Below are 144,179 nucleotides of genomic sequence, written 5' to 3' on the forward strand. Positions count from 1 at the left end.
CCTAGCTGCAGGACCTGTACTGTAATTCTGATTTGCATTGACACTTCAATTTACTTTGAGGAGGAGATAATTTTGTTTCTATATTATTAACTGATTCTAGGTTTAAATATTATAATTTTGCTATGCATTTGTCACCTTAGCCTCTTCAGTTTTAAAGTTCATACTTAAACTGTCTGTTTTATGTCTCTCTAATTACATTGATATGTCGCACTATCTTTTTCTTTCCCATGACAGAGTTATGAAGAGTTTTGCACTGCTTATTCAACTGTTGAATTCTCTATTGACATCAGTCCAATACTGCAAACTGCAATTAGTAAAATTAAGTCAGTATGCATTACCTTGTGTGTGGAAATGGTATATATTTACTATAAGCACTGACTCTTGTATACTTAAAGTTATAGATAAAACCAATATCTAGCATGTAGTCAGAAGAAAATTTAAATGTTGTGACTTTTTAGAGCCATTGATTACAGGTTTTTTTGCATTGCTCAAAGACCCAAACCCCTGAAACAATGACTTTCACTGTTCAAAATACATGGGCTATTTAAGATTGGCAGCTTGGTGAATTTTAGAGTAGAAAACTCACCCCTTCCTTCAGAGTAGTTTCCTGGATACAGTCACATCTTTTACAGTCATATCAAAGGCAAACTGAAAATACAAATAAGCAAAAATGGCCATTCAAAATGTAAGTTTCATTTCCAGTAAAATTAGGCTGTATAATCTTTTTCCTAGCTCAGTCCTGTACAGCCTGCAATTTATGATAAATGATGGGGAAGTAGCAGAGAGACTAAAATCTCCCCATCCACTGCCACTCAGCTGTAACTATTCATAGACATACATATACATATAACTGAGATATTAGTTGTCATAATCTTCCCATTTCATTTCCTTTTTCTCCTTAGTCATTTCTGGTATGTGTTCAACCAATCAATTCCCACTTAATTTTAGTCCAGAGAAGTCAGCCTAGAAGACCGACCTCCACATTTTCACATAAATTCAGCTGTCGGCAAGTGTTGACGTGGCACAATGCAGTACTATGTACTTGCTTAGATCTCAAAAGCACTATAGCTTTAGAAGATCAACGTTTTCTTAGGGTAGTTGCTTTGCTGATTAAGCAGAGTAAGGTGCCCAGGGCAGAACAATGTAGTAATTTATCCTTATTGCATTTGGAACCTGAGTTAGCATGAATCTTGCATTCTGCCATATAGGCTGACCCTCCTGATGTAGAAACAACTCCTGAAATTTTCTGAGTTATTTTGCCATGAGTGAGTGAAATATTGGTAACAAAGAAACCAGTAGAAAAATTTGTGGAGGTTGTTGCCACCTGGGTGTTACCACTAGATGCCAGTTTCATTATGTTAGGGGTACATGCCTTTTGAACTATAGGCCAGCTCAAAAGCACACCTTTATGTTTCCTTTGCAGGGGAGCATGAAGGAAAATTAGTGCTTTGGTGTTATAGTCCAGGAAGGTTCTGTTACTGCACAGAAACTTGGTTTCTTAGCTTAGGCACCCAAATTAGGTGTTTCATATTAGATCATATAGTAACTTCTGTTAGTATGGAAACTGCAAATTAATTTTATGTTTAGCTTTTTCTAGGCTTGATGATCACACAACCAGCTATTTGTTATCTATGCTGTTTCTTTACACTGTCTTCTAGATTATGTAAAATGTTCTTAATGACCTTAATTTTTTTCTGAGGTTGAAATTTATTTAAATCAGTCTAGCTAAAGGGTAGCCTTTTAGCTCAAGTTCAGTATCCTACAGCCTCTTCCTATAGCTTTTAAGTTTGAAGTCAAGTCCTTTATCACCCCATTACCTTGGAATCTGTCTGCTCTGGCTCATATATTGCTTATAATGAGTTTACATGACAATTTTTTCTAAGAACTTTACCTTTTCTTTTGTTACTATAAAGAGGACAAAAACCAGAAGCCTTGTGCCAATGTAGTCTTCTCAGGAGAAAGCTTCCTTATTCCCTACAAATACTCGTGACTTGGATGGTCCTATAACACAAATTTCTTCTTGCTATCTTCATTCATTGTGTACCTCATTTTCCTAGCCCAAGAAAAAAGCTGCAGAAAGAAACCAGTACACACTTGATGATAACCTCCTGCACTGCCTAACACCTCCCTGAAGGAATTGGGATGGACAGAACATAAACTGTGGTGTAAATAAAGGAAGCTGAGACTTGCAAGTGGGAGAGGGTAGTACCTCCCCCCCCCCCCCCCAATCACTGATTAGAAGTTTGTGTTAATTTGCAACAGATTACATTAAGTAAAAGTAAATTCCCCAAGTTTTAAGACTTCTTTGCCTGCAATTTCATTTCTTCCGATCTGGAGACAACGTCTGCAAGGAAACTTCAGCTCGTAAGTTCTGCTATACTTTGGTTTTGCTGCCTAGTTTGCTTTGGACATCCCAGTGGTACAGGGTTGGGGACAGCTGGGAACAACTATTTCTGGAAACCCATCTGGGAATAATGCCTATCTAGTTTATACCCTTGGGCTAACCCATACCTATGTTCTCTTGCCAGGTGACAGAACTAAGAGTTTCAGATATCTTCATGTGTACTTAGTTGTACTCTTAGGAGTTGCCTCAGGTGAACTTTCATTCTATAAATGTTTTACGAATTTTTAATCACCAGACAATTTTTTTGCCTTGAATCCTAATTCTCCACTGTTTTGCCCCTCATGAATTAATTTGCACATACACAGAGTGAAATTAGGTGTTAACTGAAACCGGTCCAGTTTGGTAACAAACTGCATACCCTTTGAATAGGTGTAAATTATTGTGATGAAATGTAAAGGAGTAGGGAATTGAACCATATGAAGTGATCTTTGTCTAACAGCTTTCCCATAATGTGGAAAATATAAAGCATCCTTTTGTCTATCTTTATAATTTTTTAAACGCCTATGTGTATCATCACAACACCAGCCAATAATAAGCATTTAGGGCCTGATACTCACATCTTCAGACATTAACAACCAGCACAGTAGCAGTTCTTCAAAGAATTTTTTTTTAATTTAAATAATGACAGCTCAGTGTAAGCACCAAAATTTTTGTCAAAGTAGCTTCTTTTCTGAACTAATGACCATTAATTACTAAGTGGGAGTGGTGTCCTGTAGCTGTATTCTGATGAGTACACTTAATAACAATTTTTATATGTACTGTTTTTAATGTAAAATTTAGCATCAGTTTAGAAATCAGTAGTTACTGAAAATAAGTATTTACAGAATCATAGAAATATTGGTTGGAAGAGACCTTTGAAGGTCATCTAGTCCAACCTCCTGCTCAAAACCACACTACTGCCGACACTGGATAGTCAGCTATGGCTTCTTAATACAAAAAGAAGGCATATAGGAAAAGAAAGCAAGAACGGTTGCCATAGGAAGATGCTGTAAAAGAATATCTTAAGGATGAGATCTCTAAGGCCAAGCCTAGCTGAAGCTAAAACTAAGTAAGGGCTAAGTAATGAGTAGCCATAAGTGATGCTACTGGTATGCCAGTAACAAAAGGAAAATGTAGGTCTGTTGATGAGCCTAATCCTGTATTATGCTATTTCTGAAGCTTTTCATTTGTTAACTAAGCAACAGCATAAGCATTCTTGATGGCTAGATTCACAATGCAGCATTGCATTAATGAATCAAATAAAACTACATTATCCTATCTATTTTTACAATTTGCTTTCAGTTTGTAATGTCAGGTTCTGTGTAAATCAGTAGGAACAGAAGTGGATTTTAGAAGTTTCCCTGTTTCCCTGCTTCTGCTTTGTAACTAATAATACCTCAAGTTATAATAGCGCTCTACATCAGAGAGGAAAGTCATGTTATCACAGTGGCAAGCTTTAAAACTGTAGTTTTAAAAGTTGTATGTTTCCTGTTGATACTAGGCTATAGTTCATGAAACTTCAGCTAGTTAAATGTAAGTTAGTGGAACTATGTGAATTTCAGGTAAGGAAAGGACCTGATTCTCCAAAAAATAACATAGAACAAGCCTCAAGTTGCTAGGTGATAATGCATTAACAGGTTGGGTGTTTGCTGTTTGGGTTTTTTTTTTCTTCTTTTTTTTTTTTTTGTATGGGTGTTGTGGGTTTTTGTTTGTTTATTTCTTTGTGTTTTTTTTTTTGTTTGTTTTTTATAGGCTTTTAATTTTTTTTCATTAAATTAATTAAATCAAAACAAAGTAATTCTGTTTTTTCCAAAGTACTTAGCATTCAGATTATCTCAACTTGTCATTTCTTCCTTTTGTCTGCCAGTAAAGATCCCCATCCTTAAATAGAAACGTTTCCAAACAGATTTGTACTCGAACCACATTCTGTTCTCAGTGTCTTCTTTACAACAGAAAATGACATAGCAAATTCTCTTGGAATTTGGAAAGAAAGCATCTGTCTCTATGCTGAATGCTGCATTACAATTCCTTTGTTCCTTTGCTCCTGTACATGGAAAATTTGAATTTCCCAATGATTTCAGTATTGGCAAACATGCTGAATTATTGTTAAAAAGGAACCCCAACAGAGATTCTTAAGTAGCCACAGTTTTTTGTTCTGAGTTTGTTTGTTGAGGTATCATCATAGCTCAAGCCTGTGGGAAATTATTTTTAATAATTTGGTGCATGAATGCGCTTGCTCTCTTTTTACCCTTGTTCATGTTCTCTCACTCTGACACTCACACACTATTAGCCTTAATTTAGAGAAAGAAACCCTGAAAACTTTGAAAAATTAATTATGGAACATGCACCTGACAACAGTAAGAACAGGTTTTCTGACTGATTATATCTATCCTTTCTTAAGATGTCCTGTTTATTTTTTAGGTTTTGTGGTGTGACTGATGTTTATAGCTATTTATCAAATACTACTGAAGTAATCTGACTAAAGTGCTTTAGATGAGTGCCTCATGTTTCTATTCTCTGTCAGCGTTCTAGATTCTGTTCTGTATTCTTTATTTTCAGTCTGTGACTGAAATAGAGTCATGATTCTTATCTGTGCATCATGACAATCAAATATACTTTCAAAGCAACAGTTAATGCTCTCATTTGTCCTGAAAGTGAAAGGCCAAGATAAAAACAATGAAGTAATGAACATTCTTGTTTATATTGTTCCCAAACTACTTTCAATATGAATAAATGATTGGAGAGAAAAAAAAAAAAGTGTAATTAGAGGACAAATACTTTTAAAAATGTGTGTTATACCAAGTACCATAAAATCAGATTAAATGCAGCCAGTTTTCTGTCTGTCATCTAAAGAAGTTTTCTAGAGTCTGACATGACTAAGAGCTGTCATTCCTTATCAAGTTCAGCTCTGAAACCCCAAAGCTTAGACAAGACAAGGTGATTGTCTTGTTAGAAAAGTCCCTGAGGGCATCCGGGTCATTATCAGACTCTGAAGGGCAGCCTAGTTCTTCTAGATGTGTAGCTTCCTTAAGGCCTACTTTTCCAGGAATTAGCACAGATTTGCTTACTGTGGGCTTCATAGCAGATAAACACATCTGAGAGTCAGAGTGTTTTAATAAAAAACATGACTACATAACATAGAGGAACCCTTGGCAGAACTCGACAGCTTGGTGTCATTTGAGTACTTGAATGAAAATATTAGTTGACATGCAAGCAGACTAGACACTGCTGGCAAGACTAGGTTTAGACAAAACTCCTGTAGGTATATTTTGTAAGGCATCTTTAGAGTGGGTAGTCTTTTGAAGTGAAGTGCATTAAGACTGGGGAAAAAGGAAAGAACAAAAAGAATGTAGAAGACTTTTAGCCTTCATTAAGTTCATAGAGGAGGCTGGGAAAGCAAGAGAAAGAATGAAAACAGATGTCTTGAAAATTGATAGCTGTTTAGGGCAATAGTGTGGGGGGTTGGAATTTGGTGGGGATTTTTGTTTGGTGTTTTGTGGCAGTTTTGTGTGGCTCTTTTTTTTTTTTAAATTAACTAACTCCTTGAGGAAACAAGGCTTACTTGGCAATGCTGTCTGTCTTTCTTCATCTAGTCATTGTACCCATAATAACATTTGAAATGATAGCTACTTTCAAGCAAATTTGAAATTTACTTAAGTTCCTATAAAGTCCATGGAAACCGGCATTAAAAATAATGTCCCACTAAAGGAAAAGCGGGCAAAATACACCTGGCTCTTTGGAAAAAGGGTGAGGTTCTTGTGGTGTGTAAAGCTTGATAGTGGGATCAATGGATACAAATTCATAGGAAGGTTCCGTTACTTCTGCTATTTGTGACTTTTTTTTTTTTTTCTTTGTGAGGACTCAAATTCTGTGCAACACCGAGGAAGGAAATGTGGAAACTTTTAAGATCACATTCTTCATGTTGGAAAGAGATTGTCTTACAAACACTCTTAGATACTTGGTTGTCTGCAAACTCAGTTTTGGACTGTAATCCATGCCTGAGGATGGACATTTATTGGAATAAGATTTTGAGAAATACAAACTGTAGTGAATTGTACTGTTAATAAAGTAAAAAGGTGCTTGAAATGTTTATCCATTAACTAGTTCTAAATGGCTTATAATATTTTTATAGTCTTAATACAAGCTTGTCAGAAGCTAGAGTTCTTGTTTGTTTAGAATACAGAGCCATAGGACAGCCTGGGTTGGGAGGCACCTTGAAAGATCATCTGGCCCAGCCTTTCGTGGCAAAGGGAGCCTGGATGGGATTATTTATCACTCTGTCAAACCCCATCATGAAAACCTCCAGCAACGGGGACTCTACCATGTCCCTGTGGGTGTTGTTCCAGTGATTGTTTTCACTGTCTTAAGCTGCAAAATTTCTTTCAACTATTAATAATCTGCCTTACACATCGATACTTCAAGGTATTAAATTAATTTCTTTCCCTTTAGTTAAAGTCTGACTAGCTAAGCCTAGCTATTCCAATTATTGCGGAGTCTAACAAACCTGCTAAATCCAAAGATTTATATCTTGAGTTAGAAGGTGTCTAAGTTTATTATTTATGAAAGGAAGCTTAAGGAAAACACAGAGGACTTGAAATCAAGACATGCAAAAATTGAATTTAAAATAGAGGCAGTCGTTGGTAACACAATTATGTTTACACAGTAGGAATAGCTTATTAGGGAGATGCCATAATGGCTGTTTCCAACAAGTGTGGAGTAATTGGCTTGAGTAGCCACTTGATGTCATCCTGGTGCTACAAAATTTGTCTAAAAAACATTTAAAACTCCTTGATTCAGAGAGTATTACTGTTTCAGTGAATTTGGCCCATCTATATTCGTCAAGTTTTTTTCACTTCCCTGCAAGCCTTTGCTTCCCTGCCTTGCCCCCTGCAGTCATGCAGAATCTGCTTAAGAATCTTTCTGAAAGAATTCTTAGTCTCTTCTTTTTAATCTGACTTGAAATAGTTGCAAATTTTTCAAGAAAAAATGTGACTCTCACTTATCCCTCATGTGATTAGGTTCATATCAACAGTTGCATTTTTGTGCCAAACACTCTAACAATGCTATATGAAAGATGCATAGGAAACATTTCAAGAGTCTGAGCGATGGTTTTGCTTCCAAGATCATTCAGCTGTGTTAAGCCACCTCTGTCTTTTTTCTCTGACCAAGAATAAAACAGTTACATTTTTGTCCAGGAAAAGTTGTTCTTTAATGTTTTCTCTGTGGCACCTAACCTGATAAAAGGTAGTAAAAGGTCTCATTTAATCATTGTGTGTTTCTTTGGAAGGGAGGCATGAGGGTGGAAAGGATGTCTGCCTCTAGGATCCAGAACAAATATTTTTATGGTCTTTGTGACAGTTAATTTTCTCTGACACCTTCACACTTTCGTCAGAATAAAATATGCCTGATCTCTTAAAGTATCTTTCCCCTACCACTCTTCCTCCTTCCATCTAGGCAGAGTCCCTAGATCAATTAATGAACTTTTTTTTTAATTTTCTATTATTTGTTCTTTCTCTTAACTCATTCTGCTCTTTATACATCTTCTCAGTTTTGTGACTCTTAGGCCTGTATTTTCTATCATAGAATTTGCGATATATTCCCATAGTACTCCCCTGGAGTTGTAAAATTTGCTTTGGCAGACTGCCGCTTTTTCCTGACTACGTTATATTATTGAGAGATTCCAAGTTTATGTTGTCATTTGAACCTTTCACAAATTCTACCTCATTATTGTGTAATTTCCATCACTCACAGTCTAAAAACTGATACAAGAACATGTTTTTTAAGTTCAAGGAGTGAACAAGCAAGTACACAGGCTCACTGGTAATCTGGCAAACTGTATGTAAGAAACCTGTTATTTATATTTCTGTACATATTTATGATCCCAGTGCCTTCTCTGACAGCTGCCTAAGAAAGATAGAGCTAAAACGGAAAGAGTTCAGATAGGTGTTAAGAAAGTGATTAAAGGTACAGTAGTACTTCTATAGGAACAAAGAGAGTCAAAAGAACCATGATAATTCATTTTGAATAAGGTGAATAATAGGGATTTGATTGAGGTGAGAAGATTAGTAAGAAATCACTACTGTCTGCTTTTTAGCTCTATCTCGAAGTATGAAGTAAGGAGATAAAGGACAAAGGGAATTTTTTTCTCCCCCCCCCCCCCCAGTATAATCATTCATTGGCATTTGCTGTTTCAGGCTAATCTTAGCTGCCTTTTAAGGGTTTGTTAATAGCAATTAGCAAAAAATTTTGGTTGCCAAGGTGGGAATGAATGTGGTTGTTTTCTTCCAGGTTTAAAGATAAAACACTTTTCATTTTCTCTTCTCATTGACAGCAATTTGGGTAACATTCATCTTACTTGAACACTGCTAGTGTAAATACCTGCAAATGTTATTTTTTTTCAGATTTCAGAGGATGGAAATGGGTACATTTAGGGCATAATTTGTATTATCTTGCATAGATGTCCAAAACAGGCTAGATGAACCATGTTCCAGAAGTGAGTATTTCTTCACCTGCTGCATATTACTTCTTACTGAACCAATCTAGACAATGAAGTTATATGCAGGTAGCTGCAATGTAAACATCTACAGTCAGGTAAGATGAATCTCCTATTCATTGCTCACACTTGTTCACAACTGTCATTTATAGTTGCAGTCTTGCAGAATGTCAAGAAAGATTATCTACAGCCTCTTCTGCTTCCACTTTGTGCCTCCATTACATAGATTCTTCTACATTCACTCCTGAAAAAGTGGTATCACAAAATCATATAGATTATGATTATCCTTGATGATGGGTTTCATCAGATATTGATGGAAGCAGTCCTCTGTTTATATTACAAAGTTTTAAAATGGGACTACTTTGGATCTGCCAAAACCACTGTGCACAAGAGCTGTCTTTTTTGTGTTTTTCAGAATTTATACAATAATACGTTTAACTGACAAAGTCCTAGTGACTTTCCAGTTGCTGTTAATCCACTTGGAGTTCTTAACTACCTAATGACAGTCTGCATACAGTAACTGAATTCTGTAAAATATACCTCTGTTCCTGCACACAGTATCCAATCTCCTAAGATTGATCTCATTTATGCAGTAGTTTTCTGTCAGTGTAGCCATCAGTGGCAACTAGGTAAAGGTGTAGATGCAATTTGATAATATATATTTTTTCTGAATGTAAGTGCACATGAGAACCTGGCTTCTAATGGAGGCAGATGGCCAGCTACCAAAAGCATTTTTAGTATCACTTTGATCATATTGGTTCACACATGCATGGTCACTTATCTGTCTAATTTAGGTTTTGTGTGTGCCCAAGTGCCTTATAATCTTGAATGATTCACCTTCACTACACTTCCATGAAATAGGAACACTGCATTTTCTAAGTGTGGGCAACCTGCAGTTCTACAGTTCCTTAAGTACGTTGCAAGGAGAGTGTTTACTTAGCGAACTATTGCATTCTTCTGACTAATGTCCTACAGAAAAGCTCTGGGATTCAGGAAGGCTTAAATGACTTGTCTAAGATTGCGCAGAAAACACAAGTCTTGCTATATCAAAATTGTTAATACTGTTAGAGCTAAATGGTTCTTAGCTATTATTGCAAGATTTTGTCAGCACTGATGAATCTTAAACCTAATATTTTCTATAATTCAGTAGTTTGGAATATTTTTCACCTATCAAGCAAAAAAATTTAAAAAATCTGGCATATGTAAATTTAGCTAATTTAAGCTTTTAGATATCCTGGATTAATAGAAATTTGAAACAAGATTTTCTTAGTTCATATAAAGCAGAATGAAAGCAGAGAAATGACAAATTGATGTATGAGAAGCAATATCTGAGATGAGACTGATAAATTATCTTCTGATATGTTAATGAATTCCAGATAGAAAAGTTGGCAATATGATGATTTATTGAGATTTTAATAAAGTAAATTAAAAATTGAAAGGTGATCTGAGTCAAAGAATCCCCAGGAATCCTTTGAAAAAATAATTATGAGTTTGAACATTTAAAGAGGCTTTTTATAGGCATAGACCCTGATATTCACATATACACACATTTGCATTTTAAATAGATACATCTGAAAAATCTACTAAACCTACATTCAGTACCAGTTCTCCTTATGCTTGCATAGAAATAATAAATTTAAAAATACTTATTTAGATGTATGCACTGCACTCCTGTATGCACAAAACAAAACAAACACCCCCCCCCCCCCCAACAAACCAACAAACACACCACCCCCCACCAGCCTACCAAGAAACCAAACAAAAAAACCCACCTGTATTTAGAGCCAGGTGCTTTTCAGCCACCCAGAAAATCCTGCATGCCTGTTTGATACTGAGGAGTAAATATGCAGACAGACACAAAAATACTTGAACAAATCAGATAATTGTGCTTAAAACTTAGTTTTAGTCAAAAGGAAACAGGTAGGACTTCTTCAAGGAAAGCTAATTCTGAAGTGCTGTATTTTTCTGGTTTGCTTTCCCACTAGACACACAAGCAACTACCTGTAGGAAAAACCAGAAACTATTGCTGTGGCAGGAAAAAAAAGCAATTGTAGCTGTCATCTCAGAATGCTGGTCATTCTAATTAACTAGGTGAAATTTATACAGCTAAGATGCATGATGACACAAGGACAGCCAACATGGCTTTAGTTTGTCTGAAAAATGTTCTTATTTGCTCAGCATCTGATTCAACATACCTGATTGTTAATGTTCACGTTGTCATTTTTTAGCATTAGAAGCATATTATATAAGTTTGAGAGATAATTCTTATAGTACAGAATTTCTAAACCTACCAGTATTCTATTTACATTACAGTGAATATTCAAACAACACAGATTCATCTGAACGGGAAAAATAATCTGAAATATCTAAAAATAACAAGGTAATGGATGAGATTCAATACACTGATATAATAAATTTACATAAAATACATGAGAAATGTATCCTACTTAATTTTATCTATCTAATGTTTTCCTTGTTTTTTTTTTTTTACTGGTCTTTTTTTTCTTTTCTCTTTTAAAGGTCTATTTAGCATTTGTTGATCCCTTCCCAGCATCTAAGTGAATCTGCATCTTAAAACAATAAATTCTAAGTTTTTCCACATGAAATATGGGCACTGTTTTATGCCTCGTATTACTGCAATACTTTTAATGTTGACTTCTACTGCGGAGTTTGAAATTTCTCTCAGTACAGCTGTTGTTGAATGTCTGCTTTTGGAGTAAATAAATGCATGTCTTTTTCTCTCTCGCTTCTCAGATATTTCCAGTAGTTTGATTTCTCCCATTCTCTCCCATTTATTGAAAGACATGGAACTATTGATTTTAAGAAATTTGGAAGAGAATTTATTTTCTCTTCCATTTTTCTTTGTCAAGGTTTATCAGTAGACCAGACTGATAAACAAACACAGATACACCATTACAGAGAACAAGGCACCTGTCCCCACGGATGTTTTACTCACAGCAGAGGTGCAGGAACAGTACCGCTGTGCTCTGCCTGCACAGTTCAGGGTGCTGCTTACAGTGTTTGTGACTATGTATTGATTGGTGCAGAATTACATGTGTAAAGGACGATAACAGTGATTCACATCAATAGAGGCATTGTCTACAAAGGAGTTTGGCTTTTTTTTTATTGAAAATTCTATAGCGTTATGTAAAGACATTGTCCCAACAGCACTTGCCTTTCCTTTTTACAATATTTTCCTTGGTTAAACATGAATCAATTTAACTACTACTGAAGGAAGTCATAGTAAATTAACAGCTGGCTGGTAAGCCTGGAGCTTTAAAGAGGAAACTGCTCCTTCTTCTTTACAAAAACCTTTGAAACACATCAGTTTCTCTTCAATTATTTGGTCACAGTGATTTAAGTATGGATAAACCAAAATAGACGTTAATTGGATGAAGGAGAGATTAGGATCTACCACTACACACTGCTGGCTTCCAAAGACTGGAAGAAAATTTCACACTGTAATTGTTTTTTACAAAATACCAGAGCACAGGTATTTGGTTGAGGATAAACAGAAAGATTATCAGGAAAATGTTTCCCAGCACCTTAAAAAAATTGATCTTTCTTTTGTGAATGTGTTTATAAATGCAAACTCAGTGCTATTCCCATCCATAACAGACTTGATAACTTCTAGGCATCATTCATCAAGAAAACTCTGCTGGCTCTCAAATCAGACATTTATTAAATTATGCAATTTATACTTCATTCTCATAGGCAGAATGCCTGATAGTATTGGACCATGAATAAAGCTCTAATCTGATTTAACTTACTTCTTGTGTAAACATAGACTAATTGCAAAATCCACATGAAATGTGGATAATCCAAGTAATCTAAAGAACACTATAGGGCAGAGATTGCAAATTTGGAGTTTCTGTTTAAAGCATGTTGCACAAATCTTTTTCAAACCCAGCATGTTTCGTTAAGAACATATATGACTGATTATTACCCACAAAAAAATAAATGCCCTAGATTAAAAAAATAGGTGCTCATAGAGTTTGATCTAAGTGTTACAAGTTCTTACCATGAGCCAAATTCAGATTAAATTAGCAGAAGAATCTGGCTTTGAATCATGCCATTTAGCGTAAAATTAAATGAGGATCTGATGAGTAGAGGTTGGCCCCTATGATTCATAACAGTTTACCTTACTACCTTTTTGCATCATCTCCTCTCTGATACTGCAGATCCAGGATAGTTCTCCAGATAATCATCTAGATAGGAAGTGTGTGAAGAATCTCTCTTCAACTTCACCAGCTCCCACATTTGAAGTTCAAGAGGCAAGGCAATTCCAGGTCTTTTTTTTTTCCCAAAAGTTTCAACTATTGGAAATTTGTGAATATATTAAATATATTAGTGTAAGTATCTTGGTGGGTTTTTTGTTTGGTTTTTTTTTTTTAAAGAAATGCCCCTGTTTTCTGGTTGTAGAGAAAGAAAAGTGTGGATATATGAAACTAGAACACCCCGAAGGCTTAAATATGGAAGTAAAATCAAACTGAAGACTATAAAGAAATTGGTTATTTTTCTTTTCATTCTTGCATTTCTTTGGGGCCGGCTTATTTTTCTAAGCCACCTGGGATAGCAGATGGTGCCAGCATACTTTTGAACCTAGTTAATTTTTTGCATGTTTTTGCCTAGCATTGTATCTTACAAGGGTCTGGTTTGGTTCCTATCCTTATGTGTAAAGGACAATCTATCTTATGAGGATTTCGAGGGCAAGATGGCCTGAGTTATCATTAGCATGATCTATATCCAGTTGCAACCAAGGAAGACATGCAACTGTTTTCCATTTATATGACTGAATTATGTGATATAGGTGAGATTAGCCAAGACAGATTCCCTGCAGATTTAACTTATCATGATTGGTTCAGGCAGGAGGTCTGAAGAAAGTGTTATTTCCCTAGGCCTTTTGAATTGTGATGAGGTACCATTCCCGCAGGGCAGCAGGTTGCGCAGTCTACAAGCTGTTATTGACCAGAGGCTGTAATTCAAGGACCTGAAGGGACTGTTAACTTTATTGCAATGAAAATGAGATCGAGCACTGTTTGAATTCCCTGATGATAATCATGATGCGTATCTTTGTGAAATGGCAGACAGATTAAAGAAATACATGCTGTATATTGGGCAACTTGCATAAATGATCTCTTGCCTGCAGCTGATTCACTAAGTAGTTGTGTGTTCTTGTTGCAAGGAGAGATTAGCAGAAAGGAGCGTGACTCTTCACAATGTTTTGCTATCTGTATCAGCTGCCTGGTAGCCCAAGGTTTAAGATTTTTCATGTTAATTCTTAAAGTCCCAAGAGGATTGCATCCCAAGTGCATTTTTGAGCTTCTGATGCCCTGTACTCCACTTCAATTTTGACAGTTAGGAGAGAGAGATTTTGGGCCTGAGGGCTTTCCAAAATGGAATGAGCTGAATGTGTAGAGTCTTTTCCTCTGGAGTACTTTTCCTCCAGAGCTAAAACGTGTCACAAATTTATAGTGTATTTAAAAATGTGCTTTCCAACTATGACCGGAAAGCTTTGTGCAACAATACTTTTAGTTGTAATTACTTCACTGTTAGTAGTTATGATTTAAAGTAGCAGACTAAGGAAGAAAGACTGGAAATTTTCTAACCTTATTAAACAGTAAACACTATTTGCCTTGAATATTGCTGATGAAAAATTATTACAGGTTTTCAGCTTACTGCCCAGTGTTTTGGGGAATCTTTGAGAAGCTATTATGCGTGTTTATTTTAAATCATAAGATATTAAACACTTCAAATAAAATCTTTATGTTTTTCACTTGTGAAATGCACAAAGGGCAAGCTACTAAATGTGCTCAGACTTTTTTTGCTAAAGGTATCTTCATTAGTCTACTTACATTTCATCTGCCTGTCATGACTACAAGATGATCCAAATTCATCCTCATAACCAGTGAAATCCTGACAGGTTTTCTCATCTTGAGTAGGATATAACTGTATCTGGGTCCTACTGAAGACACAGGTATTGTGAACAAAATATCATAATAGAGCACAATCAAATCAATGGTCCGGATTCACAGCCTTAGCTCAAATGTTATGTCTTACAAGTAGGGATGTGTTTCTGGTCAAAGGTTTTTTTTTCTGGTCAAAGATTTAGTCTCCTATTTGTTCATTTTTATCTTCCTTTATCTTATTTATCAATAAGGTACTGTAAATGCTAAAATGTTTATTCAGACTTTTCTGTTACTCTTATTTTTGGCATTGTCTTATGCTATGTATAAGTTACTTAGATATAGTCTTGCAAATGCTTTCAGTCAGTACTACACTTAAGTCAATTATGTAAAGTTTGTCAATTGTTCTTGCCAAGCCTATTACCACTTAAAAAAAATACTGCTGCACTGTCATTCTTCGATATTCAAAAAGACCTCAGTGTTCATCAGTGAACACAACTTCAAATCAGCAATAATAAAAAAATCTTTTGTCAGTTCAGATAAAATTCTTTCTAAAGTAAACCGAAACTATTTAGAATAATTACTTTGTGTTACTGTTAGTATTGAAAATACTATATTTATATTTATTCTTTGAACTGGTGGCTTAATCTGCACTGAAGGCATGTTGGAAAGTGTTGGAATATATTCTGTCGTTTGGTTCAGCTTTAGGCAATTACACATTGGAGTACTTTGGTACTCTTTTTAAAACATATTGGTCTCAAATTTGCACTGAAGGAATCTGCAGTGTATCTTCCTGACCCCTTTCTGAATTAATAGAATATTAATTTATTTTAGATGTGCCAGAAGCGTCATCCTATTACTAATAAGTTGAAACAGACAGCAGGAAATGCAAGTCCCTTCCTAGCATTGCCAGAATGCATCTCTGTGTGTATCCAGCTATCTGGGTGATATGTTGACAGAATGAGGCCAATGATGCATATAAAGGAATTTCCCCTCCGCCCCTCTCCCTGCAGTTTATTGCTTGTCATTGACTAACTCTCTGACTAGAATTTCTGCAGGAAAAATCAAATTAAGACAGAAATAGCTTCTATATTAGCATTACTATCACATGTTTAATTTGTGTATTGATAAGAGTACTTAAGTTTCAGAAAGTGCAGTTATTTCATTTGGCTTGTCAGCCATCTAAAACTAAAGTAGCATTTGCTAGCTATAAATTAGTTTTACTGCAGTCATTGTAACTGACTGAAGTCAGAGCAACATTTTTGGAGCACATGAATCCAAACGCTTTTTTTTTTTAATGGGAAGTGATTTTTTTCTTTCTTATTCCCCCCAAAACCATCCCCAATCATTATGCTTGCTATGTGTGTTAGGATTAACTATTTTTTCTTAATTGCTTGCAATTTTTAATCTGATTCACTGACATACTAACAGCACAGAGACAAGATTTATTTTTGAAAGCCATAGTTTTGGGCTTTGTTTCTTTGTTTGGTTTTTGTGTTGTTTTTTTTTTTCCTTTTTTTTTTTTGGAAAGCTCAATTTAAGAGCAAAACTATTTATTCTACGATAGAGAAAAGCCAGAATTCAACAGTAAATGAAAAAAAAAAACAAACCACAGACAAGAATTTATAGATAGAGAAAAAATAAACCCCCAAAGATAGTAAGTGTCTGGCAGTGAAGTTACATTTATGTGAAATAAACATCCTGGGCTTTAGTGTTAAAGTGAGGCAACATAATCCTGTTCCCTTTGATAATGATATACAGATGATCAGGATAGGGACTCATACAATCTTATATAACTGTACCCGACATTTATTTGATAAAGAGGATTCATGGACAAAGGACCCTAACAAGATAACAAGCTCCTGTATTTTCTGGCTCATTGTATCTAGTACCACCTAATCACTCATTTCCACCTGGCCTAAGAACTGGAAAAACACTTTTTCTCAGATTGAATCCTCAATGTGTGTTTGATGGCAGGGGCAAACCACCCTTCCCAAATGCACATAAGATGATGCAAGCAGTCATTTGGATGGCTGAAACAGCCCTGATCTCTTTATATATAAACTGGAGCACAATTCTCAGTATGATTCAGCAGTTACCCATTTAAGTGACCACAGTTCTATTTCATATGCCATTTTTTTCACTTATGTAGAAATGTAAGACTTAGCTATCACCCTACACAATGATTGTACTTTTAATGCAAATTATTAACACTGTGAACTCTGCCCATAGCACATTGAAAGCAGCTGGCGAAAAGGGTATTTCCTGTGAGAACACTTTTTCAAGGGGGAGGTGGGGGAGCGTGACACAAGGCGTAAAAGAAGTAAAAAGAAAATGAAGAGTTTTCTAATGGTGATAAAAACGTAGTAACTGAAACCAAAACATTTTAACTTCTCATGTGAAATTGAATTTTAAAATTGCAAGGTTTTTATTAAACAATGTAGATGAGGCTTTTTCCTCTATGTTTCATTTCCCCAAGGAAATGAAAACATCCAAAAAGTTTATTTTGAAAAGCATGAAAGACATTTTACTTTCACCCTGGTCTGCTATGCTTACTGTACATAAACAGGCCCTAAGTATCTGACCCATTAGCCATTTTTTCCCAGAGAATCTGTTCATCTATCTGTTTTATTCATTTTGTTGTATGTACACAAGAACTTAAATCACATCAGCGTGGGCTGCCTGGCAAATAATGGATGAAGCTCACTTGGAATCTGAGAATAAAGCACTCATCGGTTGCAAGGTGAAAATATTAAGAGCACTATATGATGCTAACTCACAGAAGATGCCTAGTGCATGGCGTAAACAACTTCAGTTTATTACTACAACAAACAATAGGTTACAGATAGCTCATACAGAAGCTGTTGCCCCTGGTTCAGTATGACTTCAACAGGATCACTTCAGTGCACAGCTGTAGATTCTGCTTGGTTTTGGTTTAGATTGAGTGTATTGTGCAAGCTGTGTATGGTGCGTGCTTGTCTAACTATAGCATATGTTGTTTATGAACCTTTAATCCTTCTTCACTCAAGGCAGCAATGCACCCCCTGCAGTTTACAGTTTTCCATCTGTATCGCTTGTCTTGAGTTGTAGATTTGTGTCTTGACATAGTACAGAAAAGGTATCTTCAATCTTCTCATGACAGTTGCATAGCATTTTTCTAGGCTGACAGTCCTTGTCAAATCAAAAGCAAACCTGCTACATCTAGTGCTGCAAGTTATTCATAAGGAATTTTAAAATGCCCAACACTTAGTTTAGAGAATTGTTACTTCCCATCCAATTTGCCTTAGTAACACAGCAGCATTTCACACAGGGACAGACATAATATATTCAACCTTTCCTACAGTATTTTAATATTCTCTAATAAGGTGAAATACAGTGTTTTGAAAATGTATGTTCATGTATGCCCCTAATAGCCTAATGATTGTAAAATTAATTCAGGCATGTAGAATACCTAGATAAATCCATCTAGTAACATGTGACTTAGTCCTGTGCATTGTCTAATCAGGCCAACTATAATTTTAATTTGTAACTGTGCCATATTATGTCAGCAAATATTTAGCAGAAAAGAGCTTTCAGCTTAGGTTTGAGTGCATCTAGTTTCACTCACCTTATTTTCTCCTATTGCAAGTTTGGCTGATACATCCTAGATGTATCCTGATAGAAAGTTTATAATGGATCAAAATGTTCACATCAAAAGAGTTAAAAAATAAAAAATCTTAGCCAGTCTGAGCGGCAAAGGGAATGGATTCTTAATTAAGAATCCTTCCCTTTTATTACTGCCATTTAACTTCAGTCTGCAAGTCTGTGCTTTTGGGTAACAGTGCAAAGAGTTTAGAGTAACATTCTTCCAAATAAGAAAAACTAAAACTTAGTTGTGTTAGCTAAGGAAGAGAGAGAAAATACAAAGAGATTGTTAAACTGTTATGTCCCTACATAAAAATGCTCTTCACTGAGAACTGTAATAAACAGAAGTAATATTTTTAATTCTGGTATGGTAACTCTGCATTTATTGCAGCGTGACTCAAACCACCTTGTTATCTCAGAGAAAACAATACAAAACCAGAGAAATGTCCTTTGAGAGGAAAAAAATGCGCTGTAAAGACTTTACATTAAGATGTTTTTCTTTAAACACATACTGAGAGGTTTTTTGTCATGGAACTGAAAGAACATAAAATGTAAAAGTTTAAGACCATTTTGCATCAGAAAATAGACTTCATAGTACTTGTTACATGGGCTAACACACAATACTGTGCATTTTACATCACATCTATTTAACCACCAAAGTATGATTTATATCAGTCTGTTTTAATCTGTTGTATTTTCCTGAAGTAGTGGATTCAGCTTCAACTAGTAATTTATAGTTTGCAGTTCCATTAGTATCTTGGATTCTAAAATTTTTCAGGAATTGAAGTAAGCTTATTTCCCTGTTAATTAATCTTAGAGACATGACAATTCCTCTACAATCCCAGGATGATACTGCAGAGTCTTTTTATCCACGCCTGGCTCTAACTTTTAAAATTGTTTCACAAACTTGCAAAACAGTTTAGCAAGTCACATTGATACTTGAAATAATTGAAGTGAAATTATTTGGCCAGTAACTAGATGTTGGCCGTTAACTACTGGCAATGATTACTGTGGTAGGCAAATTATTACTGATTTTCATTCCAATGTGTCCGTTCATTTCAAATTTTTGAAGAAAATGAAGGATCAAATTCACAAGAGTATAATCTTTACTTAAATAATTTAATTGTTTCTTTCTATGCAAGGAAATATTACTGTGAGATTGTTATTGTGCTACTCTTACTGTGAATCTATGAATCGAGGTATTGGGGTTTGTTTTTTTTTTTTAACTGTGATCCTATAAAGCAAAGTAATAACTTTTTTTTGGTACCACACAAGACATTATGCGGATTACTACAATATTAAAATTTTTGTCCAGCTAATGAAAGAAGCATCTAAATTGGCAAAGGGAATAAGCAGTCAAACTTGCTGGAAACCACCCAGTTTTAAAAGTTCTTTTTTGACGTGCTCTTGCAATGTGCATGAAGACTGAAAACTCTGTATGCAGATGCAGTTTCCTACAGTAGTCAGTCTAATCTTTCTTCAATGCATTTCATAGGATTATCTATTGGCTTTGTATCAAAAGAATAGTGAAAGAGTTGATGCTGGGTAGCAGCATACAATGAAGTGCACTAAGTGTATACCCTCTGTAAACTTCTCCATCATGTTGCCTATGGATATTCCAAAAATGTCTCTGCTTTCACATATATTCTTAAAGAAAGAGGAACTGTAAATGCTCTGTCAAGGCTAAGCTATGAATAAAAAGACCAGAAGCTAGCCCAAGGCCTCTGAGCAGTTAGATACAGAGGACACAATGAAAAAATCCAACCCTCTGGTGGTAAAATGATGGGGGTGACTGCAGTAGAGGAACCTCTTTGTTTTCTTTCCATTAAGTGCTAAGAGGTTTTTTTTTGTGCAAACCCCTACCTCTTCAGCTTCCCAACACTTTTCCTTTGTGTACTTTAGGTAATATATGTAGTCTGTATAAAAAAATGCTAATATTAGATAAGTATTAAGTGTGAGTGAGCTTCTTACTGTGACAAAGGCTAAGCTGATCCAGTTACAGCTGCATCTGTTTGATATTGTTAATTCTTAGTGATATTAGATCAAAGCAACTATACACCATTTTAACTGAAAAAGGAAAGGAACAGTTTTTAAAGTGAAGGTTTACTATTTGTGGAATGCAAAACAACATCAAAGAGCTGCTCAAATCATCATAAATTCTGCAGTAGTCTTATACGTGTGACTGTATCATCTGTTTCAGATGATCCCAAACCCCTCTGAAACAACTGCATGATCTTTTTAAGCAACCTTCCCACATGAAACTTATTTCTGCGAACGCCTCTTGAGTATCAGATAATGAGATGAAAGTCCTTCAATGACCAATTTGGAGAAGAGTAGTTTATGGTCTGCAATCAACTGTGGAATCATATCATATGTATCATATGAGATATCTGTAATTTCTTAAATTGAGATCTGTCTTGTTAATAACACCTTTAAACTGATTGTGAGCCTCCAGTTCTTTCAAAAATTTTACTACTTTTCAATTCCAAGTGCCAAAAATTGAGTGTTTTTTATTACTATATTGCTATACTATATTATAGATGCTATAATATTATAGATACTATAATACTATATATTACTATATTATTACTATATATTACTATATTATTTTATGACTGTATTACTGAAGTATGGATCTGCTTTAAGTTGATCTGTTCTGTGATTCTATGATCTGATCCCCCTCCTGAGGATGAGGGAAGGAGTATTATCTTGAAGAAAACAAGAATGAAGAAGGTCAGGCAGCCTTCATGAGATCAACTTTTCAGACCACAAAATGATAAACTGATCGAAACAGTTTGTAATGTTATAGTCTGATACATTTATTGAATTCTGTAATGCAGAGGTTGAGGTTTTAGACCATTCACCAAAACAAAATTTCAGACGAGTGTCTTGATTTATGTAAAACCAAACCTAAACAAGCAACCTCTCACTAAAATTATACTAGGCATAATATATTTCTTCTGGTATTAGAAAACTCTAAAGTGATCATTGAATTCATTCCATCAACTCTGTCCTTCCCAGAAATGCTGAGCAGGAGTGAAGAGTGCTAACAAATCAAGTAGATATATGCATCACTGATCTATACAGATCAGCTGTCCTTGAAATGTAAACTCCAGAAAGGGATCTGTATTTTCAAAGATGCATGCAGCTTCTGTCAGCCGCTGTTCCTGCATTCAACTCATCTAAAGATTTGCTGTAAACTTCAGAGAAGAAAAGAAAGACTTGATGCCTGCAAGCACAAATACAGAAAGACATTAGATTTTTTTTTCTTGGAAGCCTGTAAAATTGAATGTGACATACAGACATGTGAACTCTTCAATTACTGGCAAACTACCTGAAACCTTTGTTAAAGCATACATTGTTTCCAAATTAGGCTCTTGCAAAAAAGCAATGCTGACAGAAAAACTACAATGTATGATATATACTGCTGGTATGTTGCTACCTTCAATACTATATTTCTGAAATTAGTGGACTGGAATGAGTTTCATTCATCACTGAGGTTGCACCCATCAGAAAGAACAGGCTGTGTTAAACAATATAGAGAATTTGGATTTGGGGCTTCTGTTATCAGCTAAAAGTGTTGTGCTCACAAAAAAAGAAATGTTAGTTCAATGTAAAATCACCCCACTGATTCAGAGTTCAGAATTTTTCTGGGATAGGTTTTTACTTGACAAAGAAGGTATTGGTAGACTACACCACTGTAATTACTACAGTTTCCCTATCTAATGTCCTTGTAGAGATCGTGTAAGACCAGCATAAACATCCTCTTTTTTGGCTAATTTGAAAGAAATGAATTTGTATTTCCACACCTGATTCAGATCAACTTTATACTTCTGATTAGTGTCCAGGTCTGATCAATGATTCAGAATTTGTCCCTGCCCACGGCAGGGGGGTTGGAACTAGATGATCTTAAGGTCCTTTCCAACCCTAACGATTCTATGATTCTATGATTCTAATTCTCAGAAAAGGTGGAAGAAGTAAATAACAATTTAGGCCATCTGTAGAAATCAGAGATGTAGTAATAGCATACTTAAGAAAGATTATTTCAGAGGTTAATTATATGCTAATGACAAATATAATTTTCTTTCATGTATATACATACAAGTAGTAGAAGAGATCAAGAATAAGATTTATTATACTATTTTTAATGTTTTCTATTTATTGAGGGAATATTTGATGAAGGTTATTTCCACATAACCTGGCTGTATTTGATTCTGTTCAGCTTCAGTGGAATGCTGCTATACCTGCCTAGCATATATGTTGCCCCCTCATAAACTATTAGAAGCCTTAAAATTAGCTCTGCAATACACACCTTCTAGCTTGTGAAGCGGTAGACTGAATCCTGTTTTAGGAACATCTGCTCCTATAGGCTGAACAGGACACAGGCTTAGACAGGACACAGATCCAGGATCTTCAGCAGTGTTGAGCAGAGTTTGATGCTGTGAGGATCAGAGTATGCCTACACAACTAGAACTCACCAGTGTTCTGAGAAGCTTGAAGAGGAATGCACCTAATGAATGTTCTACTAAAGGGGTGCACTGGAGTTTCTGGATTGCAAGATACAATGTCAAACAAGCATATCTGTATCTGTAATTCTATCTGGCACCATATTTAACATTTCAAGTTGATCTTCTTTGGTATTGATATATAATAAAAAGTTTACATGAAAATGGAGAACATGTGAGTACAATACCATCAAACAAAACAAAACAAGTAAAAAATTCCTAATGCAGGAGCATAGATAGATGCCTTTTATATATACTCCAAGAATGTCATACCTAGCATATGGAACATGGTGTCTGAGATATACAGCATAACAAGATATTAACTATGAGAGCATCCCATGGTCTGCATTAGAAACGACAAAATAAAAATACTCCTTGCTTTGGAGGGCAAGCAATTTTTTTTTTTTTTTTTTAGCAAAAATCAGTGTGCCAATGGAGATGTGCAAATGAAAGCCAGAACAACAGAATAACAACAGAATACAAACACGATCCATATGGTAGTACTAATGAGAAGCTTTTCCATTCAAGAGCAGAGCAAGGTAATTTTTATAATCAAATATTTGCATGGTTCCTAATATTATTAATGTTTTTGTTGTTGTTTTTTTTTTTTTTACTGTACAGAATAACAGTATAAGTTGGGGTTGATATTTTAATTTCTTTACATTCAGAACTCTCACCTTAAACTTCTTCAGACAGTTCATATTCTTACTTTGTCTGGAGATTTATTTATTTATTTATTTTCCAAATCCAAGATAATAACTGTAGTTTAATACTAATGATCCACAGACAGGGAGCTTCTACTTCACCTGTTCAAAATCACAGGTGAAATAGATTCCTTTTATTAATAATGGATTAGTTTAACATTAACAGGGGATGAATTATTTATTAGAGCCACTATGTATGCCCTTGTTTTAACATAAAATTTAATTTACTGTATGAAAAATTCTAGAAATCAACACCTCTATCAATTGTGCGTGATATAAAAAATACTAAGAACAAAAAAATACATAACAGAATAATACCATTTCAAATATTTACATTTTTACATGGTTAGAAGCAGTCATTTTTCCTATACAGCGCAAATTTTGTAATAGATGTGTATCTGAAAAAAGTCTGCTGAAGTCAATGTATTTGCATGATGAAAAGAGGGTCAGACTATGACTCACAGTAACCATACAAATGTGAAACTTCTGCTTCCCCAGCCTAAAGGGTACCATTTCAGTGAGCTAATGTTATTCCCATGAAGCACGCTACCAGTACGTTCTCATAGTACGAATCTCTGCAGTTTAGAAAGATATGTTTGAAACAGTTTGTTGTAGGCCCTTTTAAAGAAACATTGATTCCAAATGCATTAATGCCAGTCAAAAGAATGATTAACCATCCTGTAAAATTTTGCATTGTGCTCTCTGAAGTAAGAATACAGTTGCTCTAAAACAGTGTTGTTAACAAGAGGATGCGGACGCCCTTTGGATTCATGTAAACATCTCTCCCTTCCATCACTTCTAATGCAGTAGAATCCCTTGGTTTGGTTAAAATAAAAATTAGAAGACATAATTCTGGAAGGAAGATTTAGAAATCTTTCAACTTTTTGTAATTCAGGAAGAGGGTCCTTGATTAAAGTATTGCCATCCACAATGTGAATTTGATCCAAACTGAAATGCTTAAGCCACTTTTCCATATGAACATCATATAGACTTCTCTGAATAGCTTTGTATTTGGTATTAAGTGCTCCATTCTTAATAACAATATCTTCGAAAAGCTGAACAGGCTTGTGGCTTTCTACTCTGTTGTAATATACTTGGGTATAGTCAGATATAACTCTCTCAGTGGGATCTCTTAGAATGAGCAGCAGTTTAATGGAGCTATTCATGTCATGAATTCTTCCTGGAGCCTGTGGTGATGTAAAATAGCCTGGTGTTTTCTCAATTGTAATTTGATTTCCATAAGAAAATGGCATCAGACTTCTATACCAGTCTATTCCTTTCACATAATTTTCATCCCAGTCAAAGAAGTGGACTTCTGTAGCTGCCACCACAATATTAGGATGAATATCCAACATTTCCAGCAAAGCCCTTGTCCCTCCTTTACGAACACCTATGATGATTGTCTGAGGTATTTGTCGGCTTGTTCCAGGAGGTCTCACCTGTGCCAAATAGTGTTCACTTTTATTGCTGAATAATCCTACTTGTGACTTCAATGTTTCCAACAGTGCTCCGTTCTCAACAGGAGCACCCTGTGCATGAGTCAGCAGAAGATAAGCTGACACCAGTAGGAAGGCCATGTGTAGAGGAATAGTTAGTTCAAGATAATGATATGCTCAGCTAATGAAAGAATAGGTAAGTCCCCTCTCGAGCTGGTTGGTAGAATGCGTGGTAAACACACAGCAAGTTTCTGAAGCATCTACAAAACATAAAGACAGACAGGTCAGTGTTTCTAAATGCATCACCAGTTGGAAATTTAATTCACAATTCAATTCACAAATCTAATCTGTGATCACCACAGAAAATTTACACAGAAGTCATTTGTTTTGCCTGACTTTATTTCAGCAGAACAAAAAAGTCTGCATGTGTGTTTTTTCCCTTAAACATAGGTGACCAGTGATGGATGCTAACCCTTCAACAGCTTGTATTTCCTCTAAGCAGAACATTAGAATTGTTTACCTGATTTAAAATTCTTTACCATTATTTTCTTGATTTCCGTAGTTCTTCTCCATATACAGTATATATTTCTCTTGCTGTATATACCATAACCAGTATGATATTAATAATAATTCCAAAGCATTTCTGAATCTCAATGCCTTTCCCCAAATTCCCTGCTAGTATAGTATATCTTAATCTAAACAGTAGGACTGGATGGTGATGCATCCATGTGGTTTCCAGTGAGCTATGGATCATATTAAGAAAGGTCTGTTTACTTAGACGCACAAAAGAAAGCACAGATATAAGCAAAATTTTTGAATCGGAGCCTTTTAGAGCAGAAAACTAGACGTGTGACAAAACAAGTGTCCGAGTTGGATTGGCATGGAACAAAAATGAGACACGGTGGATTCTTTGTGACTCTCCAGTTCTTGTGATGCACAGTCACTTAAGTGTCAGGAAAACTCTTGGCAAAATCAAACCTTCAGATAATATTCTGCAATTCCTCCGAAGCTCAATATAAGAGATACCTAGATGCCTGAAAACTTTCGCAGGGAAGCAAGTCTGGTTGGAGCTGGTTGCACTCTTCTTAATCCACATAGCATATGGTCATTTTAAGGAAGTGGTTAATGTTAAATTTCTTAAAAATCTGACAAAAGCTTTAGACTTTCGGGTATGTGCATGTGCACATGTAAGTGAAAGAAAATGTCACTTTAGCTGTGTTGTTGACATTTGAAATCTCTTGGGGAATTCTTGTATATATTACTTGAAACAGATCACAAAGAGATCTACCATCTCAAATTCAGATCAATGCAACACCTGCACTGGAGCCACTATGCTTAGATTGCCTGTTTCAAAGTCTGAAAATGTTACAGGAAAAATCTTCATTGAGAGGATGCTTGCACTTCATCCAATTTCTGAGCAACTATAACATTTTAAGATTTATAGAATAGATCTATAGCCTTGTTTTGTTTTCAGTGTAGAGTGTGGAAACAAGCTATTTCATACAGTGAAGCAGCAGTCGTTTAAAAAACAGTATCTGGTTTTGGAATTTGATTTATGGCTCATATTTTAAAGTAGTCTCAGAAATACTATGATTTTAGCTCCTTCTTCAGTTCTACTGTCAGTCAGTCTCTTTTTCTGAATACACTGGTGACAGTACTTTGCCTCTTAGAAACAACCTTAGAAATCACAGACAATTCCCATTTGTCATGGCTCTGAGGAGCACTTAGCAGTTCTATGTTTACTTTGGGGCTTACTTTAAATACTTAAAACTGTTAGGTAAGAATATTTTTGATAACAACAGTCTAGGCAAGGTAGCAGATTCATTAAATCTATTTTCTAAATCATACTAAAACCCGCTCCAGCTTCTTGGATATCTAGGGGAAGACTCTTGTTAGCCTGAATGAGCTCTAAAATTACAGATAAATAGCAGAAATAATACAGAAAAAATAAACTAAGATCTTTAGTGAGTAAATCTGTGGAAATTCAACATAACGTTTCCTCTTATGTTCAAGCAAGACCTAAAGGGCAATTCTCTTCAAAAAGAGCACAGCTTCGACTAGGTACTGTGTGAGCGTATACATCTTAAATATTGTAAAAGTCCAAGTACAAAATTGGATTTGTAATCAGAGACTGCAGAAAATACTGTTCTTTACAAACCTGAAAGAAATTTACACTTTAAAGGTCACAAGTTTTTTACTAAGAGCTTTACATGGAAATTCTGTTTAAAGTCCTCAAGAGCAGGGAATGAAAACATATCTACAGCAATTACAGGATGGAAAACAAGATCTGTTTATACTAAAATCATCTGTAGTTACATTTTTCAGAATGGCAAGTTTGGGAAATGGTAAACATGCTAGCTAGTGCTGCTGAGGAATCAAAATGCATTCTGCTATAATGGCAGCTAATGTTGGTTTTGAAAAGCTCCACAGAATGTACAAGACTGACCATGCAATTTGAGGCACCACAGTCCACATGACTCCTGAAATACTGACCTTCAAATGTTAAGCATATTCATAGGTAGTGAGTCTGCTTTAATAATTTCAAGCTAAATTACTGGAGATTCACAAGGTTCCTAAAGAGTCCATTCTGAGTAAGGGTAGAGCTACACATAAAATGGTTTTGAAAACACTTCCTTTCCTCTCTGAAGTAGGAATATATGGCAGTAAAACTGTTTCCTAGACCTGTGATGCCAGTAGTCTGGAATTTAGAAGGAGGGGGGAAGGAAGGGAGACAGAGCAGTTAATCTTTCTTTTAACCTGTTCCAAAACCCCACTGTTAATTTACATTCTATTCATCTTCATTTAAAATTTAAAATTCTTCCAGGAAGATTGAGGAATTGTTTTTGCAAACACCTTACAATTTTTTTTCGATTTACCTTTCTTGTGCTGATATGGCACATTGTACATTATAATGCATATACACCTGTATACATTCAATTACAAGTAGTTTGAAAGTAAGGCAAGACCAGCATGAATGTTTGCCAAGGAAGGGATGTCTTGCAGATCCAGGGTTGAGATATATAGTTCATTATGTAACTCAAATTCCAGACCTAATCCATCTTGAAACAGTTTTATGAATTGATTCTTGACAGATATTTTTGGCAACTTTATTTAACTAGTATTATTTGTCGAGTTTTTGAGAAGTATTCTTGAGACTAACTGGGTTAATAGCTTAAATAGAAAATAGGAGAGCAGAAAGAAGGAATTTCTCTGAAATAAACTAAAACCATTGTAAAAAAAGATACAAAAGTACTCGAGATTGGGCACTCTGCAGTAGTATAAACAGAGGTATGTTCTTCCTAGATCTGGTGATAGATGAAAAAAGGCTCAAATTCTCTTTTTTAATTTTATTTAAAAACCCCAAAACACTTGTATTGTTTTATCTCTAATTAACTGATAATTACCTGGTTTCATGCACCTAAGAATACAGTCATCCAACTAGTGTCATCCAAAGAAGCCTGGATGCTGAATGAGAAATTCATACTTGAAGCTAAGGAGATATTGGTCTTCTAAGATATTCTCTGGCTCATATGTGATGTGTCTGTATTACTTACCATCTGAAATCAGCAGTTTTCTATAAAACACACTTAGAAACCAAGCAACAGAAGAGGTTCTGTGTTTTCTAGGGACTGAAGTATTAGCAGCATTTTTGAAAACAATTATGTTGGTTTAACCGGTTTGCCATTAATTAGTTGTTTTATGTAGTGGAAATGTCATAGAGTCATTGCTAGAACAAAGCATTACCCAGGAAATACTACTAGAAATAGCCAAATTCAGAATGTGCTGTAAAACTGGTGCCTAAATAGATCAAAATCGCCTTTGGGAGCAATTCCATCAGAACAACATTCCAGCTTCAGCCTAAGATACTTGATTGATTTTGATGATGCTCTAAAATGGTACATCCTGTGGTTAGGTTATAATTGCTACATAAATGTAAAGGTTTTAAAGATGATTTATCCACTATAATTGGAATGTTATTTGAATAATTTTTGTGTTGTTTTTCTGCCTTTATGCAATGAAATGCACATTTTTGGAAGATATGAGCTGCTTTTTATAATGAAACTAATATATTTTACACTGCTGCACTGAACACTCTCTGTATCTCAGAGTATTCCTAAGAAATTAACCCCATGATACACAATCAAAATTACAGTGCCTTCTTACATGTGTGTTGTCTTTATTTTTTTTCTATTATTTGGTAGTGTTGGTGTTGCTTAGTAACATAAGGAACATCAACAGATATGCTACTTATTACGCAGAAATGAAATTCAGAAAGAAATTCATGCTGCAGGGAGCACTAATTAAGGAAATAATACCTTGGGCTTTTGTTTGGTTTACTTTTTTAAAACCTTAGACTAGACTGAAGAAGCTAATATGCTGGCTGAAAAATCATTTTAATATTGCAAAAGTATTCTAAAGACCCTTAACTGCTGGCACTCTATTGTAAAAAAAACCCAGCTTCTAAGAGGCTTATGATTTATCTTGCTTCAGGGTAAAGTATATCCAGAGTAAACCAAGCTATATTATTGATGCCAATTTATAATATTATTAATTCCTAATAGTAATTTGCCTGTGATGCTTTTCACTGGAGAATTCCACAGCACTTTGTGTTAATGAACTGTTTGCACCCCATTAAGCCACCATTCTCACCTTACAGGAAATTGCAACTGACCAACCTATAGATCCAGTTCAGGAGTGCAAATGCTTCAGAAAGGCAGGGTTAATGTGATCTGCTCAAGGTCATGTAGTAGCTTCATAGTCCTAACCAAAAATAAAACCCAGGGATTCCAATTCCCCTTCCAGTTCCAATTTTGTGCCATTTCATGGCAGCCACTCCCATCTCTTTGTGGTTAACTTGTATTTGGGCTACATGCTGAACTGAAGAGCAAAGAAACGTCTTAATGCTTCAGCATAAGATGCGAGTATTTTGTGGAATACGGCAATTTCTTCCCTGTGCCTCCTCTCCAACTGAAACAAAGTATAAACTCAGTATTTTGTTGTTTCAAGGTATTTGTGCAGGAATACTGCTGTTTGCTACTGAAAACTACAGCAAAGGGAGGTGGTCAGAACAAATATATAACAAAGCATCAATATTTGTCTTGATTTTTAAAAATATGTTTGGATTCAAAAAAATGTATTACTATTCCTGGTTTTTCCTATTAGATATGAACTTATCCCAACACAGGGATCAGCCACTAGGAGGAGAGTACAGATCAAGTATTTTAAGGCTTACTGGTATACAAATTTCAAACAGCTCCATTATATCTATAATTAAGAACATCTCTAACGCTGACAATATAAAAAAGCTATAGCAGCCTAACTGTATTCACAACAGAAGGTCATATAAGGTGAACTGTTTCAGGAATTTTAAAAAAGAAAATTATACTGTAATGACAGTTATGCCAGTGTAAAGTACATACAGACTGGCTTCACGCTGTAATTCTAAATAAGAACATCAGCATTACAATTTGAAAAGTTTTCAAATATCTGCAATTAGGCTGATTTTTTTCTTTTTCCTTTGGTAAAAATAGAGCTCGTTACACAGCATAATCAATTCAAATCTGTTCTTAGTATGGCTTATGCATTTTTGAAAAATAGGTAAATGAATAATCCTGTGCATATGTGACACATTGCTTAATAAAATCCAATATAAATTTACTCAATTCCAATAAAGCAATGACTAATTCTATTCTAAGCATTAAATGTTAGAAGTTATACAATTATCAGAAGTCCTCTTCATAATACCTTAATTCTGCTTGATAATTGACATTTACAAATACATGTCTAATGGTTGAACAAAATAGTATCATCTTTAATATGAAATGAAAAGAAACAAAATTTAGCTACTTCTATCCATCCAGGTTGCATTTGCCTAGACTGAGCTCAGGAGACAATGAGAGCACATTTCCAAGTGTGAAAAATATTTGAAAGTTTAAAAAAGTTTCCTTCATAGAAAAAAAATTTTGTTACAAGCAGTGCAATTACTTCAGGTTTATGTTAGAATTACATCAATAAGAAATAGGTGCAACTGAATAAGTTTAGAGATGTGTCCTAGAAGTTTCGATGAGATCTGATTCAGAAGACTCCCAAATTAACTGTTCCATGAAACTAAAGACTGGGTGTGAAAGGACAGAGATCCCAGAGCATAATAACTCTTTATCTTTAGCTAGAGCATGAAAGTATTCTGCTACACATTTACTCTATCTTCTGTTGCCAGATTAAATGTGATAACTAAATGTAATAACCATGATGTCATCACTGGGTTTTATCAAAGGCTCTAACAAAATCTACTAGGAGAGTTTAGCCAGTTTCCATGCATATACACAGACTGGACATGAAGAACACCTCCCACCTGTGATTGTGGAGTGTGAGTAAAATATGAAGGATTTTTCTAACAGAGCTTCAAGTTGAGCTCCACTGGTCTCTGGTTATACAAGGAGTAGAGGACTAGGAAAGTGAAAAAAAGAGCCATAGATTCCAGAGTCACACAAATATCACAGCAGTACATGCTGCTGGTAAAGAACATTAATATTCTTGTATGCACCTAAAAACTTTGTTCACTTTAATTGGACTAAAATATAGACATATTTTTTCTAGGGACATGTACTAAGAATTCTTAAATGAGGTAATTCCTAAAAACACATGATCCCACAGACTGTCCCAAAATCCTGTCTTGCTGTCAAAACAACTCCTCTGGAAAAGAGTCTAAAGGTGTCTCTTTAAGCATCAATATAAAAACATATATTATCCCCCCAAAAGACAAAGACTTAACATTTAAAGTCCTAATATCATACAGTCATAGAATCACAGAATGGTTAGGGTTGGAAGGGACCTTAAGATCATCTAGTCCCAACCCTGATGCCAGTCATCAACGGTGAATTTATTTGGATGAATTTTTTCTAATGAGATTGCAGTTTTATAATAGCCAACAGTTACTACCTTACAGGAATATGAAAAGAAATAAAAAAGAAAATTGCTATTTGGTGAGTAAAAGATAAGAGCTGCGAAGTAATGGCAATTGGCTGCGGGCTTCCCTTCTACCAGGTACACAGACTACAGTGGATGAAAAGGAAAGCTAAGGTTAGCATAAACTATAAACACATTAAATCATTGGCAGGTGATACTAGTAGATAGGGGTTTTGAAAAAAATTTGCTTCCCTAAGGCTAACATTATATATTCTAACTCCCTTTTCTGATAACTCAAGATAGAAAACTGCCTGATGATGACTGCAAATATATATAGCAGTCCTTATATACAGTAATATAGATAGTATAAATATGCTAATATATTTCTGAGCTAAATAAACCTTCTACGGCTGTAGCCTACATGTTCATACTTTATGGTATCTTTGAAAAATGTCATACTCGAACCATCTACATAAAACTTACTGAACTGCAGTTTCATAAAGGCCCTTAATATGTTTAGTCCATAAAGCCAGGTACATTATAATCATACCTCTAAACAGACATAAAAATTCTGCGCCTATTAAGATGTAAGGACAGATAGTGGTCAGATTAATACAGATAACAAGGCCAATTTTATATATCTAACCACCCTACACATCACATTGGCGTATTTCAAATGGGATTACATTATTGTTTTGTTGTATTAAATTTACACCTCCAATTGTTAATTATGCACAAGGACCAACATAAACATTCATGTAATCTGCTATACCAGGTCTTCAGTTGAATAAGCAGTAACTGTGAAATTATACAGGTGCAAGATGTACCGACGTGTAACTGATAACTAGTTTTTGTGTTTTATTTCTACAGATCTTACTAAAATAAAACTTCAATCTTTCTACCTTGGATATAATTAGTTGAATATTACTCATTTGCCCACACTCATTGTCACAAAGAACACCTTAATACTCACTGATGCTTCGGAATTAATATTAGGATTTGCTGCAGAGGATTTATGAGAGACCCGTCTTTCAAAAGAAAAGATTCCTCAGAAGGTCAGAGATGGCAGCAGCATTCAAGAGGGACAAGGGCAGGTTAGCTCTCTGTTGTACAAACCAGCAAATTCCTACAGGACATACATGCGAAACAGGTGACCCTAAAACTAGTTATGCTCTCTTGTAAAAAGCACAACTTCCTGGCATTAAAAGAAAAAGAACAAAAAACCAACCACAACCATAAGCCCCTGCTACTCTGAACCAGTGGGATTCTAAAGTATTTAAGCACTCCAGAAAGGGAAAACTTGGCCTCACATGAGAGTTCTTCTGGGCAGAACTTCTCAATATTAAGTTTCATTTTCAGCACTGCCCCAGTACAGGCAGAGAGCTGCTCATCAAACATTGGCAGCTGCATGGGGAGCTACCTAAGGCAACCAGGAGTGACATGTGAGAAGCTGGCCAGGGAGAGAAGCCATGAGATGGGAGTCTTGCAGGCAAGGAGGTTTCTTTGTCCCCATCTAGAAAGCTCTCCCACAACTAAGCACTTCAGCCAAGTCTGCTGAGCCAAGGTCATTATCTTACCCTCTGTTTATAGTACCTTTTCAGAGAACTTTTCCAAGACTGGCATTAGTCTCTAGGAAGTAGTTATACGATGCTGACTGATAAGAATTGCTGTATTGGGTCCTATACAATTGCTGTATATCCCCATTATAGAAGGCATGAAATAAACTGATCCTTCCCTTGGTAATAAGTCCTACTATCCAACAATCAGCAGACTGAAGACCTTCTAATGTCAAATTCATACACTAAGAGAAGGCTTCTTGGCTCAGCACAGGTGTAAAGTGAGCTGAGAATTCACCCATAATAAAACAAAGCAGCTGAAAGGCCCATCAGAGTTGAAATGATCTGGCCTTGTCAAGGATAACTGAACAAGTTTAAGAAAACTTCATTACTGTGTGCAACCAAAGGACATATTTATTTTACTGACTACAGCTACTTCTTAAGTACTCAGTATTTTTAATAGTTTTTGGCTAACTCAGGATTGTGAGAACTACTGCAGAGAAAAATGAAAAAGAAAACCCAATAACCCAACCCCACCCCACAAAAAACAAACAAACAACAAACCCAAACCAGCTCAGAAGCCTATAAAACTGGGTCTTTGAGAGAATATAAAGAAACTGAAAACATCAGACATCTAGGCAATTGTTTTAAGGCTGAAAATCTAATTTTGAAATCTTGGGTACTGGCATAGGCCCTAATAAGAGACAAGATAAAGATAAGGATCAGAGACAAAAGGCCTGAGTGAGTATGAATGTTTGACAAAATAATAGGATTTGCTAAACTAAGAAACATACCCAGTCCACGCTGAGTTTAAGTATGCTGAGAGTCTCTGAGCATCAAAGAATCCAAAATTATACAAAAAAAAGCTCCCTTCCTGAGAGTAAACAAACACACACAACTTGAAGTCAGAGACCACAGAAAGCAATGGCCTAGCAATTCTTAAAACTGATTAATACAGAAAGTAGTGAAAAGGCAAAATCTTACACTGGTAAGCAAATCCTTGTTAACAAAGAAGGTACCATAATACAGAACCATAATACATAATACAGAACAGGCAAGCACATTAGGAAAGAAACAAATAGATAATACTCTTCTTGAATAAAGACTCAATTAATGCCTTCAACACGTCAATTATTGAGTTATATACATGCATGTTCAACCCAACAGGCAGCTGCAGAGACACAGGAATGAAAGCAATTATGGAAACATTTGGAAATGCCTAATAATCACAGTACAGCACAGACAATAGCCCAGTGTGGCAAACTCACGCCTCTTTCACACTGCTCCTCAGGCTAAAAAGAGAGTCAAAGATGACAGTCAGTCTTAAAGAGTAAGTAAAAGAGAGTTTATTTTCTGGGTATCATAGAAAAGCAGAAATTGGATGATTTCCTCCTTACCAGACCTGTTCCCACTGCTGAAGTACTATGTTAAAATAAAGTAAAAGAATATTCCCTACTCTAAAGAGTCTGAGAGCAGATAGCCAATACCAAATACTTCTTACGATCTCTGAGCTTCCAGGATCTCTGAGCTTCAGCAGGTTTCCTATCTGACTGTCTTTTGCACTTCTTGGTTAGGGAAGACAGCATTTAGAAAAAATTCCCTGCAGTCCCAACCTTTCTAACTTTGATGCGCAGCCTGAACCTGTAGGCATGTCAGTACTCCAGCCAAAGATATACATACATATGTCAAAACCTCTTAAACTTCAGTGGAAAACAAAGCAACTCCCTCTTCTCTTTCCCCTAGTCCAGTCAGTTAATATGACAACTTCCCTGTGCAAAAACAATCTCTGCATCTACCAGTTTAATGTCACCCTACACTTTCTGTGGTTGTACCACTACATCAAACAGCATGGTTAATTCAAGCAGAACATGTTCACTGCCATACAGCATCACTTCTCCCCCACAGCTCAGTGCTACTTTGCACCCAAATAAGCTTTCTGCACTATTCATTTAATGCTGCTTCACTTCAAATCAGTTACAACTTCTCAGAAAAGCTCTCTGATGTCTGAGTTCGCCTACAGCAATTCTTTGGAGCCTGCAAGTTCTGTCAATTTTCACCTAGGTCTTTAAGGTAAAATAATATTTAGGAGCCATCACACACATTCAAGATCTGGTCTTTAAGACTTCGAATCTGTGAGACTGGTGACAAATGGTAATGGGAACATTAGAAACTCTGACAAGGAGAAGCCACAATAGATGTGGTCAGAAAATGAATTAGAGCATAGTAAGATTCCCTCTCAGAGTCAAATATCGTGTTAGCTGGTTATGATGATAAAATTTATAATTAGTACTTTTTTATTTGAAATTGTAGCATCAATTCGGAAAACATCTGTTGCACTTAGATATCTTATAGTGACCTTTTAGTATTTTTCTCCTCAAGTCTGAATGGTGTCATTGGTATTCCAGTGCTTGGCAAGGTGCTAGAAACTCCGGTAAGAGGTGAAAGAGGAAGAGGTATGGAGCAGCTCTGAAATATTTTCATAATTAACTGCATATTAATTAGAACAATTAACTGTTAGAATGTCCAAAGTCACTCTCTTACCAGTGGGGAGGCTGTACAGCAAGTAAAAGAGACAGAATAAAACAAAGCAAAAAATTTTGTTATTTCATTTCCAGACTGGCAAGAGACCTTTACTTTCTGTGGGAGGAGGTGATAAATTTTGTGATCTATCATTGCCATTGTGTAGCCACAATTAATTTTTTTTTTTCCTTACAATATAGTTTACAACCCACACATTCCATACTGTTCTGGACCATTTAATTTTTCCTCACAAAGTTTAAAAAAGAGAAGTTGAGGATCAGTCCTCATTTCTCTTTTACCTGTTCTCTATCACCATTCTGTGCTCTAGGTGGCCCTGCCTTGGCAATGGGGTTGGACAAGATGTCCTCCAGAGTTCCCTTCCAACCCTATGATTCTGTAAAGCACTGTTATATAAAGCAATGATGTAGGTGTTTTGCATTTGATGGATTTAAACATAAAATACACATATTGTGTCTCCTGATCCTTGTTCCCCTTTTCCTGTAAGCACACTCAGCAGCCCCTATGCATGGTGCAATTACTTTAATTTTCTCACTGTATATTTTACTTCCAACTACATTATTTTTCCCCTTTTCAATGCATTCTGATTTTTTCCATAGTGTTAACAGAAATATTTTCAGCAGGTTTTCTGTGGCATCCTTCATCAGTAGTTTAGCAGTTACTCTGAACCGTCGAAAAACAAATGTCAAGTCCAGTGAGATTCATAGAAAAAAGAGAAAGTGAAGCACCAAAGCAACACTTTCAAATCAGACTGCCTAAAAGCACATGAAATCAGAGAGGCATTCTGCTGCCATTACTCACAGTGAGTAGTGCTTCATTAATAAAATGGAGTTGGATAGCGCTGAATGTCAGAGAATCTTAATTCCCTGTGTAAACGGTGCTGTAATCCTAAAAGATGCTGAGCATCTGAAGCTTTTGTATCTCTGGTATGGCTAAGAACTCCAGTGGAGTGTGCCTGGTCTCAAACCCTGACACAACCATTTTCCAACTCAGCAAGATGGAAAAAACATATTCAAATTTATGTAATGATTCTCTGGCAAATATTTGCAGCCTACCTATTTGCAGCTCATGACAATTGTACAAACCTTATACCATTTCAGAAGAACATTAAAAGAAAACCTCACAAACATGCAGTAATTAGGTAAGATTAACATGAAATTCAGTTAGGGACAGAGGATCTCTAATGAAAACCCAGTTTTACTTATCACAACCACTATATCTCCCTACTCTCAGCTTTTGGTATGTCACTGTTTGGTCATCAATACATAAAGTGGTTTGCCAAGCATAGTCATAATATCATTTCCCCCTGGTCCAGTTTGTGAAAAATGTATCCTTCTATTTAAAGCAACATCATGTTTAATTTTGTGGCAATAAAAGATTTTTTCTGCATTCTGGTTATGAATGTTCAGTCCTCTCACCTTAAATATGTGCCCACAGGGGAAAATAAATCTGGATTTTAAAATTAATTTGTAACTATAAAATATGGAATAGTTATTTCTGTTTATAGCATGCTAAAAAAGGTAATGCAAGTCAGCAATGTAAGCTACCGGTTATTGATGCCAGCTCTGTTTTAAAGCAATGGTAATAGCTTTTTCTCTCAAGGGAGGACTGTTTCTTCTAGAAACTATAAATTGTATATATTATTTTACATTTTTAATGATGAATTTTCATCTTAGATTTGTAGTTTGACATTTCTTAGCTAAAAATATTTTCACACTCGTGTCCCACTTACTCTTTATGGCATCTATCAATTTAAATACATTTCAAGCAAAAAGAACATTAGTATTAAGAGCAGGTTAAATTTCTTCCAGAACCTTTCTGTACAAGTAGAAAAGTCTGACATGGATGTACTTGGAAAGCTGTAACACCTACTGATGCCTTAAAGCGAATTACAGTCAAAAGAAAAAGTCACTCTGAGTTTATAGATAATAAACAGTTCAGAGCAAATTTTTGAGATCAGAGTCAAGATGTTACCATCAAACAACAGTGAAGTGTCAGTGGGTGAGAAATAAGAGTCTCAATTAATGAATGTGAAAGAGTCTCAATTCCTATACTATGGAGCTTAACAAAATTATATTAAAAATTCGAGAATAGCGCATTAAAAGCATTCATAAAATGAAGCTATTCTCCCTGACATTTCCAAAAAAAAGGCTGATATAATTGTCATTAACAGTCTGCGAGTGTTTCAGGAACAAAATTTCAGTCAAATTTAAAAGTAGCAGGGGAAATAAATTACAAAGTTCAACCTATTTCATAAAACATTATGGATCTGCTGCATTCTTAAATATGCAAGAGAAATTGAATGTGAAGTATTTTAAAATATAAGACGTAACCAACTTCTAAAAGCACCACAAAGCTGGTAATGAAAGAGGAAAGGAGGGGAGAAAGCAGTGGAACTTATGAAAAGCAAAAAATTAAGTACCTGTAGGCAAAACCATATTACTAATTGTTTTAACAACTAGAGTTAGGTTCTATATTTGTGCCAATACACACACACATATATAGTACACAGAAATAAAGAACAGGCAGTAACAGAAAATGTAATCAAAGAATTTACATGGGTTCATGAGCAATATAGCTGATGCTGATAAACGCAGATTATCAAAGTTTATTGCAAACAGATAAATGTGTACACCCAGGAAACATGAACAGCTGTTCAAGCACAGACGAGCTTAGATTCATTACAACATATAAAACCTCAGGACAATTTAGATTCTACTCTAGTGCAGATATGTAGGAAGGCGAAAGTGGTAAGGATGGTATTACGGTTGTGATGGTAGTGGAGACTGAATCTGAGCTCAATTTCCACATTGTCCTGTGGAAGCTGGCACAAACAGACCTTGGACAGTTATGCCATAACAAAGTGAGATGGAGTTTGAATTTACAGTTGATTACATGCTCTCCAAGTAGAGCAACCTCCTCAAACTATGAGATTATTCACATGGGGAGCAGCTAATGTGTTTTCAAACTTACACCTCAGCTTCACCCAGTAATTTCCACTTGAAGACAAGCCTTGAGGGTAAAATTTTTCAGAATCATTTACATTGGTCTAATTTTAGTCCCACAGAATTCAGTCATAGAATAATTTACTTAGTAGTAAAGTTATGAAAGTTTTGAAATATTCCCCTCTCTTCCCCACCTTATGCTCCTCCAAATTCTGTTTCTCACCTTAGAGTGATATTACAACGTCAAATCCAAATACCTTGGATGTCCAGGTGACAGAAAGGTGGAGACAATCATAGAATCATAGCCTAGTTATGGTTGGAAAGGACCTTAAGATGGACTCTTTGTGATTGTAGCAGAGAGCTGCATTGCTAAGGCTGAACAATAAAGGAAATGTTAAATCACCATGCATGTTTAGAAATATATCCGGGTGTTCTAGAGGGATCTTAAATTACAGAGTTGACAAACAATCAATACGAGCAATATCAGTTCCCGTGTTGAAAGATAATTTTAAAGCTACGAAAAATGCAAAAAAAACCACCAAAACCAAAATCCCTTTCAGTCATTGATACAAACTGGGAAAAATTACATTTAAAAAAATAAGAAAATGGAAGGGAATATGCTAAAATAAAATCAATTTATTTAGATTACAGTCCCCCTCCTATATAATCCAACACATATACCTTTTTGCTGAGCAAAATTTTTACATAGGTTTTAGATTCCATTGACCTTGCAATCTAAATAGCACAGGGAAAAGAACTGGTCTCCATAGTTTACTTGACTTTTTGACAAGCTACTTCGCTATTAGTTTCCGTGTAAAAAGCAAAGATTCAATGTGGATTAAAAAAAATAGCTCTGAAAGTGCAGGAATGTCAGGAAATCGTCATCACCTGGTTAATTCAGAATATTGCACCATGCAGCTCTTCAGAAAAGATACAGGCTGAGAGTCTCAAAGGAGCTTAAAGAGCTTCAGTTACTAATTCATTTTAAATTTGAATTTTAAATTAGACATGGACACCTAGATCCCTCAGACTTCCTGGAGAGCCCTACACTTTGGAGTCTTCATGAAACACTCAAAAATCTCAGTGAAAGCATCAGCTTGATGCACTATAGTAGACAAAGGCAAGCACACTATTAGTATGCAAAAGCAGTGAAAGAAAATGCCAGTAAAATTTTAATGTATTTTTGTAAACTAATGGTTCAGATTGACTAGGAACAGTGTGTTTCATTCTGGTCAATCGCTCTCAGAAGAGAGAGGGAGTTCAGACATGTCTGTCAAAAGAAGATTGCAAGCATGAATAATTTGTTAATATAAGGAGATAGAAAAATACACGCATCTTTTGACTTTCTCAGGCTTTTGTATTTTGACTGCTACATTACATAAATGAACTAGGATAACCCTTGCTCATCCCCTTGCAAGTTCTGGAAAAACATGTTTCAGTGAAACAAAAAGGCAACGAAATTAAAACTGACAAAGTTATATACTTTGAACAATGCACAATTAATCTAGGAGTGTCACTGCCACTAAGTATTACTGAAGACCTATGTAAAGCAAATAAAAAAGAACAGGCAACAAAGAAAAAGGACATTTTAAGTTGTATGTCAAAATATAGTATTTAGTGTTTTAAATAAGCAATCTACTATAAACTAGATTTTACAAGAGCTTGAGGTAAAACAGAATCGAATTTGAGAAATCTGTACTTCTGGGATGATAATAACTAGGGGGCAGGTCATATAAAACATGTGACAACTTATTTTAATATATTTTCCAAAGAAATTTTATATAAATAAATATTGATTTTTAATAGGTTTGGACATATTTGTTTACTTTATTGAGTTCTGTGGAAAGAGGGGCAGAGAAAAATCCCATTTTTGATTAAATTACCATAGTTTCCACTGTCACAGCTCAAAGTACAGCTTTCTGTGTTCCACTGAGTTAGTGAAGACCAGGAACTATACAATTAGAGCATATAGTCTGACATGGATATTGAAAATACAAGCAAAGTTGGATGACTTACGGAAGACAAGAAAAAGGATAGCAGCATGACAGGATAGTCACATGCCACAGGAAAAAAGGTGGTAAATATAAAAAATTAAGCAAGACAAAGAGAAATTTAGGAACTTGGATCCTTCTACATACTATAAATGCCAGGCAATAAGATAACATGATTAAATGATGAATCCTAAACAGTTATCTTAATGAATTTGAAGACGTTATACTATTCAAAGGAGAATTTGACGACGTTATACTATTCAAAGGAAAACTTGAGACAGTATCTGATAACAGTCACAATTTATTTAATTTCGGCTTGTGAGTCATGTTTTCTAGACTTCTGACCCTTCTCACTGATCTCTAGACTCTTTCTGTTGCTTCATATCCAACATCGATCATGACCCCAAATCCTAGGCCTCTTGAAGACCCTAAGACTTCACTAACAGAGAACATTAAACTGCAGCCTATTTAATCCAAACTATTACTTGAATAAAGCAACAACATTTTGACACCCAGTCCTGTTCTCCACTGTGTTTGCACCCTTCCTCGCTTAGCATCACTTATGTCTCCTCCATCATCCTGGGCATCAATAAAAGATGCTGTGTATTGTTTTTCTTATGCTTACAAATTGTGTAGTCCAATGTAGTTTTTTGCCAATGAACACTGAACTTTATAGTGCAGGTCTCATTCAAAATGCATTAAAAGGAAAGGGTAGGCATTAAATACAAAGCAACAGTTGATATGTGATTAAATGCACAAAAAAGATATGAATATATGCAGTGAGTAAATTAAAATATAACTAGCCATGAAAGGAACATACTTTTATGCGACAATAACAACAAAGATCTAAAAATGTTATCCTATTCATCTCAATGGAGATATCAATTTCAGATTAAATCAAATTAAAACATACAAAAGAAACAAAGCCATCTCTCCATCTCTGAAGCTACAAGCCAACTGAAATATGCTTACATCTTGGCAGCAGTTTTAACTTATTCTTAACTTGTTAAACTTATTCTATGAAAAGCTACACTTGGTTGGACCAAGAATTTTACTTGTTCTGTATCCCCTCTCTACATATCCTGGAGCATACTACAAGAAGGCAAACATGCAGTGATTTTCCGAGCACACTTTCCCAGCCTCAAGTGAGTCAGTGTCTCTCTGAGACAGAATTATTAGCTTTACAGTCCCTAAGTGATATCAGTAACTAGTATTACCACTTTTTGAATCAATGTAAACTGAGCTTGTGGCAAGGAGTTACATAGCGTAAGTATATTAAACATGAAAAAGTACTTCCTTTGGTTTAACTTAAACATAGCACCACCTAGTTTCATCTAATGCCCAATGTCCTTGCAGTGAGTCATTGAACAATCTCTCATCATCTATTTACTTGACACTCATGACTTGATGAACTTGTCATAGCCTCCTTCAATTTTCTTCTTCCCAGTCTGAAAACTTGTAGTTCTACTTGGTCCTTGTTTGAAAGAATCATCTTTTACTCATTGTACTCTTTACCTTTTCTTCTCTTTACCTTTTCAAGGTTCAGGTGCCCCACTGGGACACTGCTTGTAGCCATGATGCTCTCTATTTTGTTCTATTTCTTTCTAAAAATTTCTAATATTAAATGCACTTTTTTTTTGACTGCTACTATATTCATTGCTCACAGTCAATTACGCATCCATTCTTGGGTACAAAATTATTTTTTTTTACCCTTTTGAGAACTACTTTCATTTACTAACAATGGATTTCACTTGTCAATTTATCACTCAGTATCACTGAGGTGCTTCTTTGCAGTTGGCTTTTCTTTCTCCTATTCAGGAAATTTTAATATCACCTGTAAATTTTGCTTTATAAAGACAGGCTTCCTATTCCACTATTTGAAATAATGGTAACCTATATCTTTAACAAATTGTTCTGTTTGCTTTTTTTTGGTACACCTTACTGTGGTTTTATGTTCTATTTGTGGTTTTAGTTTCTATTATCCTTGAATAATAGAATAAATGGCATGTCTTCATTTCTTGCATACTGATTTGTTGGTGCCTCCTTGTAAGAAGGTTTAGCCAAAATCTGAATTGTAGAACAGACCAAACATAAACCTGTTAGAGATGTATCAAAAGTAGCTGAATTAAGCTTTTTAAGGTATAGTCAAATGGATTAGAACAATTCAATGGAACCCTGTTGCATTCTGGAGGATTTTGATTTGGTACTTAAGTGAAGACCAAAAACCACCAGATGGTTCAAGATTCCAACACACAGCTTTGGAAGTAGTCTAGATGAAATCATTCTGTAGTTCACTTGTTGAGATATGATGATGTTTTTGCTATAAACATTCTCTACACTAAGTATATGATACAAATCCCACCTGCCAGCAAGAATTATTTGCACTGAATTCAATAGCTTTGGAACAGTTCATAGGAATGGGTTAAATAATGTTAACAACAAATCCATAATGTCTTTATGCTTGACACTTTATTTGGTTAAGACTAATGCAACTTCTTCAAAACTGAGCTAACTCCATGCACTGCTTATTCCAAAACACTTATGCAGACACCCATTTACTGTGAAATGACACCTATCATCTAACTTTATCCAACTATTGTATGTTCTCTCTTTATCTCTCCTATTTAACTTGCTCTGCAGTCTCAGCATTTACCTTCATGGCTTCACCTTTCTCCTTTTGTTTCTGTGCTTTATTCCTCCCTCCTCCTCAGTTCTCCCTTCCCGAGTCCCACCTATCCTTGTAATTTTAATTACTGTTAGAACGACTTACACCAATGCTGCTAAACACAGTTTTATTACTAGATCCGTTTTTCAGCTGCAAGTTTGCCACACTTGGGTAGCATAAGGTGTTCCTGCCCACGGCAGGGGGGTTGGAACTAGATGATCTTAAGGTCCTTTCCAACCCTAACTATTCTATGATTCTATGATTCTATGCCCAAGGTGATGTTTTTTCTTAAAAACAGCAACTTATTGTGCTGAGATGCTTCCAAGAATGAAGCTGGGGAAAATCACATTGTTTGTTCAGGTTATAAAGAAAATATATAGCAACTTGCTCTTTCAGAAGCTTCAGTGTTGTTTTGTTAAACAGGGCTTTGTAATCTGGCAAAGAATTGTCAGCATTTTACTGCGTCCATGAAAACTTCCCTCAAATTTGGCCAAATTATAGTTTCTATTAATTTCTGTTTACACACAATCTAATTTGAAACCTGGTTGCCAAAACTCTCTGAATCACCCATTGCACACAGCATGCTCTCCCTTCCCACAGCTGTTATTTTTGCCACAAACCTGCCCCACTACTCTACACAGCAGCTGTCAGGCCAAGCAGAAAACCCCACTCCTGGCCTCAGAGCTCCTGCTTGGCACCCAGGCTATGCAGCAGCATTCACACTCAGGTGCACTGCAATGAAAAATTGTGTGGCACAAGGGAGCATAAATGCCACAAGGGTGCTGAAGAAACCAAACCAGACAGAAAGGGACAAGATACTTGGAAGGGAAGACCAGATGTATTTCATTACTACCAGGACCCAAGAGGAGCTGGAGACTTAAGTGTTTGTAACTACTAGCAGCCCATTTCATACAGACTCCAAAAAGTGAACCCAAGAGAGAGAAACCCCTTCTGCAACCAACAGAGAATCATAGAATTATAGAAGAGGTTTCAAGCTTATTAATTTTAAGAGGTTACACCCATATTTTTCTCTGTTTAATTTTTGAACCGTTCTTAGATATAGTTGGAATAGATCAATTTTGAGGAACATTCAGCTTGAGCTAGATGATTCACCTAGAACAGCTTCCTCTAATAAACTGATAATTGGGGCATTATGAAAAACTGAAAATATGATGCTATTCTTGTGCAGTATGAAATACTGGCACCACTTCTAGCTTCACCTATAGGACAGGCACTTGCTTATAAACGTTTACAAACCTGTCCATGTTAACACCTTGTTTGACAACTTCTCTGAGTTTTCTATAGGCTTTTGAGTGAATCTATTACCTCGACCTGTCCACTGATGTCTGCAAATCCTGAATGAACAGCTTTCTCTGCTGTGGGTGAAGAAAACTATCATCAGAGCATAAGCAATAATTCATGTATACATCTAAATTCACTGCACACAGGATGCCCACACACTGTGCTGTTGGAAAATCCATGACAACAGTATGTGAACTTCTGAATTTTGCATTCCAAATACTGAACAATATGTGTTGCTATTCAAGAGGCATTATTAAGACACAGATAAAATGTCTAAATTGTATCCCGAAATTATTGTTTACATACTGAGCTTTCTTTCCTCTGTCTCTACTTCTGCTGATTGCCTCCATCATATATGACATTGTGTTTGTATTTTATACTGGCAGCTTTGTGGCTGTATCATATATAAAGCTTCACAAAAACCCCCAACAATATGCATGAAACAAGTACTACTAAGCACAACAGAAGAACTGAAAGAGAGCAACAGGACTAATAGTCTGAGGTATTCCTGTATCATTAAACAATACAAAATAATATAATTTAGTCTTTCATTTCTGCTAACCAACTGTTTTGAGATTTTAGCTTCAAGATCGCATACAAATTATAGGTAACTGAGGCATGTATGGTTTTAGCATTTCTTTAAGTGATCACATAGACAGTGGCTTCCCCACATTCCCTTAACTACCTGTGTAAAAGTAACATACGTGTACTTACAGGTTATTAGCAGCCTGTAGAAAACAAGTACATTACTATCCAAAAGAGTTCTGTTTTACAGAGGAATTGAGAAAGGAAGAAAGCATGTTGCAGAGAACTGGTTAATATATGTGACAAGAACACAATCGAAGGGTGAAACACACCTGAATGACAGAGATATATACCCCAACAAGGGGGGGGGGAGTAATAACTGGCAAAATACTTGTTGAATCTGCCCATACAGTATACTGACCATGCAACAAAATTCATACTGTATGAATTTAGAACATAAGTATACAGAAAAGTTGAACAATTATTTCTTGGTGTTAGTCTTATATAGCAAGAATACTTCCAAGACTTGTCTTATTCAGAAGCTACTTCAAATATATGACATCATGAAAACTTCATTTTAAACATAAAAATTCTTTAGCTGCCTCTTTAGGATCGGATACCCAGTGAACGTTCTCATGTTCTCACATGCCTTTTGCAGTTCTGAAGAAAGAAGACATTTAATCCAACTGAGTATTCTTAAACCTGTTTTAACTTTACTGCCACTTCTACCTTGAAACGGAAGCTTTCAGGATTTTGTTTCTATTCCCATTCTAACAAAACTTGCCCAAAACAAATTTGTATAAACTGATTCTTCTTTATGTTGCAAATAAAATTACACCTGCACTGAACCTTTCCTCCCCCAAATCCCTGACGCTTGTTTGCTGTAACTAAGGACTTCACTATTTCTTTAACAATGCTCTTATTTTATTCTGTGTAATGTAATTTATTTTTTTTATTTTTATTATTTTTAAATCTAATTGGTGGTACATTGGTAATTTGCTCCACTATCAAAATTCAATGAGTGTTCCAAATAAAAGATGTGAACTACCACATTTTAAATCAATGAAATAACCTATTCAGTATACTGGTCACAGGTAAGCTTTGTTTAAAATTTAAGTAGATTAATGCACACAAATTCAAGGTTCTTCAGAAAGTAAGGAAGTAACAGCAATCTTTGTTTCTCCCTCCCTAAACCAAAAGAAAATAGTGTTTTATGCTATTAAAATGTTAGCAGTTTATGCCTTTGTCAAGAGTACTGCAATGTATTTAGGGTTCCAGTGTTTTGAAAAGCATTAACATAATACTGAATTTGAAGAACGAGAGAATGCTTACCTTTTGACACATAACATTTGGAGTGTGTACAGCTGTAACCCTTGCCAGTATCAGAAGATAAACATAAAAACTCTCTCACGTAATACACATTTGAAGCACAATCTACAAAAGGCTATTTGGTAACTCACAATTTATTTCTTGGAGAGCAGTTGTCAATATCTCAACTAATTTTTAGAACTACATCTTCACCTTTTCTCTATTCAAGACATGACTGTAGAGATAGCCAATAAAACTCTTAGCCATGTTATTGAGTATAAGCACACACTAGAATTCCTTGAAATAAAAAGCCACACTTAAGTCTAAAAGTGTTTGCTTACATTGTTTTGTTATCAAAGGTTTCATCCTCTAAGACAACCAACCTAAATATATACATAATTATTTCCATACCTTGCTGTGATTTCAGCAACATTTTCAATTGACATATCTTCCACATCAAATCCTGGAATATTTTAACTGAATTGTGTCTGTCACTCAGATTTCACTTCAGCAGTATAAACCTTTAGACTCATGTTAATAGCTCACTTTCAAAATCCACTGGAATTGCAATGACATTTTTAAACACTTGATTAACTGTGACAAATTAGCACACAGAACCAAAAAGGCTCAAACTAGTAATGATTATAAAAATCAGATTCAGAAATACACAACAACATTTGAAGACTTGACAGAGATGGAAATATAGCGCAACCTTTTCAGAAACTTCCAGAATATTTTAATGTTTCCATTCTAAACAGACAACCTTTAATATCAAAGTCCAAGTTTTCATAAATGCTAAACTTCTCCAAATACAGCCCATATTAACAGAAGAAGCTAGGTACACTGCACCTGATAACAACTACATCTAACAGCTAAGAAGAGAGGCTTATAAAATTAATGATTTTAAAGATGTATGTTAAATATTTGTCAAGGCAACAGAAAATATTTTCTCATATTATTTTCATTGAAAGTGAGTATTTGTTTGTGTGCTTACCATTATTGGTACTCATTACTTTAATATATCCACATGGAATAAGAAAGTTAATCATGCATGTAGATCTGAGGTAACAAATAGCTTAGGTTACCTACATGCTACCAGCTTTTAATCTTACTGCTGGAAAAAGGTATGTAGTATGACAAATAAAAGGAAATGCTTTAGTCCCATGCTGCAGGGACTTTCATTGACCTCTTAACTATTCCTATACTAAACTGCGACTTCGTTTTTAATGAGCATTCTATAAACTGAGTAGCTGTTCATGATCTAAATGTGCAAATATTGCAGAAATTTCTAAAAATGGGTCAGTTGCAAAAACCTAAATACTTTCAATCCATTATTATACAGTAGTATTTAGAGAGCATTCTCAACAACTAACGTTTAATAGTAGAAATGTATTTTAATGACAGAAATATTAAATAATAATATCAAATAATATTAACTTAAAAAAAACAGAACTCAGTAATATTTATGGGGAGTCCCATCACCCAAAATACTAGATGTCCTCAAGTGACCAAAAAATAACAAACCCTGACATGCATACACACAGATATAAACTGTTACTAGGCTTGAAAAATGACTTATGGTTAAGGCACACTTCAAAGGTGAAGATACCAGAATTCTGTTCTACCAGTACAAGTGCAGCTGTTTTAAGATCAGTCAATTCAGTCAATTCTAGCAAGCTTAGCCTAGTTTGGATGAGAGAAGCCACATTGTGCTTCTCATAGAAGCAAAGCTATATTAATTGTAGCTACAACATGTACTAGAAATCACTACTGTAAAGCCATATAAATTCACAAGTTTTCAAAATAATGTTCCTTCTGCAGAAACCCACAACTGAAACATTTTTATGGTTAACACAAATGCTACTTAGTTAAAAAAACGTTTGATAAGCCTCTGTTATGACACTGATCTGGGCTCTGGGAGAAGTACAGTCAAGTACCCGATTTGTCCGAGTACCATTATTTCTATTATTAGACCACACCACTTCAGGAAACTTGTTTTTTCTCCACCTTATCCACCAGGTTTTCAATGCTTTTCTCAAAAGAGGAACATTTTACAGAACCGTGTATCTTTTCAACTCCAATTTAATTACCACCTCCCTTGGGTTTTCAGTTTTTGAGCTTGGGAAGTTGGTAATAAATTGCAGGCATAGCTGAATAGGCATAAACATTGTTGCTGCCATCGATAGTTTTGAAGAGTCCTAAAGACCTGTACCATTCATTCCATGAACAGGACAAGGCATACAGTAAGAGGTTGCAAACATACATTTTTATGAATTTCACAGCAGAATAGTCTGAACAAGCACGTTATTTATACCACCAATTAGTAAACGCTAACATAACAACTCTGCCAAACATGCTACCATTGTCTGCTAGAAATAAAAGAAACGTTCTTCAATAGATGTTATTTCCTTAACGCAGCCTACCTTTTGAGTACTAGCTCTTTCATCCAGTTATAAATACCCAAATGGGGTATCTGTAGCACAAGATGATCTGCTGTGTAAATTGATACTTGTTATTGCAACTCTTTTACACTCCCTAAGATCATGCTGAACTTAATAGGAACTGTGAATCCTCAGCACCCTGCATAGTTGGGACTTCACACTAAACTCACCTCTCCGATGTCAGTTCTAACATTCCAGTCTCTGCTCAAGGCAATGCCACACTTTCCTCCTCATAAACTTGTCAGAAGAATACTTTGCCCTGTCTTTACAGATGCATTCCATTTAAAACATTTTAATAAGTAAGGTTGATTTAGCAAAATTTCAAGTCTTCTTCTATGCTGCTTTGCTTTTATCTCTTCCTTGCTCTCTGTCCTTTACCGGTCTCAAGGTAGAACTTAAAATGTAGCATCCAATTAAACGGTATTTCAAGTTTTCATAATTAATTTGGAACCATTCTCCTTTCCTTCCTACTTATACATGTGAATCCCTCAAGCTTACGAAACAGGAGTCATATAAAATAGTACAATTAAGCTTTTATAACTAACATGTATAAACATATCTACAATATGTGGCATCATAATACCACAGAATCACAGAAAACTGAGGTGGAAGGGACCTCAAGGTGTCACTTAGTCTTGCCTCTTTGCCCCAAGGCAGGATGAACTTTATTGAAACCATTCTTGATGGACGTTTGTATAACCTGATCATACAAAATACCAGTGATGGAAATTCCACAGCTTCCTTAGGTAATCTACAAAAATACTGTTACAAATCGCACCTCCTATTTACTATGGCAAAAAGTTCTTACTGAAACTGGTCAGCAAGATTAATTCCTTTCTAGTTTTAATGCACAATATGGCACTTATGAACTCATGCAGATAATTATGCATGAATATCTCTCTGACTAGGCATACAAAATGTATGATGGTTTTCAATTTTGTCAAAAGGAGTTCTGCATAACTGATCACAAGTGCTTTTAAATTAATAAGGTACAGAGAACTTCATGATTAATCAAGCTATAAATATACTGCATTGTCCAATAGAGTATAATTTGTATGCTAAATAAATTTACATACCTTTTATATTATTTTTACACAGAATGATCGAGACATTTTCATGTAAACATACACATGTATATACACACTAAGCCATTGGTGGGCTTTGGTTCAAATACACATTATAATGCAAAGTATTCCCAGGGAAGCCTAGGTCCATCAAAGCCAAACGATCCAATGATAAACAAATGCGGATTCTCTGCTAAAGTTAGCTGATTCTTGACACTTGCCTGCATCCTGACTTGCACTGAAGGGTCAATATTACAGTTTATTTCCAAGCATAATTTGGGAATCCCAGTTGCCTGTAGCTAGGATGTAGAATTAATTCTCTACTAACAACGTAAGAAACAGCAGGATTTTATTTGCAAAGTTATCAATTCTTTCCAGAATTCAGAATTCAATACAGATTAACTGAGACTTCTTTTTTTTTTTTACTGGACAAATTGAAATTTTAATGGTGGTAGAGAGACAAAGGTCTTGCTATTCCAGGAAAATGACGCTTTAAGGCTTTAGTCCTGATACCTGGAAAGTACCAAAAATAGATCAAAAACTATTTAGAAAAGTTGAAAAATGAACAATCTCTTGTTTTTTTTCTATACCTTAGAAAAACATTTTGAACTTGTCCAGTCAAATATTAACAACACTCTACCAAAAAGTGAGCATGGGCTTTTTCAAACAGCTGGAACATTATCTATAGATTTTTGCAGGTTCACAAGCTTTGTGCTCGTATTTCCAGTAAAAACTGCTGTCTAATATACAAAGCTAAATGCCCCAGGGACACTGAAGTGAATGTATTTTTCTGCTGTTTTAAGCACACCAGCAGTCATTTGTAGAGTTTACATGGCTTTCTTGTCAATACCTGCTGGTCACAGTTGGTGAAGAAGCAGTTTTGCTTATGATCTGCTTGCTAATTAAGCATGGCAGTAGCTATTCAGAGTGAAAGTTTCAACAACCTGAGATAGAAAAGGAAAGAGATGTATTCTCAGGAGGCTTCGATCTTTAAATCATTTGGATTCTGTAGTTAGCGCAACTGAAAGATAACACAAAATACTTTGCCAGATTAACACGCAACTTTTCTGGCAAACTATCTATACTGTATGTAGGATCGATGCTTTAACCCCAGTGTTCCACAATGTAGTTCTTTAAAAGAAGAAAAGTTAAAAGGAATTGAATCTATCACAATACAGGCCACATATATGCACTTTCTTCTGCTTCGCCTCATTTTCTTCAGTGCTTCATAATTTACCTTTGTCTGCTGCCATCTTTCATTTATCATCATCCAACTGTACCTTATTTCTATTTTCAGCTCCTTTACTTGCAGGAGGATTGCAGAGTTCTCTCTTATAAAATCACAGAATAGTTAGGGCTGGAAAGGGCCTTAAGATCATCAAGTTCCAACCCCCCTGCCATGGACAGGGACACCTCACACTAAACCATGTCACCCAAGGCTCTATCCAAACTGGCCTTGAACACCACCAGGAATGGAGCATTCACAACTTCCCTGGGCAACCCATTCCAGTGCCTCACCACCTTTACAGTAAAGAATTTCTTCCTTATATCCAATATAAACTTCCCCTGTTTAAGTTTTAACCCGTTACCCCTTGTCCTGTCACTACAGTCCCTAATGAATACTCCATCCCCAGCATCCCTATAGCCCCCCTTCAGATACTGGAAGATTTGTCTGAGAGTTGAGAGGTCAAATGTCAGTTTGTCGGCAGGCATATTTTCCGTTCTTTATTTTCCACAATATTGCTTAAAAAGGTAAAGTTCTTAAAACGTCTTTATCTAGTATTGGTAGGCATTTTTTGAAAGATGTTTTGATGGATATGTGAGTGCCTGTGGAATGTATTTTCTGAGTCTGAGGTTGGCTCAACATGCAAGTGAATACCATGTTAAAACCAGAAATACATAGAACAGCAATCACATTTTTAAAGGTGAGTGTTCTCAAAAGGCAGAAATAAAAATATTATTTTGCACTACTAATATTCTATAGCCTGAAAAGAAATAAGAAAAGTTATAATAGATTAAAGAGATATGCTGTAACTAAAATTGCTTTGGTAAAGGATATTTGAAACATGTTTCACCATGGAGGTATCGGAGAGAGGTTTCATTTCCCTGTGATCAGATTTTAGAATTGTAGAATCATAGAATAGTTAGGGTAGGAAAGGACCTTAAGATCATCTAGTTTCAACACCCCTGCCATGGGCAGGGATGCCTCACACTAAACCATGTCATCCAAGGCTCTGCCCATATATCCAAACTAAACTTCCCCCATTTAGGTTTTAACCCATTACCCATTGTCCTATCACTGCAGTCCCTAATGAAGAGTCCCTCCCCAGCATCCCTATAGGCCCCCCTTCAGATACTGGAAGGCTGCTAGGAGGTCTCCACGCAGCCTTCTCTTCTCCAGGCTGAACAGCCCCAACTTCCTCAGCCTGTCTTCATACGGGAGGTGCCCCAGTCTCCTGATCATCCTCATGGCCCTCCTCTGGACTTGTTCCAACAGTTCCATGTCCTTTTTATGTTGAGGACACCAGAACTGCACACAATACTCCAAGTGAGGTCTCACGAGAGCAGAGGAGAGAGGCAGGATCGCCTCCTTCAACCTGCTGGTCATGCTCCTTTTGATGCAGCCCAGGACACGGTTGGCTTTCTGGGCTGCGAGCGCACACTGGAGCCGGCTCATGTTAGTTTTCTCATCAACCGACACCTCCAAGTCCTTCTCTGCAGGGCTGCTCTGAATCTCTTCTCTGCCCAACCTGTAGCTGTGCCTGGGATTGCTCTGACCCAGGTGTAGGACCTTGCACTTGCCATGGTTAAACTTCGTAAGGTTGGCATCAGCCCACCTCACAAGCATGTCAAGGTCCCTCTGGATGGCATTCCTTCCCTCCAGTGTATCAACCGTACCACACAGCTTGGTGTCATCGGCAAACTTGCTGAGGGCGCACTCAATCCCACTGTCCATGTCAGCGACAAAGATGTTAAACAAGACCAGTCCCAACACTGATCCCTGAGGGACGCCACTCATTAATGGTCTCCAGCCGGACATTGAGCCATTGACCACAACTCTTTGCGTGCGGTCATCCAGCCAGTTCTTTATGCACCAAGTTGTCCATCCATCAAATTGATGTCTCTCCAATTTAGAGACAAGGATGTTGTGTGGGACAGTGTGGAACGCTTTGCACAGTTCCAGGTACATGACATCAACTGCTCTACCCCTGTCCATCAGTTCTGTAGCCCCATCATAGAAGGCCACTAATTATGGCGCTCTTCTCCACACAAAACATTCTAGAAACTATTAGCAAAGCTATTTTATTGCCCAATGTTTTCTTGCCCTTCAGAAGTTCGTTGCTCCTTTGCTGAATGTCTGCCTTCTACCATCTCATTGTTTCCTCATATTGCTTCTCCTTGGTTTGTATCCATCTGTCATCTCTTAGTTCATGCTGAGATAATTCTTGTAGGCAGAAGTCTTTGGCATTTGTGCAGCTCCACCCAGCGGTCCCAAACTGGAATATTTCAAGACACAGTATAATACAGTGAGTAAATAAAAAAAAAAAAATTAAAATGTTTCCCTTCGGCCGTTGAGATTTAACTATTTTGTAAAGCCCCTTGTGTGCAAGGAGGGCAGACCTGGAGTAGCTGGTAATCCAATCTTACTACTAAGTAAGAACAGTGTTTTATCTGAGTAGGTAACGAAAGAGAATACATCAGTGAAAGTCAATCTTTTGTGAAAGAAATCTTCAGATGGTGAAGACATCAGTAGAAGTACCAGAGGCGACTGAAAGCCCTCTTCACACAGAGCAAAACCTCACTCCATGAGAAGCAGTATCACATCCAAGTACATTTTCGATCATTTACAAACCATGTCCAAATTCATTAAATAAAATGAATTAAAAAAAAAGAATAAAATTCATTTAAAAAAATAGTTTGTGGTTAGAATTTTAAAAATATCCTTAGGACAAAAATGCAATAGAAGATCCTGCTAGTAAAGGTAACTGGCTTTAAAATACTATAAAGTCTAGTACTTTAAAAATCTGGAAAGTTGTTTTTTATTTTATTACCACACTTCTGGTAATAAAGATTAGATCTGACCCAGAAAGCTTGAGTTGCCTTGTCTACCTTACTAGGGTAATAAAAAGTACCACAGCTGCTATTTGCATCAATAAGTGCTGTTCCAAAAGGAGAGTTACTTGGTAACAAGTCAATGCACACATAGAAGGCCTCACTCTACCATAGCAGACTGTTTCGAAGTAACTGCGGTGCGACCCTTCCCACTATAAATAGTCTTGATTTTAGTCTGGATACTGCATGTGGTGTGGCAGCTCTCCTGCCCAGACACTTGTCTATCCTATTAATGTCTTACTCAGTATAAACTCTATAACATATCTCTGCTGGGAAAAAGATCTGATAGTGTTATTGTAAGCCTATTTTGAAGAAAAGAATACCTGAAAACCTACACAGACCTTATTTTTAAGCCTAAAAAAAATTTCTTTTCCATTAGTGACAAACTGAAGATCCCCTGGACAACCTTTCATAGAATAAAAAGACTTCAGGAAAAAAGATGTAAGATTTAATTTTACAGACTCTATTCTTTCCCTGCTTTTTAGGATTTATATTTTTTTAGTTTCCTAATTAGCAAATGAGTTTGAACTATGAAGTGATCTGGAGAGAAAACACAGTAGAGTGAAATAAAGAATCCAAATCCAGACATAGTGAAAAATATATTTGGGAAAAAATAATTTAAAAAAAGGAAAATCTACCAAAACTGTTTAATTGAAACCTTCCACAGAGTTAGAAAGCTTTTATATTTCAACTTGATGAAGTTGCACTAAATGAGAGCTCCTCCTGGTTCTGATAATTTTATTTCACCTTTCCACTGCAAATTTGGGGTTTTTTAATGCCTTGTCACTTTGTCAGTATGTATTCTTCAAAATGCAGCTCTTGACTGAGATTTTGGTTGCAGCTATAATGAAGTATATTCTGCTGTGGAATACTTGCAGCATGCTACCCATAATCACTCATGCTGAGAGTCAACCTTCAAGTTTTCACCTGCCTGCAAGTAAAATGACAGCAAAAATCCACAGACAAGTTGCCTTGCTACACTCTTACTGTCCAAACATTTTCCACCTCAAAGGAAAATATGAGCAGAGAAACAGATACCGAGGTAGGTGAGGAGCAGATCCAGAAATAGTCTTTTAAGATTAAAGAAATCAAATTCAAATAAACTGTCAGATGGAGAATGTTCCTCTAAGAGGCTTATTTGAGGGATGATTACTTTTCAGAACCTGTCTGAAACAAATTAGCCAGTGTTAGAAGCCTGAAGATCGTCTCCATGAAATTCCTTCCTGTTCAAATCAGACTCTTATTAAATCCACTGAATACACAGTAAAAGCAATAGCTTAATGAAATCTCTGGGACTTTCCTTTCCCTGTGGTCCAGCTCCCAGAAAGCAGGAAAATTCTATCTGGCCAGGTGAGAAAAGACCGTGGTCCCTTTTAAAAACATGTATCATTCATCTCCACTTTTCCCATTCACCATTTCCTCCTCTGTGATCTTAGGATTCCACAGCAATTATTAAGAGATGAAGCTGAAGAAAGCCTATTGCTTTCATGTATTTAAGATAGTAAGTCCCTCTGCTGGACATATGAGAGGGAAGGAGCAACCTGCACAACAAAACCAAGGTTGTATCAGTTTCAGTCTCCTTGTGCTTTAAGAGCTGTCTGGATAGTCGCAGGACTGCCACTAAGGTCTTTTCAACTTGTAGTTTTTACATATGTATTTTTAATGACCATTGGTAATAAATGGAAAATGCTGAAGTTCATCTAAATTACATTAGAAGAGTTTCTAGTATAATGTGGTATCTGTTTAACTGTAAAGCTGGTACATATAGGACACATAGAACATCATGTCACATATGATCAGTTTATTACTTTCTAAGCAAAGCATGATTAATCAACATTGTAAATACGCCATTTGGTCTCTGAGAATTATTTAGCTAACTTTATGCCCCATTTTTGGCTTCCAGTGATTGCTTCTAAAGTTAGCATATTTTGTTGATTATAACTGTTGTCCTCTTGTGGGGGTTGGAATGTATCAAAGCTGTCAGAGACCATGGGAAGGAGAAACTACAGCAGGCAGTTAAGAGTGACCTGTCCCTGACTGGTACTTGGAAGATGTTGGAACTGGCAAGGAACAAGGACGTCGGAACTGGAAAGAGGATGTCGATAAGAAAATCAGATAGACCTTTCACCTGATGTAACCGCAAGGCAAACACAGATGTTTGCTAATTGCTTGGAAACATATAAATATCATGTAATCTGTTCAATAAACGATCCAGCTTGCACTCTACCTCTGGGTCCGTGCCTCCATCCTCACAAATGGCGCCTGAACAGGGACAAGACAGAGAGCCGTGACTCGGCTACCGGTGAGGAGCCCAGCCAAACTCCGAAAGGCTGCAGCAATTAACCGATACCTCTGACTGAGGTAAGCGGCTGGGAACGGGAACATGGGAAACGCAGTATCGCCCGAGCACAAATCGGTATACAAAGTACTAGTAAAATTCCTAGCGAAGAAGGGGGTTACTGTAAATGAAGATAAACTGAAAGACTTGTTAATATGGGCCTCGGCCCATGCCCCAGAGGTGACATCAACTAATATTTATCAGAAGGGAATACGGGACAAGATTGGGGTCTACCTTTGGGACACAGCCACAAGGGATGACGCGGCGGCCCCCAGATTGCTGGCCATACAGCACTCAGTCTATGAGAACAGTCCGGATCCTCTCGACCCGGGGCCAGTAGTCCCAGAAACTGTGCCAGATCTATTCCCGCCTGATCCTGGCATTGGCTGTCATGAGACACAAGCTTTGCCGGTGCTCACACACCCTCCCGCGCGTATCGATCTGTGGGAAGATATCCGCCAGCGGGCTGCAACAGCAACTGAGCCAGGCAAAGATGACCCTTTTGATCCCGGACCAATAGACCCTGACAGAGAACCCCACCTCTACCCCCCGTGACCCGCATGATATGTGGAAAAACATTAAAAAAGAGACGGAAATTCAAGGTGCTGTGAGCCTGCCCCACAACCTGAATGCTCCACAGCCCGTCCCTCACGAGGCGAACCGCGGGCTGGACGGCGGGCAGGAAAACGGCGCTCCCGCGGGAGCCGAGTGGAGGCTGCGGCGGGGGCTCCCCTCCGGCCGAGGAGCTGCGTCCGGTGGCGGCGGGATAAGGAGCTGCGGAGCACGGGCGCGCCGCCTCCACCTCCCCGTTGCCGCGACCTCACTCACTCGCCCGGCGGCGGCGGCGGCAGCAGCAGCAGCAGCAGGCTCCGGCGGGCTCCCCCCACTGCCTGCCCGCGGGCAGAGGGCTCTGGTACTCGCCCGCCCCTCGCCTCTGTGTGCTCCGGCAGGCGCGGGTACGCGCTGCGCCCGCCAAGATGCGCGCTGCGGGGTCCACTCCTCCCGGTGAGAGGCGGGAAGAAACCCAGCCTCTGCACCGCAGGTCTTTCACCCGCAGCAATGGCCTGTTAACATCAGATAACGATTCAGCCAAACACGCTACCCTTCAAAATAGAGCTGCCATAGATTTTCTGCTACTAGCTCAAGGACATGGTTGTAAAGACTTTGATAGAATGTGTTACATGAACCTGTCTAATCATTCTGAGTCTGTCCATGATGCAATTCAAAACCTAAAGGACGGAGTTGCGAAGTTGCGAGTGCAGAGTAGCTGGAATTGGCTAGAAAGTTTGCCGTCAGAATAGGGCATCAGTGCATGCTTGAAAAACATTATTAAAATCACATTAACCTGTGAAAAAATCTCTGTGTATTTTAATCAAACTTCCTTGTTTAATTGTTTGTATAAATCGTTTGTTTGCTAAGTCTATTAACAATGTTTTATTAGTTTATAAAGAAGGGTGAGATGAGGGGAATGCTGCACAAGAAGCTGCGCCAGTAGACCTGGACGAGAGCTCAGACATCTGGACTCTTACCAGCCACAAACCTTAGGAGAACTGAACGGGACAACTCGGGAAGAACTGGAGAAAGAACATCAGGTGGAACCGAAGAAAAAGCATCAAGATAATTTCTGAGGACTGTAAATTTGGAAACAGGAGGATGCTTAAGACAAGATAAAGAATGTGTAGTCAAGGGGAAGTGGAAGTGAGATTGTAGTGAGTAGTGATAGCAGAGAACTATGTTTAGAAATAATTACTCAAGCAAAGGTGTGTGGACAGTAATGTGATTGGCTGAAAGAGTGCGTGATCAATGAAATTGTTTTGTGATGGAAAAGTACCAAAAGAACTAACCGCTACTAACCGCTAAGCAGAATACTATAAAAACCTGTAAGCTCACTCAATAAGGGATTTCGTTTGTAGCCAGAAACAGAGTCCATGCCTCAGCTGCCACAAGATCGGGTCTGGCAAAGGGTGCTATCCCATATAAAGGATGGCCCATGTGCAGTAGGGACCTTAGGCATGTTTATCCCTAGTAACACTATGATAATAAATAAACGAGGATTGCGTTCTCAAAGGTCAACGCACGCTTTTCAACCGAGCTGCGATGACAAAGTAAATTTTTGGAACCCAGGTGAAATAATAGCTGCTTCATTTTTAGCTCCCGGAGTAGCTAGCGCTCAAGCTGTAGCAACATTGAATAAGTTAGGATGTTGGCTTGCTAAGCAAACTAATGCGACAGCATCTGCTCTCTCTGCATTGCTCACTGATGTTGACTCTATAAGACATGCGACTTTGCAAAATAGAGCAGCAATTGATTTTCTCCTCTTAGCACATGGACATGGGTGTGAAATTTTGGAAGGAATGTGTTGCATGAATTTGTCAGACCATTCAGAATCCATACATGAAAGTATCCGTAAATTAAAAGACAGTGTAATGAAGCTAAGGGAGGATGATAAAAGATTGGTTATCATCACTTTTCTCTAATTGGGGTATAACTGGGTGGCTATTGACTTTGGTTACGGGAAGAATGATCTTTTTGCTTGCTCTCTTTGCCATTATATGCGTTGTACCTTGTTTATTACAACGGATGCAGCGAATGTTATCCCAAGCTTTTGAAAGACGTGTAGACTGCATTGCAAAAACACGAAGGGGGAATTGTGGGAGTTGGAATGTATCAAAGCTGTCAGAGACCATGGGAAGGAGAAACTACAGCAGGCAGTTAAGAGTGACCTGTCCCTGACTGGTACTTGGAAGATGTTGGAACTGGCAAGGAACAAGGACGTCGGAACTGGAAAGAGGATGTCGATAAGAAAATCAGATAGACCTTTCACCTGATGTAACCGCAAGGCAAACACAGATGTGCTTTGCTAATTGCTTGGAAACATATAAATATCGTGTAATCTTTTCAATAAATGATCCACCTTGCACTCTACCTCTGGGTCCGCGCCTCCATCCTCACATCCTCTGTGAAATGTATGTTGAAACAGGTAAACATAAAATGATCCAAAACCAGAAAAATGGAAGAAGCTAATTTCCTTAAACCAAGGTATTGTGGCTGCATCCTGATGAAATATCTGAATATCCACCTAAACTACACCACAGACCAGAGCAAATTAGAAAATGTCGTAGCGAGCAGTGCTGTCAATCAGTATCCTCACATATGATTTCTTGTATCAGAGAACAAAGAACAAAAAGCCTTTGAGCTCCCTGCAACATCAACTGCCACTTATTAAATATCAGTATATTACTAACCATGTTTTTTAAAAAAAGTATCAATAAAAAAGGTCACAAGAAAGCTACCAGTTAAATTTAATACTTCTGTTTGGGACTGTTGCACAAAGGAATGTAATCTCTGTGCGAAAATCTAACACCTTTTCATGAGGATGTGAGAAAGAAGCACAGTGTTTTGTGTAAAGCTAGCTTTGCCCTGAGTGAGAACTTCCTTGCATAAAACTAAATTAAAAAGAACAAATGGTTGCAGGAACATAGTGAAAAAAAAAACCAAACCAAACCAAAAAACAAACCACCCTCTCTTTCTCTAAATTTTCCCTGAAAGAAGCAGACCAGGAAGCTTTAAGAAGTTTAGATCATCTAACCTCCACAAGATTAAATCCAAAAACTAATATACCAAACACTATTTACAAAGGAGTGCCAGGTGCTCAACATGGGCTAACTTGGACACTACTAATGGTCACTATAGGTGTTCTCAAATATTCCGGAACTGCATATAATTAAATGGAAGGAGTCTTTACTGGAAGTTATTATTTAGCATACAAGCAAACTGCGGTTTGAATTTAAGTCTTCTTCTCCACCTACATGGCATTGCTGGCATTTGTTTACCTATGGAACATTTCCAGAGCACTTCCATAAAATGAAAAATTAAATACAGCCAGGTAAAAAACAATAAGTATCAATAATGTCCATAAAAGCACATGTATTTTCTGAAAAACTACAAAATTCCTCACTTTCAGTCATTCAAGAATTGTATTTGTGTAACTCTCAGAGAGCATTGTCTCTGGAGAAAGCACGGGATTACACTTCCAGTCTACATCTGGGCTTGTTGAAAACTGACATATTCTACTAGCATAAAATACAGTTTATAAACAAAACAACCCCCTAAGAGCTAATGTAAGAGCTACAATAATAATAATGTTAGCAGATATACATGAAGTTGCCATGTATGCTGACATTAAGTGGTAAACTGCATCAACAACAGCTTCAATATATCCTATATCAGAGCTACTACATGTGTGAACTCCTGAGTGCACACACAGGAAGCCTCCTCCCTTGGGCGAGCAAACTGTATTTACATCTTTATATAAAAACTTAATGACGTCCATGATCTATGCTTGGACACAGGGATTTACTTCATTTGACCTCAGTCCAGAATGAGAGGAAGTCTACCTATCCACAGATACTGTGAATATTTCCCATTAAAACTGACACATTTGTGAATACAGTATGGAAAAGTTATTGAATATCGAGACATTTAAGCAAACAGATAAGCTTAAGGAAAGAATTGTAAATTTAAATTGTGTGCATTCTTTTCTGAAGCTTAATAAAAAGCTTCATATCACCATCTGATCATGAAAATTATGCTTAGTATTCTGTAGTAAACCAAAATTTTAATTAAGTTATAAGAATATCAATTTCATTCTCGTCTTTGATGCACTTAGAAACAATTACACAGCAGCAAGAATTTCAGAAAACAAGTTATTATTATGTAATTTTAATCAGAGATCAAAGTAATGAGAAGTGGTAAAAACATCAGAAGTCTCTTAGAACAGCTGAAAAACCTTTACAGCCGACTAGTTAAAAGTATAGTAATCTACAATTCTAACAGTGTGCAATATGGATAACCAGTAATAATAACTATAATATATAATCTATCCTGTGACACATCTTCAGGGCTTCAAAAAAACAAAACAGGAGTTACAGGTGTGATTTAGGATTCTATTGAAAATACTGACTTGTGTTACTTTACTATTATCTTAGGATGGTTATAATAACTATCTTAAGAGCAGTGTTGTGCCACAGCAGTATCTGTATAGGTCACCATAGATGGGAGGAAACAACAACAAAAAAAAGGAAATTGGGACTGAAGAACATGCAATTAAAGCATACCTGGTAAAATTTCACATCTAAAATATGTAAACTTCTAAATAGCCCTGCAGTAAGCCATTTAAAAATACTTCAAAGTAAAAAGCCTACTTTTGCTTCAGTAGTAAAAGGGATGTATTTATTCATCAACTATAATTTGAAAGTTGGTAAGTGAAGGTGTATATATAAGTGCATATATATACAAACATAAATAAAAGATTATTGTGGAGTATCTCCAGGGTACCTTTGTTTATTGAAAAAATCATGCACTGTTCTTTACCACTGCTGATACTACTAAATCTAGCAGTGAAGTCTCTATTCAAAATTAGTCCCTTGCCTGAAGTTACAAACTGTTGACTTTGTGTATGTATTGTTTCAAAACAGATCACTAAGTGAAACAGCTCAAAATACTCCCACATTCGTTAAAGGTCCTCGGAACACTTTTAATGTAACTCATTCTTCCGAAGAACAGATTAAAGAAGAAAAAGCAAGATTTCAAAACCAATACAGTTTTTCATTTATATTATCAGACAATGAAAAAGAGCTTAACTGCATTACATTTAGGTTATTAAAAGGTGTATAACAGGAAGTTTATATATTTATTTGCTTGTAGAAGTGGTAGGGATCACGATCTGTCACAATTACAGCTACAGCACTTCATTCCAAAGTAGACTTTATCAGTGTGTCTGTTATCTGACAGCATGGACTGTGGGACTGTTGTCAAACTGATGAATCTCAATGTGTCATGTCAGTTTTAAGTACCACCAACTGCTCAAACACATAAATATCAGCAGCTAGCAGGTGCCCTGTAATACTGTATGCTATGCTACATCTGTGCCCTACACTGTCCTTTTTGATTTTTCATTTTAAGAAATGCATTTTCAGTTTCATTGCTGTGTTATCAATTAGCAAATGCAGAAAAGGTGTTGCTTGAAGCCATACCCAGTGTCCCAAAAGGATAATCAGAGGAAAAGAGGGGCAAACTAAACCCAAGCCAATATAAAATGTAAAAAATATTTTTTACAATCTATTTGAAACAAGACAATCAGGTAAAATTTTACACAGTGTCCATAGGAAGCAGTATACATCTGTAATATTGCTGTATATGTATATTTTGCTTCAGTTTTCCTGAAAATAAATCCTACAATGTAAAAAACAGTTAATGACATCTGGAGAGAGTTTAAATGTGCTTATAAAGTTTCTAAAAATATTTTCACAAAACAATATTGAAAAAAATATGTTAATAGTGCTCCTATGACAGTGGCTTGGGGGGGGAGGAAGAGGGTACCTTTTTCTCCTCTGTTTGAAGAAATAATTAATGATGTTTCAAAAAACATTTTAGAAAACCAAAAATTCAAGTTTAGGTTAAAGGAATTTCCTCAAGAACATCTACCTCCATTCATACATCTATCTCTAATCCTGAGTACATTGATTTGTATCTGCAGTTGATTTTCTGGGAAATGCATCAAAACCAAAAAGCCTGAATAAAACCTCATTTACATTTAATGCCCAGAATATCAAAGCTTCAAAACTTAATAAGTGAAATCATCATCAAGTGATTTCCTAGCAAAGCTTATCAGTACAGGAAAACTCCTTACCTTACAGTCACCACAGAGAAATAATAAGAGAAGAGTAAAAATTCACTTTCAACGAAAATATGTTTCTAAAATCCAAAGGCAATCTTTTATCTCAGAGCATGATTATCTCTTTCATGGCTGAAAGAGGAAACTTGATAGTAGCAGATGCTTCTGAGCCAGACTTCTCCTTGTTCAAAGATTGTTTACACTTTTTTTTTTAAATCAAATCACTCTACTATAGATACAGATACTGATGCATCTTTTAGCAACTGAACCCTAGAAGTCAGACCCTTCCGACCATGAGTTTCATACTTGAAATATAATCTAGGCTGTTGATATGTATAATATCTCATTTTCACAAGTTCCAGTAAAACTGAGGTTGGTGAGACACTGGAACAGGTTGCCCAGAGAAATTGTGGATGTCCTATGCCCTGAAGTGTTCATGTTGATTCAGATTCTGTGTAAGATGTCCGCAATGAATTCTGATGTTCAAGTGAACTAAGAAATGACTAATACCACCAAATGAATTAGAAACAACTTCTTGGGAAAAAAAAGACGTCTGTACACCTTACTCGCTGCTGGCATCTATGGCTTGTGTACAGAGTGAAACAAGTACAAACATCTTCCCTGTGGTCAGGTTTTAATTCTGATGCTTACTTCTATAGTGTAGTTTATTTCCTTTACATCTCATGCTTTGTGTTGCACAGGAGTCAATCACAGGTGACACACAGAATCACAGAATCATAGAACCATAGAATAGTTAGGGTTGGAAAAGACCTTAAGATCATCCAGTTCCAACCCCTCTGCCATGGGCAGGACACCTCACACTAAATCAGGTCACGCAAGGCTCTGTCCAACCTGGCCCTGAACACCACTAGGGATGGAGCATTCACAGCTTCCCTGGGCAACCCATTCTAGTGCCTCACCACCCTCACAGTAAAGAACTTCCTCCTTATATCCAATCTAAACTTCCCCTGTTTAAGTTTTAACCCATTACCCCTTGTCCTATCACTACAGTCCCTAATGAAGAGTCCCTTCCCAGCATCCCTATAGGCCCCCTTCAGATACTGGAAGGCTGCTATGAGGTCTCCACGCAGCCTTCTCTTCTCCAGGCTGAACAGCCCCAACTTCCTCAGCCTGTCTTCACATGGGAGGTGCTCCAGTCCCCTGATCATCCTCATGGCCCTGCTCTCTGTGCTTGAGCTCTAGCTGATTAAGGTAACATGGAAGTATGGTCTATGTACAACAAAAGCACTGGCTTCATTCTTCCAGAAACCTTCCTTCTAGATAAATTAGTTCATTAGTTCTGAATCACAGTAGTAATAGTAGCACAGAATGTTGATACTTCAGGATACACTCTTGTCCGTAAATAAAGGAGTTAAATACCATCTTAGAAATATCTGGCAATCCTTCAATAAACACTAATTTTGCAATTTAGCAATTAATCTTTAATTCTGAATATCTCCAATTACAAGCCATAAATCTTAAAATGCTTCAAAAATTTGACTGCATTTTCAAATTTCTTTATTCTGTGCAATATTTAGTTTGGTCTGAAATTGAATGGTTTAAAAAAAGAGAAAAGTTTGTTTTGTTTATAACAGAATAAACTTCTACTTTCCTTGCTTACTATATAAAAATCTGAGAGATACATAAAAGAACAAGAATAATTTTTGGTTATATGATGGCTCAGAATACTTTTTTTCCTACTGGAACAATAGGAACTGATTGGAGACATAACCCACAAGTTTTACTGAAATGTTTAATGGTACTGAAGTAATTAGACCTAGTGCATTCACAGAAGGAAACAATAACATCAAGATCTTTTATTCTCATTTCAATACATATATGGATTTGAATAAAAGGCAATTAATTAAGAACATATGGTTAAAAACATTGGTTTCTTCCAAGAGTATTTTAGCTATTGTTCAGCTGGCTTCCATTAACTTGCATCTCATCTCTTTATCATAATGGAAAGCTTACTTATCTATATGAGATTACTTGATTTTTTTTTCCAAATAATAAAAACCTCCAAACCCTCCCATTCCAGACTTTCCTCAGAATAAAAAACTGTTCTCTTATGTGTTTCATTTTATGCCCACTGTGTCTTAGTCTCCTGCTGAGCATCAGTGAGTACAGTATGGGGTCATCTTTGCACTCTCCAATTCATACTTATAAACATTGATAAGTTCTTTCTAAACCTTCTCTTCAAGTACCCACATCCATGACAGAGAAGATTAGACATGTGGGATGAATTGCCTCCAACATCTTTTTGGTATCAGAACCACAAAAAAATGAATTCAACCGTACAAGTGAGGTATCTATAATGCTACTATTAACAAAAAAGGAGCTCATCGCAACAGCGCAGGCTCTTCATTGTGTTGCATGCTTGGAGGAGACAAGATAATAGATGTAAGCTGAATCATGAGAAATTCTGATCACATATAAGGAAAAGACTTTTACTATGAGACTAATCTATGACAAAAATATTCACAATTCATTTTTAAGGAACTGAGTAAGGTCTGAGCTAGCTCTACCACTGTTAAACAAAAAAAATGCAATCAGAACACCCAATGTCTATGTGCTGGAAATACACACAATATGGACACAATTATCACACTCCCATAAGAACTGCACAGAAGTAGGAAAATAGTCTTAAAGCAGAGGCAAGTAAGAAAAATAGATGTTAAATGCAAGTTATGTTAACAAGTTTTAAGCACCCATACATACACTAGAAGTCAAAATAGTACAGGAAACAACACTTTTAGTAGACACAGATCATTATTCTGCTCATTACCTGTGCTGTACTGCCGTACTTTTAAGCCAGCCTAGATGTAAGACTGTATTACCTACACCTTCAAAATTAGCTAAGTTTGTGTAAACATAAAAACCCAACATCCCATTCTGGAAGAATAAATATCTTCCTAGTTTCAACTTGACTAAGGGATTTTTTTGAGAATTATAACTCTTTATTACTGAATAGTTGTGTTAATGCAAGAGGCATGTTCAGTCCTTCCCGCATCCAATACCTAAACTGTCTTCTCTGAAAGTTCAACTGAAGCAGGTGCAAATCTTTCAAAAGTGAGTTAGAATGCACTGTGTGGACTTCATAACTGCTTCCCTAATAGACTAAAGTGCTCCCGGTGTTCTAAAGAAACATAAGAAGTTCTCTAGAGATCCCCTGGCAGTTACTTAGATCAGAGATGGAATGCTTCAAAGAATGATGAACCTATTCTCTCAATCCTTATCTTATTTATTGTAGCAGGAAAAGAGTTGGTTGACTCCTAAAGATGGAATCAGCTCAACTACAGTTGACTTAAACAGCTACATAAAAGTACAGTGTTCTCAAGTTTTCTTCTGATTAAGGAAAGAAACAGATGATGGAACTTGGTGTCTGATGCAATCTTGTTTATTTACAGAGAGTGTTTAAGTTCCACTTAGCACAACAAAACACAGGCAGCAATTTTTTTCTGTTCTTTACTATTCATCTTCATCTACTATTCCATCTAAAGAGCTCTCACAAAGCAGTGTCTGAATTCACACTTCAAGTAGTTATTTACACAAGGTCATGAGTATTTGCCTCATTTTCACCTTTCCGTCATTCCCTCATTTCTCCTAAGAATTACTCAGCAAAACCCATCAGCTAGATGCACTGTTTTTTTACTGAGCGACATACCTTTATTTCAGTGCTTCTTAAAAGAAAGACTGTGGCTCACCAGCTTCAGTTAGCACTCTCACAAATAGAGGTTAAATTATTCTGTCATTCTACCTAAGTGTGAAAAATAGGGACCCATGCTTCTCCAGCTCAGAATTCAAACAGTATATACCCCTAAATACTAATGTTTTTTACTATTTTCCTGTCTGTCCATTTGTGCATGTACTCTCAACTACTGTGACTGTAGTATCCAAAAATTGCACTATGACTGGATCAATTCTGGCTCTTTAGTCTAAAGGTGCAAACAATGAAAACAATGACCACTCCTCTGTGACACTTCTGTTATATGGAAATGTTCCTTTGTTAGCTCTTCAAAGAGATAATTTTTTCCTTCAGTGGAATTCTACTCATACTGTCAACAAATTCAAACAAAACATACAATAAAAGAAGAGGGATCGTTTCTAGTGAGACAAGAACTAGCTAATACAATCCTGTGCCATGCTACGGTAATATACTACTCTCACATTAATCTTTCTGACAAACAGAGGGGAAAGACAGCATATACACAGAGATGATACATGAAAACATTAAACCAAAGGTTTCAGTTTAAGAATTAGAATGGCAGGGTGACAGGACATGCAAGGTGTCTTCCATGAAACAACATTCACCAAGCTCGGGAAAATAATCAAAAAACAAAACAAAAATAATAAAAAATAAACAAAACCCCAACACACAGACACACAAAAGAAAAAACACCCCAAAACCGACCAACCAAAAAAAATCCCCAAAACCCCCAAACCAACCTCAACAAAAGAGAGAGGGGTAAAAGGAAACTGGCTACTGACAAGCAAAGAGCAAGAATTCCAAGCCAAACAAATTTTACTTCTTTACAGTAGCCTCAGAAATGACTGAACACAGAATTCAGTTAAGATGACCACAAATAAAGAACAGGTAAAAAGACCAGCACCTACCACAGCCACCCACCCCCTGCCACTGCCCCAGTTTCCAATGTTAAAGAACTGTGTATGGGGGCATGCAAGATTAACTTCATACGGTTAATATTAGGTGTCTCAGATTTTATAATGCCAGAATTAAAATTAGTCCTTTGCACCATGGACATTTTACGATTTCTTTCCTTCATGCTACACCAGCCTGAAAGTAAGACAGCAATAAGTTAGGATAGGCAGACAGCATATATTTAAGCTAGAATTTGGCCAGCGTTCCAGGAATAAAACCTTGGCTTGAGTTTCTGTCCTTCCCCCTGACTTCTAATGCTGGTTTAACATCAGCTATAGTATTATCATATTCTTATAACACCTATGTTTTCTCCAGGAATTGGCTATTACTGCTAGAGACTGTTAATTTCTAACCTCAGCTATCTGTTGACACATGGCTGCAGATGGATTTCAGACACCAATTATATGGATGATAAAACACTAGCTTTCCACAACAAGACTCTACTGTTGAGCCCTTCCACACACAGCTGCTGGCCAACTGTTGATTATTCACAGCAGAAAGCTGAGCTTTTTCACTGACAGCCAATCTGAGCCCATTTTTCTGAATCACCAATGAAGTCACACCCAGTACATGGAAAACAGACTCAGTTCTTGTGTTTTCTCCAGCAAATGCTGAATCTGATGAAGGGGAAAGAAGATCATATTTAGAAATGGAGTGTAATGTGCAATTACTTTTTGGACTGTAAGAGAGGTGGGCTGGAAAATGGATGGCACTGCGCTCTGCAGGCAAAGACAGTCCTTTTTTCATACTGGTGCCATATGGAGAGAGTGTATTACCACATATTAATAAGTCCAGTGAGCACAGACTATGAGAGCAGGAAAACCTAATTTATCACCAGATTAATCCCAGACATTCCATTTTCCTAGACTCCATTAAAATATGGACCCCTCTCTTTCCACCCTGTTGTTCAACGTTTCATATTCTTGCTCCCCCCAGAAAGAATAGTACATCACATTTTTTATTATATTATTTACTTTCTATTATCCTCTTCAAAATAACAGCTTCACGTACAGCAGGTTAAGTCCACTATTTGGCAAGAAGGTACAACAGTATTTTTAACCTGTGTTTTCACTGGAGGTAATGTGAACCTATGACTTAAGCACATGAAGTAACTATTGTCAAACAAACACACAGAGTACACCTTAATTTGCCAGATTAGATCTCAGGTCACATCAGTATAAGAAAACTCAGGAATATGAAACCAAATTAAATCTAAAATATATGTGTACACATATTTCTTAAGAAATAAAATGGCCATTCAGTGAAATACACTGAATGGAGACAAGGAACAAGTGTTATATACATATTGACTTAATATGATTAATATAAAAATGCTTAGTTCAGTTTAACTTTGAATGTCCCCATGTATGTATGAGTTAACAAACTTCTATGACTTCAACTTATTAAGGTATATAACTCTCCCTTTTCTTTCTTCCCCCAGCTACAGTACAGCTGTACTGAAACAAAACTTTATACACCAGGTATTCTTCTAACAGATCCTTCTATAACTCTGCTGGTCAGCAAATTCCAAGATCTTTCCATTCAGTAGATACCCTCAATTTGCTTCTTGCCCCAGAGTAACATTGCATATTTGCATTTAACTACATCCGACAGTTATTAACCTGAATGCTTAACTAATGTAAATTCTTTTGTGCAAAATGTAATTGTGTTGTTTCTCTTAGTTTAGCATAATTTGCAAAGTCAGAAGCCTTTTTTTCACTATCACAACCCAAATATCAAAGCAATCAAAATTTTTCCCTGATATGACATGGGTTTAAAAAAAAAAAAAAATTGTCTCAACTGTTAGTTGAATATATGGAATATATTAACATATTAATATATTAAAGCTAAGTTGGTATTTACTCGGCATCAAAATTAGGGTAAGTTAGACATTAAGAGGTCAAGATGAAGGTATTTTTTACTTGGAGACTTAGCTAAGGGGAAGGTAGAATTTTGTGTTCTGAAGAATTCTGAAGAAATTATTCCACTTTTTTAAGTAGTAAACATAAGCTCAACTCAATTACACACTGCAGTAGATATAAACCACTATATTTGAGACTTACTATTCAATAAAGACCCATACCGAACATCTCTCATTTAATAGCTACAAAACCAAAACTTTATTCTTAGTCTTACCCAAAGCTTCCTATGTCACAACTCACATATGCTTTGGTTGTTCCATCTGGTAAAAAAAATTAATGATAATGAGATTATAAAAAAAATGAGGATAATAATTATGTTTAAAATAAAAAAAAAATCAAAATTTATAGAATCATAGAATCATAGAATAGTTAGGGTTGGAAGGGACCTTAAGATCATGCAGTTCCAACCCCCCTTGCCATGGGCAGGGACACCTCACACTAAATCAGGTCACCCAAGGCTCTGTCCAACCTGGCCTTGAACACCACCAGGGATAGAGCATTCAAAACTTCCATGGGCAACCCATTCCAGTGCCTCACCACCCTTACAGTAAAGAATTTCCTTCTTACATCCAATCTAAACTTCCCCTGTTTAAGTTATAACCCATTACCCCTTGTGCTGTCACTGCAGTCCCTAATGAAGAGTCCCTCCCCAGCATCCCTCTAGCCCCCCTTCAGATACTGGAAGGCTGCTATGAGGTCTTGTCATGGTTTAAACCCAGTCAGGCAACTTGTTCACTCACTCCCCCCCTTCTTTCCTTCCCCCTACTCCCAGAGGGACAGAGAGGAGAATCAAAAGAATGCAACTCCCACGGGTTGAGATAAGAACAGTTTAGTAACTAAGGTATAACACAAATCACTACTGCTACCACCAATGATAATAATGATAAAGGAAATAACAAGGGAAGAGAATACAACACCACACCACCACCCGACTGATAACGTGACCCCACAGCCCGACCAAGAACCGACCAATACCTCCTCCAACCCTGCAGTCAACTAGCCCTTCTGGGTAACTCCCAGTTACATCCTGGGCATGACGTGCTGTGGTATGGAATACCTCTTTGGCCAGTTTGGGTCAGGTGTCCTGTCTCTGCTTCCTCCCAGCCTCCCCTCCTCCCTGGCACAGCATGAGGCTCACAAAGTCCTTGGCCAAACCAAAACATCCTTGTTATCAGCTCTGTTCCCAGGCCGAAAGTCAAAACACTGCACTGCACCAGCTACCAAGAAGGAGAAAAATGACTGTTACTGCTGAACCCAGGACAGGTCTCCACGCAGCCTTCTCTTCTCCAGGCTGAACAGCCCCAGCTTTCTCAGCCTATCTTCATACAGGAGGTACTCCAGTCCCCTGATCATCCTCATGGCCCTCCTCTGGACTTGTTCCAACAGTTCCATGACCTTTTTATGTTGAGAACACCAGAACTGCACACAACACTCCAGGTGAGGTCTCACAAGAGCAGAGTAAAGGGGCAGGATCACCTCCTTCGACCTGCTGGTCACGCTCCTTTTGATGCAGCCCAGGATATGGTTGGCTTTCTGGGCTGTGAGCGCATACTGCCTGCCCATGTTCATTTTCTCATCAACCAACACCCCCAAGTCCTTCTCCACAGGGCTGCTCTGAATCTCTTCTCTGCCCAACCTGTAGCTGTGCCTGGGATTGCTCCGACCCAGGTATAGGACCTTGCACTTGCCATGGTTAAACTTCGTAAGGTTGCCATCAGCCCACCTCACAAGTGTGTCAAGGTCCCTCTGGATGGCATTCCTTCCCTCCAGGGTATCAACCAAACCACACAGCTTGGTGTCATCGGCAAACTTGCTGAGGGCGCACTCAATCCCACTGTCCATGTCAGTAACAAAGATGTTGAACAAGACTGGTCCCAACACCGATTCCTGAGGGACACCACTCGTTACTGGTCTCCAGCTGGGCATTTAACCATTGACCACAACTCTTTGTGTGTGCCCATCCAGCCAGTTCTTTATCCACCCAGTGGTCCATCCATCAAATTGATGTCTCTCCAATTCAGAGACAAGGATGTCGTGCGGGACAGTCTGGAATGCTTTGCACAAGTCCAGGTAGATGACATCAACTGCTCTACCCCTGTCCATCAGTTTCACAGCTCCGCCATAGAAGGCCACCAAATTGGTCAGGCAGGATTTCCCCTTAGTGAAGCCATGCTGGCTGTCACCAAGCACCTTGTTGATTTTCATGTGCCTTAGCATGCCTTCCAGGAGAGTCTGCTCCAAGATTTTGCCAGGCACAGAAGTGAGACTGACTGGTCTGTAATTCCCTGGGTCATCCATTTTCCCCTTCTTGAAAATGGCGGTTATATTTCCCTTTTACCAGTCATTGGGAACTTCACCTGACTGCCATGATTTCTCAAATATGATGGCCAGTGGCTTCGCAACTTCATTCACCAGCTCCTTCAGGACCCACGGATGGATCTCATCAGGTCCCATGGACTTGTGCACATTCAGATTTTTAAGATGGTCTCGAACCAGATCCTCTCCTACAGTGGGCGCAAGGTCTTCATTCTCACAGTCCCTGCGTCCGCCTTCCAAGACTTGGGTGGTGCAGTCAGAGCCTTTGCCAGTGAAGACCGAAGCAAAAAAGTCATTCAGAACTTCAGCCTTCTTCAAATCCAGGGTAGCCAGTTCTCCCAATACCTTCCAGAGAGGGCCCACGTTGTCCGTAGTTTGTCTTTTATTTGCTACGTACCTGTAGAATCCCTTCCTGTTATCCTTAATATCCCTAGCTAAGTTTAATTCTAACTGGCCTTTGCTTTCCTAACCTGGTCCCTAGCTTCCCGGACAACATCCCTGTACTCTTCCCAGGCCACCTGTCCTTGCTTCCACTTATTATAAGCCTCTTTTTTCATTTGAATTTTCCTCAGGAGCTCCTTATCCATCCAAGGAGGTCTCCTGGCCCTCCTGCTGCACTTCCTTCTAGTTGGGATGCAACACTCCTGAGCTTGTAGCAGGTGATCCTTGAATATCCACGAACAGTCTTGGGCCCCTCTGCCCTCTAGGGCTTTATCCCATGGAACGTTCCTAAGCAGGTTCCTGACGAGGCCAAAGTCTGCTCTCTTGAAGTCCAGGGCAGTGAGCTTGCTGCACGCTCTTCTCACTGTCCTGAGGATCTCGAATTTGACCATCTCATGATCACAAAAAGTATTAAGTATCTGTTGCTATTAACTGCACACAAACAACACATTTCATGGGATCAACATCCAGAGCACATGACTGCACAGGCAGAGAGTGTGCCAAAATACTGATGCACATGTAAGAAGCCATATGCAGAGACAACTGGTAGTTTTGATTCATAATTTTTAAAAATTACTCTGAAATCCTAACATTCTTCTTTTTCTGAATCTTTTTAACAAGGAATCTTTTATTGATAAATGCAAAATCACCTCCATCAAAACAAATTGCAATTTAAGACAGTTATGTCCTTCCTCACAAACATGTATGTGAATTATTATTTCCATTTAATAAATGAGAATAACCTAGGATCATAAAAAGTAAATTAGAAACAGCAGAGCAGCCCACAGTTGTTTATCCACAGTAAAAGTAATATGATCATCTTGTACAGGAGTAACATGTTAAAACATGTATAGTATTGTTCTACAACTGGCCCAAGAGTAAATTGCCTCAATAAGTACATATAATATTGTTGGGGCTTTCTTTTTAATGGAAATTTTACACACTGAATATTAGAGTTTTTACAGAAACAAAACAAAACACTTTAACAGCATTTCCTTCTAGTGCAAGCTAGCACAAATTTAACTGCCTCCCAGCGGGCAACATAGAGCTATGTTCAATGCTTCTGTATTTCTATTGGCTTCTATTTGATTAAAGGAAACTGCTTCATTATAGAAACCAAGTAGAACAATTCCTTGGAGTATTAAAGCACAATATTCTGTGCATATGACCACACAAGGGTTTGAAAGAAAAAAGGTAAAATGCTCTTTTCTGAATACCTGGTTACCTGACTTTGAGGAATGACTCCTTAGTGAAGATTTGTATTATTTTGATTTTCTAAAACTCTGTATGTAATTACCATAACAGTCTCAATTTCAAGATAAATTTAGTTTTGAAATGCCTGCTTTCTATCACTGGCACTGTTTATGCTATCAGGACACAGGAGATAAAGTACAAACATAAAAAGCCAGCCATCAAACATTTAAATGAATGTCTGAAATTTCCATAATTTTGCTGAGTGGATATTAAAAGAAGTGTGAAAACAACAGAAACATTCAGCTCTCTAACCTGCTAAAGAGGCCTAATCTCTGAGGATTTCTTTTTTGCAATGTACAGGCATGGAGCTTACATTAGGATCCAGAAACTTGGAGCTAACATAAGAATGCAGTAGAGTATGAAAATAACAAGTCTTTTCTTCTTCTTCATTCTCCAGTGCACATGTCAGATTTTTGAATTTAGAAAACCCTAGAAGCACAAAAAAGTCTACATATTGTAAGGATATTTCTTTAATTTACTATAGGATGGGGAAAATATCACAGCTAGAAAATCAGTGATGCACAGGTTATCAAAACTCCTGGAAGACTCAATATTTAATAGTACAGAACAAAATCAAAGCTGTACAATGAAATTCTGTAAACCACATAAATAAATTTAAAACCCCAACAAAATACACCCAAGTAAATTGAGCTATTTACACAATAAACTAAAGGTAGCATGTGGTACAAAGGAAGCAGAGTCAAATATTCCTGAGACTGACAGAACCTAATATTTGGGGATTATGTCTAACACATGTCCAACTGTTGCAACCTGGGAAATAAAAAAAAAAATCTTCAGTGCTTATTTTCATACTGCAATTCAGGAATCTATCAATAGAAAATGTCAAAGTTGACAATTGCAAATGATTTCCCATCTTAAACTTGACAGTACTTTCCTTTATAAATGGTATAATGTGAAACAGCAGCGTGGGAATTAATGTGAGGCAAGTCTGGAAGATGCTCGAGAATCTGGCTGTTGTAAGACATTAACTCTTTTTATCTGGAGAATTGTCTATGTTTCCTTCGAACATGACAAGGTACCAGGATACACAGATGTTGTAATAAACATTGTAAGACTTAAATAGTTTATCTAGAAACAATAAACAGCAAATTCTGAAGTTCCAGTCAAGATTTATTTTTTTTTGTATTTTATGGTACAAACTACAGTTTGCAAGTCTTGACTGCCTTTCATATAATAAGGTCTGTTTACTGTATAAAATGCACAGCTTATTTGAGTAATAGAGCATTTCTGTGACTATGATTTTAACCAGGAAATAGATGACAGCTACTTTCTTTTTAATCTTACTGTTGAACTAAAGCTGTGAAAGTTTTCCTTACAGAAATAGTCCTCAAACTGATTACTATCAACTGGTTGCTGTAGGGAAAGTCTGTCAACCAAGGAGGGTGGAGACAGGAAAGACAAGCTCCCGCTTTCCATGAGTAACCACCTTTCCAGAAAAATTGAAGCTAGAGCTGACACAATCATTGTAAATTAAAGATCTGTTCTGTATGAACCTTTAAATAATTTTTCTGTGTAGCAGCCAACACATTAATTCAGGAAAAACTACATCTGACTATACTCCATTATCAGAGAGGTGATGTTATTCAAGTATTCAGAATGAAACCCTGTAACTTTGTTCCTTGAAAATGAAAGCATAACTTGTAAAAGCTGATTTTGGATATTAAGGGATAGAGTCAGCCCTTCATACACTTCAAATCTGTATCAAAATTCAAACTCCTATCAGATTTCTATGTCTAAAAGATACTGGTCCTATACTGTTCATTTACAGATCACCTACGTGCTTCAGAGGGTGTAATGAAGATCATTAATATCTATAAAGAGTTTTGTACCTAGTAAGCACCATATAAATGTTAAATTATGACAAGGACACAAGTAGCTCCATCCACAAACTAAAAAGATGTGCTCTGTATTTGGTTTATTCACTCACCTTTAAAAAACAGTATCTCTACAGACACTTTGCCATTTATCAACACAATCTATCTCCTATTATCTTGCTTCAGATTCTTTCAGATATCCACTAAGATCCCACTGAAAATAAATACAATTTTAGAATACATATTCTGTGGTCAATCCCTGCAAAAATAAAGGATTTTTCTGTTTGCAGTTCATACAAAGTTTAATTTGGCATTTTCTTTCCCTTTAAACAATTTTTAGATGACAAAAAGGTAAGACTTGCAGATACTTAAATGTATGTCCTGGTTTCACCAGTAGCAGTTATGTTTCTCCTTCCTAGTAGCTAGTGCAGTGCTGTGTTTCGGCTTTAGTCTGAGAATAACGCTGGTAACGCACCAATGTTTTAGCTGTTGCTAAGTAATGCTTACTCTGATCAAGGACTTTCCAGTCTCATGCTCTGCCAGTGAGGAGGGGTACAAGAAGCCAAGGGGAAGTAGAGATAGGAAAGGTGACCCAAACTAGCCAAAGGGGTATTCCATACCACAGCATGTCATGCCCAGCATATAAACTGGGGAGAATCACCTGGAAGGCCCAGATCACTGCTTGGGTCAGGCTGGGTATTGGTTGGCGAGTGGTGAGCAACTGTATTGTGCATCACTTGTCTTTGCTTTCATTTTTTCTCTTGTTGTTTCCTATTATTAGTACTATTATTGGTATTCTTTACATTAATGCTATATTTTATTTTAGTTATAAAACTGTTCTTATCTCAACCCATGGGGTTAACATTCTTTTGATTTTTCTCTCCATTCTGCCCAGAGAGGGGAAAAGTGGGGGGTGAGTGAACAGCTATGTAGTGCTGAGTTACCATCTGGGTCTAAACCATGACAATGTAATACACAAAATGGTTGGTTAGAACTCTATAGAATCATAGCAGGGAAAAATACTAAACAATACCCATTGTTCTGCAGATAATGTGTAACATTTTACCTATTAATTATCCCTGCACCTTTCATAGCACCAGTTGAAAAGGATTTGCTCAGTGTTGCCAAGTTGAACAGATTTAGTGTTAACAGGAAATTTTAGACAACAGCAAAAAGAAGAAAAAACACAAGCAATTATTTTACTGAAATTCAGATGATGAGCATATGCACTTATACAGATTTTGGAAATAAAGGTAAAGGCTAGAGCTCCATACTTGCACAAGTGTCCATCAGCACTTTTTTGATTCCCACCTGTTCACTGCAGCTTAGATGCAAAGGGCCATTTCTTCCCAAATTCTGGATGTATCCTGAGATGCCTCAGCATTAACCACACAGAGAAACAAAATTCTTCAATTTTTCTAATGGAGTTCCTACAGGACATGAATTCAGAATTGAACTGTAAAGACTAGATTGCTTCTCAAAATCAGAGTCAAGGTACTAAGCTGAAAGTATACTTAGCTCATCACTGTGTCCCTAGGACACTGTATCTTCATTTCAAGGAGAAAAAAAAAAATAAAAAAATCAGCAGTCTCAGTATTTTAAATACTACCTTTTGCAGTATTCTGTAAATGGAAAGCCTTAATTTGATGAAAAGTTTCTTTTTCCTCACTTTTATATGCATGCACACACAAAGAAAATACAGGTTTTTAGCTAAAAGCAAATGCACCAGTGACTTGATAAACCAATAGAAAATGCCTTCTGTTAAAGCAATATTGAAAAAATTTTCCTGAGACAAAAGAGCTTGGTCCCAGACCAAGCTTAAACAGAGCACTGAGTATCATCCTAGAAATCTCAAGAACAGTTTACAGCAAGAGTGTTCCAGTGCCTCTTCTGCTCATTGCTGCTGGCAAAGCAGGTGAGTATGGCATAGCAAGAGGAAATGTGGAATACGGGTGCTTTTTTTTTTGGCCATCTGAAGCAAATATATATCTAAAAACCCTTGTATTTTGTAACATAAGGTATACAATTACTTCAAATGAATGAAAGACCATTCAGGCTCCATGAACTTCAGCAACTGCCGGATTAATTCACTTGGATATTACAATCAGTTTCAAGACTACACATTTCAAAATTGCTATAATGATATCAAGCCCAAAGGGTCATTCTCCCTCAAAAATGAGGAGGGGAAATAAATTTAATGCAAAAAAGTGCAGTGTCTGTCTAATGTATAAAGTAATACTATCTTCCCTGTGTCAAACACATAGTATGGATAATTCACACTCATACACTAGAACATAGACAAAAGGACAGCTATCAGTTAGTTTGTGTGTACACACGTGCCAGTGCTACTAAATCAGAACACAGAAGGATGGTTAATTAACCTGGTCATAGAACAGTAATCATCAACATTACTAGTGATGAAGTATGGAAATGAAATCTGGTGGAATTGCTGGGCTCAGAGGATTGTGATGAATGCCACAAAATTCAAGCGGAGGCCAGGTACTAATAGTGCTTCCCAAAGGGTTGATCCTGGGGCCAATGTTGTTCAACATTTTCAGTAATGACTTGAATAATGGGACTAAGTTCTCCCTCAGCAAGTTGACAGACCATATGAAACTGGGAGTAGTTGGGCTGCCATTCAGAGGGACCTCAGCAGGCTGGAGAAAAAGTTCAGCAAAATGACGTGCATACTCCTCACTCAGAGAAGTATAACCCTGTGCACTAGTAAAAGGCTAGGGACCAACCAGATGGAAAGCAACTGGGCAGAAAAAGATGTGGGAGGTCTTAGCGGACAAGAAATTGGACATGAGCCAGTGAAGTGCCCTTGGCACAATGAAGGCCAACACTCTCTTGAGCTGCACTAGCAAAAGCATTGGCAGCAAGCTGAGAGAAGTGATCCTTCCCCTCAGGACTAATAAGGTTGCATATGAAGTACTGTGTTCAGTTCTAGGCTCCCCGGTACAAGAAGGATATTTACATACTGGTGCACATCCACTAAAAGGTCACAGAGATGATAAGGGATTGGAGTATCTGTCATATGAAGAGAGGATGGAAGAACTGGGATTATTTAGCATGGAGAAGGCTTGGGAGGGATCTTATCTTGATGTGTAAATACCTGATGGGAGGGAGAATAGAAGATAGAGCCTGACTCTGCAGCACTCAGTGAAAGGACAAGAGGCAGAAGGCATCAACAGAAATACAAGAAACTCCATTTAAACACAATAAAAAAATAGTTTTCATGTAAGTGTTGTCCAACACTGAAACAGGTTGCCTGTTTTGAGCAGGGAGATCTCTAGAGATTACCTCCACCTTTTCCACTTCTGTGATTCTGTGGTTACATATCCATTTGATCTTTTGGGTAAGAAGTTCTATTACATATATAAAGGCAAACTACTTCAATTTAGCATGATAATGTTAACATCCTATCCTGAATTTTCAATGTATCATATATGGCATACTCTGTTTTCTTATCTACAATTAAATATTTTAAGTACAAAGTAAGAGTAATACTATAGCATCATATTTCCATGGAAATCTTGTTATGCTTTGGGGATTAAGCAAAATCAACACTAGTGAAAGGTTTTTTAAAAAGCTGCAATGTCAAAACGCAACAACATTAATGCAAAATACTATATATTTTTAAAAGAAACATTTAAAAAATACACTTATTTCAAAACCACACTTAATTACCAAAATGGAATATTCTTATTCCATCTCAAGTTATAAAAGCCGTTGCAGCATGTATGTCTCTTTAGTAGCTTTTCCATTTCACATTTCCATTAAAAACACCTATTTCATTAACATGAAGTGTCTACATTTCTTCTCTAGGCTTAAAAACTTCCCAGTCTATTTGCCAGTTTTAGCCAAGGGGCCTTAACTGCATTTTATTTCTGTATAAAAATTTCTTCAATATTTGAACAGAATAGGTTCTTACATAAACAATTAGAAAGGCTAAGCTCCTAAATATGCATGAAAGGGCAATAGCTTTCAGGCAAGAGATGGAGGTGCAGTTCTGCAGCAACATTAGCAAGAGATTTTGGTCAATTCTGGTTTCCATTCAAAACTTTCTAGGCAGCAGGAAGACTGATAAAGCTCTGGTAACTGTCACTTGTTTCACACATACCAGAACAAATAAGGATTAGACTGAACCTGCTTTAACATAAAAGAAAGGTCTAAAAAAGAAAGACACCCTAGAAAAAATAAAACACACCACCCCCAAAAAAAACCCAAAGGAAAAAAAGAAAACAAAAAAAAACACAACAACAAAAAAACAACCCACAACCCAACAAAAACAACGAAGACAAAAAAACATAGAATCATAGAATAGTTAGGGCTGGAAAGGACCTTAAGATCATGCAGTTCCAACCTCCCTGCCATGGGCAGGGACACCTCACGCTAAACCATATCACCCAAGGCCTCCTCCAACCTGGTCTTGAACACTTGTCAGGGACAGAGCATTCACAACCTCCCTGGGCAACCTATTCCACTGCCTCACCACCCTAACAGGAAAGAATTCCTTCTTATATCCAACCTAAACTTCCCCTGTTTAAGTTTTAACCCATTACCCCTTGTCCTGTCACTACAGTCTCTAATGAAGAGTCCCTCCCCAGCATCCCTATAGGCCCCCTTCAGATACTGGAAGGCTGCTAGGAGGTCTCCATGCAGCCTTCTCTTCTCCAGGCTGAACAGCCCCAACTTCCTCAGCCTGTCTTGAAAAGGGAGGTGCTCCAGTCCCCTGATCATCCTCGTGGCCCTCCTCTGGACTTGTTCCAACAGTTCCATGTCCTTTTTATGTTGAGGACACCAGAACTGCACACAGTACTCCAGGTGAGGTCTCACAAGAGCAGAGTAGAGGGGCAGGATCACCTCCTTCGACCTGCTGGTCACGCTCCTTTTGATGCAGCCCAGGATACGGTTGCCTTTCTGGGCTGTGAGCGCACACTGCCGGCTCATGTTCATTTTCTCATCAACCAACACCCCCAAGTCCTTCTCTGCAGGACTGCTCTGAATCTCTTCTCTGCCCAACCTGTAGTTGTGCCTGGGATTACTCTGACCCCGGTGTAGGACCTTGCACTTGGCATGGTTAAAGAAACCCCAAACAACAAAACCAAACAGAATCTTGGAGAGATGCTTCACTTTTGAGGTCAAGGAACCTTGGAAGTAAAACTGAAAAAAGGGCTTCAAAGTCCTTTCAGCAGGAAGATGTAATTTTCTTCTGTGGAGCCACATAAACTAGCTGTCTTCTTAAAGTGGCATCTAGAGAATTACAGTATCTTTAAATAATTTCAACAAATTTACTCATCACAAACACTGGTCAGTCTGTAATTTAACAGAATAACCTAAGTAAATTTTAAATTATTCAGACAGATTTACGACTTTCCACTTCTATAGTACCTTTTCAGTGGCAATTCCATGACTCAATTTTCAAGTGTTAGCCATGTCATCATGAAAACCCACAATATTCCACTTCAATCTTTTTTTAAGTCCCAAGAGAACACCACCTAAGCAGCTGAACGGAATGGACAGTAATTGTAAGGGTGGAATGGGGTAAGAAATAAACAGTAGGGATACAAAGCTGACCTAAGAAAGAAACCCAATTGCTTAATAATTAATTAAATAAATAAAAAATAATTTTAAAAATGTTTGGATCAGTCCTCTGTTCTCAATGGCTAACATATAATGGCTTTTGAGCTATTAAATTATGCTTCCTTGCTGGACTATTAATGGATTTGCCACAGGGTAGAGAATTTACAAGGGACCTATCAGCATAAATCTGAAGGGTACTACTCCTTTTAAATAGTGAGTAGGAAAAAGAAAAAAAAGGCTTGATCAAAGTGGAGAGTATACCAAAGAGTAGAAAACATGGCATTTAGGTAGGAGAGAAGCAGGTGACCCAGGCAATTGTTATCCTGACTTCCATGTATGAGAAAAAGGAATTTTGTTTTTTCAGTTAACAGTAAGTAGGACAATTTCAAAAATCAGAACAATTTCAACATCACTTTAAAGAGACATATCAGTCTGGAATAACTGACTTTTAAAAGGAAATATATAGGCCAATCTCCAGATTTCAGTAAAGAATTTGATATGGTATCACCTAGACATTATTTAGAGCTGTAAAACACAGAGTATAACACAAAAATGAAGTGGATATAAAACTTACTAACAGTGACATACTCAATGGACTTATTTTAAATCCTTCTTCAGACTCATTTCGTATCTCTGAACCTGGTAAGAAGTAGAGGTGCTTTGATAAAACATGGTTACAGGAAGCACTCTTGATACCTGGGAGGCTCTCACTAACTTAGAGAAGAAACTGGAGGACTATTTGGATAGGCATATTAGAAATGGGGAAATGTTTAGCAACTCTTCAAAGCCACATGATTACAAATAGAATTTCTCTGACTACATGGTGTCTTACCATTTCAGAGCAACAGGAAAAGAGAAATCACACACCCATGTCTAGTTTACTGCATGAAGGTTAAGCCAACCTGGCATACCTATAAAACAAGGTTGATCGTCACCACTATCTGGTAAAGTATTTTCAGTAGACCAAGCGCAGCATTAGCACCATTATTCAAGACTTTGAGGAAACACATCAGGTACAAGGTATTTGAGGCAGGTGAAGTACATTCAGAATTCAGGAGAATCACGCCACTAAGCTCTGTATCCTCCTATTTATTCTGTTTTACAAGACAGATTAAAATGTGCTTGCTCTGCTTGTTTGATCCCAGCACATAAAAAGCCAAGGCAGGCACATGATCAATGTTTGTAATTTATTGAGGGCTACAAACCAACGAAAGAGTTGTTTTGAAATAACAATACTGAGATATTAAAAATTAGGAATCAAAGAATATATTTAGGTTGGAAGTTCAAAGAAAGTTCTAAACATTAGGACAGAGGGTTTGAAACATCTTTCCAAAAAGAGCAATGGGGCAAAGCATTTAACTGGCTTTAAGCAGACTTGGTGACTTTATGACTGGGATTAGATAAGACTGTTGCCCAGCTCAGAAAAGCCTTTTCTTCAGCACAAATTACTATGGTGAAGAACTGCTCCCTGTTCAGCTCCCCACCTCTTCCCATTTTTTTTGTTCTCACTATTCCCACTAAAGTTCAACTGGGTCTGTGAGAGGACTATGAGAGGACTATACACATTTTTTATCTTTAAGAGAAAACAGACTTGAGACTTAAACCCTTACCCCTCTAGCTTACATGTTTTTATGGAATATTGCATCAAAGCAGATGACTGGAACTCTACTTGAGATCAAAAGATTTAATCAGCAACTAAACAAAGCAGTGCACTGCAAACATACTGAAATGATACTGCCTCTTTAGGTCTTCATTAAATATTTGTCTTTAATGGATTCCTGCTTACTATATAAACAGCCAAAAAAGGAATTTGACTTTACTATGCATACAGGCCTCACTATTTTTTCTATATTCATGTTGCTATCCAAAAATTTCACCTAAGCTTCTGTTTGGTAGTACAGCTACCTGCATTCCTCATAACATAATACTTTCATGTTAATCATTTAACAAGCAGTTCAAAAGTTTTCTTATGGCAGTGTGTAATTCAAAACAGCTACAGAAAATAGAGCATATTCACATGACTACAGATACTCCACACAGGTATTTGTACAGAATTAAGAGAACATGAAGCAGTGTTGCAGACAGCTAACTCTTCTTCATTCAGATCCTTTCAAAGTTATGCCCATCAAGAAACATGCAGTACTATGGTTTCATGATACCAAAAGCACACTCAACCTGTTGCAAAGGTTGAACAGGTAGGTGGGTGTGTCATTCACTGAAGTCACCAAGCCCACAATCCATTGTCTCAAATACAATATAGTCTAGTGACTGTAAACACATTTACCTACATCCTCGCTGACAAATGACTCAGTTTAGAAAAGAAGCAAATGCTTTTCCAGTGTAACCTGATCCACACATGAGCAGCCAAACATAAATTTCACTTAAAAATGTACACTGGACCAAAACTTAAGCAGTGAGAAATTTTTTAAACCCCTATTTTTTCAGAACTTCCATGTTATCACTGTACGACCTACATAGCCAAAGCACTGGCCAGAGCAGTGCTGGTTACACAGAAAAAGTATTTCTATTACTGTGCTATCTCAGACCAGTAAATGTCCATCACTTAGTATACTTTAGCCAGTTCAGGGACTGTTCATGATAGCATTTCCACTCAGAGATAGAAGAATCAGAGAAGAAAACAAATTGCTCTCTTATTCCAAGCTCAGGGATGAAGTCCACCTTTATTGACTCTCATTTGACCTCTATCATCTCTTTTTTTGTGATAAACCAAATCCTCAACAGAAACTCTTTTAACTGGTTTGTTACAGACCAGACTGAGGCTTCCACCTTAAATGTCATAAATAGCTGTATATGTGAGTTCAACGGTGACATGCAGTCTTGGATTTAACAGAAACACTCCATTTCAAATGTTTTGCTTTTCCCTCTGACTAGTCTCCTTTTAAATTTTTGTCTATTTCCAGCCTATGCTCATTTTTGGCTCGCTTTTTTTGTTGCTTTAAGAACAGTGATATGAAAGCTACTGCCTGCTTTCAAAGTAAGCATACTGAGTGGTTAGCTCGGCTCATATGTTCTTGCTTACCTCATAGATTTCTAGGTTATTAGTTCATTTTACTAGTATAGCCCTCTTTTGCCACACACATACAACACAATAAGCTTACAACTTATGAAACTTGTAAATCAATCATTCACGTATGTGCTGTTGAAGAACAAAACTCCTCAATTCCCTCATTATGATGACATGACTTAAGGCAATGTACAGGCTCCATCCATAATACGCATCTTTCGAATCAGAAAGCAGTATTTTTACACAACTGGAACATAAGAACTTTGTAATATTTGCCATTTCCAATAGTATCAAAAGTATGTTAGGCTACTAAAGCAATTAACCCTACTCTCAATGAATTTCATATGAAATTACAAAACCTCAGTGTAGTTTTGCCAGTAACAAAACTCGTCAAATATATGTACATTCACTGATGTCATAAAACAAAAGTATTAATAATTTCTACAATGTGAAACCATGATCTTATCAACCTAAAACCATCATTTCCTATTCCATAAAAAAATACCTGCCACAGGAATAAATATTCCTAAACACAAACATCTTACCGAACAGTAGTTCTTCCCAGTTCAGTTCATTTAACACACAAGTGTCAAGAACTATCACAGTATTGCCTTAGAGGCAGTAAGCAAAATTCCTGGAAGTAGCTTATCACATTTTTAAATTAATTCTTTTTTCAAAGGACGGAAATAATCAAAGCAGACATCACACAGACTTTAGTTGCTGTATTTGAGAAGGTCAAGCATTTCAATGGAAGTTGTGGTCTCCCTAGTCCAAGTTTTCTCCATTCTGCATCTCAGAAAATATGGGTTTGTACAGACTAAAAACTGAAAGTAGAATTTAACAGCCGGGTTATTCTCAGTTTTTCTGTGTTTCAAGAATAACAGCACATATGTGATTCCAAAGCATCATCCTTACACTGACAACCACTTCCAACTCTGTAAGAGATTTCAAGCTATAATGTGTAAAATCATTAGTACATGCTCTAACAATGCTCTAACAATGCTCTATTCAATCAAGATAGAAAAAAAATCCCGTCTAGAATTACAATAAATAACTACAGTTTAGTTTTAAATGAAATGATGTAGTTTATATCTGACCTGAGTTTCAGTCTTTTCCTAATGGGAAATATAAATTCAACATTTGGATACATAATCCTACAGCTCTCAGAAGCCGACTTCACCGCGAACACTTTACATGATTTATAGCTCTCCTCCAGATTCAGCTGACAAGTCTCGGCGGAGCAGGTGCAACGGGGTTTTTCCTTCCTTCAGAGATCATTCCCTCGTATGCAAATTAATTAGCAAGTCTTCTTCACTCTCGCGTAAACGGGGAAGATGAAGCTAATGGATTAACAGCGTTTAATTTCTCTCACTGAGCGGCTGACCCGGCAGCCCGGCGGAAGGAGCTCGCTCGCTGTTGTTACTGCTGAAGCCACAGCGTTTTTGACAGCGTCAGCGGCGATAAAAGTGAGCCTGGCTCCCGCACAGTGGTGCCAAGCGACCAATTTTGAAAGCACGGTCAGGGTTTGGGGGAACCTCAGGACCCTCTCCCCACAACCAACACGCAGGTTTCTCTCCCCCCACCCAGCAAGTTAAAATTGCCCTGCCAGCGCCGCTGTACCCCTCCACACCCCCGCCAGCCCTGCCCTCTTCCCTGACTGCTGGGGAGACGGGGAGCGAATCCCAACTCCTATTACCTCCTCTCCCATTACCTCCTCCGGAGCCATGGAGAGCAGGGCGGTACGGCCGCGGCCTCGGCTCCGTGTGGCTGGCGGCGGCGGCTCGGCGGCGGCTCCGAGCTGGAGCGGAGGGGCCAGCGCTCCCCTCACTCCATCACCCGTCCGCGCTACGCCTCGAGCCGGTGGCACAGCCCGCTCCACATAAATGCATTAACAGCAGCCACATCATGATTAATTCATCAGTCCCAGTGACCAGAGGAGGAGGCACGGAGGGGAGCGGGGGCTGGGGAGAGGCACGGCGCTCAGAAACGTCCCTTCTCCGGAGTTCACCCCGCGGCGCAGGAGTCCGCCAGCTCGGAGGAATGGAAGGGGAGGGGAAGCTGCGCCCAGCGCCCGACTCGCCGCGGCTGCCCGTGCGCCGCCTGAGGTCTGAGGGAAAGGATGTCCTCTGGGCAGGCGGCCGGGCGATCCGGCCCCGCGCCGCCGGCAGCCCTGGCTCCCCGGTCAGCTCCTCGCGCGCAGTGAACCGTTAGGGTTCAACGTGCGCGGCACGCGCTGGCTCCACCAGCCGGCAGCGGGAGCTCGCCCGGGGACAGGTGAAATAACCGCAAGTTGCGGAGGCTCCGCGCCGCGGGGCGGGTCTCGGTCACCGGGGGAATCCCCCGTGCAGCAGGAAACAGGCCGCGGTCCGGAGGTGTACCGCTCGCTTGTGTGCTCGCTGCCGGGTGGCTTGGCTGGGGAGCAGGGCCCCAGAGCCCCGAGCTGCCGCTGCCGAGCACGGAGGGGATGAGCCGGGCCGTGCAGGAATCCCTGACGGCAGCAGGGCTACTGAGCATCCGTATGGCCATGATCACATTAGCTGCACAGGGGTCACTTGCGCAAAGATAGCCAACCCCCCCCGCCTTGGTAAACAACTGTTCGGCCACTTGCCAGTCGCTAGGGTCGGGTTTCTCCAGGCAAGACACCATAGGTGTCCATGTGAGCTTGCTTTGGGCTGCAGAAGCAGCAGCACCAACTCCCACCCCAGTCCTCCGGCACGTATCTTGTCCCAGACCTTTACAGGGACAGCGCGCATTTCTTCAAATGTCATTTGTTTAAACTTGTGATACGCTGGACTTGGAGTTTCTTCACAGCAGGAGTAAGCAACCACGCAGATTTTAAGGGTTTCAGAACAGCTGTTAAGGGCCGAAGAACCTTCGGATTTCTGTCTTTATTTTCCACTCCAAATATAGGTAGAAGCCCTGCAAGTCCACCATCCTTCTCCAATACTTACACATAAGTATTTAATCTACAACACCAAGCAAGAGACACCTTCTTACAGCCACCTTATATTAGGTAGTTCTTTTATCTTATTTATCTTATCTTAGTTGTTTGGGGAAACAGATGATTTATCACCTATGTATTACTTCCTCACCTCATCTATAAAACCAGATTTGCCTACCTGGTAGCATCATCCTGCTTCAAAGGACTGTACTTGAATAGGATATTATCAAGGTTTAACAATTCTTTATCGATTGTGTGCTAAAAGCAAAAATTTCTCCTGTCACCTCTTGTGGATGTTTAGGATTTGCAACCTGACCCAGCTACCTATAGAGATTTGCAAATATCAAACAGAATCCATGAGCTTTCCACACAGAGATCCCAAAATTGTCACAAGCCCTTAGATAATCATGAGCAATGAGGACTAAAGCTGTGTAAGGAGGAAGAAGAAAACAAACTGGAAAGGTAGAGTGCTTTTGTGGTAAAATTTCACTTGCATGAGACTTCGTTGTTATTTTTCCTTTCACATTATGCTGTAGATTTTGTGTTACTTGTATGCAAAAGTAATTACTTGTAACTATACAGTTGACGTTTCGTTGTGGTTTGTACTTACAGCAGGACTAAAATCTCTCCATTTAATACTTCAATACTTGCATTTAGACCACACATTTGGCACAGTAACACTTGAAAATTACAGCTGAATTTTCATTTTTAAAATAATACTTATTTGCCTTCTGCAGAGAAAAATCTTCATTGTCCTCATTTTCAAAATTTTCACGTTTTCTTCACATTTGTGAATTCTTAAGGTTCCTGTGCATATTGCAAGCCATTCTTACTGTAGGATAAGAACACAAGTAAAGCCAATTTAGAACTTTTAAAATTAAGCGTATGAGGTCATCCCATTATTTGTCACAGCCTAATTAGTTTGACAAAAGGCTTATCAGAGAGATGTGTTTCTGCTTTTGTTTTTGAAAATGTTTGTCCTGGATTAATGTTCGGATGAAACATAAGTTTTCTTTTAACTCAGGTGTCTGGTTTTCAGGTTGATTTAATTTTCTTCATTGTGTTCTCAATGCTTCTGGCTATATCCTGCATATTACTTCACTGTACTTAGTACTGGTGTTCCAACATAATTACTTCATATCAGACAGAACTATTTTATCTAGTATTTATTGAAAAAAACCACCACTTTGTCAGAATCAAAAGCTTCAGGTACAGGTCAGGAAAAAAAGTAAAAAAAAGTGTGACCTGAGTAAAACCTCTGAATTGCCAATAGAAGATTCTGCTGTTTAGCAGACTACATTATCTAATAACTTCTTCAATCCAGAGGTTCATCTTAAAATCCGTTTGTTTCACTGTTCCTACTGAAGGCTGTGCCTGAACATCACTCCTCTGATTAGAAATGGTCTTATTTGTTTCTCCATCAATAGTGTTCTTAAGTGCTAATCTCTTCTGTTCACCATTTGATGTATTTATATACAACACTCAGTTTTTACTTAATTGAACCAGATCTTCTTTTAATCTCTTTTCACAAAAGAAGTTGTGTATTACTCTGATGACATCTGTCATTTATTACAGTTTGATTTAGGCTGTCTTAAACACTGATGGACAGAGTTTTATACATGGCATTCTAGTAAACTCTCAATAGTAATGTGCATAATAGCCTTAAATCTCTCCATCCCATTTAAACACTGGTGAAGATGGGATTGGCCTTACTTTCTTTCATGACTTTCCTATGTTGATAGTTTATAGCTTGTCCTATGCTCAGTACTAATAACAATTTTTTCTCATGCTGTACAATTTTTGACTCTCAAACTATCAGATTATACCAGAAGTTTTTATTAGGCTGTGGTACACGATCTTGAATTTCATTATACAATAATGAAATTCAAGATGGAACACTTGGTAGATAAAGTACTGGCTGGATGGCCACACGCAAAGGGTTGTGGTCAATGGCTCAATATCCAGCTGGAGACCAGTAACGAGTGGTGTCCCTCAGTGACTGGTGTTGGGACCGGTCTTGTTCAACATCTTTGTCGCTGACATGGACAGTGGGATTGAGTGCACCCTCAGCAGGTTTGCCGATGACACCAAGCTGTGTGGTTCGGTTGATACGCTGGAGGGAAGGAATGCCATCCAGAGGGACCTCAACACGCTTGTGAGGTGGGCTGATGCCAACCTTATGAAGTTTAACAATGCCAAGTGCAAGGTCCTACACCTGGGTCGGGGCAATCCCAGGCACAGCTACAGGTTGGGCAGAGAAGAGATTCAGTGCAGCCCTGAGGAGAAGGACTTGGGGGTGTTGGTTGATGAGAAAATGAACATGAGCCGGCTTCAGTGTGCGCTTGCAGCCCAGAAAGCCAACTGTATCCTGGGCTGCATCAAAAGGAGCGTGACCAGCAGGTCGAAGGAGGTGATCCTGCCTCTCTACTCTGCTCTTGTGAGACCTCACCTGGAGTATTGTGTGCAGTTCTGGTGTCCTCCACATAAAAAGGACGTGGAACTGTTGGAACAAGTCCAGAGGAGGGCCACGAGGATGATCAGGGGACTGGAGCACCTCCCGTATGAAGACAGGCTGAGAAAGTTGGGGCTGTTCAGCCTGGAGAAGAGAAGGCTGTGTGGAGACCTCATAGCAGCCTTCCAGTATGTGAAGGGGGGCCTGTAGGGATGCTGGGGAGGGACTCTTCATTAGGGACTGTAGTGATAGGACAAGGGGTAACAGGTTAAAACTTAAACAGGGGAAGTTTAGATTGGATATAAGGAGTAAGTTCTTTACTGTAAGGGTGGTGAGGCACTGGAATGGGTTGTCCAGGGAAGTTTTGAATGCTCCATCCCTGGCAGTGTTCAAGGCGAGACTAGACAGAGCCTTGGGTGAGATGGTTTAGTGTGAGGCGTCCCTGCCCATGGCAGGGGGGTTGGAACTAGATGATCTTAAGGTCCTTTCCACCCTAACTATTCTATGATTCTATGATTCTATGAGTCATCTCTGACTTTTGTATACTTTTGTGTCTATAAAAGCATTCAAAATTTCAAAGAGTGGATTTCTCATATTGTTTTTATTTATTGAAGTGCAGATTTATGTTTCTACTAAACGATTAACTTCCTTGCTGGTGCCTTATTGGATTAAAAGATGGACAGTTTTATTACATATGGATGCATAGTTCCACTTCTGCAACATCTGAATTTATATGGACACAGATTCATTGGAAATATCAAGTCATGTGTGTTTATACTGTGGATCATTTGAAGTTTCAGTTCTGTCACATCTAGACATTCAGTCTTGCCCCATCTCTATCAATGACTTTGGATGAAATCTTCATCACACAAAAGTCAAAGAAATTCTGCTAGTTCCTTTGTCAGGGCTAGGATTTCATTCACTGAATTTTCTCTGAGGTTTCAGGGTATTTGACATGACATGCCTAATTACAGTAGCTTATCTAGAACATAAACATAGCTCCTCTAGATTTTTTTTTCTCAAGAAAATTTGTTATATTGAAGAAAGAATATTTTATGGTAAGATCAATCCTGATTTAGTAAAACTAAAAGCAAGTGATAGTACTTCAGCTGTGTGAAATATCCAGGCCTGAAGGCCGTAAGACATTTGTTCGATTCAAAGCTCAATACCCAAAGCTTGGTCACAGATATTAAGCTAGTAAGGTTCATGAAGTTGGTCTGATTTATGACTCATTCTGGACACTACATAGAAACTGTGGTTTCAGTTGAATTATGATTGTTTCAGTCTGAAGCGCAGACTAAAACTCCAGGCATAAAGAGTGTTTTCTGCCTTGATTTTCAGTTAATTTTCAGGTGAATTAAACATCTGAAAAATAATGGGGCAGAACTCCCTTTCTGTGCACAAGTCACTAGAGTTCATTAAGAGTGAATTTGATTCAACTTTTCCTCATTCTCCAAAGACCTTTTCTTTGTAGTTCTATAAAAACGTGAGATTATCTATACAAATGTGGATTTTAATCTGCAAAAAACGCATGGGAATTTCATCGTATGAAACCTCAGGGCTTGACATACGCAGCATCTGGTATTCAACACAGTACCAACCTTTGAAATACTCCAGAGAAGTGTGTCTTTTCTCATGTTTACTTAGTAATTGAGTATTGTAATTCCTGACATCTAAATTATCATTAAATGACTTATTGAAGTCATAACGATTGTTAGAAATTCTTATTAACAGTAAAGACACAAGTTACTGAGAAGACATCAGTGGTGTTGAAAGATGACAAATTTATTTTTCCAAACTGGGGCAATTCTGTCATTTCTGAAGGGCTACTGAGGGCATTCCAAGCAAGTGTAGAATATTTTGAAGCTGAAACATTTTGCCATATACTCTATTTCTGATTTTTAAAGTTGTCCTTGATTTTAAATACCCTTACTCATATGTCCATTGCACTGCTCTAAACCATGTCACCAGAGGCAGTGAACTGAAGAAAGAAAAAAGAGAAAATAGGAAGGGTGAATGAACAGTCACAGCAAGGAATAAGATGATCCAAAAGAAGACATTAATCCAAATGGTTAGTACACCTGAGTTGTACCTTCTGCAGACTCAGAGCAGACTGTAACTAAAAGTAAAATTGCTTTTGTAGTTCTTTCACCCTGAAAACAGACAAAAATTATCTATAAACAGCTAGCGTAAGTTGCAGACAGCACTGGTGTCTACAGTACACCATCTTGGAACGTTCTCCAGAAGCTGTGCAATTAGTCAAAGAACAAAACATTTTGCAGACTTGCCCTTCAGAACCTTGATGCATTTCCTGCTTCTGGAGGAAGAGACATGAGATCACGGGGAGGAAAACCCAGTACACCACAATGCTGAACAAAGACCTTTATTGTTTTGCTAGCCCTGAAGTTTCAGCTGAAATGTGGTTTATAATACTGTAAAATTATAGGACAGGTAGACCTTATTGCAGCTCTTGAGTATAGCTGTCCCTCTTCATTTAAGATAGATGTAAGAAGTCATTATGCTCCTTTGAAGAAAGAAGTAGCTAGAATGCCTGTAGTCTCTAAACCCCAAACACAATTACATGTGTCTGTACAAAACAAAAGCTTGAAAGAGCCCATTCAGAATGTGAATGAAGTGGGTGAGGGTTTGCTGTTTTAAGCAGGAAATAAATACAAGTGAAGCAGATAGGGGCTAGACATGTAGAACATATGTAAACATGCAGAAACAGCCAATATCTAGAAGGAGCTAATGTCGAATTACTGATAAAGAATAGCTACCATGGGGAAAACTTGAGACAGGTTTTGGGCTGCTGGCACAGACTGACAAGGGTTGAATATGGACTGACATGAGCAGCACAAAGGAATTCCTGCTACTCCAGCCAGTAAATAAGCTTCATCGGAGCCCAACTTGAATGCCTCTATGTAAATGCACATAACAAGGGAAGTAAACAAGAGGAGTTAGTGACATGCACACACCTGCAGGGCTATGATCTTACTGGCATTACGGAGATGTTGTAGGGTGGCTCCTATGACTGGAGTGATAGAATAGAAAGATACAGGAAGGGGAGATCAGAAGGGGGTGTTGGCCTCTATGTCAGTGATAGCTGGGGTGCATGGAGCTTTGCCTGGGAATGGATGAGGAGCCAGCTGGGATTTGGGTTGGATTAAAGGGTCAGGATTAAAGAGAGGGCAAGAACAGGTGACATTATAGTAGCGGAGGTGTACAAGTCCAGGTTGGATGGGACTTTGAGTAGCCTGGTCTAGTGAAAGGTGTCCCTGCCCATGGCAGGGGGGTTGGAACTAGATGATCTTTAAGGTCACTGCCAACCCAAACCATGCTATGAGTCTTTGACAAGAAGCTTTTCAATATGTATAATTTCTGCTGTGCTCAAGGAAACAGGATTTTTTTTTATGTTGTTTTTTAGAAACAAGACTTCACTGAAAAAAATCAATCTCTATTAAGAGTTCCTTCTTCTGAGGGGAATAGTCTACAAACCCCCAAATTCTGACAAGCCGTTGGGCACAATAACAAAGCTATGTGACAGAGCGATAAATCTCCCTTGTAAATATACATGCTGTTATTAAAGTGATAAATCTCAGATATGAATATAAGTATCATTATTAATTGATTTACAGTATTCCCACCTCACATTTTCAGAGGTACGCCTTCCTTTAAGGTATCCATAAGAATTACTTACGCTTTGGAAGCTGAAACTGGTATATATAGCTATCATTTAAATACCCCAAAGACCTGCTGAATCAAAAAGACATTCCTATACAAGAGAAAAAGTTTTTAACTCTCATCTTTTATATGAAGATTTAGGTGTCTGTAACCTTCCCCAAATGCCTACATCCCTTCTCCAGTAAGCTTAGGACAAAATAAGAGAGAATGTAAGCAGGTATCTTTTGAATTTGCCCCCTGGAGCCTTGAAAAAAAACTTAGAAAAGAAGAGAGCATTTGCAGGAGTGAGCTGACAGTGGCTTGGAGCAAGTGGTGAAGGAATACTCTGTTGCCTTTTACAGAAAGATAGGATTTTGTAGTTTCTTGTAAACAAACAGGAACAGCTCAAAGAAACAGCCGTACAAGAGGACAACCCGCCAAGCTTTGGCCAAGCTTTAGTTCAACTCACTGAAGTATGAGTACACTTCTGATACATACAGACCAGGAAACAGTTGTCTCAAATTGTGTTTCACAAAGCAAACCTTGTGGATAATCCAGATAGTACAAATTACTAATTTTCTCAGTTCATACATAACTGGTGACTTCTGATTATTTATTAGTGTTTTTTTTTCTATACCTGTAAATAAATGAAAGAACTTACGTGGAAGATGCAACACACTCATGAGTGAAACATTCCCAGTCTTGAAAGAATAAAACCTAAATATTTCAAATGGACATCTCTGAGCTAAGTCTCACAGTATCAGTAAGGACTCCCAAACTCTTTCACGGTAACACCCAAGGATAGAAATCATTTTTCTGCCTTTTTTACTTCGCTACATAAATGTACAGCACATAATGGTCCCCTTAGGGCAGTTGGTCATTACCATAATTAAGGTAAGTATAGATGTTTAAAATAAACACACATACGTATTTTATTCAACAGCAAAAAATAACCATCTTGCTCAATAGCTCAATACACAAAAAAACTTCTGTTTCTTAAAAAAGCACACAAATGCCATGCTGGAACTGATCAAAGATCCAGTACTCTGTCTCCAGTGTTCATCTACTTTCCTATCCTTGGCCACTAGCAGATGGTTAAAGACTCTAAAAAGAGTGTGTATATAAAGTAGTCCTTTCAGAACATCCTCCTACCTTCTAGCAATAAAAAGTGTAAAGGTTTTCTAAAAAACCCTGTACCTGTTTGTAAAACAGGTTCTCTACAGACATGTCATGTTTAATAGCCACTGATGGGCTGAATGAAGAAAGGGCAACAGAAGCAATGATTTAACACTTACTGAAAAGGAATAGTGGCAGCTACTGAATCTTCAGTGCCACCACTTAACAGCACTCTGGGTTTTCCTCAGAGGTCTCCTATCTAATTACTCAACAAGCTCGACCTGCTTAGCTCCTGAGATCTGATAAAATCACAGACTGAGGTAGAACAGCTGGGATTTAACTTTTATTTATAAAACTTAATTAGGAGTTTTTTTTCTTTCCATTTGTTCTACCCTTCACTGTTAAAGTCACATAACACTCTACACATGCACACACAAACACATAAAAGAAAGAGTAAAAACAAAAACCACAACAGTCTGTGAACTTACTTGCTATAGAAATAGCAGTGCTGGCATTAGCACTTCAAAAGAAAAATCTATTTTAAAATTTAACTGCTGGCAGATGCAGCAGATATAGAACAGAAACCAAAGAGAGGTAAGGAGGGAGGGAGAGTAGGAAGGGGAGAAAATGAGTGGGGAGGGATACCAAATTAGATTAACTGTACATTAATTCAAGGTAAAAATAGAATCATAGAATCGTAGAATAGTTACGGTTGGAAAGGACCTTAAAATCATGTAGTTCCAACCCCCCTGCCATGGGCAGGGACACCTCACACTAAACCATCTCACCCAAGGCTCTGTCCAACCTGGCCTTGAACACTGCCAGGGATGGAGCATTCGCAACCTCCCTGGGCAACCCATTCCAGTGCCTCACCACCCTAACAGGAAAGAGCTTCCTCCTTATATCCAGTCTAAACTTCCTCTGTTTAAGTTGTCCTGTCACTACAGTCCCTAATGAAGAGTCCCTCCCCAGCATCCTTATAGGCCCCCTTCAGATACTGGAAGGCTGCTAAATAGCCAAACTATGTACTGGCAGTGAAATGTTGGCAATGTGGAACCCACTAGCAAAATTCCTACTGACTTCAGGGAAATCTATTTTCTACTCTGCATCAATAGTTTTACATACTACACTGTGTCAACACAATTCCTCACTTATTTGCTTGTAGTACATAGTTGCCAATCATTTGTTCTACAGTAATTCCACAAATATTACGAAGTCACAAGAAGAAAACTGACCCTCACTACTGTTTTCAGCACTAGATTAGAAAATCAGGATAGAAACCTGCTGTTTTTCATGGCATAAATTGCAATTCACATGATAGTTTTATGCAAATCCGAAATATCTGTTCATCATATATTAAGCACCTGCATTTCTAAGCAACTGGAATAGAGTTTCAGCCTCCTGATTCTTGGGATTTTTTTTATCATCTACTACACTTCTGAACTCCAGATGCAATAGTGTTTTCAAAGGGAGGGATTTCAAACATTATGTTTAGGCTGTAATGTAAGATATATGGAATGCTTAGTCAGTCTACATTGGTGCATAACTGATTATTCTTCAGGCTGAAAAAATATTCATGGAAAAGGATTTTACATACAGTCAGTCTGATTGCTGTGGTAACACTGAATAACCTTATCTGGCTCATTAAATTCATCTGCGATAGAATTTTTTCTTTTTCTATTCTTTGCCAATAGTAGTAATAATCACGTAGGTAAGTCATTAGGCTATTACAACTTTCTCATTTACTTCCAGATGTGAACAGAGTTTAGATAGCATGGTTAAAAAGTTACTATCCTTGCCGTTGTTGTTCCAAAGGCTTGTTCAGGTGAAGTGCATTACAGCAAATATGAAAAAACATATCCATGTCAAAGTAATTTACAGGACAACATTTGTCTTGATACCAGCAGTCCATTTTAGAATCACTGTGTGACATCATTTCACATGAAGCTTTGAAGGAAAGGAGATGTACTGTCCTCAGTGCTCCTAAAACAACTGTGGCATATGCATACGTGTTTACAATGGAGAATCAAACTTCAAGAATCAGGTAAAGTTTTCTGAGTGGAATATGGAAAGCGGGTATGAGCTCATAGCTCCAAAGGTACCTACCTTGTGGAGAAGCTCAAAATGCAGGAAATGGCAAAGGGTGACCCATGAATTTGTGGGATCATAGTCGAAGGACTTTAAGTGGCCTTTTATAAGGAATGCAAGAGAATGGCAGAATTTAGCAGCATAAGAGGGTACAATTCCAATTTAGGCTTTTTTTTTAGCAAATTATTTTCTCTGTGAGCAGGAAAATGAGAACCAAGTAGTCTGTTAAGAAATAAATACCTTACCAGTTTTGTTTGCTTGTTTTCCAGAAAATTGCATTTAAACTTAGCTTTATTCATGCAGGTGCTCAGAAAATGTTAGATGAGGATGAAAACTCACCATGATTTGAGAGATGACAATAAAAGATACAGAAAAGACTAATGCAAAGAGCAGGGCAGATCCACTATTTTTGAAGGAAAATGCGAAGTCTTACTGATCAGCCAAGTAAAACAGATAGATGATTATGTTAACAGTGATCATATCCCATACCTTTATCATACTTCCTCCATATTTTACACCATCTTTTACATATGTCTTCCTGCTTATGCCTCCATTTCTGTAAAGTTCCGGCCATTTAAAGTTCCTTTATCTGTATGGTTGGGTTGACAGTTATTTAATTAGATTTTATAAAATCAGTGGTTTTTCTCCAAGGCCTCAAATGTTGAAGTCCTTGGCTGAAAAACAAAGGCTTCATAGCAGAAAAGTCTCAAGGACAAAAAAACCTCACAAAACAATCCCCCCCCCCCCCCAAACCCCCAAACCCACCAAACAAACAAATAAACAACCCCCCAAAAAAATTTAAAAGAAAATACTCTTGATTAAAAGTAATAAAATAAGGAATTATATCTAAAATGCAAATTATTTAATTCAATGTATAAAAATAATGCTGCCTTCATTTATACATATGTAACTATACTCATTCTGGGTTAAATGAATCTGAGGAAATGTGACAGGTTCTAAATATAAAAATTATGAAAAGTAATGCTTATAATACTTCTAAATGAGCTAGTTACACTTCATTCAGCTCCCAAACTACTTTAGAGTCTGACTCGATTTTATAGTAGCCTGGAGACTCAATCTGCTACAGCTTCCATAATACACTGCAGATTTCAAAGTTAAAGAGTTCTCAGCTCCTTGAAATCCTTGTTTTCCCATTGAAAACACCTCTGGTTGTTTACACATGTATCATGAAATGGACCTCTCACATCTGTGCCTTCTTTTGTAGAAGTGGACTGAGACTTTGTCATTGACCCATGACAGAGGAAGTTGAAAAGGTTTGACTGAAGTGCTTAATATTTGCATCACAGAATCAAGATTGATACTGCTTTGTTTGAAGAAAACTGGCCTTGCTTGAAACAACCTAACTACAAGATACCAGAAAAGAGGAGAATAAGAAAATCCATACTTTTTATTGGTAGGGAATTGAGAATATGACAATAATTAAAACAAAAAAGGGTGGTCCTTCATTTAGTTTTTGATACTTGGTCTCTTTCCAATAGTTTTTGATATTTCAGTTAGATGTTTTTCTTGGTGAATATATACATAAATTGGGTCACCTTAAGATATCAGAGCACTATGTATATTTTAACTAAATAGAATCGACTTTCCTTGGACTCTAACCCAGCAAAGAAGCTTGCTAGTATTTAAAAGAACAGGTTGTTTTAAAAGAGCAACTTACCATACTTGTCAAAAAAAAGAAAACACCTAAAATAAGAAAACAGTGGCATCTATAGTCTTCTGATGTTAATTATTCCTTTTGTTGTGGATTCTAGTCTCAAATAATAAACCTTATCTTCTATTGAGAAACCTTGCCTTCAGTTAGGGAAACATAACTCATGCCACAGTCAATTACTTCACAGCTGTGCCTGTAACAGTGGAAACCTGCTTAATTAGACCTCCCTCCCTAAAAAATACAAAGAATAATAGTATTCTTGTTGGTTTAGGTACCACATAATGTTTTCTAAATTAAACAAAAGGTTTATAAGCAACATAAACCCTCCACTATGAAGGCATAATACTTTGTAGACAAAGGCTACCATGCAGATTAAAACAGAAAATAATGGATCTGTTTGCCTCAGAATTTTTTGGAGGTAGACTTAACTGCTTATTAACTCTACAGGTAGAGATAATTAGAAAGATTTAAAAATATGCCTTCAACTTTGACATGATCAACCTGTACAAAACTGGGGCCCTATTTTTCAGAGTGGTTTCTCCTTTCAAAGCATAGCTGATGTTAATGTGGTATCTGTAGGCACTCATCCCCTAGAAATATTCTTGTATTGAGTCTAAGTATATACTAATATAATAACTAAATGTAATATTCTTATACTAAGTAGCCAGTATTGGAGACATCAAAACCAGAAGCACCTTTTAAAAATTTTGTTTGGCATAGCAAACCTCTTTTTGTGAACACTCTTTACATAATCTGTGTCTTCTGGTGCCATTATAAAAGCAAGATATAACAAGCACAAAACCCCCCACTCTCCTAAAAATTGTCTTCAGTCATTCCCTAACTCAGTTTAGCTGGTTTTAAATAAAATGTTCTTTTTAACTTTTTTTGAGTTTGCTTCCAAGAAACAGTTCCCACACTCACATCAATCCTCCATACAAAGCATTCTGGAGATTCCAGAACATACGTGCAATTAGCTGTCATTGGGGATCCAAGACTGTCACTGAGGATCAAAGCTGGTTTGGGGAACAGAATGGTGGTGCGTCTTCTGGAAGTTTAGTGAAAGTTTATGTCAATGTATTCTTTTAAACAGTAAGTGCTCAAAAATAATTTCAAAGCAAGCCAACAAAAATCTACAAGTGTTCTATGCGGCATCGTTTACTCAGCATATCTGCCACTAACAGCAAGGGTAGCTTTGTATGTATATAATTTGTTAATTGTTTGCTAATAGATATATAACTATATTAAACAGACTTTAAAAACATAAATATAAGAAGTTGTTTTTCTTGTTCTTATTTTGTGGTTTCCCTGCCCCCTCTGGATATTTGGGAGTTCTGGAATTGCAGGGTTGCCCTATGTATCCAAGGGACTCTATATGAAAAATCCTCAAATCAAGCCTTCTGATTGGAACTAACTAAGAGACTTGAGTCCAAGCTTCCTGAATGGCACACTAAATCAGATGATGTTAAGAAAGGATATATCCACACTCTATTTTACCACCAAACGCAACTTCAGCCTGCCCACATTTTTAGCTGATTTGAGGAAATCAAAACAGAAGCCATGGATTGCTGTGATATAGGGTGTTGTAGCTATGTTTAGTGTTGTGCTAATGAAGCTCTATAGCTGCTGGATGGCTCATATTTAGTGAGAACTGGATCATGTTGCTTCAGAGAATGGGCAGGCAGAAATCATGTTTGCCTTTAAAAGTTCATATAAATCTATGTAACAGTGGAAAAAGGAAAAACCTCAGATTTTTTTTGCTGAGTAAGTCCAAAACTTATTTTTCATACTATGCTTTTTTGAATTATTATTTCGTACCTTATTTTTCTGTCTGCTGTGGAAGCAGGCATCGATGGCGTTTTGGTCAATTTATTCACAGATGTTAATTTCATGGTTATGCAAAACCATGATCTAAAGCAATACTTATATACTTAAAATGGAATTTTTTAAAAACTAAACTCAGTCCCCCAATTAGCCAAGTTAGCAAAGGATAAAGTGATGTTTTTTTTTTTACATGATATATAATTTATGACACCAAGCGCATATGCCATCTGTTGACTATTGACAATGTCTATGAATATGGCATTTTCAGGAACATAATAGCAATTAAAATATTACTAAAAAGCATTGAATACAATGGGCAATTATCGCAATTATGTAGATAATCACAGAAAAGAAGGTATACTGCATTGGTTATTTGATTTATGTCTTTAAAATCTGCATAACTTGCAAGAAATCTTTTGTCTATTTAGAGGATGTGAAGGAACATTTTCTATCACTGTGATTTTCAATGCATATTTTATAACAGTGTTTCAAATGCATTTGAGCATGAAGGAAAAAAGTAGGTACTTCCAAATATCTTCACACCAGGTCTTTCTTATAAATGAATGTCTCAAAGTTTTTGTTGCTTCCTCATAAGTGCAGTATCTTTCAGTAGCACAGAATGTGATCTACAGGACTGCAATCACGTATACAAGACCCAAGGAACCAAAATGCAGGATGCTAGCGTAAGCATCTAAGCTGAATGCACAAGGCCACTGAAGTCGTGATAAAATTTGCTTCTTGTTAGTCAGAGAACTGTGGCTACATCTGTCCCTCATTTCATCTATAATCCCTAAACAGGATTTTCTTCATTGCTCATATGTCCCCGGAGTATTAGCTCTCCATGCAACATTTCATGCTATGCAATTGCAGTCTTCAGCATAATAGAAACTAGGTGGGCTTCCCAGGCACCGAGGTCCTGAAAATTTACCTTCAGCTGTAAGCATGTGGCAGTATGCATTGAAAATAAAATAATTAAAATGTAGGCATTAAACAGTTATGTACATGTACTCCATGTATTTTTCATAGCACTGTTGCTTTCTAAATTTGTAATAACCTTACAGTAACTCCCTCATGCATATTTGATGTGAAGCAATACTTCTAATAGAATAGTTGAAATGAACTGTGGGAAGTCCCTTTTAGGTATTTTTCCCCTTTGCAAAATGACCAGAAGTTGCAATCTATGGATTAGGTTTAGTTACATGAGAAGACTTAACATCTCAAGACAAAAGTAAATAGTCCTGAAGTTTAGGGGAAAGGAGAGATTTATTTAATTTATTTATTGTGGTTCAGGAAACTAAGCATTCAAGTTCCAAGCATGAACTTTAATCTGTTTGCTGTTTGTTGCTGTTTGGGCTTGGTTGGGGTTTTTGTTGTGGGGTTTTTTGGACTCTTGGGGCCTCTGGGAGGAATCTCCACAAAGGAACTGCTGATTCTTCAAGGACAGATTTAATAAGTCAGAGTTCTCAAATATTCTGTGGTCAAGAAAAATGAGGAAAAGCCCTGCTTATAAGCCAAGTTCTTTTTGATGGTCTACACACTTAGCAAGACCTCATTTTCAGCCCCCTTCCCTGTAGCAGCTGGTGTCAGGAAACACTTTCCTTGTCTTCCCCTTTTTCCTTGCTTGAGTGTCTTATTAAACTCTAGTTTTTACAGCTGGGTTGGCAAGGCAGCACCTTGGGCCTCATGGTGATGAAGGCAGTGAGATAAAGGTTCATGAAGAAGCCCAAAGAAAACCCCCAAAAACTTTTATAATGTATCATTTCAAAGCTCTGTTCATATGAAGTTTCAGGAATCTGTCACAAAGCATTCGACCTCAGCCGGCTTTGATGTACCTTCAGACATTGTCCTGGCACAAAAACTTACAGTGAAGTAGAATTTCCTTGCAGCAATTATTTTCTGCTTTGTAGAAACAACACCTCAAAAACACTCCTGAGAGTGAGCTGATGATAGTGTGGCCTTTTTCTTGTTAAAGTCAGAGTCTTAACATTTTAAAGTTTTTAATAAGCATTTTAGTATAGTTTGCTAGAATTGAAGCTGCTCATTATGAGCTAATTGTTTCAAAGAGTTGCTGAAAGTGCTTAAATGTTAAATACAAGCTATTGTAAGCAAATATTCTCAAGTCTTTCAAAACAGATGTTTGAGAAATGGTAGACTGTCCGCTCATGGTAGCAGTACACAAAGGACATGAAGAAGTAGGATTTAATAATAAATAAGCTCAAAACTACATGGATGCTAGTCCACAATGTTTCTTTTTTTATTTTCAATTAAATGCAGAAGGCAGCAATAACCCTAATAGTTTTTGTAAGCCCAAGTTCACCACAGATACCAGTAATTCCTGGCTTTCCTCTGTTCTCCCATTCATCTCTCTCTGAAGCTTTCCTGCCCACTCTCATGCCTGGGAAGGGCTCTCCTAGTCCCCCAGCACCCACTCATATCCCTTGTTTTCTTCTTGTCAGTGAGGGCTCTGCATATTTTCAATCTTTGTGCACACACCTTTTTTGTTCCCTTTCCCCCCTCTCCCCCCCCCTCCCCCCCTTCTGTTATTATTTTTTTGGGAGATAATAATTTTGGTGTCAAGTTATCTTAAATACTGTAAGGTGGAGCAGCAAGGTTGGATAGAAAAGCATTAAGGATGCCATCCGTTACCAACAACTGCAGAAACGCTAAAACTGAGATTCTGCCAAAATGGCAAAAGATTTATCATCCTCTCTTCTGCCTTTTGTTGTTGTTTTTCTTGAAACGTCCCCAAGTCAATAGCATTCTGTTGACTGATTCCTAGAATATTCTCTGGTATTGACTGGCTAGGACATTCACCAGATACTGCATTACAAACAGACAGATGTTATTACATTGTTGGTCCTGCCTTGCAAACTTTAAGAACTAGTATTTTTTATGTTCCAGTTTTTACATTTTATTCTTGTGGGTTTCAGTTGTGGTTTTTTTTTTTGTGCTGCCTTGTTTATAGCCAGTTTTCTTTGACAATCTGGTATCTGAATACCATATGGTTTTATTTGTGGTGGGTACATTTACTCATATCTAAATATGTCGCACATAGTATGTTGCTGTTATTAAGACATCTGGGCAAGAGATCTCTGTAGTACTGAGTTCAAAACCTAGGTAACAGACACACCTTTATACCTGTATATATTACCATTACAGCAAAAACATTCAACTGCCAAATCACTGACACATTTTTCTCATTCAGTTAAATAGATGGGATCCCTGAACTTAACACACTGAACACAAGATTGAAACAGAACTAATTGGTGTAGTTAAAATCTACCATTAATTTATATCACAAAGTTCAAAGATAGTAAATATATTACTATAGCATTATACTTAGCCTGAGCTTATTTTTCTGCTTGCTGCACCTCGGGGGGGGTGGGGGGGGGTGGGGGTGTCAGGGGTTGTTGTGTTTGGGTTTTTTTCATTTGTTTGGTTTTAGTTTGTTTTGGCTGTGGCTTGTTTTGTTGTTGTTCGTTTTGTTTATTTGTTAACAGATGATTTCTTACCAAGTTCTGTTCCCTCAGAAAGTCTCTCAGGCTTTTACTATACCGAGTTGGTTCTAAGACAACCATTCTGATTTGGTTCCAAAAGTGAATTAGAAGAGCAGCTTTGCACAGACAAGCAAAACCTGACGTGCAGTCTCCCTGAGCTACATTTTTCTGCACTTCTACATTTTACCATTTTCACTCATTTATTGTAACCTCCTGTGGCTTTTGATATATCCAGAGCTTTTTAGCTTGTCTCCACAAATTTCTCATGTCCCTCTGCTTCTGTTCACAGTTGTGCCCCTCTCCTCTTTCTATTTTTATATTTTTTTTTTTCGTGGTGAGCCACCCACAAACCATGTCAGGAAGCTCAAAATATGAAACAGAGTTTGCTGAATCAGCAAGTGCCTTGAAAAATATAATTGAAAAATTCTTTGCTGCTAGGGAAACAAACAAGGAAAGTTTCTTTCTTGCTCAAACATCCAAATTAGACTCCTCAAACTCCTTGTAATATGAATGCATGCATGCACTAGTTTTTAGTGTTTAACGCTCATATTGAAGTGTATCTTGGTTAGATATCCCTTCAGTTAGCTCTCTCTGGTATCTCTATAAGATGGGACTAAACTATGTGGATTATTCCTGTATTTGATGATTTGTCTGCTGTAAACAGGATTTTTACAGTGAGAAACCAGCTTGGTTAGTCTCAGCAGAGAAGCTGCAGAATTTACCCATCACATCATCACAGGGTGAAAATACCTGTGTTCAAAGCAGAGTGGCAGAGCTGAATCAGAAAGGCCAGTCGTTTTATCCCCATGAGCCTTGCTTCATTAGGAAACTACGAGCATAGCTGAAGATTTCAGTGCCTGCAGAACTGAACCCTTAAAACTTTTTATCCTTTTATAGTACACTGTTGAAGTTGAAGAAAATCTCTAATCGCTAGTTTACTTCACCAACCTGATCTGCCACAAGAGGGCAGAGGGTTATATCACTCAGCTTCATCTACTGTCATCTAAGACTGTCAGGGATCTTTAATGGGGAAATTTATCATGGTTTAAATACCAGGGTGAAAAATAAAATTCTGTTAACTATTTTTAAATGGATTTAGGCTAAAAAGCCAAATGCAGCAACACAGCAGTGAATACAGATACCTTAATTTGTTTATAAGGCGTTAGTTACTATGCAATTATGCAATATGGGGGCTTTATATAAAAATAATGTGTGTGGAGCAAGGCTTTGTTCATTTGAAAAAGGTGTCAAGCCAAGATAGTGAAAATTTTATGTAAATAGGCTCAATTGTGTCACTGCAATAAATGGGTAGATTTTGGAGTGGGGAGATGTTAGGAATGCAAAACTATCATGCTAACTTTATGGCAAGCCACACTTTTGGTGTAAACTACTTCATGGCTCCTTTCTCTTATATTTTTTTTCTCTCTCTCTCTTTTTTTTTCTTAATAGATGGACTTAGAAGCGTTTAAATTATCTGCATTTTATCAGCAAATGCCTCACAGTGAAATAAAATTTATTAAGACATTTAGCAAGCTATAGTCAGTACTTCACACATGTATGATCACCTTAATTATCTCTTGTGCTTTACTGGAAAAAGAACAATTGTAGTTTGTATCCCTGAATCAGCAAAAATATGAGAAAACATTTTTCTGAAACTTAATCTAGTCTTAAATGACATTCCAGAGTTTTTGTCAGTAAGGAGTTTGAAAAATGCTAGTTTAGCAATACAGTTTAGTTGGCAAAAATTAGTGAATCTGCTGCTATAGGCATAAATATAGGTCTTTTTTTAGAAGAGACAGTAAGTACAATGACTACATGTGCTCTGACATGCTCTCATTACAGCACACTGCTGGCTTACGGCTGACTGGGTGGTAGAGAAACTCAATCAATAAAACAACATGTTATATTCTGCACTGGGACAATGGTTTTGATGAAAAATGAGGAAATGAAAAAATCAAAACTCACTGTTTTTGCACTGGAGTGATTTCTGTTGCATACACTGTCTTTCAGTGCATCAAAATCGGTTACAAAAAGTTGATGTAAGTATGTCTTAATGATTTGTGGGTTTAGATCTGCCCTCCCCCCCAGCCATTTTCTACTGTTGCTTCATGTAAGAAAAAAATAATGCAGAATTTTTCTCTATATAGCCACTTGTAAACCTTGCTTCTAATTAGATTTAATGAATTTTTCCATAGTTTATCAGCTGATTCAACTCCTGAAATGAAATGTTGATATCAATAAGTGATGCATTTGTCATTAACACATATTACTTAAGAAGAGCATGAATTTCCCTTTCCTTTTACAGATATTGCAGCTGAAAAGCAAAAGGAGTTCTTGCCTGTCAGTATTTTTACTAAGCAACAGCTTAGTAAAAGACGGTGCTATAGAAGCAAGCAAGAGAGGAAGAGTTACTCCTTGCAATTAAGTGAAAGCATATTCTAAATAAGTTCAGATTTCTGTATAGCGAGATTGCTGCCACATCCTTTCTCCAGTGCCTTCTTAAAGACACTGTTACACACAATTGGCAGTTGAAGATACAGCACAAATTGCAGCACATTTACAAGCTCACAAAACTGAGGGTGATGATTGTAATTATAAAGGACAGCAGGAAGGAGGTCATTACAAAATTCTGTTAAGATAACTGAGTTACCACACTGCTCTGTCTACCCAAACTTTATACATAAAAGGGAAAAAAAACCCCTAACAACCCTTTCTCTACTTTAAAGAATTAAAAAAAAAGAAAAAAAAAAAAGAAAAATCAGGAAGCCCCCTCATTTTTCTTCTTGGTAAGCAGATTTCATATTCCAGAAGCTGGAATATACCCATTTCAAAAGATTTTAGGTGAGAATTCTGTTACACAATTCTGTAGCCGCTCATTACTCACCATGTCCTTTAGATTACACCTGGGAGTCTCGTGTCCTAGACCACTGATAATATGGCTCCAAAAAGTACTGTCCATTAAAGCTATGCTCCAGCATTAAAGCTGGTGACTTTAAAAAGGGGGGTGGGGGGGTGGGGGGGGTGGGGTGTGCTTTTAGGATTTGAAAACTGACTAGTGTTCCATCTGGGAATCTGAATAATGCATGGGCATGCAGTTGCCCATGGGCTGCCATGGAGCAAGTGAAGTCAGGTGAGCTGCTGGGAAACTAAACAGGGTTTTGTCAGAAACTTGTCTGGTTTCATTCAAAAGATTGATCACAGTTACCGTATTTCCATTTTCTTTTTCTTGACAAACCATTAGTTCTGGCAAGTATAGAAGACATCCGTAATATCTTTCTGCTAAATAAAGTCTGCCAGTTTTATTAAGCTTTTTGCCACTCAATATGCCCTATATTAGACATCTACTTCTCACACTACTCTCTTCAGACTTTCTAATATCTTTGGACTATTTTCAAAAACCTAAATTGGAGTATTCCTTTCCCAAAGATTTCATATCAGTGAAGCTGTACACAGCAAAGATGTATCTGAAAAGACTCACCTGTTTCAGATTTAGAACAATACCAGAACAGTTACATCATCACAGTAAATTATAAATGAATATGCTGAAAATAATATAAATTGTTAAAAAGCAGTGATTTAAATGACAGTCAAATGAAATTCACAGGATGAAGTTGGCCAAAATTATTCTAGCCTACACTGACATTTTAAAAAATATTTAAGTGACATTGGCAATTAACCTCATTGGTTTCACTGCAAAGTGAAATGTGTTAATGTAAACTTTAAGCAAACATGTTCATATTTCCATTGAAAGGACACAGACAACACAAGCTTCATTGCTGAAACTTAGCTGGGCCACTAATAGTTCCAGTGAAGGGGATAAGAAATTTAAGATGGCAACACTTGCACTATTTCCGTTTATCAAGCGATACCCTAAACTCCTGTTTAAAAAAAAGGCCTTTGAGATGTCTATATCACACTGTAAAAAATTTGGTAGAAACATCTGAAGTAGCCCTTACCAGCTCACTTTTTACTGGAAGATGCATGTTACCACAGTTTCTTGCTGGCTACAGTCAAATGGTTGCATTGATCTCCCACAACAGGTAGGCTCTGAAGTCTCATAGATAACCTATGTCTACAATGGCTGTGACCTTCCTTTTGCAGGAGGGTTTACAATTGACCAATATGAGCTAAAAATCAGTCAGTTGACTGAGGCTGGAAATGTCAGAGAATGTTCTCCTACAGTACTCTCATCATGGCTCTCATAGGGATAGCTCTCATCATTTGCTGCTTCTTCTGCAGTCCTGGACTGCAACACAAAAATTCTCCCCTTTAGGATCCAACCCAAAAAACCAAAACACACAGACACCAGTTACACGCTGGTATGTGTGCCATGGGTTTTGGACCAGTCAGGTGACATCCCTTCAATCTTAGAACTATCTTATTCCAAACTCATATCAAAGATGTACAGTTAACAGATACTGCTATGGCAATACATACTGTGTCATGGCTGCCTCTGTCTCACTAAAACTAACTATGCCAGTATTTACAGTTTAGCTCATTTGAAAATGTGTACCTCAAGTAGTTTTAGGGAACTCAAAGCAGAATTCTGATACACATAAATGTAAGCATTTTCAAATAATTAATTGAATTCATAAAGTGTATAATGAAATATAATCATTGCAGACCACTTCTAAAATGGTAATTTCGGACATGGTTTACTGTATCACAGTGAACTGAAACAGCTGAAATTATCTAATCTTGAGAAGATCCTTTCAAAGCTTCTAGGTCTGTGCACTTGCAAGTTCTGGTCTGCCACAGTTTTCATCCTTTTTTGCCATACTGCTAGTTCCACTAAGAGTACCTTATTTTTTACTTTTCTGTGTTGGATGAATTTCAACAATGAATTTCAGGGTTCTTATCTTTACTCTTTCATGGCTTCATAACACAAATATTTCAACCTGTTGTACTGAACATTTTTCTTTTATCTGGTGCACTGAACCATTTCAATAATTGCTGGTTTGAGAGACACTTTGAAACTGTATTGAATTGCACCATACATTTTTCCATTTGTGGTAGTACAATCAGAGTCCTCCAGTAAACATTTAAATGGAGAATAAAATTAAGGCAAAGCAAAGCATTTAAATCCATACTGTTCCATGTAATAGCATAAAAACCTATACAGCTAGAACAGTTATGAGAAACCTTTCTAAGTCTTGATCTTACCTAACTGTGGGAACAATTTCAAAGGAAAACATATCTAATATGTTAATTTAAGTGCAGTACAGGCAAAACAATTTAATTTTTGTAGGTGGAATATGTTTAATTTCAAAAGATACAATTAGAAATAACACAAGAATGAGGTATCAATGGCTAGCACACCAAGAATTTGAGACAGCACTGGAAAGATTCCAAGTAGTTTCCACTTTCAAGAATTTTAAAAACTAAAGTTTAACTAGAAATTTAATTTGATCAGTATTCTTCAAACTAACATAAACAAAGCTTCTTGCCTGAGAATAATGAAAGAGTTGCTGATGTTCAGAATACTACTTTTTTTAAACATCTGACGAAGGGAGCAAGTTGAGATTACAACACAACTTGTTATAAATCCTTAATTTATAAGACTTCCCCTTGAAAACCTGGGAAATGCTGATTTATTACAGCTTTGAGGTTTGCGCATTAGGAGTCTGTGCTGCAATACTATGATCTAATTTTTTTAAAGAATCAATCATAATGCTATAGACCAGCGGTGAAATGATTTTATTGAGAACAGAAGATAGTTGGGAGATCCTATGAAACATTAAAATATGATAATTATGTGGCAAATGTCACAAAGAGACAATAAAAGCAGGACATAAGGGATTTCACCCATCACTGAATTAATTAAAAAATCCCACAAAACCGATGAATCATTACTCCAGCTTCTATGCAGTACAGTTCAGAGGGTTATGTTTCAGCATGTGTACTTGTCACTCTCATTATAAATCTCCTTGTAAGGATATGACCTTCATTTAAGGTTACTATGATTGTGTTCCCAATTACAGAAATTCACATTTTTATTCACAGGGCAATATGAGCTTTTAGATTTCTAGATGTTATTCCAAACAAATTAAAAAATGTGGTGACAGTGCCTGAACTCTGATCATAATTAAGCCCACAGTATCCCTAATTTTACAAGTAAAGATATACAAGAGTGCTTTTATCAAAGGAATCAAATTTGGTTTAGTTCCCTTTGTGGACACAAAAGTATAGCACTCTTCATAAAATACAAAAAGGTCCCTGGAAAAAATAAGTCCCTGCTTTGGTAGATATTTAATGTAAAAACACTGAGCATAAAACTTTATGGAAGGGGAAGGTGATTTCTTTTTTCTTTAAACAAAATTCATTCGCACAGATTTCAATCTCTCACATTCTTGTATTTCATACTCAGAAGCACAGAGATGCTTGTTATCTCCAGACTGGCCAAGATCTCTGTGGTCTGGTCAAGATCCCTCGTATAAGCATGGAGGACAACTGACAACTGGTATCAAGACCTTGCTACATCTCGTAGGTTTCTCTTGCTTGCTGACAATGAACTGGTTTTTGGACTGACTTCTAGCTTATTTACAAGTGAAACAATTACAGCACAGACTTTTGCCTTGGAATCTTGCTTAGTTCAACCTCTGTCATACATTCCCAGCCCAGGTCATGGTCCTCTGTTACTGTTTCCTCATTTTGGGTATCTTTATGGGTACAGTCTGTCTTCCTGTTAGAATAACAAGGGGGAAAGTGCTTATGCAATGGGCTGTAACTATGTTGCTATCTTTCTGTTCTCAGTGTGAAGGTGAGGTGCCAACAGTTCATCCAGGCTGTGAACCTATTGAAATATAACACTTTTAGTTTTGCTGCAAAAAGTATAAATTCCTCAGTGTTACTGGTTTTAATTCTGTAAGTCAGCTCTTTGTTTATTCACAAAGGCATTTTTGGTTTGGTTGGTTGGGGTTTTTTTTCTGTTTTTTTGTTTTGTTTCGTTTTTACCTTTATATTATCTCTTATGGTGCTTTCAAACTCAGACATTTTAATTCATACTAAATCTTTGAGTCCTAAAATTTTAACAGACACTTTCACAGCAGTGTGAAGTAGTTACTTTTCTCCAAGTGCATATCAATATGCAAACCTGACTGCCTTTGGAATCCACTAGAGAAAAAGCCACATCTCTCTGATTCAGCCTCATACAGTTACATCAAATATCACACGGTTCCCTCATGCCTTTTCTTGGAATGTGGAAGGAAAAAGCAAACAAGGGTAAAGGGCCAGCATACAGAAGCACTCTCCAGGGCAGAATTACAGAATATTCTGCTCTGTGTAAAATCTGAACTGCTGTAACTGATAAGAGAGAAGCATTCTCCTAAGAAACTCCTAATGAAGTTACTTAAACATGTGATCAACCAGCTTCCTGACTTAAAAAAAACCAAACATCACTACTTTAGGTGTTTGGCTAGTGCTGTGGGCAAAGCTTTGCTGATTTCAGTGCTTTAGCAGGCCTAAATAATTCAGAATCTGAAACATAGTACTGCTTAATACCTAAATACTGCACCCTTTATACCAGTATCCAGGGCCAAGCTAGTGGAACAACTTAAGTATGACTTATTTTTGTTGTTAACAACTTCAGTTTTAAAATTTTGATTTCTCCAAACTAGTTTAATACTGTAGACTGGAGCTCTTTATCTTTGATGTATTATTTGGGAATCTTGGGACTGATGTTAAATTTTTCTAACTATTGCAATTGTCCATATGCACATTTGCTTGATTATACAAAGAAAAAACATTGAAAGCATATCAGGTCAAACACTGTGTATGATTCTGTAGCAGTGTATTAGCCCCTGATTATTTATTGGAGATTTCTTATTCACTACTACAGAACAAATGAAATGGAAACCATTATTTCTCGTATTTCATACAAGAGTGTATAAATTCACACACAGGAGAAACCTATCTATCTTGTGCAAAGAAAATCTCAGTAATGAAATAACCAAACAGCAATATTGTGTGCATCATGTGGTCCTGCACTTAAGTTCCTCTTCAGAAGGGTGTTTGGGAGAAAGGGAATGAGGGAGGCATGGTTTCTCTTCATTACCTATTGCTGTAAGGTCTAATACACAGTGCTGTGGATGGCAGACATTGCTGCAGGGTGCTTCATTCTTTACATTGCTTATGATTTTTCATAATTGTCAAGGATGCATAGGGCTCAGCATAGGCACCTTTTCATCTATTTGTATGAATCTAAATAAATACATAGATATCTCAAGTCTAACTTTGCATCCTCCTGAGACTTTTGCCCTTTTGTTCTTTATAAAATGTGTATTCTTGTAAGCTGTAATTCAGAATTACTTGGCCTGTGTGCATTTGTTTTCATTCTGCAGCAGTATGTCAATTTAGATCAGTTCTGAAGATGTCTCTGTTTGAGAGAACATAGGATATTATAGAAGGTGTTCTTTACACAATGTCTCCATGGCCTATTTTGATTTAGATCCTCTGAGGTAAATGGATAATCTATGGGGGACATTAAAGAGAACGGAATGAGAAGAAGGTGCCTCTCTATATACATATCACTTCTTATGGTGAAACTACTGAAAACTGGTTCCTCCAAAGCTTCCTATGCCTCTACATAAATGCAGAAAACCTAAGGATGCGATATCTTCCTGAGCAAAACACACATTTTTTTCTTTTGATCTCTTTTAAAATAGACACGCAGATGTTCAAGTTATAAAAGGGATCCTGACAACTTGCTTTGCAGTGCTCAGAGAAGCAAAGTCCTGTTGTAACGGTAGTGACGGTCAATGGCAGCCTGGACTGCAGTGACCATGAGATGGTGGAGTTTAGGATCTTCTGTGGGCGGAATAGAATACCTAGCAAGGCCACATTTCTGGATTTCTGAAGGGCAAACTTTGGCCTCTTCAATCAATTGCTAAGGGAAGTATCATGGCAAAGGGTACTAGGTGGTAAAGGGGCTCAAGATAGTTGGTCAGCATTCAGGAACCACTTCTTCAAAGCTCAGGATCAGAGTATCCCAATGAGTAGGAAGTCAAGTAGGGGAGCCAGGAGACCAGCATGGTTAAACAAGGAACTGCTGGGCAAACTCATGCGGAAAAAGAGAATCTATGGATTATGGAAGGAGGGGTGGCAACTTGGGAGGAATATAGGACAGCTGTTAGAGGATGTAGGGAGGCAATTAGGACAGCTAAGACCTCCTTGGAACTTAATCTGGCAAGTCAGGTCAAGGACAATAGAAAGGGCTTCTTCAAATACATAACGAATAAAACTAACACAAGAAGCAGTATAGGCCCACGGCTGAACGAGGTGGGTGCCCTGGAGACAGAGGATATAAAGAAGGCAGAGGTGTTGAATGCCTTCTTTGCCTCTGTCTTTACTCCTGCAGACTCTCCCCAGGGGACCCAGATTCCTATAGCCCCAGAAGGAGTCAGGATAAAGGAGGAGCTTGCTTTGGTAGATGAGGATTGGGTTAGGGATCAGTTAAGTAATCTGGACATCTATAAATCGATGGGTCCGGACGGAATACCCCCGTGGGTGCTGAGGGAGCTGGCAGAGGTCATTGCTGAGCCACTCTCCATCATCTTTGGTAAGTCGTGGGAAACAGGTGAGGTGCCTGAGGATTGGAGGATGGCAAATGTCACACCGGTCTATAAGAAGGGAAAGAAGGAGGACCCGGGTAATTATAGACCGGTCAGCCTTACCTCCATCCCTGGAAAGGTGATGGAACAACTTATTCTTGACACCATCTCTAGGCATATCAAGGATGAGGGGGTCATTAAGAGCAGCCAACATGGCTTTACCAAGGGGAAGTCATGTTTGACCAACCTTATAGCCTTCTATGAGCAAGTAACTAGGTGGATGGATGATGGTAGAGGGGTAGATGTGGTTTTTCTTGATTTCAGTAAGGCATTTGATACTCTCTCCCACAGCATCCTCATAGATAAGCTAAGGAAGTGTGGGCTTGATGACCAGGTAGTGAGGTGGATCAAGAACTGGTTGGAAGGAAGAAGGCAGAGAGTTGTGGTCAATGGGGCAGAATCTATCTGGAGGTCTGTGACTAGTGGAGTCCCTCAGGGGTCGGTGCTGGGACCAGTGCTGTTTAATATTTTCATCAACGACCTGGATGAGGGAACTGAATGTACCCTCAGCAAGTTCACTGATGATACTAAACTGGGAGGAGTGGCTGACACACCAGAGGGCTGTGTTGCCATTCAGTGAGACCTGGACAGGTTGGAGAGTTGGGCAGAGAGGAACTTGATGAAATTCAACAAGGGCAAGTGTAGAATCTTGCATCTGAGGAAGAACAACCCCATGTACCAGTACAGGTTGGGGGCTGACCTGCTGGACAGTAGTGAAGGGGGAAGGGACCTGGGGGTCCTAGTGGATAGGAGGATGACCATGAGCCGGCAATGTGCCCTTGTGGACAAGAAGGCCAATGGCATCCTAGGGTGTATTAGAAAGGGTGTGGTTAGTAGGTCAAGAGAGGTTCTCCTGCCCCTCTACTCTGCCTTGGTGAGGCCGCATCTGGAATATTGTGTCCAGTTCTGGGCCCCACAGTTCAAGAAGGACAGGGAATTGCTTGAAAGAGTCCAGCGCAGAGCTACAAAGATGATTAAGGGAGTGAAACATCTCTCTTATGAGGAGAGGCTGAGGGAGCTGGGACTCTTTAGCTTAGAGAAGAGGAGACTGAGGGGCGACCTCATCAATGTTTACAGATATGTAAAGGGTGTCAGGATGATGGAGCTAGGTTTTTTTCAGTGATGTCCAGTGACAGGACAAGGGGCAATGGGTGTAAACTGGAGCATAGGAGGTTCCATGTGAACATCTGGAAAAATTTCTTTACTGTGAGAGTGACAGAGCACTGGAACAGGCTGCCCAGTTGTGGGCAGGTTGTGGAGTCTCCTACGTTGGAGATATTCAAGGCCCGCCTGGACAAGTTCCTGTGTGATGTACTCTAGGTTACCCTGATCTTGCAGGAGGGTTGGACTAGATGATCTTTTGAGGTCCCTTCCAACCCTTAGGATTCTGTGATTCTGTGTGATTCTGTAAAGCATGTTTGATCACAGTCCATAATATAATTCTCTATCCTATGATCCTACCCAATATGACAAGGTAAACAAAACACTGAAATGAATATTGCAGAAGGAGGGTTTATCATTAGTTATCTCTGCCAGGAGGTTCTGTAAGGAGGTTCTACCTTACTCAAAGTTCTTGAGGGGCTGGCCATGGGAGAAAACAGCAGATGCACCATTTCTTATTGTTCCTGCTGGGTTAAGAACACAGATTGGTTCCTCTGAGTTAACTGCATTGAAACAAAGCATCACACCCAGAAGAAGTTTCCCAAACCCTTGCAGTATTGAAACTGAGAATGGTTGGGAAATTCACATGCGTTTCCTTATTTTTCATTGACATTTCATTTTATTGAATTGTCTCCCTCTACCTTATTGGTACATTTACTGGTTCCAAAATTTCAGTGTAATGAATCTGTTGAACCTCTAACATATTTATAGAAAAGGAAAATAATATAAATATAAAGGTAAGAAAGAATTAATGTAGATGAAACACTCCTGAGCTGTGCAAGCTTTTTAGACTCCAAGTCTCACAGATTCCTGCAGACATTTACGACGACATGGAGGTAGAGGTAACAAAGGATACATTCAAAACCATTTTTCCTCTTTTTAAATACTAAGTCTTCATATTGTGATTGGTATTAAGATTTGTACAATGCTAGTACATGCAAACTTTGGATTCATGAATTTGGAGGAGTTCACAATTTTTTGTTACACAAATAAGTGTTATGTTAAGGAGTCTGTCTTGATCAGTAACCTCAAGTATGAAAAGGAATGATTTGATACTTGAAATGTACAGCAATTTTAGTTTTGCAGAAACTGGGCAGAAAGAGAATCAATTTAAAGGGAATCAATTTAAAAGTGAATCAATTTAGAAAAATACAGTAGTTTATCAATTCCCTATGAATACTTTAAACAAATAAAATATATATGCACATTTAATTTTCCTAAAAGTATAAATTGTAGTAATAAATACGTTGTCAGATATTTAATTCCCAAATTTCTCAAAAGCACAGGAGAGATACTGGAAGAGACTTCTATGGATAATTCTGTGAATTAAGAAATCAGCTGCCATTGAAATTCAATACCCACTACGTACTCCTTCTAATCCCAGTAAAGATTCCTTCAGAACTAAATGTCTATTCCAGCCCATTTTTACAGAGAGACAAAATCATTGAATCACAGAATCATAGAATAGTTAGGGTTGGAAAGGACCTGAAGATCATCTAGGTCCAACCCCCCTGCCATGGGGAGTTGGAACACCTCACACTAAACCATGGCACCCAAGGCTTCATCCAAACTGGCCTTGAACACTGCCAGGGATAGAGCATTCAAAACTTCCCTGGGCAACCCATTCCAGTGCCTCACCACCCTAACAGGAAAGAATTTCTTCCTTATATCCAACCTAAACTTCTCCTGTTTAAGTTTCAACCCATTACCCCTTGTTCTATCACTACAGTCCCTAATGAAGAGTCCCTCCCCAGCATCCCTATAGATCGCCTTCAGATACTGGAAGGCTGCTAGGAGGTCTCCACGCAGCCTTCTCTTCTCCAGGCTGAACAGCCCCAACTTTCTCAGCCTGTCTTCATACGGGAGGTGCTCCAGTCCCCTGATCATCCTTGTGGCCCTCCTCTGGCCTTGTTCCAACAGTTCCATGTCCTTTTTATATTGAGGACACCAGAACTGCACAGAATACTCCAGGTGAGGTCTCACGAGAGCAGAGTCGAGGGGCAGGATCACCTCCTTTGACCTGCTGGTCATGCTCCTTTTGATGCAGCCCAGGATACAGTTGGCTTTCTGGGCTGCAAGCGCACACTGCCTACTCATGTTCATTTTCTCATCAACCGACACCCCCAAGTCCTTCTCCACAGGGCTGCTCTGAATCTCTTCTCTGCCCAACCTGTAGCTGTGCCTGGGATTGCCCCGACCCAGGTGTAGGACCTTGCACTTGGCATGGTTAAACTTCATGAGGTTGCCATCAGCCCACCTCACAAGCGTGTCAAGGTCCCTCTGGATGCCATCCCTTCCCTCCAGAATATCAACCGAACCACACAGCTTGGTGTCTTCAGCAGACTTGCTGAGGGCGCACTCAATCCCCCTGTCCATGTCAGTAATAAAGATGTTAAACAAGACCAGTCCCAACACCGATCCCTGAGGGACACCACTATCAATATGTTAGCTTGAATACCCATGCAAAACATGGTTCTACAAGTTAATATTTAGCACTACAAGAGGCCATGCAAGAGAATCTTTTAAGGAAATACTACATAAAGGGGCTAATAGCTTTGGGCTTCATTTAAAAATATCACTGTAACTAAACCATAGGTGTGCCTTGTTTGAGTTCTAACAGTGTGATTTTTTACAGAGGAGATTCTTTCACCTGAAATGAAAGGTACAAATTTTTCTGCACTTATACACAAACGTATCAGGCAAGATGTTGTGGGGTTTTTTTTGTGTTTGTTTTTGGTTTTTTTTTTTAAATTAGCAATCATACCAGACAAAATTAAACAGGTGATAGGAGGTGGCACAACAAATGGATTGAGCACTTTTTAAAGGTTAGTAGCAGTCTCGGGGCCTAAAAATACTCTCTAAAAGTCACTGTACGTGATGTGCAATTAGATGTATAAGATTCTGCATAATTTGGCATATGTCAAAGATAAGGTTCCCTGCAGAGCTGCTTTGACTGCAGAATATAATAGATGTTACCTTTTCGGGTTGTAAAGACAGTAGTACAGTTAAAAATTATACATTTCCAAGTATTTCAAAAAGTTCTAAGCACTTCAAAATGCAAAAATATGTTGTCCCAATAGCTAATCAAGTTTAGCCCAGAAAAAAAACCCAGCCACCAGAACTAATCTCACCTCAGGTAGCTTGGTCTTGCAAGGTCCCTAGGGCCCTGGATCTAGCTTTTATATAGGACAGGGCAAAACAACCCAATACTTTCATGTGATTGGGATTTATTTCAATAATATCTTTCACTGTGGCTTGCTGGAACTCAAAAAAAGCAGCAGGTAATCTCTATCTTTCAAAATTCTTTATCTCTTCTCAGCACTTGAGCAAATGGCACCAATAATGTGGTTTTGAATCAACATAAAGTATTGCACAAATAGTAAACTAACTCACTGCCATCATTTGCCTGTCTGGTAAGCTGGTAGGTCTTCAGAGGGAAAACAGTTTCTTGTTTGAGAATACTCAGTACTAACTGGTCAAATAAAGTTTAGTGGAATTTGATCACAAACATTTTTCTGGTTTCTTTCCAAAGAATTTATTTTTATTAGTAACAGCAGTGCACACATAACTTGGTGAAAACCCCATAGTTGCAGAAGAGATTTAGCTATGGATGATGAAAGCCCATTCATTATAGCCATTCCACTGATTTTAACAGGCTTTACGTCAGACATCTAGGGAGGGAAAAACACGATGACACTCACTAAAAATATGGGCTGTCTTAGAACTGAACACTGCAGACAGCGCAAGAGCAATTGCAGCTGACTTACTGTGCAATGCTGGAGGGCTGATAGGAAGATACTGGTTTTCAGACCTGTGTAGTACTAATGAAATAGTCAAATGAAAGAAGAATATCAAGTGCTGTTAAAAATCAGTTTTCATTTCCTATCCTGTATGGTCTTAATTGCCTGATCAAGTAAACAGAACATATCAAATATGATATTTTTACGGTTACTGTCAGACTATGAGAGATGCTTTTGCATTGTTTCACTTATTCTTGGCATTACAGTGGGTTGATAATTTGAATTACAGTAAGAAATAAAATTCACTGCCTTTCCCATCTTACTAATGAGGTGTGAACAAACAGTGGAAACGGTTGCCATGAGATGGACACATTGATCATCTGTCTACCCAATGGGGCACTCAATAAAGGTAGTGAAAAGCAAAGGGTAAACTACAGGATATGAGGAGCTCTGAAAAATGTATTAACATCTTCTCTGCTGCAGCTTTCGAGAAAGTACCACTCTCCCAAAAAGCACATTAAGACAAGGGCCTTAGGGCAAGTGCCGCATACACTCATATTCAGAATGAGTGTGAAGCAGTTGTGAATTTTGTGAATATAAGTGAATGTTGTAGCAGGAAAAATTGTGATGTGTTTCAAGAGAAACTCTAAGAGTGAGAAACTTTAGACTTTTCCTGTGTTAAACACTGTGCACATTTTTTAAAAGATCGTTGCATAATTTTCAAATATCACTGCACATCTGTGCATTGTTGCATTGTTTCATAAGCCTTAGTCTCTTTCACTGCCTTAGTGACCCATCAATGCTAGGAATCTCCTTCATATTCAGAGGTTTCTGAACTGATTTGAATTATGAGTGATTGAATTGGCTTTGAAGAAGGTATCATGGTGGGGGGAGGATATGTGTTCCACATTGTGAAAGATTGCCTAGCAGTGCAGATATGGTGGAACTGGTGTGAAGCAGAAAGCTTAAGTTTGTGGGTCACATTCTTGTGGGATATCATAGAAACAGTCAGAGATTGGTTCAAGCAGCTGGGAAGACACTAAAAAAGTCACTGCTATGAAGTAAGGAAGCAAACAGAATATAGTCCCAGTTTCAGGTGAGCTCTCAAATAATATCTGAGTGTATTAGCCTAAGGTAAATTTTATACTGTTGCAACTTGACAGCTCCCGATACCTAATCTAGCTTGTTTAAAGCTAGATTTGTTATCCCAGTACTAGATTTAAATCTGCACTCTCATGAATAAACTGAACTAATATGACAAAAAAAATCTGAAGAAGAAGAAGAGGACATTTTTCAGTTGCTTATATGCAAGTCCTACGAGGCTCCATAACAACCAAAAGGAATTGAAAATTTTCATTGTGGAAAAGGAATTGGGTATAACTGACGTTACTAAGACTTGATGTGATGATTCATGACTTGAATGTTAATATAACTGGTTATTGCATATTCAGAAAAGGTAGACTCTCTGAAAGAAGAGTAGATAGGAGAAACATTGTACATATTCAGCAATCTACATCCGTGTTGTTTAGAATTACTGGTAAAGCAAAACTATGAGTTTTAAATGCATCTAAAGGAATATGATAACAATGCCAAAGTAGAAATCTATTATAGACTATCAGATCAGAAGGCCAGATGAGTTCCTTTCAAAATGCCTGTCAATAATGTGTGCAAATTAAAAAAATAAACCTATTTTTACATAAAGCAGGATCTATACATTGAAAGTTTTGGGTATATGGCGTTAAAGAAATATTTACTGAATGAAAAAAATACAACTTTAGTGAATTCAAAATAACTATTTTGGCCCTATAAATCATGGACTAAAATCAAGATAGGTGGTTGGTGGTTGCCGGGGAAACAGTGATCATCATCTGATTTCTTTAAAATCAAGACAAAGAATAGGATGCAGCTACTCCCCCCATTATGTGAAAGAGAAATCATGCTGCACTGGGCAGGGGTAATGTAGAAAAGGCGGCTTCCTGGTCCATGCTTTTACATCCTTGGCCTTTAATGGTAGCAGCTTTCCTAAGCTGCTGGAAAGTATGCATGAAGTGACTACAAGGGAAAAGTCAATGAGAAATTATTCAATTGTAAGATCTATGAAATTAGCTAGTTGAAGAACAAAATAATCAGCACAATACAAAAATAGTTGCTTTAACCATGATTTCAACTTTTATGAAAGCCCATCCTGACTGAAGGCAGCAAGTTATAATACAAGTCGGTATAGCAGAAATATGAAAAAAACCTGTCAATAGCAGTAGAAACCAATTTGGAGCTTACTGATAAGAGCACCCCTGCTGAAAGGACTTAAAAGAATGTACTGAAGAGTATGAAAGATCACTGCGTTCCAAGTGCTATGAGAAAAAGCAGATGGGATGAAAATAGTTTTTTCCAGGCTGGCTAGCCTGGCATGAATCCCATGGAGAATATGGAAAAACTAATATGTGAGCAAGCTGATAAAAATTACAGGTAGAAAACAATGTCAGCCATATTCATAAAAAAATATAGGATTGAATTTTCACATATTCTGTCTTGTCAAACTATCCAATTTCATTCTTTAACAAAATTTCCAACTTAGTTGATAAAAGTAACTGAATAGATGAAATAGCCTTTGTACAGCTTATCTTACAGTACTGTAAGATAATATGATAGCAAATTAATACAATATCTACAGATCTTACACTAAAAAGAACAAAAACTTGAAGGACTGGAAAAAACATTTTTGCTGGAGTTCCTCAGATATCATTATAAATCCTGAGGCTATTCAGTATTTCCACTGATAAGATAAAAGTGAATAAAACAACTTCTGATAAAATCTGTAGAGGATGGAATGGCTAGAGAAGGAAACTAATTATAACTAATTATAAAGGCATGGAAATCATACATATCAATACAAAATTATTCTGCATATGATAACACTAACTTCCAAAGCTGAGCTGCTCACATAAACATGTAAGACTGGAGTAAGAGTGGGACTATGCAGATATAACAAAGCAATATTCTATTGATTCTTGAAAAAAAAAAGACTGTCCCAAGTGTGCTCTTTTCAAACAGAAAAATGTCAGTTTCATTTTGAGATTTTTATCTTCACTTGCTAGTCATTAGTTGCCAGCAAACTCTTCTTGCACTGGTTGCTGCTTAGCAGCATATCTGTATTTTCAGATATGTTGACTTTATTTAGTTGGCTTCAGAGTGAAGGATGGAAGCTGAAGTAAACATGCAAATGTGAAGTTTCTAATGTATTTCCCATACAGGCAGTCACATACTTAGGGGGGAGAAGCAAGTGTCTTTCTGCTTCTAGTTACCTGCCAACCTCCTAGCAAACAGTAAGGATACCTGAGAAATCTACGGACTATATCTACTTGTGATTCCAAATTTGTTGGCCTGTACCCTTGTTCTTGGTATGAATCACATGTACCTCTCTGCTATGATATAAAGACATACCTGGTAAGAAAATGCTTAGTTTTGAGATTCTTTGTATGAGTTTGTGTCATTTGCAGTATTCTACCATCTGGAGCTGCAGAATCAATAGAATAGAGGAATGAGATAGAATGCTGAATAGATCTACCTCATTCTTCTTTCTTCCTTCTACACATAATTTTCTTTGCTACTGCATATAAACAGATAAAATCATCATACTTAAGCAAAAAGAATTCTGTACTGCATACCATGAAAATAAACATAGGTCTTGCACTTTATATGAGGCAGAGCGTTCAGAAGGACTGATATTAACTATTTAAAAACACCTCACAAAAACCTTATATAGAGAGGATTACCTGTGCAGAAGGACTTAGAAGGAAATAAATAAAACAGCAATTTTTCTCTCCTGTTTACAAGAACTATCAGAATTGTACTCCTAAAGACACTGAAAAACCCCATAAAGTTACTTTGATATCCTGACAGCTTCTTTCTATTTGCTTGGTATTATTTTCCCAGAAGTCTACTGGAAAAATCCTTTGTCTACCATGCCTCTTCAGTTTTTCTCCTTCATCTCCCTTTAATATCCTGGATCCTGCTAAGTGATCACAAAAAAAGCAATGATGGTGCTAGGCATCTGCTTAACAGTTCCTTCAGCCAAAAGTTGACTGACAGCTTTGACACATAAAAAACAAATTAAAGTAATCATACGTATTTATTCCTGGGGAAAAAAAAAAAAAAAACAACAAAAAACCAGTAAGTGAACACTTTGGTCTCAGGAGTCTCAGGAAACATTTGGTTCCAATTTTCATCAAAATTCTCTATAGAAAATTATTAAGAAAAGATGTGGATTTCTTAGTCTTTCAAATCATTCTGACTCCATAATACCATTGCTTAGATTAAATGAATATGAACTGTTGATGCCCCAATTGCCTCACAAATTAAGTTTCATTGGTTTAAATTGTCCAAGTTAAAAATCAGTATTAAGTGTCTAGGTACTATCAGTGTCTAGTGTCCTGACAGAAACAATGAGCTGCTGTCTGGTCAACAGCTTATTCTTTAAGGATGCGCTATATGTTTTCTTCATCACAATAATTTGCAGTTAGTTACACAGAAGAGAGACTAATATATGGGTGCAAAACATCACCATGATGTATTTGGGGTATATAAAAAGTGCCTCATAGTGGTGAAATAGCCACCCCTTATGGGCTTGGTTGTTAGCCATTTAATTTACAGGCAAAAGCAACAGAAATTGCTCAGTACTGCAGATTTAGCCCCTGACATATTTTACCTACAGGAAAAGGCAGGAGCAGCCCTAACTAACGAAGGAGTTAGCTACCTGGTGCAAAATGTCATTTTTTTTCAGTCTTTTTGAAAGATCAGAGGTCAAAGTAAAGAGAGGAATCATACATACCTTTCACTGTATTTTGTTAAAGCATAAAGAGAAGTTTTATCATATGAGACAATTTTATCAGCCTCTACAGAACTCTGATTCATGTTGCATTCTTCCTTGATATTCTCATATATTACTGTCTTCAGTCCTTTTATCCAGCTATAGAAAAAACACTAGGAATTAAAAAACAAAAATAAAAAACAACCCCTGTCCGTCCCTTGCCAAAAAAAAACCCCCAAAAAACAGAACAACCACAAAAAAATAAAACATTGTGATTTTTTTTTTTTTTTTTAAACAAAGCCCTGAATGTTTATTATGTATTTGCAGATAAAGGACTGTCCATGGCTGGGCATGACAATACTGGCATGCTTGACTTGCATACTTGAAAGTAATTTTATGGGAAATAATAGCTGGTCTGAGAGTTAGCAGTGGGTGGTACGTATGAGTTGTACTGCTACTAATAGCTGCTCACTGTTAATCCTTGTCATCAACATGAGCTACACAGGATAAAAAATACCTATTAAAGGGCAACCAACCTGAAGTCCAAATGATAAGAATGCAATCTATATTACAAGCATCAACTCCTGTAATTTTTGGCCATTGAGCTAAATTATGCTTTCGCTTCATACCAATGCAGTCTGAGTTGACCAATATGAAGTGACAGGAGAATCTGGCAGATTAAATTACTTTAAGGCAATTCATGTAGTGCTAATAGAGTAGGTATCAAGAACAAATGATGGTGAATAATGAAATGGAAAAGAGACAAATAGCATTCAGTAGCTGGAGCTAATTTTGCTAGCAAGTGCTGAATACAGTCCATAGTTATTAAGTGCTGAATGAAATGCATACCGTAAATGTCTTTAATGCTATAAGTCACAGTCTGCATACTACTTAAATTGTATGTAGGTATCCTGTATTCTGAGATGTCAGCAGTAACCTAATTGCTATCCATTTGCTCTATTAATGTGTACTTTGAGACATGTTTCTGAATTTAAAAAAAAAAAAAAGAAAAAAGTGGAAGGAATTATGCTTGGCTGCACAACAGAGAGGTCACAGGTACTCGGGAGTATTTACCATCTGCTGACTTCAGTTTCCATCTGTGTGTCTTACTGGAATTAAAATTCTTGAACCACCATGATAGAATTGATTCAAAATTGATGAAACTAATACCACTATAAATCATGATGTCATCTGACAGTAGCTAAACTCTATACATGGATGACTGGCATTTTGACTCTGCGTATATGCAGGACTATCTCAGTGCCTAAGAATACAGAGTTTGAATTCCCTCACGCAGAGGAGGACCTTGATTTTAGGTCTTAAACATTCTGGGTAGCATTTTGACTTCTAGGCACCATAGTTAGAAAACTAATCAAGTATAGAATTCTCCTGGGTTTCAATGGGACTTAAGAGAGAACTGAAGATTTGGATGAAAGCTTGATATATAAAAGGGGCATTGTCACTACCATGTTGTCTTTTTGTTCTACTCCAGAGGTTAAATTTTAAACAAAGAGTAAAGATACCTGAAATTTTCAAAATATTTAATGGCTACATACTGGAAAGAGATACTGATTGTGGTTCCTGAGTGGACAATTATGAAAAGTTAGAAATTATATTCACCTTCTCAGCATTTCCTTCTTCGATAATTTATTTATCACATTGGGATTCCAATTGGAGGATCATAACTTACCTTTTAACTCTTAGAGGTATCCATGGCATTTCACTTTCATTTCTGGATTCCACTTGAGTCCAGGCATCTAAAAGCCTGCATCAAAGGTGCAGCTGTAAGTATCAACGTTGTTTGTTGTACCTAGTCTGTGATTTGCTTGTGTGAGATTATTTACAGCTAATGGGTTTTTTTACTTCTTTCTTTCTACCATATCTTCTGTTGTTTACCTGTTTACTTCTGTAATACCAAATGTTGATTATGCTACTCAGTCAGACCCCGGTAAAGATTCCTAAAATACATGGCGATCACCTGATCATAGTTCATAGGAACAACACCCAAATACATACACATTTTATTTTGTATTTGTAGATATTAAATTTCTTTCCGTTATATAAATATATGTCATATTTCCTACAGAGTCCTGTTCTCAACATTCTGCACACTTTCTGATGCCATTATTGTTCTGTAAGATTTTGGGTAATAATGCCAGTTCAGTACTGATAGAAGCAATAAATTTTCTGAGTTATGAATTCGCCATTTCAGCTGTCGTGGGTAATCCAGTGGAAAAAAAAAAAATCACTGCTTTAAAAGTAGTTTTGTATTCCCATTGCAATTAATTGAAAACTAGGTCAACAGCCACTCCAGACAGACACCGATATTAAATGGGGGGAGAAGGAGGGGAAATGTTATACAGCAATAATTAAGCACTCGCTATATTAAATTGTGATAATATTCTTTCAACTGTACCCAGTGACATACAAATTTTAAAGCAAATTCTTTTGCTTCATGTTACATCCAGTTTCAGGACTGCAACACAATGAAAACATCACTTTTCTTTGGAGCCTCAGTAATTGCTATGTGATAAACATGCAGACATACACGATGATAATGAGTAGACTTATATATAGAAACTAGTAATTAAATTTTTCTCTCTCTCTCTTTTTTTTTTTTTAACTGCCTTTAATTGGTAGTTAATTTATGCACCTGATTTTTCAGGTGCTTGTACATACTCATTAAAAATGACCTCCAAGAAAAGCACAAATGCTGAAAAAGGCAGCAGAATGACAGGCTGGCTGCTACTAAGTTTAGCCTTTTTCTGTATTGGGAAATGTTTTTGTAAGTACTGTAATTATATATGTGATGCAAACTTTCAGAAACTTTCCATATTCAACTAATGTCGAATATGAATAATGCCAGTAACAGATCTCTCGGTATTTTTCTTCCAAAATCCCTGTTTACCACTTTGTTACAAAAATCACTTCAGGATGAAATCTGGTGTACCATATTAACCTGGAGAAGAACAGTTTTGTGTGATTTTGATATATAGAATCTGCCCTTTTCTCTCAGGATATTAAGAAACTGTTTATTATATTCTAATTTGAAGAAGGAAGAAAGGAAATGAAAGAATAAATTTATTTTTAGTCAATGCCGATAAGTAGACTAAAAATCTGGTTTTAACATAAAACCGTAAGGTCACATTAATTTAGTTGCAGTACGTGTACAATGATGTCAGCTCATTACTTCAAGCTTCATACAGACTGGCAAGTCATGAAGCATTGGCAACTAGTAAGTACCTTACACTGGGGAGCAGTGCATAAATGTAGATCTTCCTTTATGCAATAAATGAAGATCTTCTTTTGTGGAATAAATGCATTGGTAATATCTGAGATTTAAAAATACTGATGTAGGCAGTAGTCGTAATGGCTTTATAGACATAGGATTCCGATGAGTATATTTATTGTCTTATGGGAATAAGTCTGCCCAGCAATACTTTCACAGACAAAAAAAAATAAATTCCATGTGAATCTGGTATCAGGGGCAACCACTTTCCTCACTGGTAACTCCACTATTATTGCATTTAGTTACCTAAATGCAGTTATATATTGCATTTAGTTACCTAAATTCAGTACTGGAACTCTCACCTACACTCTTTGATCAACAAAAAATACATTCAAGATTTTCAGTCTTAAATGATCTTCTCCAGTCATTGATCATAGAATCCTAGAATAGCTAGGGTTGGAAAGGACCTTAAGATCATGCAGTTCCAACCCCCCTGCCATGGGCAGGGACACCTCACACTAAACCATCTCACCCAGGGCTCTGTCCAACCTGGCCTTGAACACTGCCAGGGATGGAGCATTCAAAACTTCCCTGGGCAACACATTTCAGTGCCTCATCACCCTTACAGTAAAGAACTTCCTCCTTATATCCAATATAAACTTTGCCCAGTTTTAACCCATTACCCCTTGTCCTATCACTGCAGTCCCTAATGAAGAGTCCCTCCCCAGCATCCCTGTAGGCCCCCTTTAGATACTGGAAGGCTGCTATGAGGTCTCCACGCAGCCTTCTCTTCTCCAGGCTGAACAGCTCCAACTTTTTCAGCCTGTCTTCATACGGGAGGTGCTCCAGTCCCCTGATCACCATTGTGAACCTCCTCTAGACTTGTTCCAACAGTTCTATGCCCCTTTTATGTTGAGGACACCAGAACTGCACACAATACTCCAAGTGAGGTCTCACGAGAGCAGAGTAGAGGGGCAGGATCACCTCCTCGACCTCCTGGTCACGCTCCTTTTGATGCAGCCCAGGATATGGTTGCCTTTTTGGGCTGTGAGCTGTCACTGCTGGTCATGTTCATTTTCTCCTTGACCAACACCCCCAAGTCCTTCTCCACAGGGCTACTCTGAATCTCTTCTCTGCCCATCCTGTAGCTTTGCCTGTGATTGCTCTGACCCAGGTGTAGGACCTTGCACTTGGCATGGTTAAACTTCATGAGGTTGGCATCAGCCCACCTCACAAGCGTGTCCAGGTCTCTCTGGATGGCATTCCTTCCCTCCAGCCTATCAACCGAACCACACAGCTTGGTGTCATCGGGAAACTTGCTGAGGGTGCACTCAATCCCACTGTCCATGTCAGCGACAAAGATGTTGAACTAGATCGGTCCCAACACTGATCCCTGAGGTACAGCACTCATTACTGGTCTCCAGCCAGACACTGAGTCATTGACCACAACTCTTTGTGTGTGGCCATCCAGCCACTTCTTTATCCACCCAGTGGTCCATCCATCAAATTGATGTCTCTCCAATTTAGAGACAAGGATGTCCTGTGGGACAGTGTCGAACGCTTTACACAAATCCAGGTAGATGACATCAACTGCTCTACCCCTGTCCATCAGTTGTGTAGCCCCATCATAGAAGGCCACCAAATTGGTCAGGCAGGATTTCCCCTTAGTGAAGCCATGCTGGCTGTCACCAAGCACCTTGTTGTTTTTCATGTGCCTTAGCATGCCTTCCAGGAGAATCTGCTCCAAGATTTTCCCAGGCACAGAGGTGAGACTGCCTGGTCTGTAATTCCCTGGGTCATCCATTTTCCCCTTCTTGAAAATGGGGGTTATATTTCCCTTTTTCCAGTTGTTGGGAACTTCACCTGACTGCCATGATTTTTCAAATATGATGGACAGTGGCTTAGCAACTTCATTTGCCAGCTCCTTCAGGACTCATGGATGGATTTCATGAGGTCCCATGGACTTGTATACGTTCAGGTTCTTAAGATGGTCTCAAATAAGATCCTTTCCTACATTGGGCCCAAGGTCTTCATTCTCATAGTCCCTGCGTCTGCTCTTGCTTTGCCTCTCATACACTTTGGAATGTATTTTTCATGTCAAGGACATTTATGGGGGCAGATCCTGTGCTTGGTAAAAGGCAAACATACCGACTAGTAGATTTTTAGTTGTCATCTAGCTGTGACTGAATTCCTCACTGCTAAAGTAAGGGGCTGAACTCTCCAGAATGTTATGAAGACAATCTTTTTAAGCCATTTAAAGTTCAATAAACTTGTGCAGGCTCAGAGGTCTTTACAATCACTTAAAAACCCAAATCACTTTCTTAGGTATCCTGCTATATGAACAGATACAAGAATGCCAAGGTGGTGGAATGCTATAAATCTCCGCAAGTTCAGGGGTAACATAGGAAGAACAAATAACCAGTCCACTCTACTGTGTTTTACCCGTCCTTTTCTAAGATCACCAGAGCCTCGTAATTCAAATAGATATGCTGAACATTAGATTAGGGGCCACATTTTCTTAGGTACTTGTATGGTAGCTAATACAGTGGACCATAATCAAGGCTTTATTGAAAACTAAATATTAAATAGCAATAGCAATTCAAATAATACCAGCATCTCTCTAGAGCACAGTACATTGATTGCCCTGTACTTTTCATAGGATAATTTTAAAAGCAAAATAGAATGTGGATTGATTGTACATCAAATATGGAATGGCATCATGTATAGTACAAGAGTGACAAAATGTTCTCTAAAGGAAATGTCATACTGATACCTAAAGCCCACTCTGTTCTGTTTCCTTTTTCATTATAGCTGATGTTTCATTTTAACATATACATTTTGAAACTCACTTTGTGTTTTAATGGAATGCTCTGGGCCAAATTGATCCCCAGTGTAATGTTGCATGTGCATGTCAGACAATTATTACAATTTTTAATGGCATGAGTTTGAGGTGGCTACATTATTCATGTGGGGCATATTGATGAGAAGGTCATACAGGTCACTGCAAGAATTTAAAATATTTCTGCAGTTCAGAAACATAATTTTAACATACATGCTTTCAAAATGTGTGCTTACTGGTTTTTCTAATTGATGAGTACTAATATTATTTATTTCATCCTCTCTCTGTAAAGTCAAATTTCATTAGCTTCTAATTTGCAGGCTTAGAATGAAATGAAGACTACAATAAGCTTTAAATTAGAAAATCCCCAAAGAAAATTCTAGTGTTGTAGCAGATTCTTACTCTCTTAGAAGATTAATGAAGCAGACTTGTAGGACATTTTCTGTATCCTGTAGCTGTTCATTTAACATATTTGTTATGCTGGATATCATGTTAATTTGAGTTTTTGCAAGAACCTGCTCTATTTTTTTAACAACAAAGCTGAACTTTCTTCATTATGAAAATATTGTTAGGTTCTACAGGGCTGTCTATAAGAAATACTTGAAAGAGTTCATTATAATTCTGACATCATTATAACAATATCCCAGAGATACGTTTTAACTCTTGTGACAACAATATGCTCAGCTTCTGCAATAGGGGTTGCAGCCAAGGAAAAATGGCATCATACCTATGTTGCTTGTACATTATTGCTGTTCCCCTTGGAGTTATGGCATTCAGCTGTTAGCTGGAGGAGCCCAAATGTCTTGTAACTTACATTATGGACTAGACTATCCACAAGGAGCTCCAGTATTTGGGATGCAGAAAGCTGATCTAGAAAACCATCTCAGAGTTTCATAAATTACCATCTGACAGAAGTAAATACTTATTTTGAGTGGAGGAATATAGAAAATAAAATTAATTTGACATGGTAGTATCATGGGTTTGCCTTGAACAAGTGCTTAGTGACTGAGTATTAACTAGCCATGGCCAAGAGGACACTGCAGACAAGGCCTGGGCATAATAGGCCACTAGCTGACACACACAGAGGATTTGAGTGTGACGAGCCTTGGCATGGGTCATGGATCAACAACTGGGAGGAGAATGGTAACTGAAAAGACTGGAAGGAGCTTCTGTCAACAGCTGGGTAGAAAGACACTTGGCAGTAGATGCTGGGGTTGGGGCAGAACATTGTTATATGGACAGATGACTCAATGTAGAAGCAGAGTGCTTCAGCTACAACTGCTATGCATTGTTACTGACCCTCTGCCCAAGTGTTTGACTCAGACTGGTCAGAGGGACAGTCACATGCCACTGGGGTATTCATTGGGCTGGTAATTGAGGCGAGATTCAGTTAATTGTACGTGTGTGTGTGAAAAGCTTCTTCTGAAAGAGGCTATTGTTGCTCACTCCACTTAAATTTAAATTAACAATCACAGTGTTTAGTGTTCCATTTTCCTCAGTGACATAATTCCATTTCTTTTTGCAGTACTTGAGGATAGAACATATAATTTCAGTTTCAGTCTTCAGAAGCACTGGCCATCACTTGCCTTCAATCTCTCAAATCACATGTAAGAACAACATGGCTACAGAGAGTAGGTACAAACACTCCAAGAAGAGTTGGAATAACCTGAGTGATTTCTATGCATTGTAAGCATTTTGTGATGTTTCCAAACGGACTGTTTCAGTCAGAAATGAAGTTTAAAAAAAAAATCATAGGAACAGATCTGAGGCTATGGTTTTGAGGGCTGAAGGAACTAGTAGTAAACCTGAATTGCCAAAAAGCAAACATTACTTAGACTCTACTTTGAAAATTCTTCTTGTTTTGAGAGTATCCAGAGGTAACTAACCAAGTCCTTTTCAATCAGGAAAAAAAGCCCCTGCTGACCTTGCTTTTCAAGAAATTATCCTGTATAAATTATTGAAAAGATGAGTCAGTATTTCCACAATTTCCTGTAAACACACACATATTTCATGATATCCTGTGGGAGAGCAATATTTTTGAAGCATAAAACCATAAACATAATTAACTTCTGTACTTTGGAAATTTCTGACACACATGGGCCAAACATTAATTTTTTAACACAAGAGTTACATTCTCACTAGAAAGATCAACTGATATTTTATTTCATAGTATTGTGCTTTAATTGTTCCTTCTTTAGCTGTGCTTCCAGTTATCAGATTAGTGTATGCTTGCAAACAGAATACTGCATACAGAAACCAATTTTCTTAATTAAATCTCTCCTCTTTCACTTTTTCCTCTTATGATCCCTGCATGTTCTTGGTATTAATAATGAAAAAACTTAGGGATGGTTTCTGTTAAAAATGTAACTCAAGGATTCAGCATGACCTTTTACATCTAGACCCTGATTTAAGAGCCAGCACAGCTAAAAGCATAAGATAGTATGCTGCTGTAGCACATTAAAAGGTCAAATTTAAATGAGATCAGGTTGAGATACTGTTCTTAGGGAGGAATCAATTATGAACTTCGGTTAAACTCATGACTCCTTCTGAAATGGTATATATTGATGAATTTGAGCCATAATTATGCTATTATTAATAAATACTTAACATCTGACTCCTAATCAGTCATACCAGATTCAAGAAGTATTTCATGCTTGCTGAATCAAGTATATATATTGGAGTTCGGAGGACTGATGTTTTCTACGGTAAAGACCTGATATGTGTGCAACAGAATTTCCTAAACTATTTAGCCCAAAGGGAGATTCCTGTCCTCAGCAAAGAGTAACTTTTACCTCACAATGATCACTTAGAATGTTTATAACAGTTAAGATACTGAAGGAGAGACTGGTAATTACCTTAAGTGATTCTGTTCTGTTCTGACTCTAAATTCTGGATTCAGAAACTCTTTTTTGTCCATTTTTTCATATGAGGTATGTGTTAGCTGTGAGGCAGCTAGGGTACAGAAGCCAGGTGGAGCCTTTACAAGAGTTTTTTTTTCCCCACTGCTGCTGAGATAATTCATATGTTGTGTTCAGATCTTGTAATGGGATCCATTTTGCCTCAGCAAGGTCAATGCGTCTCTCTAGAAGTGACTCTTTATGAAGGACTAAGTTTCACACAGCTAAAGTCCCAAATTAAAAACCCTATCTTACTCATTTGCAAACAACCGTTTGTACATACTACGTATGTGCACAAGTGTATACATATATGTATATGCACGTACATACACATCTAAATATATACACGCATAGACAAAATTTAAATGTGGATAGGGGCTTTAACCATTGTTTCAACTTGTTTATTCTGAACAGCTACACGAGGCTCCAGTGGAATCTGTTGGACTTTTGCCATTGACTTCAAAGAAGTCAGATTCAGAACACTAAACAAGCATATTTTTTAAAACCAATAATATTTAAAAAGCCTGGCTTTGAATCCATGATATGACACTCATGGTTTACTCTCCCCTATGTAGAAATAACCTGTAGGGGGGAGAATAGGACCTTTAGATAATTAACTATTCAGTAAGTCGTAAGTAGCTCAATAGTGCTTTTTATCTTCAAAGTGCTTTTTAAACATTAACTAAGTAATCCTCTCAATCCTCTGAAGTAAATTATTTATATTTATTATCCTGGTGAAGAACTCCTATAAATTAATAGGAAATGCTGAAAATAGTACTTTTCATTTAACTTTTTTTTTTTTAAATAGGAAAAGGAAAAAAAAATGCAAAAAACTCAGGCCGTCAATCTGCATTCCCTTGTTACTTATGTCATTTCAAGAGCTACTGCTCCAAATGAAAAAGTATGTGTATGACTGCCCATTGCCAGGGATGGAAAACCTGCAACAGAGAGAGGCTCTCTGAATTCTACTTATCTCCCATACAGTTGTACTCTCATGAACTTTCCTGGCACATGCTTCAGATAGCCTTCACTGTCATGAATTACCCTGATTTGTAGAAGGATGGTTTGACAGCAAACTGTTGCAGTGGATGAAATTTAGCAGAGGTAAACGTAAAGTAGTGCACCTGGGAAAACAGACAAAGTATAGGTAGAAGAAAAATTTTACCAAACAGGAATAAGATCCTGTGTTTGTGACACCCTGCTCTATAGAAAAAATAAAATAATGAAATTAAATACTAAGAATTACTGTGTTCAGTGAGGTTTCCTTTTAAACATTTTTTCAGTAGATAATGTCACCATTCCTGTACATTTATAATTACATAGGCAAATGAGGTGGAAAATAAGCATGTTATGTAAGATTTCAGGCTTTGGTGTTATTTCTTAGTGGTGAAATTAAGCACATTTCTCACAATGTTTTCAAGCGTTCTCTAAAAATTTCTTGACAAAGTAACACACACACTCAAGCCTCTCAGATTTACAAGTGTATCAAAAAGACTGAGAAAGAAGGTAAGCCTAGATCACATCATCCAAGAGGTGTGTTTGCATTAGACAATATGAGTATCCCTTTAACTTCACTAACTTTAAAATCTCCTACAAGGTGCTGAATGCACAATACCAAAATACTAGCTAATGGATTCCTGACTGGTATTAGTGGTCATGTTACTATAGCTATTCTTCGTTTATAGAGAAATACAACAATTTATATGAAATATTACAAAATTTGCATCATTTTTATCAACGTATACCTAACACTAAGGTATGTGCAAAACCTGAATATTAGCCTTACATCCATATGCATGGTAGGAAAAAGCAGGCACTTCTTCATTTTCCATTACAATCTTTTATTCTTGCAAGATCATATGTTTCCACATCTATACCGTAATTGGAAAGAAAAAAAAATTACTGAAGAGAACTTTTCTGATGTTGAGTTTGCAATTGAGTTTATGGATGAGCTGACCATCAGGTTCATCCTTCTGTTCTATGTCATTACCTGTCCTCCTGAATGATGGCAAATGACAGAGTAGGCTAGGATGAAGAAATGAAAGAATGAACAGAACACTAGATAATCACTAGATAATCACTTCTGATAATCATATCAGGAAAAATGTGATTATACTTCATTCCAAGAATCCAATTTTTATACGCTGTATCTTATGCATTAATTCTGATGAGATGATTTATTTTTCCTTTCTGCTGATTACTGAGGAAAAAAATGACAAAGACTTTCCTATGATAATATGATTTTTATTATCAGGTTCCGCGTTTTAACCTGTTTTGAAAAATATAGCATCTTGGTCAGAGATAACCTTCATCAGGGAGTGTAGTGGTAGGACACAGTGTAATGGATTTAAACAGAGGAAGTTCAGTTTAGATATAAGGAAGAAGTTCTTTACTGTGAAGGTGGTAAGGCACTGGAATAGGTTGCCCAAAGAAGTGATAAATGCTCCATCTCTGGCAGTATTCAAGGCCAGGTTAGACAGTCTTGGGTGACATGGTCTAGTGTGAGGTGTTTAAGAAAAACCACCGAAAAAACCCTGTTTCCCTTTGAACAACTCTTCACTCTCAGTCAAGCATCTGACATTACCTGGTTTTAAAGTTATTACACTGAATTAAAGGTCTCACTGGTTCAATCAGTTATGGAAATTCAGAAGGTTCAGATCCTGACCAAAACAGTGACAATATGGCCTTTTTTTTTTTTTTTTAGGATACCATTACAAGAAGAAAAAGAGTATATAAATATTTATGCTACAGCAATGACAGCAGAGACTTAGAACTAGGAGAACCAATGACAATGGTTAAAAAGAACTTGCTCAACAATGAGGAAAATACATCATGAAATGAAGCTACAAAAGACACTTTAGGAGAATCTTCCATGAGCAGAATTATAAAATGTTCATAGGGTGCCTCTACATCCAGTGTATAAGTACGATATGTTTCTGGAGATACTATTGCAGAAATATGATATTCAGAATATGAACATCTGGTAATCAAATGCATGGCAGTGTAGTACTTACATGAGAAACATGATTTATTCCCAAGGAAGGGCATTAATTCCAAACACAGGGCTTCCAGGCTTTCTGGAAGACAAAAACATGAAAGAAACAGAGTGGAAAGTAAAGCTGTGTGTATCAGGAGAAAAATCAGAACTGAAAAATTGCTACAGTGAGCCTTGGAGAAATATAATGAGTCAATCTGGGATTAAGCTACTAGATAGGAAAAAGAATAAGGACAGCACTAGGGAGGTTGTTCGGCTCTCCAGGGCAAGAAGAGACATGAGAATAAAGTTCTGCTTAAAGATTAGGTGAGAAAAAGAAAGTAAACCCCACCCCCCACCTCCCCCCCACTAGGCTGTGAGAATTCATAATTCCATCTCTCTAATTACCAGAAAACCTCAGAGACACAGAGGAGGAGAAATATGGGAATGAAGATGTAGTGAATGATTACATCTGAATTAATTACGGACACAAACAAGTGAGTGCAAGGACCCTATTTCCACGCATATTTTTTCAGCATTAGCTAGCGACAAGGATGACATCAATGCTCTTAGAAAATGGAAATAATTTTGAAAAACAAACTTGACATGAGTTGACAGGCCTTCTGTATCTCAGTACAGTAACACATGGGATAAAACCTTCAAAGGAAAGCTAGTTCTACCTGAATTTACGTAGGCCAGCTAAAACAAAAAAAAAACACAAAAAAAACAACAAAAAAGTGCTGAGTTACGGACATGAAAGACAAATTCTTTGTCTCTGTAAAATGGTGAAGCTCCATTAACTTTTTCATACAGTTCAAGAAAGGAAGGATCCATTAGATCATCTATTCTGACCCTGTATATCATAGGTCATTAATTTCATTTTTGATTGTACTCAGCTCAGTAGTTTATGTTTAACATATTATAGGAAAACATCTAGTCTTGATCTGAAGGCAGAGAAATGCAGAATCAAACACTGCCCTTGGCTTTTTGCTCTGAAGGTTAAATACCATTGCTGCTGTGAAATTGTGCCTTATTTCTCATTGGAATTTGTTTGGCTTCAGCTTCCAGCCAGGAGTTCTTATTATGAGATTTATTTTTTTTTCTGCTAGCTTAAATAGTCTTTTAACACTTAGTGTATTTTTTCTTGTACTTCTAGATCATAAGCAAGTCCTTTCTTTGGGAAGCCATGCAAAAAAGTTTTGCTCTGTTTTGCTTCGTTTTTGCCATGTCTCTCCATAAGACAGATTTCTCCAGCTTTGGTTTCTCCCTTTTTTTACCTTCCAATTTTCTAGCAATCAACAGCCACAAGTCTTGTACTGGTCAAATTATAGTTACCCGCATTTGTTCACCCTTTGACTGTGCAAAAGTGGGTAGTCATTTTTGCAGACCATCATACTGATATGCAGTTTAAGCTGCACATCTATTGTGTTTTGAGGCAGTAAAGCTCTGTTAAGTTTTCTACATCTCCTATATAATCAAGATAAAAAAGATATGTTCCTTTAGAGGATTTCAGGTGATTTATCTCCATTTGCCTCATAGAGAAAACAAGAATGACCAAGCTCCTCATTTAGAAACTCTGGCATTAATAAAACACTAGAAGTAGGAGATACACACAAAACCAATTCAGATCTCTACAGTGTACCTGGGATTTTATTATCTTTCCTGGCAGTTCCTACAAGTAGGATGAAAGCAATTTTTTCTGAACTTGTTATGCATTTCTTTTCTCTCTCTGCCTGTTCTCCACCGTTTTCTCTGTATTTGACACAAGTCTGTCTGCAGATTCTGGGAAACAGGATCTCCATACTGTTTGATGAGGAATTTACTAAAAATAATGAACAACTTGTTAATCTCCTTCTTGTCTATCTGTAGTTATTTCCTCTCTGCCAGTGTTAGGAATAATTGTTTCACTTTACTTGTCTGTACATGCATGCTTATTACTTCCAATACCACAGGCAATACCATCAGGCACTAACACTTCAGCCAAGGCACTTACGTTGCTTTATCACTTAATATAAATTATTACAGTCCATCAATGCAAAGTCCACAATGAAAACTGGTGTTTCATAAAGAGAACTTGTAGAGCAAGCTGATTATGTATGCACTATTTATTTCTACTGATAATTTTTTTTCCAACTAACTTCCAGCTCTGTTTTGCTCCATCGCTCATGAGTTATCAGGCCATCTATAACTCATGAAAATAAATTATATATCATGAGTTATACTTTTGTAAAATGTTGTGTTAATATATCTAACTTGTATAATTTGGATTTTTCCTCAGAAGAGGACATAAATTTGTTTATGACAATTCAACTCAATGCTTGTACAGCATGTTAAATTAACAATAAGGCAGCTCCACTCATACCGATTTGTACCGGACATTACACTGTAAGTAAATATTAAACTTTTTCAACTTCAAGCTCCAAAACAACATGCATCCAGAAATCTCTCATCAAGCTGGAAAAAATTGCTACCCTAGGCATTTCCCAAAACGACCTTCCCTTTATTCTTTGAGTCTTACATTCTGATTTTGTCATTTAGAATATTTTCATTCTTCTCAAACAACTCCTTTCTCTTACACACTGAACTAACAATACCTGGAAATGAATAAAGGAAAAGTCAGTTCATTTCACGCTGTTCTAATTTGATGGTGGTTTGTTTGGGTTGGCTTTTTTTTTTTTTTCTCTCTCTTTCCCTGGCCCCCTCTTTCCCCCTCCTCCACCCCCACACCTTGGCTGATAAAAAGCTTTTCTTTTTTTTTTTTACTTAGAGACCTCCTTACTAAATCTGCCAAACGCTATTAAGTTACCATCTCATAAATTAAAAAATATCATGCTTAGATGCCCAGCAACCAGCCTTTGGTCCTACTCAGGCAAAAACTTGAGTTTTCTAATAAATCAGTTACAGCAATGAGACCAGATGGCTCAGCTCAGGACATTGAACTTGTTGGGGTTTTTTGATCATGGGTCACTTTCTATTGCCTTATAACTCAATTCGTGCAACCTTTAGATGACCACAATTTCAGAGTGCCAACATAACACTGACAAGTAAGGAGTAAAAAGGATAGATAAGCACTGGTCTTGTCTAGCGGGTGTTACTTTAGCTTTTTCCCATTGCAGGATCCCTGTCCCCTGGCCAGCCCACAATTCACAAAGGGTGCAAAGCAATGTAGGTAACGTGGAAATAATTTGTCTCAGAGCCTTAAAATCTTGTTTAGTGATAACGATTGACCTTCAAACCCCCATAACTCTATCAAGCCCTGTGTAGCTGATCTCAGCTGATGTGACAGCTAAAGGAAAACAGGATGTTGCTGAGGTGACTTCTGTTCAAATCAGATTTTACAAATACAGTTTCTTCAGGAATATTTGCTGCAAGTCTCTCTACTGAAGATGAGAGTTGCATCCCCCTCATAAGAAGAGAAAGTCTTCTTATTTGATAAGGTGGTGTATTTATCTTAGTGCTTAAGCCAACTATGGAATAAAATATCAAGTGCAAGAATAAAAACTAAAATTGTAGGTAATTGAAATATAAAATGAACTTGTGACTATTCAATTTGTGAATAAATTGAAAATATTATATAATTATGTTTTTTCTTAAACTAAATAGAATAAATGAAGTAGTTTTATTACAATTGATTTTACCAATTTGTATAAATTTGTACATTTTAATATAGTGATATAATTTTTAAATTATTTAGAAATTATAAGTAATAAAGATTGCTCTTCAAACACTGTCATTAACAATGGCACACAGCAGCATCATATAGTGGTAAGGCTGTCACATCAATTTCTTGTCATTGATCCCACAGTAGATTTCTGAAGACTGTTTAGAGAATTGATTTCTTTTCACTGGAGACAAGCATCATTTCAAGAGCAACTAAGCACTGTTCACTGGCATTCTACGCAAAGCCAGTTAAGATGCCAGTTAAGATCTGCAAGACGTAAACCGAATTCTGTTGCTTCTTGTTTGGTTGGTTTTGGTTTTTTCTTACATAAAAAGAAAAAAATTATAAGCAATATTTCTTGATCAGCACTGCCTAGAGCACTTATCTGGTTAACTGCAGAACTCTGAAGACAAAGCACAAGAAATATGAAGTTACTGAAATAGAAAAAATGTCATTTTCATACTGTCAGTATTCTTCCTCTTGAGAGAAGCATGCGAAATAGTGTACTGACTTTCAACCAAGAAGTATTTGCTATTGCACCTCTGGACAGATTAGAGACTTTCACTTGGATGAACTTGGTCTGGAGAGTGCAAAGATTATACTAACTACAGTTCAGCAATTCACTACCATGTAAACTGACTTGCTAGCTATTCTAAGTTGTGCAGGTTGCTTATACCCTGGATAAATTCTAGCAAAAGGGCAAGTAGTTGACGTTTAAAATTCATTCCTTGACCTTTCTTTTCCTCCAAATTTGAACTGTAAAGAGTCTGAGAGGATCTGATCTATGGTTCATGTATGTTTTGAGGCAATCTTGTCATACAAAACATAAAATTTAATGTCAGTAGGAAGAAAGCCACAAGCTTCTTTTTAAAGATTGAAAATACTTTTTTTTTATATTCTTAAGATTTGGGTCAGATGTCACCTACATCTTTCCAGGTAATTAGCAATGGGAAATGGCATTGAAAAAAGTAAGTAGGAAGGAAGTATTTCAGAACATGCCTCTAAGGGATAGCAATAATTTAATAAGGGATAACTAGCATAGTACAGCATAGGGAAAATTCTACTCACCTAACTTTGTGGATATTATAGTGGAACTTACAAATTTTAACAGCAGATGACATTATTTATTTATATTTTTAGAAAGCCTTTGATGAAGTGCCTAATGACAAACTTTTATTAACTACAGAATTCTACAGTCAGATAGTGAGAATCTGTTAGTATCCTATTAAAACATACTAAAAATCCCAGCCCAGTGACCCAGCCCACTGGATACAGTTCTTGTTCCATTGAGGTGAATCTTCATGCCTTTTTTTTTTTCTTTTTACCCCCAAGGAAACATACACTACCATAGGAGGGTTTTTTTCTTCACCTAAACTTAGTCATCCTTAAAGCTCAGGCTGGCTGAGCTTGTTGCTTAGGATTCCTCTGCAGGTGTTTAAGATTGAAGCAATGAACCTTCTGGCAGACCATCTTTCTCTCTAAAAGTTACTAAGGGCATATTGGTGATTAACAGAGTGAAATAACTTCTACATGGCTGAATTTAATCAGCTAATGAATCCAGGCTCACAAACCCTTCCCAGTCTTCAGTTATTCAATAGTCACTGAAGTATCAATAAGAACTAGTCCTATTGATTTATGATTTTATTTATCTGTATAACCATCTTCCATCATCAAAGTGGGAGATACAATGACATTGTGGTACAAAAGAATTTTGTACTGCAAGATGTAATTGAATTTAAGAGGCATTATTTAGGTGAACAAACAGAATACATTTATCAAAGTATAACATATTTCACTAGTATTTAGGCATATATCTGAATCTAATGGAAGGAAGCGCACCAACTCTTCATTTACACAGAGAAGTAAATTTACCTCCAAGGACCTGATGCTTCTAGGAAAAATATGTTCAATCTGTAATAAGAATAATTTGATTACCAAAAGCAAAAAAAAACAAAGAAGGCTGTCACTTTTCTTTTGAAGAAACAAACTAATTGCATCTTAATTGGTATTAAGAAACACCACTGCAGTGTTTGCAGTCAACACATTCAATAAGCATTAGCATAAGAAAACATCATAGAGGAAAAACTGACTTGGGCCACAGTTTACATAGTGCTTTACAGATCACTCTGAGCAGTGCAATTCAAATAAACAGATTCTGGTCTTGAACCTAAAATTTGAATTTTAAGAAAGCCAGACTGCAAAAAACCAAGAAAAAATAAGGACTATGATAAAAAAAGTACATGTACTCTTCAAAAAATGCATTATGGAAGGCACTAACGTGGCTACTACATCCAAGTTGTACAAATTATTATTTTTCATTACAAGCACAGAAAGTGATCTACAGTATCCTGATGCAAAAGTAATTACCAATACTGTCCATTTGGGCTTTAACTTGAATGAGGTAGGGGTGGGGAAGAGAGAAGGTAAGTAACACAATATGGAGAACAGTTGACGGAGCATCCTGTAACAAGATTTTTCTTTAGTTATAAATAGCCATGGATGGATGAGATCTACATCACCTTGGGAAATTGGTTGGATTCTACTTATAACTTTAGTAATCATTGATGATAATAGTATTCTTTAATTTGACAGCCGGGAAAAAATTACTAAATTCCTTAAAGTGACTGTTAAAAACATGTGATTTCATACATTATCACAAGAAATTGAAACAAACTCAGGAAACTGTGCTTAGATTGAAAAGATGATCCAAACGCCTTTGAGTTATCAGTGGAAGATTCAGCTATTATCAAATTTCTAAGTGATTTATTTCAAATTTCTGAAAATCCAGAATTATCCAGAAACTGTTTAGGGGAAATATCAGCAAAGGAAATTTCCAGATATATGAACTAATGTCATAAAATCATTGAATAGTTGGGGTTGGAAAGGACCTTAAGATCATTTAGTTCCAAACCCCCTGATCTGGGCAGGGATGCCTCACCCTGGACATCACCCAAGGTTCTGTCCAACCTAGCCTTGAACACTGCCAGGGATGGAGCACTTATAACTTTTTTGGGAACCCATTCCATTGCCTCACCACCTTCACAGTAAAGAACTTTTTCCTTATATTCCGTTACCCATTGCCACTACACTCTCTTATGAAGAGTCCCTCCTCAGAATCCTTGTAGGCCCCCTGCAGATATTAGAAGGCTGCTATGAGGTCACAATGCAGCCTTCTCTTCTCCAGGCTGAACAACACCAACTTTCTTAGCCTGTCTTTTTATGGGAGGTGCTCCAGCCCCCTGATCATCCTTGTGGCCCTTCCCTTCACTAATGTCTAATGCCTAGGCAGTGATCTGACAAAACCATCAGAACATCAACATGTTGATGATTTCTAATTAGTCTTCCCATGTGCAGCTAATCAAATCATCAGAATTTTTTAAGATCTCTCCCCTACCTCTACCACTGGGTGCAGTTTCAAAATATATTGAAAAAAATGTAGTGGCAGGATGGTACCGCTATTTTCCACTTTTCCCATTCTTTGCCTGAAATTCAGAACCAGTTTATCCAACTTGTGATTGTACTCTATAACCAATTTAATAGGAAAAAATATATATATTACAAAAGCCCGTGAAACATTTGTTTTCCATGAGATGACCAAATGGGGAGGGGGGGAGGAAAAGACACAACTGCATATTTTGAGGACAGCCTACAGATAGGGAGGTACAAGGGTAAAAAGCTTTTTATCACTCCAGACAGGATTATTCTTTCTCAGTGTTAATATTTAAATGCTCAAAGTTATCTGGCCATTTAAATTTCTACTGGTACCTAACAACACCTGCTGAGCACATTTCAGCTCTCACTGAAGACAATGAGATGAAGAAGTTCACTACCACACAGGGTAAAACTCCCAGTGAGCTGACAATATCTCAGACTTTAGAAACAGCAGGCATTCATGGACTTACAGGCTGTAGGTCCTCTGATTTACCATGTTTTTGCCTGAGTTAGGGATAAGCAGGCTGAATTACTGAGAACATCTTTTGAGAAACCAAGCACCTTTGTCCCTTGAGCCACACCAAAAACCAAGAAATAAATATTGCTCATTTGAATCTTGAACCTAATACTGTTTTAACAGATATGCAGGACCGAAGTCCTACAAAGAAGTATTTATGCGAATGTCTGTGTGCACTCAGGTTTACACAGAGAAAGAAGCAGATAACAGGAAACAATGGGGAAAAGAACATGATTTTGACTAACCTTGCAGTAAACTAAACACACTGGTACTTGTGTGAAAATATATCTGCAAAATAATGAGATCCAGCATATTATTATACAGCACCCCAAGACTGCTGGCAGTTTGCAAATAAATTAAGACACAAAACTTACCCCCAGAGAATTTGAAGTGTGATTTCAGACATGACAGAGGGTAACAATGACAGAAAAGAATATTTGGGACAAGAATGATAACTATTAAATGGTGTTGTGATGTGCATGTTTTAATGATTGCTTCTGATACTTTAAATATGATTATTTCCTTTCTTTAGCTCTTTTAATTCTACCTCTCTTCTTTGGCTGACACTGGTTGGTGTGCAGGCACATCTGAAATGGAAGGGGTTTGCTGGACATGCTCAAACAGGTGAGCCAACTGTCCTCAGCCTCATTATTTTTTGATGTACAGTTGTTTTTTTCTTCAAAATTAGAGCTCTAATACAGCTGTTTCTTATTGTGATTGCAATCCCATCCAGCTTATTGTCTACATAGAATAGAAAATCATATGAGAATTATACCTGCACTTAATTAGGAGCAAACCATTAATTGTTCCAGGAAAATAGCAACTAAATGTTGTAATATGATATCTGCTCAGTTTGAGGTACCAGAAATTTTTATTTTCTTTTCACACATTTCCCTCCTTTAAAATACCTCTTTTTCCTTTCAGAATCACCCTTTCCTTGCACACAATGTATTTGCTATTTAAGCATTTAATAAAGGAAATATGGCATGGTATTTTTGTTCAGATTCTAAATCATGCATAAAAACGTGTTTTAAATGCAGTATTCAAAAATATGACAAAAATTACATGCAAAAGTGTCATTGTATTGATAGTCTTATCCTAGAATGTATAAGCCTAAAGAGCGCTCATCTTCATTCTGTTTCTTTTAGTCCAACTTTTTATTTCTAGCTGTGCTTGAAATTAGTGGGATGACTGACAGATCAAATCAGCAATTCCAAGCAAAAAATGGCATCAATTGTGCTTATTCTGGAGAACAATTTTCTCACTGTTGTCTAGCCAGTAAAAGAAAGGGATAGGTATTCTTTGTGGTAGTTTAAAAATGGAAGGCAGACAATGAATATAGTAGATCAATAAAGAAATCAGTACTGTTAACTGGCGGATGAGACCTTTGAGTGCTGAAAAGCTTCCAAAATTTCCATTTTCAGGTGAGGTACAGAAAGAGCTAGATAAGTTAGAAAGGATAGGAAAATACAAACTTGCAGATATTGTTATTATGTATGTATTTTGTAATAAAACCAGAAAGACACAGAAAACAATTTAAGCCAAATCTACAAACAAACTTTCTATAAAATATGGGAAAAAGAAAGGGAAAAGGGTAGGAAGCATA

At 37.4% G+C, this 144,179-nt stretch overlaps 1 protein-coding gene across 2 annotated transcripts; it reads right to left on the reverse strand.

The window, feature by feature from the left end:
* Window positions 1-23,137: 23,137 nt before the first annotated feature.
* LOC133272208 (heparan sulfate glucosamine 3-O-sulfotransferase 1-like) lies at window positions 23,138-86,526 on the reverse strand. 2 transcript variants are annotated; one of them, XM_061459069.1, is made up of 2 exons: window positions 86,173-86,526; window positions 23,138-25,311 (listed from the first exon to the last, which is right to left on the reverse strand). In XM_061459069.1, the coding sequence occupies exon 2, from the start codon at window positions 25,190-25,192 to the stop codon at window positions 24,263-24,265; it is 930 nt and encodes a 309-aa protein (XP_061315053.1). In that variant the 5' UTR covers window positions 25,193-25,311; window positions 86,173-86,526; the 3' UTR covers window positions 23,138-24,262. The 2 variants fall into 2 exon arrangements, with proteins under 2 accessions (XP_061315053.1, XP_061315054.1); XM_061459070.1 differs by lacking the exon at window positions 86,173-86,526 and adding an exon at window positions 85,559-86,157.
* Window positions 86,527-144,179: the final 57,653 nt, after the last annotated feature.

This window comes from Pezoporus flaviventris, unplaced genomic scaffold, assembly GCF_033815535.1.
Source record: "Pezoporus flaviventris isolate CSIRO_AGI_PZ_B2104156 unplaced genomic scaffold, CSIRO_AGI_Pfla_v1 ptg000029l, whole genome shotgun sequence".
NCBI lineage: Eukaryota > Metazoa > Chordata > Aves > Psittaciformes > Psittacidae > Pezoporus > Pezoporus flaviventris.

Bases quoted from the DNA above. Each gene is read 5' to 3' on its own strand.
- LOC133272208 (XM_061459069.1), bottom strand. From the start codon at position 25,192: ATGGCCTTCCTACTGGTGTCAGCTTATCTTCTGCTGACTCATGCACAG.